Source organism: Archocentrus centrarchus, chromosome 24 (genome assembly GCF_007364275.1).
Source record: "Archocentrus centrarchus isolate MPI-CPG fArcCen1 chromosome 24, fArcCen1, whole genome shotgun sequence".
Lineage (NCBI taxonomy): Eukaryota > Metazoa > Chordata > Actinopteri > Cichliformes > Cichlidae > Archocentrus > Archocentrus centrarchus.
Genome location: NC_044369.1, coordinates 11,168,871 through 11,308,825, shown reverse-complemented (window position 1 = coordinate 11,308,825; position 139,955 = coordinate 11,168,871). Strand labels below are relative to the sequence as shown.

At 41.9% G+C, this 139,955-nt stretch overlaps 1 protein-coding gene across 1 annotated transcript; it reads right to left on the bottom strand.

Moving 5' to 3' along the window:
• Nucleotides 1-18,665: 18,665 nt before the first annotated feature.
• Nucleotides 18,666-112,842, bottom strand: fut8b (fucosyltransferase 8b (alpha (1,6) fucosyltransferase)). Its single transcript, XM_030722109.1, has 10 exons — nt 112,665-112,842; nt 60,660-61,254; nt 51,196-51,314; nt 50,079-50,241; nt 45,158-45,272; nt 38,923-39,160; nt 31,200-31,446; nt 24,069-24,245; nt 23,767-23,917; nt 18,666-20,428 (listed from the first exon to the last, which is right to left on the bottom strand). Exons 2-10 carry the CDS (start codon nt 60,860-60,862, stop codon nt 20,090-20,092), a joined length of 1,752 nt encoding a protein of 583 aa, XP_030577969.1. The 5' UTR covers nt 60,863-61,254; nt 112,665-112,842; the 3' UTR covers nt 18,666-20,089.
• Between the last annotated feature and the right edge of the window lie 27,113 nt (nt 112,843-139,955).

Genomic DNA, 139,955 nt, shown 5'->3' with positions numbered 1-139,955 from the left:
TGCTTTATTAATTGCTTACCAAGTTAGTCATATTCCAGTAGAGCAATTATTATTATTATGGTTCGCTGAATTAAACATCACATTATTCAGTGTATAAAGCCAGTAGCCTTTATTATCAGATATAGGACTTCAACTGATGTAGACTTTGTTGGCTTGGATATATGGGCAGTATGTTGAAACTATTGAATCATTTGTGTGCCGCATATTTTATCTGCAGCTGCAAATGTGTGTGTTGAATGTGCTCCAGAGGGTGGGGGTCACATGAACTGGCATAATGATTAGATTGGCTCTTCAAAACAAACAAACAAACAAACAAACAAACAAACAAACACACACACACACACACACACACACACACACACACACACACACACACACACACACACACACACAGAAAAACATTCAAATATGGAGAATAAAAGGTGCACTTTGATTGGAACCAAACTTCTGCCTTATGGCAGTGTTGCACAAATACTGCGTCCAAAATTTGTTTTACTCTAATATTGTTTTTGCTCATAAATATTGCTCTTCATAGATTTCTGAGTGGCGCTGGAGTTCAAGAATTTATCATTTATCATAGTTCCCTAAAATATGCTCCAAAATTCCCTACATAGACTTAAATCATAGTCAAAGCATTTACTTTACAAGTGTGAGAATGACTTTTACTTCTCCAAAAGGTTCATAAATAGAATATCACAGACCGTGACAGTGAAGGATGATGCCAACTGTGTATTTCAAAAGGGAAATTATACCAAATGGGATGCTGCCATATGGAAACAATTTAATGTTATCAGTTAAAGAAAAACCTTAATGATCCATGCATGTTTGACTGAAAACTGCATCTTTACAGATCATCGCGGGCTGCGTTTATAATGCTTCAAATTCATGTCTGATCTGAGTGTTGGATTCTGGGTTTTTGTGACTGGGATGTAGATGGCAGGAGAAATATTGGAAATAAAATAAAATGTGAACAAATACAATTTCCAACATAAATCTGATAAACCTCAGTGGAAATATGGTTTTGCTCGGGGAAGAAGAAGCTCATTCACTTTAGATTATGTGTAAGAAATTACAGTGGCTACTACTGGAAATCTAACTCAGCAGGTAAAACCTGCACTGAGAGATGTTTTATTAGATTGCCATGGAGGGGGAAAAAAAAAAAATCACATTGTGTGTGGAAATGGTGGAACAAGAGATATTCTTAGTAGTTTGACAAAAGCTGGCACTTAGTGGTTGATCTGTGCAGGGCTTTTGGCAGAATTTGGACAGAGTGACTAAAGGGTGCAGTGAGAAATGCTGGCTCCTGTGTTGTCAGTGAGGCAATACTTGGATTTGGAGCTTTCCCAGCTGATGCCAGTTATAAGTTTCTAAAGGAAAATGGGGGGTTGGGGGGGTGGAATTTGTCACTCATGCAGTAACAGCTAGGCTCTCTTCTGTTTTATCTCCTTTTCACCAGGTTTTACCCTTAGCCTACTTAACCCCAGAAAAATGGGGTTCTAAATCTACATCAATCTCACCTTTGCTTTCTGAGCCGCCATCCCCATGTTCCCTAATGTTCCTCATGTCTTTGTTAAAGGAATAGTTTGACATTTGGGGATATATTCTTATTTGCTTGTCTTTTTGCCCCCCCCAGCTTCAGTTGAGAAAATCAAGACATTTCAGGTTTGTTTACCTAATATGAAGCTGAGATCAGGGGTCATTAAAACTGGGAAAATGAGTTAACACCCTCTAAAAGCTGAAGAAAACTTGCTCGCCTGCTCTTTAAAAGACATCCAAACATTGTTTAATCTGCACACAAACAAAAATGAAAAGCCGACTGCGTGATGTACGGGATGCTGTTTTGTGCAGCAAGCTGAAGATAGGGGAAAATGGGATTATGCAGAGATACTGTACCATACATTGCCTTTTATTGATATACACCAATAAGCCATAACATTAACATCAATAACAGGTGATGTGAATCACACTTTTGACAGAATGCTGCACTCATCCACACTAACAACTGCTCAGAAATGGCTCGAGGAGCACAATAAAAGACACTCCACATGAAGCTGAACGTTTCTGAACTTCTGCTGGAGAACCAGACCAAGTTTTTTTTTTCTTCCCTAGTGTGGCCAAGTGGTCACTTATAAGGATCATTGGTTTTCTATCTAAACAACTATATAAAATGCCTTGAGAGGCTGTTGTGATTTGGTGCTGTATAAATAAAATTGAATTGAATGTACTGGAACAAGCCTGATCCATGGAGCGTCACTTGCTGCAATGGGTTCTCACAATCCTACAGGTCAGAGTTGCTTCAGCAGCACAAGGGACCGTGGGTAACAACCTGCATTAATATTAGTCAGACATTTTGAATGGCCCGGTTGATAGTTGTAAATTTGTAATTGATTTAACAACACTAATTTGTACCTGAAATGAGATATAGATGAGATTCTGAGAGCTTAAAAAGGAACCGCTTCTGTTTTGTGATGCTAGAGAAAACTTTTAGGATTTTTTTTTTTTTTAAATGTCTCTGCAAGGTCAAACTAATATCTTACTGGACGTGTGGGTGCAATCATAGCACTCTGATCCATTTCTTATAGGCATGCCTAAAAGGTCAGACCCTGTGGTTATAAATTCATGAGACTTTCAAGCTTTCTGTTGGTCAAGACATCCCATTTGGACCTTGCCTGAATGTGCTGGGTGACCTGCAGTTGCCGAAGGGCCTCCTTGTGCCTTGAGTGCACCTGATTTCTATATTACATGTTGTTAAAAAAAAAAAGATTTTTTTTTTTTTTTTTTTTTTTTACAAGGTTGGAAATCTTTGGAATCATCTAGTGCAAGATTCATTTGAAGTTTCAAAGGATATATTAATATACTCTGCAAACAAATACACAACATGCATTTTTAATATTTAATATTCTTTATTTAGGTTATACCATGTAGCAAATTTGATTGCTTCATTTTCTCTGTTCTAGTGCAATAAAATAAAGAATATAAAAAAACTAAACTGTTGCCATAGCTGTAACAGATTATTAGTAATTACACACTTGAAATGCAAGTCATCATTTGATATTTAAATTTGGTGCACTGGTTACAGCGTGCCTCACTTTAGTGCTAACAAACTGAAAACACACTTTTTTTTTGTAATTCTGTATATTCTGCTAATAAAGGTAACTCAGCTGCTGGAGCACAAAGAGTAAACTGGGCTTATGCAACCTTACCTTTGTATTATTTAATTCCAAATCCATACAAATTAGTCCAAATAAATTAAAAATGTATTCCATGTTGAAATATGAACGCTCATTAAGCTGCTATGAATCATGTAGCTCTAATGGTAGCGGGATAAAAGGTAAGACCTGCATGCCGCTGCGTCCCAGCACAATTTCCCACCCTCACTACTTTGTCTGCAGGTCTCCCGGGATCCCAGGCAACTCATCTATCTGTAAGGAGCAAGAACAAGGTTTTTGATTTTATTTTCAGCGTGTATAAATTATTCACAGTGCATCCCCCTACATTTATCTCCGATGGAGCCTCGCTGTTCAGTCAGTGTCGAACTCTCTCCATCTAGCTCTTGCTCCATCTGTCTTTAACATGCTCTCTCGCGGTGTCTCACAACTCACACTTCTTTCAAACACACACCAGGTGCGCACACACACACACACACACACACACACACACACACACACACACACACACACACACACACACACACACACACACACAGGAGAAGATAAGATCTGTCTTTACCTCATCTCAGAGGAGCCTTGGCAGAAGCTCTCAGGAATATTGATCATGACACCCTTGTGTGGCGGGCCTTCTCTGCAGCTGTGGCGCAGAGCAGACTGAGCAAAAACTCTTTTGGATAAACTGGGATTTTTTGCTCTGCGTTATGAACTCTTCTCCAGCTTGTGGGGCCAGACCACAGAGCAGACAGTCCTTTGCTCGAAGGTACCAGCACACAGTGAGGCACTCAGGGGCTTTGGATTAGTCACGGAGACCCTGAATAGCGTCACTGCATTATTAATCTAGAAGGAGGCTGGAGCTTACTTTCTGTCTTGTCCTGCCCCACAGGCTAGACAAATCATTTTGGTTCTCCCGGACCATCCTGCCAAAACCTGTCACAAAACAAAAGTCTTTACCTTGCTGCTATCTGGGTGCTTTTGAGCAACAAATCTGACACAAAATTGGAGTGGAGTACTGTGGTTGCAGCGGGCAGTTCCCCGGTGGAAACCTACTATATAAGAGTGAGACTGAAGTAGAGCAAAGCTTAAAAAGAACAAGTATGCAAAAGAACACGCCTGCTCAGCAAAACCATTCCCTGGATGAATAAAAACTCAACTAAGTTAATCCTGTGACAATCTGAAGACACAGGCCTGCTTTGCATCTCATTATTCAAGCTGTCAGATACAGTATGTACTCATTACAATCTGCTCCAGGGTATATTTTTGTTGATCTGCAAAAGTCAAAATGAAGCCAACAGACATCGTGCTGGTTTTGAAGGAAGAAAATGTGATTTTTTAAACATCACGTTATTTGGTCAAGTATTTAACAAACCCAGAGACAGAGTGACAAAATGATCAAATATACTAAATAATACTTTGTTGAATTTGGAGAAATGTGTATAAAAATGATGCACAAGCTTTTCTAAAAATCTGAAGATTTACAAACATTGTCTCATACAATGGTTTACACAAAGAAGTTGAACAAGCCAGTGCACATGTCCTGTTATATTTTTTCCAGCCAACTGTATAAACACAAAAAAGAAAACAAAACATTTATCTCGCCACAGCTGCTTCCAGCAAACCGTGACCCTTCTGCTTTCCTGGGGACAGGTTTAAGAAAGTAGTTTCCATGAAAACCTTTAACTGTTAGGAAAATCCTGATTATTCATCATAAGAAGGACATTAGGTTTAATGCAAAGACCTTTTTCCTAGTCACATATTTAATTTTTTTTGTAAAGTTTGCTTGTTTGATTTTGCCAAGTTGAATTTACAGAACTCTCTAAGTGAAGTAGCACAGATGCGTGAATTGCTCATTTCAGCTTGATGAGTCCAACCTGTTTGAAAGAAGATTTGTAATATTTGGTCGTTAGCATAATTCACACCCTTAAATCATTTTAAATAAGTTATATTCACAAAGATTTCACCCAGGGGTGAGAGTAGAGCTTTACTCAATAGAGCTTGAAGTGTTATCTGTAATCAGCAGATGGAAGAAACGCAACCAATGTGGTACGCTCAGTTGTCAGCTGTCAGCGTGCTTTCAGCGCAGAGCCGTTGAATGATGTCAGCATGTCAAATACAAAAGTAATAAATGAATACATAAAACAGAAATCGATGAGAGGTTCTTTAGGAGGCAGCTGATGAAGTGGACTCTTTTCCTTAGCTGTAATGAACTGAAGTCAGGCCAAAATACTCAGCTTGCTACATAAAGTAACACCTCAGCTGTTAAACATACACACACAAAGGCAATAGTTCACTATAATACAACAGAATCAGTGGTTTGCCTGTGGCAGGACTCCCAATTTCATTATGTACTCCACCAAAAATACACTGATGTTTGCAGCATCACTGCTTTTTCTCACAGTATGCTGCGCAACACATGATAGTCACATGATGAGGTCACATGGGTAGATTATCTGACAAGGCTACAGTAAATATCTATATAAAGATATACTTAGATTGAATGATGTGTCTGACAGTATAGATATTTATATTAGTGTATATAGTTCTGCAGAGATATTTATATGGTTCTTCAAACATCACTTTTACTTCAGTGTGTTCTCATCCCTGGGCTATCATCATTCTGTTAGGTGCCCCTGGTGTGGCAGAGATATGCCTGTCCTTTGGAATCAGTGCAGCACCAGCTGTGGCAATATTAGATGCCAAGAGAAGCATTCTTTTTTTACAGAGCGATGAAATCCACATTACAAGGTTAGAGGTGTGGCCATTAAGTAAATCACAAGTTTTTCAGACAGGAGACGGCGGTTTGTTTCATTAGCTTCCAATGATTTATGATGAAAACAAGAAAACTCTGTAAGTCTCTCATGGTGCACAAGCCCACTGCTGCTTGGACCTCTTTTTGCCTCCATCTGCATTTGCAGACTTCATACGGTGGAGGCTGATGGCCTGAAGGGACTGATAGTTGTTCTGGCAAGAGAGGCTTTAAGGTGAAAGCCACCATCTAATCGGGGCCCAACACCCAAACGTAAAGACATGTGTCTCCCACAATATTCACCTTCTTTTTCACTTTTATTTGACTTGTATTTAAAGTTTAAGGAAATTCACTTTAAGCAGATGTCCCAGAGAGAGAGAGATAGAGAGCGAGGCTGCATGCACGTATCTATGTACATCTTTGGGGTGCATGCCCATTCAACATGGACACAGCGTCAAGACCATACTGTCTATGATATTGCTGCTTAAACTTGACCGCAAGCCACCTGAAAATGTCCCACTGCTCCCAGCGGCAGGTGCACCTGTAAGCAGCCCTAACCTTAACCCGCAGGTGTGAAAAGTTAAGCTTACCCAGTGCAATGAATGTGATGCCAAGGGGTCCTTTACAGCCATATGTGATGAGTTAGGAGTGACAACCCCATCCCACTATTGTCATCACCCTGTGTGTACGGCACATGCCGAATGATACCTTGTGTGGATCTGGGAGGCACCAGCAGCACTGACAAAATAGCTTTGAGACCATGTGAGAGCTGGCTGGCAATAAATGAGTGAAAACTGGAAACCTGATAATTCTCTTCTTTCATTTTAATCGATTATTGCACAAGAATTTAATTTTCCATTTTCAAAAGTCCACGCATCCCCAGGAAAAAAAATCAGAAGAGGGGCAAAGTAAGATTAAAATTGTATGTCATATGGCATTTGTTACACTATTAAACCTCCACTGTGTGCCCCTCTGTCTGAGTGACATCAGAATTATGTCATATTGCACAGAAACTGACAGCGTTAAAAATCAGCCTCTCAGTGAGTAACCTATGATTAGCAAGGGAGCTTGTTTGCTTCGAGGTACTGAGTATATTTTATGGATGTTAAGTAAATTGGCAAACATCTGGGATGAAATGAATAACCTGAATTTTCCATGAAACTTGGGAATGAAATAACCCCCACTGTGCAGCTGATGAACAGCGTGCTTAGGCATCCTAATATATACTTGCTCATAATTTCAACCCGCTCATACTGAGAGAGGGCGACAGGCGAGGTCTCACTGCTTTCAACTGGAGCAAGAGCATCAAAACTGCATGAACAGCACGCGTGAAAAGGTTTGATTCCCATGTCCTTAATTTAAAATGAAACTGCGTCCATTTAATTTAAGAATATTACTTAATTATTGATTAATCAATAGGATATTTTTGATGAATGCTTCAGCTTGTGAGGAGGCAAAGTGCCTGAAATGCAGTTCGACCACAGGTCGTAATGTCGGTCAAAAGTAAGGTTACATCACAGTGAGAACAAAAATAGACGTCATACGCAGCATGTCCTTTCAACAGCATCTACAAAGAGAGCAAAAAGCATCCATCGATCTTGGAACTACTGTTACCAAGTCCACACTGAAATGTGACCAAATGCTCAGTCTGCAGGGCTAACAACAGACAATTTGGAGGGATCAGACAGGTAACACAAACGGCAGCGATAAAAAGGGCAGCATGGCATTTTCCAGGGCATCAAAAATGGAAAAAACTCAAATGTGTCTGACCTGCACATACATGGAGCAACAATCGTGTGTAACCCCCCCCAACACACACACACACACACACACACACACACACACACACACACACACACACACACACACACACACACACACACAAGCATCTTTGCTGTACCCAAGCTGACAGGAGCCAGAAAAGAGCCAGGTCAAGGGTGAGGCCATCATTGCAGGGTGACGGGGGCTTGAGGCAGTAATCTAACAGCATGTCTAATCGAACCTCCAGACTCCATGACTTCACCCATATGCACAGGGGGAGGGGGGGAAAAAAAAAAAAAAAAAAAAACTCTACTTGGAATTATAGAAACTTCACTGGGCCAGGCTTCAAAAGCCCAAACTACATGTGCATGGCACCCTCACAAATCAACTTTGCAGGGATGGAGAGGAATATTCCACCTTAAAAAGGAAACATTCAAATATGTTTTAAGCTATCTGCCAGAATCAAAGAGTTAGATCCAGGAAATAGTTAAAAGCACTCTCCTTTAATCCCCCTTAAAGAGAGAAACAAAAGTAAGTGATGGAGAAAATATCCTCAGCAGAATTATTCCGATGACTAACATGGATGGGAACATTTGGGCTTATTCATAATAAGGCTTACAGGTATTACCTTTCATCCAAAGCTCCTTTAACTCCTGCTTCCTCTAATATTAACTGGATAATTGCGGGGGGATGTTGGATGCATGTGCCTGAATTAACATATGATTTAAATATGCACAAAGTGACATTAAAGCCTTTTCTGGAATTCAGGCCAGTTAAGATTTCCGGGGGGTGTGGTGGGGGGTCTATTAAAAAAATCCTGGCAGTGAATTTGTAGCTGTGAAAATTTATGAATGAAGTCTTTTGTTGGTAGGGTGCCAATTGGCAAATGGTTCCACATTTCCACTGAAATGCCACAAGCGCAGTCCATCACTTCTTTTTTTTTTTTTCCAGTGCACTTCAATTATCATACACCATGCAGTGCAATTTTGCTTTTCGGCATTATTTGTCTGAGACAGAGACAAATGTACAGTAATAAGAGGAGAGGCGGCCAAAATAAGCAGAGGCAGGTACAAGGGACGAGGTAGCTTGGCTGCTGCAGTGTCAGAAGCTTTTTAAACCTCATGTGCCTGCAGCATTGCACGAGGGCATGCAGTCTCAGGTGGTCAATTGCCCACTTTGGTCCATACCAAAATATCTTAGCAACTACCCATTTGCATTGACTTTTAGTTTATATATTCATGCAACCATGAAAATGAATTGCATTAACTTCAGATTTCTGAATTGCTTTTCTGACTTCTGACTAATCAAGACATTTTAATGAATTCAGCACTTAATGTACTAATGGTGTTTCCTCCATGTTAGCCAAAGCTGGCATGTTGGCATGCTAAAATTGTGAGCATGGTTAAATATAGCATGCTGTGGCAGTCTGCCAGTCATAAGGTTTTAATGTTCAGCCCACACCCATGTCATGCCTTCCTGTTTGCTGATGTGATTTCAGAGTCAACTTTCCCTCCTTCTTTTAAAAATTTTACATTTTAGGACTCCAATGTATTAAAAATGTTATTAAGCATTAAAGTTATGGATCATTAGAGGCTTTGAGTGACAGGTGAGTGGCGGCACAGGCTGCTAGTTGTCTCTGAGGCTTCACCTCAGCTAATTCCAGTTACTGAGCTGAATCTCTCAAATGTGTTTGTGCCTTTAGGGGCATTTTAGTACAATCATCTGACAAATGACATGGCTTTCTTTGGAGTTACTGATAACAACCCATCTGAGTAAACTGGCCTCCAGTTTCGGTTATTGGAGTGCGTATTCTGTTTGTAAGTTACTTTGCACTAATTAGTATGTATCTGTGTCTGTTTGTTGCCAACACTGTTTATGGATGCATACTGCTAACCAAGCATGTCATCGAAATATGGTCACTTGTGACTCCAAAAAGACCAAGAAAACAATCCAGCAAAGATCTGACACGGGACCTGAGGGATGCATTTGGCCCTTCAGATGATCCATCTACCGTTCACTGAAGCCTCAACAGAAATGCTCTCAGTGAAAGGGTGGCTCTCGAGAAGCCATTCTTAAGAAAGGGAAACAGGGAGAAAAGGCTGAGGTATGCCAAATTACACAAGAACTACACTGAAAATCAGCAGCAACAGGTCTGATGGAGTGAAGAATACAAATTGGAAACTTTTGGTCCAAATTGTCAATATGTACAGAGGAGGTCAGGAGAGAGGAACAACAGTGAGTGTCTACATCCGTCTGTAAAACATCTGTCGTGGTTTGGGGCTGCATTTCTGCCAGTGCTGTTGGGGATCTTGTCAAAAGTGATGGAATTATGAGTCCACCATGCAATACCATCCGGAAAGCATCTGACTGACAACGGCTTCATTTTTCAGGATGGCAATGATACCAAACACACTGTCAATGCAGTAAAAGCATACCTGGATAGAAACCCCCCCCACAATGGAACATGGATTGGCCTCCCCAGACCTCAACATTATTAAAGCAGAGCAGAACAAAAGGCAGAAACATCCAAAGAAGAGGTCTGAATGTCCTTCAAGAAGCCTGGAGAACTATTCCTGAAGACTACTTAAAGAAATGATAAGAAAGCTGCCAAAAAGATTTGACGCTGTGCTGAAGAATAAAGGCGGTCATCCTAAATATTAACTTTCAGGCTTGTTAGAACTGTACAAACTTCATTTTTGTCTTTTATACTGTATTGAATACATTTATGCACATTTTAATAATATGCTGCACCCATTTCCCACCTTTCCAACATTCCTAGAAAAAAAACAAAGAAATGAAGGGTGGCTCAAGAATTTTGCACAGCACTACAACATGACACTGGCACCAAAATAGCCCCCCCCCCCTTCTCAAAGATGTAAGCGGTCAGGCATGACAATTGAGTGTCACGCGTGACAACTGATTTGCTCCATGTAACGTATAATAACTGACAACAGCTAAACCTGCGTGTGAACAAAAAGAGTGCAATCTATCTGCATTCTTTTTTTATCCCTTTATCCAATCACATGTCAACTTCCACAACCCGTCTGTGACTTTGACAAATAGCAGTCCAAAGCTCTGTTCTGCAAACAACATAGTGAAGTGAAAGATACCAACATGACTAACACGTTCTCATCCCGGGGTGTAAATATAATGCCGTTTTGTCAGATGCCTCTTGCTTCTCCCAGTTACACACAAGGTGTCCTTTGACATTGGTATCCTGACAAGACAATAAGTTTGATTCATGCCGCTTTTTAAATTGAGATCCTTGTTTTGCACGCAATAGTTCCCAGCACCTTATTCTCGATGACATAATGAAGGGTGTGAATGACAGGCTGATTGGTTGTAACATGTTTATCACGTGTCTTGGCAAAGGTATGTGAAGAATTTATGACTTCATGATAGTCTAATGTGATACATTAACTGTGTCATCAAAAAAAAAAAAAAAAAAAAACCATAATCTCATCCCAGCATAATTACAGACTGGCTGTAGACTCTTAATCTTCAGCCACCCTGGCATCTATTCACCCTAATCATCTTGACGGCTGGGGTCAAGTAGACTTAAAGGAGGTCTTTAATTCTACTGATTCACTCCTCATTGTACTAGATGACAGCATATTTCCCCACTCCAGCTCCACCAGTGGTGACACTCACTCAAGACTTGGGCCATAATCTGGAAGAGGAACTTCTATTAACACATGCAAAAGCATTAAACTGTAATTTTTAACTGGTCATCGGGTTCTGATGGAGTGAAGGGAGATGGGGGACCGAGGTAGAGGTCAAGGAAAGGAAAAGTATGAGGGGTGAAGAAACGTCGATGGACAAAGATTCAAAAAGAAAAGCAAATCCACTCTCTCAGTGTGTCCAGTGGACAGGAGAACTTTCTGTCCTTTACATGCTGCCAAGGCTATTCTGCTGTCACACAATGACACCATAATTACAGAGCGGAGACCAGAGGAAGAAAGCCACTGCCCACTTAGCCGCCAGTATGGGAAAATCAGCAAACACTAGGCAATTATACAACCCTTGCTTCACATCTGAATTTAGCTGTCTCTGTGTTTATGTCCAATCTTCTCCGGATCGTCACTGTGCTTTCCTTAAAGACAACAGACATTTTTCTTTCGCGCCCTGAAGACAGCAGATATTTACTTACATATGCACGTCCAAGAGGGATGAAGTAATCCCTTTTCTTGCTGGAGGCGTAACAATATGTTATGGCATTAAGATTTAACCACAAGTCCACAGATATGGCAGAGCTTTCAGAGCAATCAGAAGAAGTGACATTTCTGTCATCGTTACTGCACTGTCGACAGACAGAAAGCCTTCGCTGACATATGCTCATATGCTTTTTTTTTTTTTCCTTCTTCTATTGAGGCATGATAACATCTTTGCAGCTTTCATTGGTGGTGCAGTGATTGGTGCGTGCCACTGTTCATGAATGGTTGATGTACTGCAGCCCTAGGCAATTATTATCCCCACCACATTCATCTTACTGAGGCCATTGATTTGTAATTAGTCCAGGGGTGATGTAACACACTCAGGGCTCTCTTTTTACAACCAGGTACAGTATCTTTTCTGTGCTGTGCTCACCTATTGTTGTTGAGTCCCACTGTGTCGCCCCAGGCTCTAAGTCAGCTTGTATAAAATATTCAGCCAGTGTGGTGTTGTCGACTTCGACCGTGATCTTCCGAATTGCTGTGTTTATAAGTATGCAGGCGGAGTGTCGGCATGTGTCTCCTCAGCATCCCGCTCCTCCCCCTTCGTGAAGTACGCAGGAGGTTTTATCAAACCCTGACTGGGAAGACAGATGGCTTTGAATAGGGGAGCCTAATGTAAAAGTGTGTGGAGTATGGCGGAGGGGGAGATAAGCAGCAGCCGGCCATTTCTCTCTGGCTATGTTGGGGTACAGGGCCTTAAATCACCTGTTATCTCCTGCAGCCTCAGCCAGACGCTAATGGTCATCACGGCAGGCTATACCCAGCAGGCAGCAGCAGGGGGAGGCGAGGCGGGGCGGGGACTGGAGATTTGGGCTCTCCTCCCCACTGTTGCTACAGGAGGCTTCACATGGACACACAATGGGATAGTGGACTTTTTTCCTCTGGAGCATTAGTCTTTCTGCTGTACAGTAGAGCAGAAGTCCCACTGACACTGCCCATTAGTTTACTGTTTGCTGTAACATCACTATCCTGGGAGAATTATAGTATAAAAGAGTACTTTTTAAAAGAATAGGGTGCAGGTTTAGCATGATTTTGTTTGGTTATGATAACATTATACCCCTTAAAGTATTGCTGATTACAGTACAAGTCCAAAAACGGCAAGAATTCAAGTTGCACACACAAGCTGTGAACAAGCCAAGAGGTTGACCAGTCTAATCCAGGCGCAGCGGCAGTTAATTACAGAGAGTGTTATTACTGAAAGATAAAGATAAAAGATCTTTCATTAGTTTGTTTTTGGGTTCACATGCATCAGTTTAGTGAGTTTTGGTTCAGGCCTGATCTCTCTCTCGATTTATCCTTCTCTCAGATAAGCAGGCGAGCACAGATAGTGGGTTAGAAAGTCACAGAATGAGAGAGAAGGGAGTGCAAAAGACAAGATGAGCATAAAAATGAAACAAAACAAAAAACTGAAGCCTCGTTTTTCCTATTCCAAAGTTGTTAGTTACAAAAAACAAACACTCCAACAAACAAAAACTGAATGTAGTGTAAAATGTTGAAAGGTGGTGCTGCCAGTTTACCTCGATGACCATTTGGTTAAACATGTATAACTCGCTGTTGGAGGGAGTAATGAGGGAAAGGTGCAACACAGGCACACACGACTAATTCCAAGTTGTAAAAAAAACTGTTGTTAAAGCAACAGGTTAATTAAAACCCTTCTTCTCAAAGTGGGTTTTGTATCACATTCTCTGTGGTTTCATATGGGCCAGATTTTTTATTTTGGTCATCTAAATATTAACTAAACCACTACATTACTTTGCTCCCTTTAGGGGCCGCCACAGTGGATAGCGTGCCTGCCTCTCACCCTAACCGTAGCATCCTTATCTGTCATACCAACCCTCTGCATGCACCCTTCACTACATCTATGAATCTTCTCTGTGGTCATCTTCTTTTCCTCCTGCCTGGCTGCTGCCTCTTCAGCATCCTTTGCTCAATAAATCCACTCTCCCTCCTCTGTGACTCTGAATTTGATAAGCAGAAGAAGATGGATGAATGAAACATCAACAATTAACATTAACAACTGTTTGTAGACAGTTAAGCATTTGGTTTCACACTTTAAAGTAGACCACCTATGCTCAGTTCCCGCCTCATACCTTCCTTGTTGACCTCTACTAGAGTAGCATTACATGATTCACAGTTCAAAAATAATCTCTCATAAAAAGGTATTCTCTATCTGAAATAAGCTCCCCCTTTGCTTCTCCTTTGTAACCCACCTTTCTTCTGATTGATTGTCATTCACAAAGACAAAGTTTGAACAGCAGGTGTGGCTGATGGAGAGCTGTGTCTTAAAAGACCACATTAAAGATATCTTTTCTCACTGAAAGAGCCAAGAGTAGAAAAAAAAGGCCTGAAACAAAGCCTGAGCTCCCTAATGATAGGCTTTACTTGTTTCTCTATCAGAGGGAGTTCCACACATTTCCAGTTAACTCCATCAGCAGATTGTTGTAGGGTTAATGATCAAAACTATTAAACTATCGTAAGACCGAAGCTGCAGCAAACCACAATTATCCTTTAAAACGCCATTGTACGCCATAATAACAATATTAGATCCACAGCCATCATTATCAAGCATTATTATGACATCATTGCTAATAACACACTCAGTCTTCATCTGGCTGGTATAACAAAGAGCTTTGTCTGGTTTACAACAAAGGAAGCCACAGAGAGTCGAGCGACTGCAGCTCAATTATCTGTGGCATAACCCAGCTCTCAGACCAGCTGCGCTCTTTATGAAACAACTTGCTGTGAACAGTTTTCTGCTTTTATTTTCAACTAAAAAAAGAAAGAAAAAAAAAAGCACAGCAGTCAATCCAAAATTAAGGTTTACAGGTGTAGTACTTTAAATCTAGCATCCCTTACTAAGTTTGACAGCAGCTGCCAGTACCATATTGAAAATGTAATATATATATATATATATATATATATATATATATATATATATATATATATATATATTGATAGATTAGACTCATCTTTCTGCTCTTATTCAAAAAATAATGTAGGCACAATGGATCACTAAGTACAATCAGGAATCCCTGTGCTTACGATATGGATTTACTGTACAAACTGCTTCCAAGTCATCTCCTGAACAGGCTGAGTGCATTCTTTCTTTCAGGTAAATCAATTGGATTTTGCTACTGACTTTTATCTCTGAGCCACTTATTTTAATAATAGCAATAATAATGTTTATTCATGCAGCGCCTTTCGAATTCAGGGTTACAGAGTGCTTTACACACAGCAGAACAAACAATAAAAAAAGATGCAAGGGGAAAAAAATTAATGAAAAATAATAACAAAATGTCACTCATAAGAAAAGAACTCATAGGCAAAGGGATAAAAATGAGTTTTAAAAGATAAATTAAAAGAAAGGTGCTTTGATGAGTCTCGGCTCCTCGGGCAGATCATTCAAAGACCTGGCTCCCTCCAGCCTTAAAGCTAGACAGACACAGCCAGCAGGTTCTTGTCTGAGGACTTCAGGCTGCGCACAGTTTGGTAGGGGTGGGGGTGGAAGCCTGGCCAACAAGAGCCTTAAAAATAATCAATCAAATCTTTAAAAGACTATTTCTCTCGCTGCTGCTGTCAGCTATCATTTCAGTGTCAGATTGATGAAACCCTTCTCTGCCTCATTCATCTCCAGTTTTCCTCAGAACCGGCACCCGGCGAGCTCATCAGAAGTCCTCCTGCACATCACATCCATCCAGCTCTACTGCTGTTCATTTCCTTCTCCAGCACAGCTAGGGCGTGGACTCCATCAAGAGATATTCTTGATCAGTTAAAGCCTTAATAACCCCACTTAAAAACATCTAAAACAAATGAAGGAATGCATTCAAGTACTGTGCCTTTATTCACTTTTGAGACTGTTCTGGTTTAAAGACTCCTACAGTGAAAGCAGTGCAGTAATGTGATAAATCCTTTATAAATTTCATGCCCAAATTCACTGCAAGGCCCTTGCTATCCAAACAACATCCACCTCAGAATGAGAGTGAACCTGTTAAACCTACTGTGTTATTATACAGTAAGAAAACCTACAATTTGTGCTGTATGTAAATATAAATATGATAGCTGGGTTTGCGGCAGGATCGGTTTTCCAAATAATATAGGCTCCAGTGAGTCAGTACTCCATTAGAACAACTGATTTAGTGCTTTCACAGCAGGGGATCATAGCTAAGTACAGTACATGTGCCAAACAAAATGCCTTTGTTCCTCTGAGCGATGATGTGTTTCTTAGCCACTTTAGCTGGCCCCACTACGTGCCAAAAGCAGCTTTATAGAGTGAGGTTTATAGTGACTCGAGATAACAGCTGGGATAAAAAAAAAAAAAAACTAAACAGAGCTAATAAAATCCAAACTGATTGCTGAGTTGATTTAAGGTGAAGGTGGGAAAGATTGACACCTAAAATCTCCTTTGCCTGGTGAAAACCTGACACCCCCCTCAGCTTTGATGTGGGCCAGCTACCGTAGGGGAGACTTCACTTGTTACTGCTGTGCCAACAGAGCACTGATTGGAGCCAGCCTGGACTACAATAATCATTTCCATTTCCTCTCCCTTTTTCATGAGTCAGTCAGAATTAATTCAGCTGCCCTTTACAAGATTAGAATTCCACAAGGCGATGGGGTAGCCACTTATCTATAATATGAATTCCATCAGAGTTACACGGCTACATTGAAATCTTCGTCTGTTCTCAAAGCCTTAAAAGGTAGGCTCACATTTTTTTAAAAACAACAATCATGTGTCCTTATGTACACTGAAGAGTTATTAGTCACCAAATTGGCTGTGAAGTATTTGTCACCTTATGGCTATTTAATTGGAAGAAACAGGGCAATCTGAGGTCCCTGAGATCAGTCCAGCCAAAGCCAAAATGAAGCTTCGCCAGTCGGAGTTTGTCAGATTCAAGTACTTGACACACTAGCTTCTTGATTTTACGCATGGCAAGGATCGTATTTGTCTGTTCTCTGAAGCTTTTCTCTGTTCCTCTTTGTACTCCTTTTTTTTTTTTCTCCTGTCATCTTTTTCCTTTCACAACCCCAACAAGTTGCGGCAGAGAGCTTCCCTTCACTGAGCCTGGTCCTTCTGAAGTCTCTTCCTAGGTAAAACAGTGGATGGAGACTACAGCATGGCCAAAAATGATAATGCACAACTGTGAACTTGCAATCTCCTTAAAGGAATCTGTGGTCTGTTGCAGATGGCAATAACACAGAGGCAGTCTGCCATCAGTCTGCAGCTGAATGGGGTCAAGTTGGATTACAGACAGTTTTTGATAATATGCCATTTAACCCTTTTACTACCACAAGGGTCAGGGTCACCGGTGACCCCTGTGGTAGTAAAAGGGCTGTGAAGTAAACTGGTTAAAAAAAGTGCAAATCTGTGTTTGTTTTATCTGTTGCAGTGTAATCACACTGAGAGGGTGTCTCTTCATGACTTGTATGAAGCAAAAGAAGCAACCAGTTTTTTCTTTTTAAAAAAAAAAAATCTATGGCTTTGGAAATATTGCTCTCTTTGTTTATAAGAGAATTGGAAAAAAAGGCAGAACTTACCTTTACAGGAAGACTGTGGAGAAAACGCATGCATTTCGAAATGAGTGAGGTAATCAGTTGGGACAATTTCCACTTTAAAAGTGCGGCGCAACAATTACACCAGAAATGCAAAAGAAAGAAACCCGGCTGCTACAAAGTCTGAACGCTTTCTATCAGGAGCGGTGGCCAATTAACAGAATAATTAACTGAACTAACGTCTCTCTTAAACAACTGTTACAGGCCACAGTGACAGCAACGAGTGTATTTTAATTAAAATGCCCTCCAGTTAGTCTGTGCGTTTATATAAAGCCCATGAGGGACTCGTTTTTTTTTCCCAGTGAAAAAGAGATGTTCAATGAACTGCTGCATGCCGCATGTGCATTGTGAACGCTTTGTCAACGTGGGATAAATTGGTTGTGGATTGTTGTCAAGCATGGGGGTGTGGTGGTGGTGGTGGTGGGGTGAAGCAATAAAACTATTATTCTCCCTCGTTCACACCAAAAAGCTCATCTTCTCCACCAGTGCTGTGGCTTTCCTTATGGGTGTCCAATGAAGCATGCAGATCAGCGTCGAAATTAAAGAGGGATCTGTAATGAAACTCCCAGAGCCCCCTGAGTAAGAAAGCAACAAGACAGCCCATAAATAAGACACAGAGAACAAGATCATAAACGATTTAGACACGCAGGATGTAGGAAATAGGACACCAGACAAGAGCAGGAAGTTTACGCATGCCTCACTAACATACCTACATTGTGACTCCATGGGGAGAACTGTTTGGTATTTGGGGCAGGAATGTCATGTAGCTGTCACAAGCTATATTTAAATGAAGGATGGCAATGTCTCTGTTGAAGGTAGTGATCTTGGTCTTCAGTTTGAAATGTAAATCAAAAGACAAATTTGACGAGTTCCTGCTTTGAAATGACTCAAATAAATTCACTCTCTCACTGAATGATTTATAAAACAAACTACTGCTCCTTTTTGAAGTTATGAGATGGTTCTAATCCGAGGATTCCAAAACGGTATCACTTTTAGAGTCGGGCTTCTCCTTTTTTTTTTTAACGGCGATAGTGAAAGATTAACTCCAGGCAATGAGTTATGCTCTTGAAAAATGGATGGATGCCCTTCAGAATATGAAGCCTCGATTCTCAGCTTGTAATGAGTGCAATGTAGCTGAAGCATGTTTAGCCTGATTGAGTGAAGCGGGTGTTGAGAGTTAAAAGACGGCAGAGCAGATGGTGAACAGAGAACCAGACTGGAGGGGGAAAATGCAGTGTTGGTTTCTCAAGTTTATTCGATCTGTGGTTATCAAAGACAATGCCCAAGAACATAAGTTATGAAAAAAGCCTTCAAGATGGGGAGTCTGATATGACATATCATTATTATTTTTAACATAGGCATATCTTCCTCATTTATTTTAAAATAGCAATGTTAAACGTTACAAAAAAAAACAAAACAAACAAACAGATGGACAGAAGAAACAGCAAAGATGCCGAAAAGGACATTATCTCAGTGGAGTGCTTCTTTTGGTAAGCCTCGGGACGGCTCTTGTGTCTGTGTGTGCGCGTGCACTGTGAGTTCACCGTACTCCACATACCCTTACCATCGTTCGTTACCAGCGGAGTGACTGGAGTTCACCGTTGTTCTGAGGGCTGAGGACAGTCCTCACTGTCAACTGCACAAACACTATTCAGTCGAGGGGTGGGGGTGGGGGTGCAAGAACGTAGAAAAAAACAAACAAAAAAGAACTGCTCACCAGTAACCAGGCACCTGGTCATGACATGGCCCCTTAGATTTAAACAGCACACACAGGCACGCTTGATGACACACACATTCATCTTCTATCTCTCTGTCTCTCTCTCTCTCAGACACACACACACACACACACACACACACACACACACACACACACACACACACTACAGTATACAATGCACAAGCCCCATACATACAAAATTAAGACCTTTAAAGACACTTGATAAAAGCACAACATGGTATTGTAAAATTAATTGCACATGGAGGAAGCACAGTAAGAGGAGTAGGAGGAAGGGGATCAGGGGACGGGGTGGTGAGCATGGCAAGAAAAGGGTACAGTACATTCAGTAAACAAAAACAGGAAAAAAAAAAGAACCACAAAAAAACAAAAAGGCGAGATTAAAATCAAAATCACTGAAAAGAATTAAATTAAAATCAAAACACTTCTTTTCCAGTTTGTCATTTTTTTTTTCCCTTAGTCATTGATTCGAAGCTCACTCTACAGTAGTCCCAGCAACGTCTCAGGGGAGAGACAGCTCGGTCAGTTGTGTAGATTTTAATTGTTTTCTTGCTTTATTTAAAATCAATGTTGACGTCTAAATGTCTACGGACCCGATATCAGAACGTCAGGCGGGGGGGAGTAGTGGTAGGGTGCAAAGTCTTCCATGACCTGACATATGCACAGGCATTTACACAAGTGCACACACGCGTTCGCTCCCACATACGCACACGCACACACTCGCGCTCACGCATTAACACACAGAGTGCATTCGCATTCCTATCACCCCTGGGTACAGGCTTCTTCTTTTCTTCTCAGCTTAGCGCACTAAGTACGCCCCTCTCTTCTGTACAAAAGCAGTCTCCTTCACTGGAATTGGAGACTACGTGTTTTTTTTTTCCCCTCGCTCCTTCTCTTAATTTTTTTTTCATTTCTTCTTTTACTTATTTTGAGAGTTGAGTAGTTTGTCTGCCTCGGGGTACATTGGGTACTTCACGGTCTCAATTTTCTCTCTGACCTTGTAGGAGGGGTAGAGGCCGGTGCGGCCCAGTTTGCGGTTGATGCCTTTGGAGTAGCCGTCCCAGTGGTTGCCAGCCACACCGATCACGTCGCCAGGCTCTAGGGGAATATCCTCGCTATTGCGAGGCTGGTGAGGGTAGACGGCAATCTGATTGTGGGCGTTTTGACCTCCGAAGTAGTAGATGTCATCCAGAGAGTAGAAGAAAGAGGAGGCGTCTGGATGCAGTGTCTGCATAATCTCATAAGCCACACGGCAGACCTAAAACAGAAGCACAACCAGGTGTTATTTTCATAGTCAGATCTATACTGTACATACTGAAGATCTAAAGCTGTCTTGATGATAATCAAGTTGAAGCACGAAGAGGGACTCAAGGACTCCTTAGAGACATATACATTTCATTATAGTGCCAGTCAGAGGGATAAAACGTGATAAGCGACTCATTCCAGTTAGATTCTTGAAATGGATACGCTTACAGTGTGGATGGAAACCAAATGGCTTGTGCATTGTTTTCACACTGTGTTACAAATAGCTTTAAAACAGCATGATTAGAAAAGTGGTGGATAAGTGCTTCTGTAACAACAAGTTGTAGTAAATGCTTTAATTGTTTAGATGCTTTGAATCATGTCAGCAAAAAAGGTAGGAAGGTTGGTAGGAACTACATGACTGATTATCAAAGTGGTTCACACTTCTACAACTTTCTCAGACCGTGGGAAAATTGTGAATTCCCCGACTGGTTGGTGAGTAGTTCCTAGAGATTGTTGGTAGTTGCTGGGAAATCAGCTGGTAAAGCTCCAGTCACACAGACCTAGAGACCAACCAGTAACCCCCGGGAACCATTGGTCACTAGGGAAAAATGTCTATTTGCAGTTGGCAAAAACCTCCTTGTGGATTTTTTTTTGTTTGCTAGCAGATTGCTGCAATCACCCGTACTTTGCACTTAAGACACTGACTTATCTACAAACACTCGCTAGTCGCTCTCAGAGTGGTAGTGAAACTGTGATAAGTGCGACCCAAACCGGAAATGGAGATCATTTGCCTTCAAAGTAAAAGTTTTTGAAACTTGTTGCCTGCAGCTCCATTTCTGGTTTGCGTTGCACTTTATCAAGTCAGCATCTTCCATGCAAAATACGGGTGACCGCGGCAATCTGCTCACAACTAGAGCAATCATGAGGTTTTTGGTGCAGCACCTTGTTTGTGACCAGTTTCCCCAAATGACAACCAGCAACCTCCAGTAACCACTCGCCAGCTAGTCTGGTAATACACATTTTACCCTAATGACTGGTGGTTGTATGACATCTAATATGGTGGACAATTCTCACGCAACATGCACATGAAGTCACGTGAAACAAAAACCCTGTGGGCCTTATAACTATCCAGCCCAGGCTATAATATGTCTATCACACTGGTATATAAATCACACACCACTTGCACTACAGAACCCAGATTGCTTTGCAATAGCTGGCGCATTGGTTAATCACGGCCTCAAGCCAGCTCCTCCTTCCCGCCTCTTGATTGACGTACTCAGAATCCCACAATCATCCAGTCACTTCGAGTCAAATGCAAGCTAGCCCTCTAAAGAAATGAACAAACAAAAGGCAGACTCTGAAAACAGGGGCTATCAAGACAGGTGGGAGAAAGATTATCAAACCCAATAACATACAGGATAAATGTGTTTGTCTTATGTCCAGAGCTGATGTGGCTGTAATTGAAGACTATAACATCAGACGACACTAAGAAACGAAGCACCAGGACAAGCATAAGGATGTGGGCATACAGAAGATACTCCAGAAGGTAGAAGAGTTTTTTTTTTTTTTTTAAACTCTGGTGTCACAGTAGACTTATGTTCACAAAAACAAAATCTCAAAGTGAGGCTGCTCTTAAAGCTGTTAAAGCCGGCCAGAAGAAATAACGACATCAGGGCATTTACTGAAGGAGAGTTTTTGAAGCAATATATGGTTAAAGTGTGCAACATCATGTGTCCAGTCAAAAAACAAGCACTTTTGTATGTAAGCCTAAGCACAAACACCATTACTGATCCTGCATGTGAGCTTATTACGAAACTAAAAAAACAAATGATGGAAAAGGGGAAAAAAAAAAAAAAAAAAGTCTCTTGTTGTGGATGAGAACAGCGACACAACTGACACTGCTGACCTGTCAGTCTTCGTCCATGGAGTGGACCCCAGTTTATGCTTTACAGAGGAACTTTTGGGAATTAAATGTGTGAATTACATTAAACTACAGGAAGCGATATTTGAAAAGCATCTAAATGTGTAAATGAAAAGACGTCGCCTTGGGACAAACTGGTGGGACCGACACCAGATGGAGTGCCTGCTACAGTATATTCGGGGAAAAGAGCAGCTTTCTGCAGCAGGGGATGATGAGAACTGTGCAGGTGAACCGACAGTTTATCACCAGAAAACGTTGTGTGGTAAAACCCTAAACATGGAACATGTAATGAGCCAAAGGTCTAAATCACCGCCAATTTCAGTAGTCTCTGGAGGAGATGAGCTCTGAACATGAAGCCCTGTCACACAGAGGTGTGATGGCTAAGTCGAGGAAAAGTGCTGAACAGATGTTTCGAGTTGTCTGAGGAAATTTGTCAGTTCATGGAAAAGCAAGTGGAGAGACACCACAGAGCTCTGGGATGAAAAGTGGCAGTGTGAGTTGGGGTTTCTGTGCAACATAATGAAGCGTCTCAATGCGCTAAGCCTCCGGCTTCAGGAGCGGGACTGCGTGAGCGCGCGCATGTTTGCTGCCAAAATTTAAAGCCAAAATGTGGGAAATGCAGATGTTGCAAGGAAACCTGGGTCACCTCCTGTGCTGCCAATCCATGACAAAACAGGTCTCCGCTGCTCCATTTCCAAGTGGAAATTTTCCTGAAAAACTGCACATACTCAGTACTGAGCTCACATGGTGATTTGCCTAAAAAAATAAGTTTGAACTTCTCAGTAATTTGTCTGCTGTTGCCGTGGAAAAAGCACCTACAAATGTTCAAATCAAGCTGACTGAACTCCAAAGTATGACTCTGTGGGCGCTGCACAATTCCCACATTTTATCGCCGAAACGATGTCCCAGCTCCGCCTACAAGCTGTGAGAAAATGTTTATTAGAAATGACTGAGCAAAAAAAAAAGAAAAGCTCAACAAAAAAAGAAGACAGTCATTTGTTTAATCTATAAGCTTGGTTTGCTCTGACTTCTAAGATGTCTTGGGAGAAATTAAATTCATGTTTCTGAATGAATAATGCTACATGCAAAGCTGAAGTACAGGATGCTGACCCTAGCTGACTTAAAGGCTGAAGGTCTCATCAATCTACGCAGGTTATGAAGAGAACCTTCAACTATACGTGTGAGAATCTTTGAAATACGGTTAAGAAAAAATCCTGACAGACAACAAGATTTATTTTTACTCCACATCAACTATATTTGCTTTCTTACCTCCTTGTCTACAAGCATCAACATTCCAGTCACTTCTGAGTTACTTTGAGCTGCTTTCATCCCAACATCAAATCAGTCCTGACCTTCAGGTTCATGTGAAAACATATCAAGGATACCATTTTGCGCTCCCTCCAAAACTGAACTGGAAAGCGTGAACTGACCTGCGAAGAGAAAGTGCAGACCAGGAAGTCAGTTTGCGAGAGGAAGTGGATGTCAAGGATGACTCCTCTAAGCGAGTTCTCGGTGTAGCGGTTGTGAAGGCCTGCCGACCACGAGATGGAGTTATCACTAATGAACTCATAGTCTGGATACCTGCGAGTGATACGAACACAGAAACTCCAATAAATACTACAAAAACACACTAATGAAGCAAAACGAGATACCAAAACATGCTGTCACATACACATCAGTTAGACGTAAACACTCTTACAGACCACACACACGCACATTCCTAGATACTGACTTGGTCTTAGCTTCTTGCAGCAAAGAGGGGTCATCGGTAGCTAGATAAACCCGCTTTTTGTCGACGTGGACACGTCTGGCCAGATGTTGGAACTGCTCCTCCACATGAAGCATGTACTCTTCTATGGGGTGGAAGGCTGCCTCAGTCCCCACTTTATCTGTCCTCCTCACATGGACTCTGGAGACAGAGACACAGGCAGAGTTATGTAATGTATCTTATAGTTACACTATTACTATTAATGAAAACTTTTTCATTGCATTAAACTGGTTATTTGTTTGGTTTCCCAATATTTCCCACATACAAAGTCTGTGTTGACATTCTCTCCGAGCCATAAAAGTGCAATAACACAGTTATGATGGTGCAACTCCTAATTGCATCACACAATGCCTCGTTGTTGTGTTTACATGGCCGGAGGAACAACAGTTCTTTCAAACTCAAACCTAATTTCAATGTTGATGCAAACATTGGGTCGACTAAGCTAGAAATTTCATCTGCAACAACTGGAACATCTGGGTTTCAGGCCAAAATAGGAAAGATCGCAAAACTTTTACATTGCTGAGTCATGCAAAGATAACAAATATCTGTATTCATACAGATTCAGGAAGACAAATATAACATTTTTATAAGTAATAAGAGGGCATGTTTTGTAGTCAGTGAAAAAAAACTTTCACAGGACAAGAATTAAGAGGGTAATTAGAAGCCAGGTGCTGATAATCAAATGAACATGACTGATAATCATCACGTGTGAACACCTCTCTCTATATTTTTTTAAGGATTGGACATTACAGTTGGAAAAAAACGAAACAAGTATGGCTCGTTTGGAAGGGCTGCCAGGAGAGAGCTTCTCCGCTCTAAAAAGAACACGACTGGCAAAGTTGCACCTGAACAAATCACGCTGGTAGATGGGTGAAGATTTGGGCTTGCAGTCACTTGCAGTCCACCATGAACTCCTCTGTATACCAAAGTATTTTACAGTCAAATGCGGGGCCATGGCACAAGTTTCTAATAATAACGATGACTGGATAATTTACAGATTAATCATAATTGAGGTGAACAAGTTGAGGGATTTTTTTTTTTTTTAAAATGGTGAGAAGTCAATAACAGTCAGGACAACAGAAGCACAGTCGTGATGCTAAAAGAAAATACACTGACTTTCTTTTTTACTGTCATTGACAAAATCCAGTTTCTGTTCTCAAAATAACAGTAAATTCATGTTTTGTTCGCAACAGGATTTATCCTGCTGCCACAGTAAAACAGAGACAGCAGTTTAACTTTAATGGCATGTTTTGGGAATCTTTCTGTTGTTGGTATAAACACAAACCAAAAAATAAAAAAAAATACTAGGACAGAGACAAAGAAAACAAGAAAGGCCAACTGTGACAGAGAGAGGAAGTTTAAAAGATGTAGCAACACAGAAAAATAGACAGAAAGAGCAATAACCTACTCAACTGTTTTTTGTTTTGTTTTTTTTAAAGTGTCCTTGTCATCGCTTCCAGTAAAAGAAGGACAAAGAGAGAGTGCCGTCATTGGCTGTACATTTGACAAAAAGCGCACAGCTTGAAAAAACGGAACAAACGGTGAAAACTCCTCCCCGGACACAAAACCATCCGTCAACCTGATGGGCGCAAAAACACAATTTTAGTCCAACCAGAACTATTCACTTCAAAAACTACCCAGCTATATCTGCATTGTGACTTCTGGCCTCAGGGAGCAAATGAAATTTATAAATATGAGATTGGAGAAAAAGACATTTTCAACGTTCAGTTTTTTGGGGGGACGGTTGAGTGAATGTATATGCTTTCTCTCCTTTCTTAACATTAATATAGTTCCACTACAGCAGCTGGTCAGTACAACCAGCTGTCTGCTGCCGGACAAGAAGCAGGACACTGGAAAATCCACAGTCAGAGGCACATAGATGAAACCCATTAGTCTTCTACTTCCACTTATTCAGGGTCTCTCAGCTGCTTTGGGAATTGAAAAAGCTTCTGTAACCTCAAGGTTGCCTTGAACTCTTTTGAGAGAATGAGGCAGAAGTAGAAAGTTAGAAGAAAGACTCAGATGCTCAGAGAACAAACACTCTGTGTCTAATTTCTACCACTGGCCGCAGATCAATCAGCGACTATTGAGTTTGCTCGTCTTTATTTACGTGGCAATGAAACCCACAGAATGGAGGTGAGAACAGGAGGCGAATGGGTGCCATGAGTCTTTCATTCAGTGTCTATGTCTCTGATCGGACAGAGGTCTTGACATCAGGCTTTTCCGTCCTTTGTTATGGTGTCTCTCTCTCCTGCTCCTGTACTTCTTTCATGTCTCCCGTTTTTGTTTTTTTTTTTTTGTTCCTGCAAACCCTCGTTTTATCTCGCTCTTTTCTCCTTCTGTCAGAGCAGCAGAGGCTGCCGTGAGGTATTGCTTTGCTCTTAGCCATCTCCTCCCCCCACTCAGATCCTACCAGCACTCTCCCACACCACTGCTACAATAATTCAATTCACTCCTCCCTATTCATAGAGTATTGGCAAGGCAGGGTAATTCTCATGGTGGGTGAAAAAGCATACATTACAGACATCAAAAACCCACACCCTAGACACAGCAAGTGCTGATCCTGGCACACTATGACAATAGCATATAGACAAAATAAAGTATTTGTTTGAGTATGACCTCAGCACTCTGCCCACAGCAGCTCTGGGCTACTGGGCTTTGGAACCGGAGCTGCTATTAACATTTGAATCTTTAGAAAACAGCTCATATGATAATTACATACACAAAGACTGTAGAATCACTGCTAATGCGACTTGTACTTTGACATCAAAACATGTCAAAGTTGTTATTAAGATTTATCTTCATTGCTCATAATTATAGATTATGACAAATTAAATATAATGCCATCATCAAGTATCTTAATGAGCTGTCAGGGATACAGTAAGCCTCCATGAGAGGCTAAAAAATATCCTCTCAGTTGGCAATTTGGTGATGGTTGTGGGTAGTGCTATTATATCACTCCTAAATGATTTCACTGGATGAATATCTGGCAGCTGTGATGGTCATATCATGATCACCAGATCACACTCGTTAAGCACTCATGTAACAGAAGAGTATGTTTTTACAATCATAAATTTTTCCTTTACTGTACCACATTTTAGGCAGACAATAGATGACAAACTCAAATTTGTACAGCATGTCTGAAAGGCATCCCTTGCCAATGTTAACTAAATCAAAACACTCCAGTTTTGCATTTCATGTTAGCACATTTTAAGCTTTTAGCAGGTCATCTGTTATGAGATTATTGCCACCCCTGACCCCCCCCCCAAAAAAAAAAAAAAATTAGAAGTGCCACAAGGATGGTGACTTAAGTGGTAAAACAAAGCACTCTTGCAATGCAAGCTTTATTTTATTTATTTATTTTTTATAGGAAAAATAACACTAGAGGATGCTTTTATCAGTAAGATGCTATTTAATAAATAACATCTTTTATTAAAAAAAAACAAACAAACAAAAAAAACACCTGTATTGTTTGTTAAAAAAATAACCAAAAAGCTTAACAAAGTTTAATAAAAAGCAAATGTTGTGCTGTTTATAGACCAGAGTCTCTTTAAGGACAGGAAAAATACCAGTGCAAAATAAATAAAATAGTTTTTTGGTTTTTTAAAAAATGTAAATTGCTTTTATTATTACTTTTTTTTTTTTTTTTTTTAACTTTTCTTCCAAAAGATATATTTTGGCCTGAGTTTTACAGTGAGCTGAGAGATTTGGTGATTTTAGACGTTCACAATATACTAGTAAAAAAAACAGCTGACACAAGACTGCGCAGTAAATTCACCACTTGGGAGCCACTCTATATCTGCAGTAGTGGCAGTGGTCCCACTTGCTTTTTCTCTCTGTATCTCTAATATTAAATTGCAGCAGGCTGGACCTGCTGCTTTTAGTCTGTGGCTTCCAGCTTTTCTGCAGCTCGCATCCAAAGGGAGCAGCAGGGCGAGAGTAGTGGTGCGGTGAGCAAGGCACGTGAGGTTGGCTGGCAGTTGCTGGCTGCTAAGGGGACAAGCTGCCTTTCTATCCCCTCTTGGTGCTCTCTCCATCAACCCTAGCCTTTCCCACCAGTGCCACCCTCTTGCCTTTTTCCTTTCAGTCCAACTTTCACATCTCACATCCACCAACCCTCACCCCCACCCCCACAGACACACTTATAATGCCTTCCCCCACAGTGCTGATAGAAGCACACAGGCACTTTGTTGCAACATCAGTACAGAGTGGAGTGGCTATATCAAGAGCTGAGAAGGGAAGGGGGGGAAAAGAAGGGATAAAAACTTTGTTCTACGGAGTGCCTCATTTCAATAACCCTTTTCCCCAGCGATATGTAGAGAGAAAAGGGTGGGATATATGTGGGGGTGGGGGGGTTAGAGTGGGAAACACAGAACTGTGATAGAGATGTGTGGAAAATGATGAGAGCCAGAGAATTGTGGGTATAGATCTATGCCTAGGGAACTTGAGGAAGCGGCGAGTGCAGAGCATGAAAACTGGAAAAATCCTGGAGCAGAATGAACAAATGAAGACAGAAGAACAATCATAAATGAGGGGATGTGAGAAGATGGGGGAGATAGAACACACTGGGATGAGTCACTGAATATAAAAAAAAAGTGGAAAAAGAAGAGGGGACTCAAAGAGGACGGGGAAAACGAGACACAGTGACAGGGGTGATGAAAGGTAGAGAGGTAAAAAAAAAAAAAAACCCCAAAGAGGAAAGACAGAGAGGCAGAGGAAGAAAGAGAGCGAGTGGAACAAGACGGAGTGAGAACTAAGTGGAGCAGGACACGAAAAGCGAGGGAGACCAGGGAAGCTCGCTTGCAGCAAAATGTAAAGAAGAAAAAGAGAAGTTATGAAGGCCAAGAAGCTGGCACAAAAGACTAGGAACATATGGATGTGAGGGTTATGAAGAGGATGACAGAACTAATCCAGGCTGACTTCAAAAAAATATCAGAAGATAACACTTCGCTTTTTTATTTTAAAATACTTCCTTTACCAGGCGGAGGAGTCCGTCTCGTGGGACAGAGCAGAATTTCCAAGATGATCTCAGCAAAGTACCTGGCACTCATTTCACATACTTTCACATGATTGACAGCTTACTAGTTATTATGTGTCTTGTCCTAATATATAAAATCCTCCTCCCTTCTTATATACCAAGAAGGTTAAAACAACTGCCGAGATATATTCGCAAAGTCTTATTTGATCCAGGTTTGAAGTGGTGCTGGAGGGAATTATTTATGAGCCAAGAGAGGCTGGCAGACAGCACACGAATGTTGGTTGACTGAGTAGCTGACAGGGATACAGAGAAAAGTAAACAAGTAAATAAACAGCTACATGTCTAACCCATTTCTTAGAAAGCTACTGTCAGAAGTGGCTTACACTATTGTGACTATGTACATTCCCACAAAGGGGGTGGCCCTCGTGGGAACTGATCTCTTCATACTTGTGACTACTTTGCAACAGTGCTGCGCCGGACAATAAGAAGTATCAAATCAGTTTCAAAGAGTGAGAGCCAAATCTCTGGAGATGGCACAGCACTACACATTCAGAATAAAAGCTGAGACAATATCGAGGGCTGAAATCGGACCTAATGATGACATATTTGGCACGGCAGCTATCACCTCATCTGCACAGATGATGCCAAGTTTCTGGTAAAGTAATATTTAGACTTTTGAATGGAAGGTGAACGCTATCCTGTAAATGTGAAATTTTAAGTGGACCCATTGTGAGGCTCCTAATTTTCTGTATATATACTGTTACAGCGGTGGGTGTTCAAATTAAACACGTCCAAAAAGGCTTCAGACTGCTCTAAATGCCCAGTTTTGGATTCTTTTTCCCTCTCTTGGCTCTGCATGATGTCAGTAACAATGAACATCCTCAATATGGCCATCTTACTGTGTGCACAGAAGCCCCACCCACCTGCAGTGAGCAGCCAATCAGAAGAAAGGTGGCTTTAAAAAGAGGGAGAGGAGCTAAAACGGCCTGTTCAATATAGAGGATGAACTAAGCTGCACCAAAGCCCAGTATAAAAAATATGGAATATTGTAATACTTTTGGATAATAGTAGAGATCAGTGACATAGAGGAATAAGAGCACTTGAAGTTAATAGCTTCATAATGAATTTTTCCCAATTTCGTTTTGAAAGGTCCACTGAAATGTTGTTATTACAATGTAATGAAACAGTAAACATAATGCATTCTATATCGTGACCAAATGGCAATTAAATGAGAATGTCGCCTTTTAAGTGTTAGAACATGACCTAATGTTTATGAAGGGAATTGATTTCATCAGAATGCTCATGTTTTCCTTTATATCACAGAAGTCCTCTTTTCAGTTTGCCAACATTTCCTGAATGACGAGCAGGTAACCACAGAAGAACTCCAAATCTCCTTTATGTAATATTGTGATTTAACCATTAAATAACCAAAATGGAACATGTTTGAGGAATATTTCTCAACTTCTATGTGGGCTACATCCAACTCTGACAACCCAGACAATACATGTTAGTGGAATAGTTTTTTTTTTCTCTTATGAATTTTCTTCAGAACAACAAATACTGAAATGAGTCAGGCTTAACCTTTACTGTAACAAGGGCTTATGAAGATAAAAGAAAAGCTGCCAGGCCATTAATTTTATTAGCATCATAAAGGTATAGATTTCTTGTCATGTTTGACTGAATTTGAAATCACATAATGCCTTTAGGATATAGGCAAAATATTAAATCAGTATTCTCTATGGATTCAGTAATGGGAACATTATGGGTGCTGAGTGATGACATTTCTTTAAATAGGCTGATTTGCATGAATATAAGATGTCTGAGTATTAATAGTCTAGTAATGAAAAAAGCCTTCCAAGGGTGAAGGTAAGAAAAAATAAATAAATAAAAATAAGACAACAAAACATGATTATCAAATTAAGTTAATTTTAATACTATTCTATTAACCTCATATTAACCTCACCCAAAGCAGTGTTTGTATTCCACCACAGCTCTTACGGCTATGTCTTTGTTTTCTCTCATTTCTTTTACTGCAGAGAAATGCTATAGAAAAAAAGCCATTATTACTTAAAGAAGGTGGTGATACACATACGGACAAGAAAGCTGAACATTCTTACCCAATTATGGGGTGTTTGAAGCCCAGCTTGGCAGTGCTCTGCTGGATTTCCTTCTCAAGCCACGCCTGAGGACGCACCAGGTACTTGACAAACTGGGACACCCACCATACAGACGGGTCACCGTGCAGGCGCTGCAGGCGCGGCGCCAGGTCCTCTGGGATTGCCAGGGGGAGGTACGGGGGACGAGGGTGGAGACTGTCCACTATGGGCAACTCCACAACTTGGACGTCCTTATCATGAGCCTCACCTACAAGGATCCGAGAAGCACAGGTAGATTTAAAACTTCAAGTTCATGCAGTTTCTCAAAGTCAAAAACACAATATGTCTGAACAACAACCGAAAGTTATTCCTTTTACACTGGAGGACAGAAGAAGAGCATTAAATGGCTACAACAATTAATGGTTCGTGTGATTTTCTTCCTGTGGAATAACTGGAAGCCACAGCACAACTTAGGCTAATGGGTAAGAGGTGGCCTGATGGTTAAAGCAAATGTTCTGAAACTTTCTTCAGTTTTTCTCACTATTCAAAATTTTTTACAGGTGAGTTTCCCCCCCCCCAATTATTCTAATCAAGGTTAAAGCATAGAGGGAACGCAAAGCCCCCTGAGCCAAATTTGTGACATTGGGCTATGCAAATAAAAATTAATTCACTTGCCTTGAAAGGTTTGGGATCAAACTCTGTTAGATTGGTTACAATAAATTAAATCTGGAGGAAAACATATCACCTAAAATAAAAACTAGGTCTCAGATGACATTAAGAAAAGCCCCTCTTATTTCATTTGAACATGTCACAATGTGCACCCTGTTCACAATCTCAAAGAAGTCTGGGCAGTATTTTGCTAGGTCGGGTTTATGTGTAGGTCTGTCACATTAAACCAAGGTTGTGACTGCAAATGCCTCTTCTGCATTTTAGAAAATTTAAATCATGGATTTGCAGCTGACAAGTTTGCAGCAACTGTGTGATGCTATTATGTTAATGTGGACCAAAATCTGAGGAATGTTCCCAAGCACCCTGCTGAATCTACGACACAAAGAATTAAGAAAAGAAAAAAAGAAAAAAAAAGTTCAAAAGGGGGCCCAACCTACTACTAGGCAAGGTGTACCTAATAGGGAATGGATCCCTGAATGACCATCACTTTAACAGACTAAGGAAGCCAGCAATGTTAAGTATCCAATCCTTGAAAAGGGCTAAATAAATGCAGGGCCCCAAACATAGACAGAAAGTGGGTACAAATATTTCAGAATAAAAATGTGGAAATAAATGAAAGATATTTGTCTACTGGAACACAAAAGCCTTCCATCTGAAATTGTTACACGAAATGTTGAGTTTGCACTACAGCATCCTGAGTGGATGTGTCAGGTATGCTCTAAGTGAGCAGTTGCAAAGCTTACAGACGTCAGCATGTTCTGCCATAATTAGTTGTCTTGCGTTGGTTCTATTATGTGTACAGGACCTTCACTCATTATATATTCCATGTTAAATTAGTGAAGCTGACAGGGAGTGCACTGGGAAGCTGGTTTAAAGTCCATCCCCACCCATCTGTTAACAAAGATAAGTGTGTGCATGTGATGCTCCAGTTGTTATTTAAGCAAAGAGTCATTGCAGTGAAACTCAAACAATCTTGCTGATCTGTCTTAAGAGTGAAACTGCTCACTACAGAATAATGAGTGGAAATAAAGCAACTTTAAATGGCAAAAAGCAGCAGACTGAAACAATGCTGTGTGTACACCAACGTGACCACCTTTTCTAAAAGGATTTGGAAATATATGCTTGCCGCAAATACACGACTGCTTCACATACAGGCTTAGTGCTGATTGTAACTGAGGCATACACAGGACTCAGTTTCCCACCTTCAAGCCAAAAAAAACCCCCATATCCAACTATGTACAATTAGGATTGCTTAAATGTCTACTCTAGATACATATGGTACATAGTCTGTTAATTCAATATAATTTCTATTTTAATTCCTATTCTGTTTCCACTATCAATCCAAATCCCTATCCCTTAACCTTGCCTGTCCTTGCTGCAAAGCCAAGGAAAGCTCCTTTCTGTCAAGGTTGTAGAAGGCCAGAGGGCTGAGGCACGGACTTGGATTTAAGGGTTTAGGAAAGGGAGGGGGGTGGGGTGGGGGGTGGCTGATGGTCTGGCATGGCCCCCCTTGGGCTAAGTCCTTCTTGGAAGAAGCCCTGAGCAGAGGGTTGAGCAGGGCTGATTATGAAGGTCACCTCTTTGGGAAGCAGAGAGCCCCTGAGCACTGCCAGACCTCCCTACACTTCAAGGCCAACTGCCTCTACACAAAGACACTTGCAGGTGCATGGCACACACCTGTATGTGTGAACAAAAGTGGGAAACACACACACACACACACAATCATGGAAACATGGATGCACCCAGTCACAAAAAATGCCAGTGGGAACACAGACACATGAGCATGCACATGTACAGAAGCTTCTGAACAGTGGAACAAGGGGTGGTTTGACAATGATAACTAATGGAGGCCCAAATAAAAAAAGGAAATATGTATTCACACACACAAACACACAGACAAAGAGTCCCAGCTAATCTCATCTCACCAGAAGGGATATGGCTGGCAGACACAACCACCACTCTCTTTCAGTCTTAAAGCCTGAGCAGAGTTTGTGTGTAAACCCACAGATTTAGGTAAAAACAAGTTTGAGGCCTGTGTTCTGTCAAACTTAAGTGGCTTTTGTAACTGCCACAGACAGGCCCTAGAAGAGCTGCAAACACTGCCTCCATAGCACACTTCACGATAAATGGCATAATGAGTCATTAAAAATGGCCTTTCACAGAAAGGGTACATAAAAAACATGTTAAAAACAAGGGCAGAAAAAGAGGCTTCAATTTGTGTGTGTGTCTATGCAGGAACATGAACTGAATATAAATTGGTGGAAGCATTAAATATTGAATAGAAAAAATATTCCCAAGCCTGTCTTTGCTTATATAACAGCATTGGCATGATTCACATAAGGGGGAATGGGCATATTTTGAGGCCTTCGCTTCTTGGCACAAATGTACAGATATGCAGTATGTCTTCCTCCCACAGCTACTTAATTAGATCACAAAGCTACTCTAAATTTTATCTCAACTCCAAAGCCCCTACATTCATTTCCTGTATGCATCATCACTTAAAGCATATGGCTCTGCACTGACACAGAATTCCTAAACTGTATTTTAAGCCGCTGATGTATACTGAGCCTAATAAATATTTCATAAGATTAACATGGCTAAGAATCTGTAGAGCGGTGACACCATCCAGACTCAAAATATGGAGCCTCTCCATTCATAATACATTTGAGACTTAGTTTATGAACTTGGAGATCTCTTGTTCCAGTCTATCCATGGCAGGGAACATTATGTTTCTCCTGCTGCTCTCAGACTCGCACATAAGGCAGTAATATCTCTACAGAGAACCTCAAAGGAATATTCTCTCTTCGGCAAATTAGCTCTTTGATCAATGAACCATTGTTCCAAAAGAAGCCTGGTTTCCTCTCTGTCTGTTCAGAATTTAGTCTGTTATACCAGACGAATGATGGCGCTAAGCTCTCAAGCTGTCCACTGAAAATACAAGTACAGCAACAGGAACGAGCGCAACAACGTCAGTACAGAACTTAAATGCATCAGGATGAGAATCAAAAATCTGAAAGTTCCAAAAACGGGCACCACATACACTACTTAGACAAATGTACTGGGCCACACCTGTTAATCTTTGAATTCAGGTCATAGACAGTATAAAACATCGGAAGTTCACCAAATGGCACCAGCTATGAAAGAAATCCAGTGCTAAAGAAGTCTATGAGAAACAAGCTTTCTGACTTGATCTCTGTAAACGCTTTCCTGTTGAGTTTATAGGTTTGGTCACTCATTTTGGATCAGACTGTTTGCAAAGCTTGATAATACCATGCTTCAAAATGGAGGCTTATCTGTGCCATGAAACTACACACTTATTGCTTGATGAGTTGTCAATCACAAATCATTAACCAGTGAGCGTGTGGTTTCACAGTCAGACCCACCCTTCCTCACTGCATCGGCTTTCGACGGTGAAAATGTTCATCTCAAGCCTTCAAAATCTCACTTCAGGACCCAGTGGGTGACGTCATGGTAGCTTTGTTCAGTCCCAGTTTGACAGGTGTATGAAATCAAACACCTAGCCATGGAGTGTGCCTTTGCAAACATTGGGTTGTTCTAAATTCGTGCATGGTACTGTTATAAGATGTCATCACTGCAACAAGTCAGTTTATGAAATTTCTTCCTTCCTAGATATTCCATGATCATCTGTAAGTGGTATTACTGCAAAGTGTAAGTGTTTAAGAAGCACAGCAGCTCAGTCGCAAAGTGGCGGACCATGTAAAGTTACAGGGCAGGGTCGCCGTTTGTTGGTTTGGTGACTGGTCTGCAGGTCCGAGAGCTTCATGGCGCGGGCTTCCATGGCCGAGCAGCTCCTGTAAGTCTAATGTGTGGGTGCCCAGTACTTCTGTCCGTATAGTCTTTTGCTGCAGTGAAAGGTCCTTGCTAAAACCCATTTTTTTGTGTAGCTTGTGTTTATGTTCAGAGTATTAGGATCTTTGGTCAAATTTTAAAAAATAACAGTAATAATAATAAACTATTGAGCACGCTAAATAATAAAACATCAGTGTCAGAACTGAGATAGAGGTCAGGAAATACTGATATTTTTAATTAGTATCCTGGTTATTTAAATTATATTTTGTTTGTTTTGTTTTTATTATACTTCCTGTTGAAAAGCACATTTCCTAAAATAACACACACAAAAAAAAACAAACTGTCTTGGTGTCAAAATTTTTGATAGAATTGACATTTTCTTTTTCTTATGTTTTCTGTTTTTTCCCCATTTTCTCTTTCTCTCTTTTTCCCCCCGATTCATCCCGTTTTACCTCAGCTGTAGAGCAAACCACAGAAGGCAACCCTGCATGTCCTGATTATTTCAGTGTGGATTTTCTTGTAATGTTTTGTTTTTTTGTTTCCCATTTGCAGAAAGAAAATCAGGGGGTCCCATAATGACTTCATCGCTATCTTTGATGTTCCCTGCAAGCACTATGTTTTCCTGATAGAAATACCCTGTCGCATATACCATGGATCCTCTCCCTGTCTATAAATGTCTCATGTCCTAGGGGAAAACACTTAACAGAAAGTGGGATAACCACGTATAGATATACAAGGAAATTGGAACTGTGTAGGGATGCTGCACAATATACCAGAAAAGTCAATTTCCCACATAAACAGAAACAATACAAAAGGCATAATTCAGAACAGGACGCACCAAAGTATGCTTTTACATAAATGTAAGCGCAAACAAGTGGTGACATTTGCAACCAAGTGATAAAGAACAGTTTGAGGAGAAGAGTTTGAGAGAAACAAAACTAGAAAATAAAGTGTCCTCAAAGGGGTGAGCTCGCTACCATCTGGGAATTCAGCTTGTATTGGCACAACTACAAGTTCTGAAGAGATCAGTATTCACTACATTAAACACTGTAATTGCAGTGGCATGGGCAAACACTCCACTTAATTAGCGAGATATTCAATGTATATCTACTTATTAATCCAAGGCTTTAGAGCATTCCTTTGTGGTCTAGTGCCCCAAGGAAAGTACTTGCCTGCACTGTTAACAAAACAGGCATGACCACGGGCGTAGCCAAGTATCCAACAGGATTACATTAGCTATGCCCAGCTAGTTAGCTGGCTTGATTATCAGAAACTACTGCCTCTGCAAATTGCAGACTTTTTATAAGGACAACAATTCAGAATGCTAAAAGGCCTAAGGAGGGTAGTGACATTTGGAGGGAGCTGCCTGTTGATGTGAGCTGCCAGATGGCATATATGAATCTATAGGAGACTGTTTGTAAGACAAACTCCTAAGAAATGCCTTGAAAAGTAGAAAAGGACACATGAAAGGCAGTAGAATAAGAGAGGGAAGGCAGAGGGAGAGCAGGAGATAAGAAGGGAGAACCCAGGAGAGCACAAGTAAAATAAAGCGATAGGAGGAAAAATGAAAAGCTGAAAGGACACAGCGACAAGAACGGGGAGGCAGTGAGAGAGAACGTGATAGAGGGAGGCAGGTACAGTCTTATAGTACAACCTCTAAGTCATAACTGAGCTTCCTTTACAAATGCTTTGGTAATGTCAGCTTAGAAGTGGAAAACAAACCTATTCTGTGGGCCTTGACCATATTAAAGTTGCTGTTTCACTTTACGAAACAGCTGAATTCATTCATAAATGTTTCTGCTGCCTCTGCATTAGTAGGGAGTTCTTTTTGCAAACAGCCCCATCAATCTTTGGCCTAAGGTATTCTGGTATCAGCTATACATACAAACTAACCTTTGCTTGAACAGTGTTCACAGTGGACTGTCTGTATTTGGTGCAGAATTCTAATATCATGCAAAAACACTATGAATCAACAGTCATACTAGCATTATTTGCATGTATATCTGAAGGTGATGGCTATGACACTGGTTCTGCTGGCAGAGTATCCCCACACAGACCAACAGTTGCTTAGCAGATTGCCATGGTCACTCATAGTTTGCATGGAAGATGCAAACACTCGCTGACTACTAGCCAAGCAGTAAAACCAGAAACAGTGTTGCAAAACGTGTTGGCTGCAGATGTAAAGCACAACTTTAAGTCTGAAGGTAAACGCAACCTGCAACTAACCACTCGCCAGCTCGTCAGGGAATACTATTTTCCTAGCAACCTGTTACTAGTGAGTCACTGACTGGTCGCTATGCCTGCATGTTTTGGGCTTCAGCAACTGACTTCATCTAGTACCTGTCATCAGCTTCCAGTAACTACTTGCCAAGCAGTGGGGAAAGACGCATTTTTCCCTAGCGACCAGAGGTTGCCAGAGTGTTGCCGACCGGTCTGAGCAGTGCACCAGTGCACAAAGCAAGGTCCATAAATACATGGATAAGCGAGTTTGGTGTGGAAGAACTTGACCTGAACACCTTTGGGATGAATTTAGAGTGGAGACTGAGAGCCAAGCCTTCTTGTCCAACATCAGTGTCTGAGCTCACAAATGCAGTTCTGGAAGAATGGTCAAAAATTCCCATAAACACACTCCTAAACATTGTGGAAAGTCTCCCCTGAAGAGTTGAAGCTGTTATAGCTGCAAAAGGTGGGCTGACATCATTTTAAACCCTGATGGATTAAAAATTGGATGTCACTCAAGTTCATATGTGTGTGAAGGCAGACAAGCGAATACTTTTGGCAATATAGTGTTTAAGAGCCTTCAGTCAGTCTCTGCCACAGCCTAGGACTGCAGCAGAAAAATGAGCACAGTCTTCCTAAATTAGGATCCCATAAATTTGCTCTAATTGATGCAGTTTATTTATGCTCACTCTGTGATGAAACCTACAGGATGTGCAAGAAATTGTGAATCCAAATTTACCCTACAATGCCAGCCTCTATCACTGATGACTGCACCTAAAAAAAAATACTTTAGGTCAGAGGAGTGGGCTGCACACAGAAATGAGTTCTTTTTCTTTTTTTGGCTATAAAACCTATGAAAAGTAACCTGCTGCTACAACGGCTGCCAAAAACCTTTAACAAGAATTGCATAGTGGTGCTTAGCCAGGGAGTTCACACTTCGTTTTCGCTCTAACAACACGAAAGAAAGGTCTGGCAAAGCCTGTTATAGGTGGGATAATTGAGAGAAAAAAAAAAAAAATGTGCTGCTAATTTTGCATGTACTCACCTGACCAGTGTCCAGTGGTGGCCCCAGAGCGGTCAGTGCAGGTGTTACTGACGGGCAGAAAGACCGTCTCCCAGCCGCCAGGGGCATAGCGCCAGTTGTGAGACTCCAGAATGAGCGTGCGCTGAGTGCCATAAGCAATCATGAAGCAGTAGACGACATGGTGGAGCTGGCAGCCGTAACCACAGCCCTTATTGATGTTACACACCAGCTTTCTCGCCTTACTGCAGTCTGGGGGGTTCTAGGAGAAAGAAAGAGCGGTTCAGCATTTTTTATTGCTTGACCTCCACCTTGTATCTCTCAAAGACCTACTCTCTGACTTTTAATATCAAATGGCTGATATTATTTTGTTTTCTTTTTGCCATCTCATAAACCACTCTAATTTCATGTTGCCTGCTTACTCCCAGGTTGCCTTTCATGTGGTACAACACTATTCTGCTTTTTTTCTCTCCAGCAAATGTCTTTTTGCTATTTCTTCCTTTGCTTTGTTTCACTCATTCCATCCATATCCTTTTTAAAACAATATCAATTCTATAATTTACAGTAGATTAACAAATATTACCTGTGCAAAGAGCACCTCATACCTTTTTCTCTTTTTTTTTTTTTTAAACACCAGAACTGTCAAAACACTTAAGTGTGTAGTTTTGCCTCTCTACACCACCACAGAAGATCTGAAATTAAGGGGTTTTACAAAACATTTTGCATTGACTGATTAGGAATCAGTCATTTTTATATAGACTCCCCCATTTTCAGAGACCCAAAATTAGTTGACTGAAGGACAGTTTCATGGCCAGGTGAGTCCTGCCCTGAATTTGCATTTCACAGCTTTTCACTGTAATTCTAAATATGAGCCAAAGAGATGTCAGTGCAACTAATCTAAATGCACAATGACAGATTTATTTCCATGGTTAAAAAGAACAACTTCTAACCAAGTCAAGAATACTCTGAAGCAGGCAGAAATATCACAATCAAAAGCTTCCTAAATGGAAATACAGAGGGTTTACAACAAGGTGCAAACCACCAGCTACTTGAACTTGAAAACAAGAAGGTCAGATGAGACTTTGCTAGAAAACATCTAAAAGAGCCTGCACAGTTCTGAAAATAAAATATCTCAACAGATGAAACAAAGATGGACTTGTACCAGAATGATGGGAGGACAAAAGAATGCAAGAGGAGAGAAATGGTTAATGATCCAAAGCATACCATATTATCTATCAAACATGCGTGAGGCAATGGTTATAGCATGGCTGATAGTGGAACTGGGTCACTACACTGTTTATTGATGATTGCTGATAGAAGAAGCAGGATGAACTGTGAAGTGCACAGGGCTTTACGCTCTGCTCAAATTCAACCAGATGCTGCAAAACTGATCAAGCAGCACTTCAGTGTAAATGGAGACTGATCCAAAGCATACTGCACAAGCAACCCAAGAATTTCTCAAGGAAAAGAAAAATGGAATATTCTTCAGAAGTCGAGTCAGTCACCTGATCACAACCCAATAGAGCATGCTTTTCGGTTATTAAATATGAAACTGAATACAGAGGGACCCAAAAGAAACTGGAAAGTGGCAGCAGTAAAAGCCTGGCGGAGCATCTCAAGGGAAGAAAGCAAGTATTTGGTGATTCTAGATTCTAGACTACAGACCATTATTGATGACAAAGGACTTTCATCCAAGTATTAAAAGCTATCCTTATATTTAAAATTATATTAGTCTGTCCAATTAATTTTGAGCCACTTAAAATGGGGGACTGTGCACAAAAATTGTTAAATCCCTTGAATTAAAACTGAAAGTCTGCACTTCAATCACATATTGATTACTACAAAAACTGGATCTTAATCCAACAAATGATTAACCAAAAAAATGTGTCAAACTGCAGCAGCCTGTTTTCCTCATTAGGCTGCTGTAGTTGTCTTCAATATAGTGAAAATAGGCACTGTAGATAATCCCATACATCTTTAGTTGCACATATCAACATTAAACAAAATATAGTTCTCAGTATTATACAACATATATACCTGTTTCAAGAAATTACTGAGCCTATAAGAAAGCCGAACTCTTAGGTGTGGCCTTTTCCTGTAATTTGTTGACACTGAGTAAAAATAGAGACGATTGCAAGCCTGATCCTTTACTTTCTCTTAAGCCTTCACGGTTCATAGAACCGCTTTTTTGCTTCCTGTGCTTTTCCCTGCATTCTCTTTTTTTTTTTTTACCTTTACACTCACTCCTTTTACCACTCACTCTTTCCTTATACTGCTTTCTTTCTAATACCCTCCCTCCTCCTTTTCCTTTCACTCTCTCCAGTTCCCCATCTTCTCCACTACTTCAGTCTCATTCCACTTCTTGAAAATATCATACAAAGTCTTAGGGGAAGAATACCAAATGAGGAGCGCTGGGGGAAGAAACAAGGATTTCGGTCTTATTTTTTTATTTTTTTTTTAAAACATAAAAAAAAAAAAAAAAAAAAAAAATTGGAAACCAGAAGAGAGTGACACATGCTGTGCTGTCGATGAGTTGCCGGGCGGGTAGCGATTCGCTCAGCAGCCGGTCTGAGCGACTCCACAACGCTCATGCCAACCAGCTTCCTAAACAGCAATTACCGGCTGATGGGAGTGTTTTCCTCATTAGGCTGCTGCAGCTGTGGATGGTTCGCAGTAATCAGGCCGCCCGGCACCCACCGGCTAACGCTGCCTATCATACGCTACCAGGAGAGGAAAAGGAAGAGAGGATGGAGGAGGAGGAGGGAAGCGCAGAGGAAAAGGGATGAAAGCATTAAAAAAAAAAAAAAAAAAGTGGTGGTGGTGGTGAATATAAAAAGAGGACAGAAGGCAATGAAAAGAAATGGGGAAAAAAAAAAGGGGAAAAAAAAAGAGAGGATCCTTTATGTGAAGAAAACTGATTACCACCACTGCTGTTCAATAACACGAACAGAGTACAGCAGCCATCGAGATGACAGAACAAGCCACACAGGTATTTCCTTCGAGTTGCAGGCTGCCACTACTACCCCCATAGGTGTAAGCTAACTTACTGTACTAATAATCTACAGTGGCATCTTGAGCTTGTTTTCATTGTCAAACTTGGCCCCTGAGACTCAGTGCGTGCACGAGATTATTGTTGAGGATGAATCTCGCAGCGTGAAGGCCACCATTGGATGCCTGCGTGGTAATGGTGTAGTGGGAATGACTGCCGCGGTTAGAGACGTGGTTCAAGGATAATGATGGCAGATGCATGCACAAAGGCAGCCTTTGAGTAGCACTTTGTACTGTAGGTTAAGTGCCTGTTTAAATAGTTTTTTTTTTTTAAAGTGTGAACCACAGGATCAGTTGCAGAGTGATTCAGTCTAGAGACACCACGGAGATATTGTTTATTTTGGGACTATGGCTGAGGACAACTGAATTTGAGACAGACGTATGCAAAGCTTAGGCAATTATCCACTGTGATGCCAAAATTCATTCATTTCAAGTTGTTTAAAGGGTGCCGTTTTTGTTTTACCACAGTGGATGCTCATATTAAATGTGACCAATGTTTCAAAAAAAATGAGGTCAGTGCATGTATAAATCATCTCAATACAGCCAAAAGCTCAGGCTTCAGACTGCTCTAAATGTTTGATTTCAAACTGTTTTTCCTACTCTTGGATCTGTGTGATGTCGGAGAGAGGGTGCATCCTTAATATGGTCATCTCAGGAGCTCAGCTCTGGCCGTGAACTTTCTGTTTACAACAGGCAGCCAATTGGAACTTAAAAGGAAGGAGAATGGAGTTAAAATAGCTCATTTCAAGAGTTAAATAGGTATTATTTTGAACTGTGAATCATGCAAAGCTACTCTAGCATAGTCCAAGAGTAAACATACGAAGCTGTAAATGATCATAATAGACCTCATTTAAAGCAAGACTCTAGCACATTTGAATTAAAATCTGTGTTGCTGCACTTTGCTGGCAGGAGACTTACAATAATATGGTGATGTTTCAGCAATAAACTGCATAATATATGCAGCTCATTAAAGCTTTTGCATTTTCCTCATGGATGCCTTTTTAGGAGAAACACCCCTCACTGACAGGCTGACATATTTTACTCATGAAGGTGCAATAGCATGTCATTTAGAGGGACTGGTTAATTAGCATGAACATCTACAATGGCTGCACGCATTTCACCTTCAGAAAAACCAAATATGATTATTATAAAATCCAACGCAGGAAGCTGTTAAAGGTTTTAGCACATCATTTTATATAGAATATTTTGGGAAACAACTGGAAAATTTAAAATATTTTGCGTTCTGTCATTGCTTTTCTATTGAGTTGTTTTGACTGTTACAAGAAAAGTCTGTTTCTCCTGAATGGGATTCAAACTGTATGCCTACAAACATTAAAAAAAAAAAAAAAAGCACAATGGAAGCCAACATTACAGATAATGATCATAGATCAAGGCTGACTCTTGCTTCTTCAATTTTAAAACTGGGATGGGATTAATGCTTGCTCTCTTCATATCTCTAGATGTGTTATTAACAGGTACACAACTTGCTTTCCTTCTGGCATTTGCATCAGCACTTGATTTATACCTCCAAGTGATTAATAAACATGATTCCACATGGACCTCTTAGTCCTATATTATTAAAGCTGAGTGGTAAAGGTGAACCAAATCAATCTGGACTAAAATTTTAAAGCTGTAACAGGGGAACACAAATGCATGACTATATCCACCACCTAGCTGCCAAATACATCTGTCTGCTGTTTGGTGGCTTATATTGGGTTTGTACAGTAGCTCTTTGACTGAAAACAGCTGCCTGCTGGGGCCAAAATCACCCAAATAAAAGCAAAAAACAAATCAGCTCAAAGATGTAATAAAGCTTTGTAGCGCTGGGTACGGTGATCGTGATTATATGAACACACACACACACACACACACACACACACACACACACACACACACACACACACACACACACACACACACACACACACACACACACACACACACACACACACACACACACACAAGTATGTCGTGCCAAATACTGGACAACTTTACAGTGATAAGTGGTCTCTGGGAAATGCTGTGCAAAAACACCAAAGATCAAAAACATGATTTTGTTCATTAGCTATTAACACCACTATACAAAGACTCATAGTGCAAAAATAGATGAAAAGCTTGTCCAACAGAGCTCCATCTGAAGGAGTGAGACTCAATGTTGTGAGTGGACAGATGGAACAGACGGAGAAACGGAGTTAGTTAAACCAGGAATGAAAGGAGAGGCTGGTGCGGGTGGCAGAGACAGGAGGACAGGAGGGAGGAGTCCGTGTGTGTGTATGTATATATGTATATACGAGGGAAGTTGAAAGAGGTGCGCACACACACACACACACGCACACGCACACACACACACACACACTCTTCTTGCATACGAGCATTTGTAAGGCTGAGATTGTGTGCATGTGCGCCAGTTGCCTGCATAGCTGCGGATGAATCTATCTCTGCACAAATATACGTGTGTGTGTGTGTGTGTGATGAATTAGTGATGGCAGCTGGTAGAGCAGTGTGATCCCTCAGCAGTGGTGACAGCAGCTGTTAGTGGTGCTGTCTCCACCCAGCCAGACTGACTGGGTCTTCTTCGTCAAACACACCGGCTCATTAATGCTGCAGGGCCTGGTGCCACACCACACCGCCCCGCCCGAGAACCCGGCAGCACCAGAGCTGGGGAAGGGGAGCTGGGCAGATGGAGTGAGTGAATGCGTTCTGGGTCTCAGGTTGTGTGTGTATGCATGTGATGGGCTGTAAGTATATGTGCATCTCTCCAAGTCTCAGTGACTGTATATGTGTGTGTGTATTTGTGTCTATTTTTGTGCTGAGAAGACTTTTTTTTTTTGTATTTTTGCATACACGTCTGCTGATCCATCATTTTGCATGTCTCTTCCTGCATCTACGTGTTTTTGCTGCATGTGTGCATGTGACACTAAACTGCTGACAAACTTCTGAAATCGTGTGCTATCATACCGCTCACCTGCTACTCGTGGAAACTGATGCAACTGATATGAATGATGCAAATAAGACAAGTAGGCATGAAAGATATTCTCAATAATGAATATGTGCATTTATTTGTATGAAGGAAACATTTGCATGAACACTCATAACACAGCCGCCTCTCCAACTCTTTCATGTCTGTGTGCGTGTGTGTGTGCGTGTACGTGTGTTTGCGTGTGAGAGGGTACAGTCCAGTTGGCTCAGCAGCTGGTGTGTCTGTAGATACCTGTAGGTAGGTGATTCTGTTTTGGACCAGATCCGACAGGTCTTTAGCCTCCTTCATTCTCCATTCACCAACTCCATCTGCCTGGCTGAGGTAGTACAAGTCTGTCATGATGGACCTGCAGACACACACATTTCAAAACTTTATTAACGTTCATATTTAAACAATCACCCGAGAAGTCTGCTAGGCACTCGTATCTTGCTATGTTTGTACAAAATAAATAAATAAATAAAAATAACACCTTTTCCAGATGCAGGCATTGCCAGTAATGGCAGATTAAAAGCAGTGCATCTGTAAAACAGCGCTCTTCACATCTACCAGCACAGCTTTTAGTGCCAAACACCCACAGTTACAATCCAAAAAGCAAAAGTACATCTCTGAGAGGTTGGTACTTAATAATCTGACTTCAGTCAAACACACCACCCCATATTTAGAACAGATACTCTTTTGCTCTCATTAACAATGTCAACATCTGGCACAAAGCTTTTAAATCCAATTACCGCACTTATATTAGGTACTACTCTGTAATATGTGTACATTCTGAAAGATAATAAAACACATAACCTTATGTCCTTAATAGGTCAACAAGTTAATCAAGTTTCACTATGTAAAGCATGAACTGTTCAGGATGTGTGAAAAGCATCCAGTCATAGGCTAATAGCAATTAAGGACATAAAAAGGCAACTTGTTGGTAATTTGAACACTGCTTAATACAAAATTAATACACTGTATTGGAAATAGAGATTATAAGGTAAAATAACCAGATCATCAGTGACTAGTAGTAGGCACTGCTATGTGGATATGATGGCTTTTGTAGATGTGCAATTTCCATCCATCCACCAGTTATGCAGGGCTGGGTTGCGGGGGCAGCAGCCTGGAGAAGCTCAGACATCCCTCTCCTTAGTCACCTCTTCCAGCTCATCTGGGGAGACACCGAGGTGTTCCCAAGCCAGGCGAAAAATGTAACCTCTCCACCGTGTCCTGGATCTGCCCCCGATTCTTTGCTCAGTAGGACAGGCCAGAAATACTGTGCCCAGGAGGTATCCCAGTCAGATGCCTGAACTACCTCAACTGGCTCCTTTTATCTGTATGATTAAAGGACTCAAAAGGAGTCCTTACATATTATAGGAAAATCAACCACATAAAAGAAATTAGTGTAGTACATTGTGAGTTAGTAAAGCATTACAAAGGCTCAACATTGTTTTATATTAATATATTTAAAAAAGTATCTAACAGTGACTGACAACAGCGTCCTTCTGGCTGTTTAGCTGCTTTTTGGATTAAGTCGGCTAGCTGCGTGCTACTACGCTACTGACAGCAAATTTGTGTTTGTGTCCATGCTGCTTAATATCCTGACCATCCACAGGCAAACTTACCAGAGAACAGATATATGCAGCTAAGGGCAAATGCAAAACCATCACACACACACACACACACAGACACAAAGAGACACTTAATTTATTAGTCATTTGTTTGACCCAAATCAGTCAAATCCTGTGTGACTGAGTTCTTTAACATATAATCAGCAGTGCATACAAGGACACACACGCACACAAGAGAATGGTAACACAGTCCTTCTCAAATACATACTTCAGCTGGGTAGGCCACGCAGGTATTTTAACTCATTTCTGCATTTTCTCATTCATTTTTAAACACTGGCATCTCAATTTACTAGTGGATAATCCGCTAACCCTGGCTATTCCTGTCTTGCATTTTTCCTATTGGCCGGGCTTGTGTACATATATGTGTCGAAAATGTATTCTAAATGTGTGGGAAACAAAACTGGACCATGGCCCATTTTTAAACAGTGTGGCACAGCGAATGGTGTCTTTCTTGTTAAAGCCAGCTAAGATAGTATCATTAGTCACTGTCCCATTTTGAAGCTGGAACCACAGCGTGTGTGAATGGATGTCTCCTCCTGCAGCGCACAGGGGAGCCATAACCAACTCTCTGTGCAAAGGAAAGGCAAACCTGGCCGGCTGCAAAAACCTAACAAGAAGGAATCTGCAGACAAGCCCCGAGGGATTTGGCAGCAAGGCAGGAGAACACCACACCGACGTGAAGGCTAGCATATGTACTGTATTGTGTGTGTGGTCTCATGCATATGTGAAGCTTGCGAGCTTCCCTGCAGCCTTTGACTGGCCGAAAGTGAAGTTGTGGAGGCTCCAGCTGCAGAACTTTGCTCAGTCCCGATGCTGAACCAACTGCAGAGCAATTACAGGTTTCAGATTAAAGCATAAATATCACCAAGTCAGTTGAGACAAATTATGTGCAAAAGGGAGAAAAGACAAGAGGCTCTTTTTTATCATCTAAATTTTTTTTTAATTGCTTTGTTCTACTCCGTGAATCTATTCTAGTTTCAGTTACAGGCTTTCAGTCTCTAGCAACGCAGTTATATGAATTTAAGCTACCCAGCGGATATGTTTATAGCCTGGACTGTTGAATACAACTTACAAATCCCTCCATCTTTCAGACATGTAGTAATTATCTCAACAAAAGTCATAAAAATTGCCAGATGTTCTCGAGCCCAAATTACACATTTCTTTTTTTGTGTGCTTTCTACAGTATGTAAATCAGTCTGATCGAGTAGATTACTGGAGTTTAAAAAAAAAAAAAAACACTCTTTCTTCTAGAGATTTTGTCAATATCACATGATCTTCATTAGCATAATGTGCTCGCCCACGTATTCAGAAGTTCTTCTGTTTTTTTAATTCTTTTTTTCAAAGCACCTAAAGTGATTTTAAATTATTTCAGCTAGATTATTTTAGCTTTAGGCTTAGTTTGCATTGAGACTAACTCTCAAGACACAGTATTATTACAGGGTATTACTGAGAAACCAAAGCTAACACACTGGTACCACTCCTGACACATTCCTCGATTGCTTAATTTCATGCCGCAGACATTCAAACTTTGACCTGCCGTCTTCTGCCAGTTCTCTGTGAACTTCCACTTCCTTTCAGCTGTCTGTTAAAATTTGTGAAATTAAAAGCCCTTCATAACACAGTGCTCATTTTTAGTGGATAAAAGCAGGTAAGTTGCTTTATTTTTAAAAAAAAACGTGCTACATTTTTACCTTGCAAATTTTCAAGGCAATGACCTTACAACCTTCCTGAGCAGAATTTAAATGAAGGATTTATTTAAGTCAAACATTTCCTTGCTCTTTCCACCTCTGCCCCATCTCTGCAGCTGGGAGGGAGGAGGGAAGCAGGGAAGGAGGCAGGGAGGGAGGGAGGGAAGGAGGAGTGAGAAGGGAAGGAGGGAGGTTTAGATAGAAAGCGAATGCGTGAGAAAATCTGTGACTGTGTGTTCGTGTCAGCCTGTGTATTGGGGTGAGGAATCGGTCTCTGGAAAGCTTCTTAGGCAGCAATGACTAAGACAATGGGTCTTATAAGCCACTTCATTGGGATTACAATGGAACCACTTGGCTAAGTGACACCCGGCTTTTCTTAGTTCAACCCTCTTCAAAGCTGGCACACAAATGACAGAGAAAGTGTGTCTATGACCTTTGCCCTTTGTTACTCAGCATCTATTTTAATGTTGCTTTCAAGACTACCAGGATTGTGACCCATTTATTAAAGAGGGCATTAGCATTATTAATATCTATAATCTAAGTTCTTGTGGTGTCTTTTTTAAGCCATTAATCTGTTTGCCTAAACAAAAAATAAATAAAATGTTGCCTAAATTAATTAATTAGTAATAACGGTGACAAAAAAAGTCTGAATATACTCAAATTTAATTAAACAAGAAGTCATTTATCAAAAGTAGTGAAGACTCACAGTTGTATAAGCCTGTTTCTTTAAATTCTGACACACATAACAAACTGTGTCAAGTTTTCAGTTTTGCTTTAAAATCCTAACTAAAAGCACGAAGACGCTGTGAAAAACACTTTACATATTAATGGGGCTGAGTGCTGTTTTTAATTTTTTAATACCACTTTCCATGCGATACCCTAGTTTTTAAACTTATAAATTACTTTGACAAATATGAAACACTTTTGATTAATTTAGCAACTAAATGACAAACTTATTTAAGCAAATATTTGATGCTGAGTTTGGATACTTAATAGCTCCATTCTTTGTAGGCTAATGAACTTATAGATTTCATCACTGCCTTGTCCTCAGGGCTCTACAGCGCTGACTACAACAACCGTGAAACAAACACCCCACGGATGGTCATTCACATCCCAAATAGCAGCATTATTGACCCATCCAGCACAAAAATACATATAATTGTCTGCACTTTTATATGCTTTCATCCTGGGGCTAGACATTTGTTAACATCTCCAAAATGGCACTTTGGCAGGGACCTTTTGTAGTTATTGAAGTACTGCTTCAACTCCTGTATGTGGATTACAAATGTCCACAAATTTACTTATAGTTTGTTTAAATATCTTTGTTTTCCTTTTTTGAGAGGTATTTTAAATATCTTCAGGTTGAAAAACATGGAAAATTACCAGGCTTGTGCTGTAGTTCTATAGACTGCCCAGTAATGATGCCACTCGCATGACTGAAACCTCTGAGTAGCTAATAGATTGATAGATGGGGGGATTTTTTAGATGCTTTTTAGACCCTTTTCTCTACTAAACAAATTGGTAAGTATATTATTTTCAGGATGTAGAATGTTGTCCTTGACTGAGCTTGCTGCAATTTTGTTCTGCATGCTAAAAAAAAGGTAAAAAAAAGGAAACAAACACATAACATTCATATTCACCTGCACATATTAGAGTTTCCAAATCACATAACAAACATTTTAATGAGGCAAAACCTTTGCAGACTTCATAAAGCCTTCCACACAGAAAGGAGCCATCAGCCAGGTCTGCATCTTATTAAGGTGGCTACGCTAATTCACAGACACAAAAAGAGCATAACTGTTTTTCACTGGAAGGGTTTCCCACTTTTTTCAAGAAGCTGTTTCACATGCCCACCTCTCCTGGTGTCCCAGGTCCTGCAGGAGTGTGTCAGCATACTTCTGCCTCTCGCTGGGCTCAACATTGGCCAGTTTCTTCACCTCACTGCGGACAAAGTACCAGAACTCCTTAACACCATTCTCCACCCTCCGCCGCAGCTCCTCCTGAGTGGGCCCGGGACCTACAAGGGCCAACAAAGATACTCAGATTACAGTACGTGACATTTTAGGCACAGGCATAGCACTATTGAGGTATTTGGGAGGACTTTCAGAATGTCTGAGCATTAGATTATGAGAGCGTAAATAACCTACAAGCACAAAGCAAGGTCTGGGAATTTTCTTCTTTCATTCTCTGTCTCTGGGTGTTATTTTGACCTCATTACCAAAAACCTGATCACACTTTTCTGTTTGCGATGGCTCTCTCTCATGTATTTCTAACATAGGGAGGAACTCTATACCCCTCCTGAGCCAAACAATGGAGTAACCTACATGGATAACACAGCTGCTTGCTCTCATTTTTGTGGAGAAAAACAGAAAAAAAAAAAAAAATCAAGGGAAGGAAAGAACAGCCTCAAGCATGGGGAAAGAGGTGGTGGTAAAGAGGGAAAAGCTCTTATTTTTTTTCCCCTCTGTTCTCTCCTCTCTCTTTACTGCCTCCCTTGTGGAAAAAAGCTGAAGGGTATTTTTAACTTTTTCCTCCCCCTGCAGCAAAATGGAAACACTGACCCTGCTCTGCCCTGCAAGCTCACGTCCTTTTTTATTTTCTCTTCTTTTTCTCTCTCACCTTTCACTCTTGCCAGTAGTGCATCCACACTGCTTCCATTTCATTCACACATTTCTTTGCTCACCTGACAGCTTTCCTGCCCCTCTGACCATGCTTAGGGTGGCAAATAAGCACATAACCCTGTCCATTCCACACTGTAACTCTGCCATTATTGCGCCAGAGCTAGAGCAGGATTAACACCAGACTAGCCTCAGATTCTCACTGCAGGAAAAAGCTCACAGGAGTCACTTACTGATTTTATACCATACATAGTCAGCTCACACCTTGAATTTTTTTTTTTTTTCTTTTCATATTTCTAAGCTCTGTGCCAAATTCTTCCCTGCAACCTTTTAGGCGACTCCGCTCTGCTTACCATCTCCAGTAAGTTTCTGGAAGCTGTGGATCTTCTGTTTGGCTCTGGTTAGCTGGTCCTCCAGGGAGCGTAGCCTTCCTGCTGCCAAAGACCCAGCATCTGCTTGACCCTCTGGTATCCTGAGGGATACAATAAGAGGATGTAATAGGTGAGCTTGGGAACATGTACATCAATAATAAGAAAGGAGTGCAAAAATATCCATCTTTGCGGATAAGCTGTGTTGTAAAAAACAGTTAAGTGCATAAAAAAAGACACCAAATATGGCTAATAGCCAATATATTTTTCTGTGTATTAGGATTTTTTTTTTTTTTTTTTTGGTTGTCATTTATATCACATTGTGTGCAAGGGAAACAAATGACACATTTTCCTAATTCTAAAATTGCAAATACATTTTCTAAATCATAACAGTAAATAAATAAATAAAAAAATCTCTGAAATTGACATATCTGGTTGCAGTTGATACCGCAGTATTTGCTGATGGTATTTTTGATAGTGATGACTGATACAACAGGCCAAAGAACCTCAAAATGAGACCACCCCAATCCAAACTGCATTAAATCTGGCATCAAAAAACTTAAAGGAGTCCAGTCACTTTTTTTTCCAAAAAAAAAAAAAAAAAAAAGGTTTCTGTGACAGACATTGTGGAAACCTGTTGTGGTGACAGGCAGATGTGCACACACAGATTCCTCGATTTGTTAGTCTCTGAGCTCTAACAAGCCAAAGCAAAACTGACTTGAAACAACAGATAAAAATCATTCACACATGTCCACAACTGTCCACAACTGTCCACAACTGTCCCGTTTTTTGGGGGGTTTTTTTGCAGGCCAAAAATCAGTCACATGTCATATTTTGGCTGATATGTCTTTGTGTACCTATATAAAAAAGGCAAAACACATGAGAACTGGAGCAGCTAGGCATCATCATTTCAGTTATTAAAAAAAAAAAACAAAAAACATTAAACTTACATAAAAGCTTATTAACCAGGAAGTGGAAGGCTAACCTAATGTAAATGTTACTGGAGCACAAATTTGATTACCACACCTGAGTGTTTACAGGCTTCACTCATGATTTCCAGTCTAGAAAAACATGATGCCTACTACACAAATACTGTGAAATTCTTCCTTTTCTATCAACTGTAATATTTTCTGCACCGCAGATCAAACGCTGGTGGAATTATGCTATCTGAAACACACAGTTTTAATAGTCTAATAGTCTAGTTGAGTATTCACATGAAGCGGTGAGAATGTTTATCTGTCAACATCCACTGGTTAGTGAACTGCATCTTTCCTGACTTAAAAGCTGCACTGAAAACTAAGCCGTGAAAGCTGGCATCTTGCAGTGTTCACTGCCGAAAATTCTATTTCATTTGCTAAAAACACCACAGCACAGCTTTCCAGAGCCTTGTCCTGATTTATTTATTCAGAGCTCAAGATTACGTGCAGGGCGCTGAATCAGTCTCCGTGTTTGTTAGGGCCGACCCGTCTTCTACTCTACAGTTTTACAAAAATATCCTGAGCATCCATTGAACAGTCTGGGAAGTGAAAGGCAAACGACAGTGAAATGCCATGACTGTGTAATGTTTGATGAAATAAGACAGAAGAGCAATTCTAAAGCTACAACATTATTCTCCTTTTACTCCAAGAAAGGGAAATATATTGAGTCTGCAATATGATACTTACACATTTTAACTCCATAATGGATACAAATTTAATTTAGTTGCAGGATCATAACATGCGTACTTGTCGATAACACTAAATTACCATTTCAGAAAAACACAGCTACATGAAAGCTATACAACAGCAATAAATTGATTATTTGCAATTTGTTCCTGTACTTTGTTTATCAGCAGACAGTGGGAATTCCCTCTGATTACAGCATATACTGTATGCTACATTAGTGCTGCAGAGACTATGGTGGCTCCTCTGTTACCAACCGTGACTGTGATGCTGGTATAGTTTTCTAAATCTGTGTTGGTGTCATGGCAAAATGCTGGCCCGGCGACACCTACAGTAGAGGGAACTACTGAAAAGACAGATATGAGACCTTTAGCAGGTGTTTATATAACCCTACTTCTAATAAAAAAAAAAAATTAATACAAATAATTCAAATTTTTTGAATTTTTATATAAATATGTACAACGTGCATGTAATAAAAATACAAAGGAGCAGCCTGACAACACAGTGTTCAAATCAGCCAAAGGAAAAAATGCCTATGACATTATATAAAATCAATTCCTCTACATAAACTCATTAAAAATTGAATATGTCCAAATGCACAGGGGCATTGGTGAAGTGCTGCAAAGGCCATGTTAATGAGTCATCAAGGCATGCAAACTCAATTTGCTCCATGAATAAGGAACATCAGTCGCTGGCAGGCATAAAGATGAGACTTTTAAAGTTGCAGAATCCTTTCCTGCTGCACCCCCCCCCCCCCCTCAAGAAGCCCTGGCCTCCCACTTCACTGAGCACTAACTGAGCTTTGTGCTTCAAAGCCATGGAAACTGAAGAGAAAACAGAGGTTATTTGACATCTACATTATGTAACGGCGTGATGGAATGATAAACCTCTGCATGCCATTGTGGCACCATGGATATTTATATGCGTTTCTTAAATCTGAACTTTTCTCTGTGAAATCTATGATGTGTCCCATTACAGCTTCCTGACACTGATCTTTTTAAAAAGGACCCAGGTGCATTTTCATTCCAAATATCAGCTGTAGTATCTTTTTTCACAGCTAACTATTCGAGCTGTCTTCAAAAAGCTGTCCCCAAAGGCTACGTCTTAATCCGGTAGTTGATGCATTGTATAGGAAGTAGGACAATTACTAACTGACATCATTTCCCAGTGTGACTTTTTGTTCTAACACACACACACACACACACACACACACACACACACACACACACAGACACACACACACACACACACACACACACACACACACACACACACACACACACACACACACACACACACACACACACACACACACACACACACGGAAGAACAAGGTGATCCAGGTAACCTGAAATGCTTCTGACATCTACAGGAGATCAAAGGAGACAGAGCTCTTTATGCCTATGAGTATTTTTACAACTTACTTACTGTCAAAAGCCAAGTTTAAAATCTAAGCTTGATCTAATCATGGTCTATCACATCTATCCAGTAAAAAAAAAAAAACTATGGGATTCCCAGAAAAACATAAAAATAATAAATATTTGTGCAATGACAATAAACTGAATTTAATCTAACCTAACAACCAACCAATTTCCTGTTGAATTCCCACCACACATTTAAGTTTGGAGTGGAAGACTATGTCTCTACTACCTACATGTGACAGATTAAATGGGTGGAAAAAAAAAACAAAACAAAGTGTTTTAATAAAGGAATTGGACCATCATGTGCCACCCATTTCTGTTCTGACAATGGTGGCGAGTGTCATCTTTACATTGGAGAGTGTGGTCTAACATGTTGCTCCAAAATGTCCTAAAGATCAATTGAGTTAGGCTTTAAAAAAAAAAAATGCTTTGACAATGCTAGCGTTGTCAAAATGTTAAAAATTTCCAATAGGCTACTGTAAGCAACTACCAACTGCTCATGTATACGTGGAGGTGTGCGTTTGTACAAAGTAAAGAAGCAAAACAAACAAGTAGATGCAACATTGGTTAAGAAGTTTAATCAAACTGCGTTTTTGTTTTTTGTATTTGTTCAATTTAACATTATGCTGTTAACTTAAAAACTCGTCTATTGTCCTGTTCTAGTGAGGATTGAGTAGAATGATATTAGAAGCAAAACACAAAAGTTAATACAGGTGGCTCAATCAGAGTCAGGTGGTGCAGCTGCAACCAATGTCAATTAAATTAACAATGTTATTTAAAACTAAGATTATCCACTAGATTTTTAAAATGTCATTTAGCTTTTTTAAAAAGATGTCCATTTTTATTTTTTTTTTTAAATCCAATAGGTTATTGTTGGAGTTGATTTTAGTGCCTCATTTCTGTTTGACAAGTCAAAAATAATGATGCACTAGGACACAAAGGTTTTTCAAATGACGTGCACATTGTTCAAGAATTGTCTGCCATATTACAGCCACCGGTTGCTAAAGAAAAATGTGTATTCCCTGACTGATTGGAAGTGGTTGATGGCAGTTGCTGACTCACAGGATGAAATAGGTTGCAAAGAAGTTGCTGCACCAAAACCCTCCTAGTGATTGCTTTGGTTGCTAGCAGACTACCACTGTTGCCTGTAGTTTTTCATGTTTGTCTGCATATAAGATGAGATGAGATAAAAACTTTAATGATCCCACAACGGGGAAATGTGCGCATTACAGCAGCTCAGTACAGAGAAGAATGAAAGGATGAATAAAACAAATGAAATAAAATAGAATAGAATACTCGATAACTCCTAGCCCAGTGGTTGTAAAAGTCCCAAAAAACAACACAAAACAAACACAAAAAAAAACGTGGCAACCTGGAAATGGAGAAGGTTCGCCTTCAAAGAAAAAAGCCACACTTTTTGAAACAGGCTGGCTGCAGTGCTGAGGGAACCTTCTCCATTTCTGATCTGTGCCGCACTTTCCCAACCGGTTGGGGAATACACATTTTTTCCTAGTGAAAAATGGATGCCAGGAGGGGGTTCACTGACCGGTCTGTAGACCTGTGTGAGTGGGACTTTAGCAATCATTTTCCCTCTGACTACCATCAACCTCCAGCAACTACTCACAACCACTCAGAGAATACTCATTTTTCGCTCGCAACTGCTGGTTTCCAGATGGTTGCATACCGGCCTCTAGGCCTGCACTCACTTGATCCTACGCTATCATCATTGTTGGACAAGTTATGTCACATGGTTAGTGGTCACATATCTGTAAAACTTCAATACATGTCCCATCGATGAGCCATATATTAAATGCCCCACAGGGTGCAGTTTTTAAACAGTCATATAATGTAGGTTAAAACACAAGCATCTCCAACTAAGACACTGCATGTATATTGTAAAAAATATACTGAAACACTCAGAAATATTAAAACCCACAGACACATACAGGAAGGAAGCATAATGTTAAAAAAGAAAAAAAGGGGTCTCTCTAGAGCATTGAACAGCATCTTAATCAAACAATACAGGAGAGGTAACAGATGAGGAAAAACTCTGAATCAGGGGAGGTGGTACGCAAAAAAGGGGGGGAAATACCACAGGAATGAAAGACAAAGCTATGAAAGCAGGGGGTGATCTGCCCTGCCATTTCTGAGTACTGAGCTGGAAAGCAGGTGAGTTTGAGCATTCAACCCACTTTCCTCCAACCCAGTTTTTCTGTAAAGTGATGCTATAGCCATCGCTCCACTGGCTCCTGCACACGGTAACCATGGAGTTCACAGGGTTATCAAACACTGGTAGAGTGGTAAGATTAAATAATGCTTTGCTTGCCTTAAAATGCAAACCTATGTGCTGACCTAGAAATGCCAAACATATGGATGGAGATATGAAGCATTCTGGATTGTGTAGGTATGTAAAGATGAACACAATCTGCTTTAACATCAATGAAAATCTAACATGTTTATATGCATTTCCATGATCACCAGCTTTTAAGGCTGAACTGACATGTTCCAGCCTTTTCTGGAAATTAAAATACTTCTAGTCACTTGAATCCATTGTTAAGCTAATAAACTACAGCAATGCAAGCGTAGTAAATACTACAAATTGGCGGAAAAGTCTGGTCTTACCGTGAAAACTGTCATGACTGTTTAGCATTTGTTTTTAAAAATGAGTAAGGAATTTTTATAGAGATAATAAAATGAGATCATCATTTACAGTATTATTTGCTGACTGTGTGTAGATGTTTTGCAAATTTGCATATATTTCAGCCCTGTGTCAAATTAGTTAAGCTTTCTGCCTCCTTCCTTTGTTGTAGCCATGCTACATCCACAGATTCACTGTGCTTCCAAGAAAACTGATTCTGAATGGTGCATTCTTGCCTCGCATGCTTCAACGCCTCAGTATATACAGGGCGAGCCAGCTCTGCTCTGAGTCCTACTTGACAGAGATGTCCAGACCACAGACAGCTCCAACAATGGAGCTAGTGTCTGCGGTAGTAGACCATCTCTCGCTGGGCCTGAGCGACGGCCGGGTCGATGGGAGTTCAGGTCTGGAAACGGCAGCAGCATCTGCTTGGTGCGGTTGAGCTCTTAAACCATTACAGCACAGATCGGTCTACTCACCATATCTTTCCACAGGAGTGGACAGTAGCCTCACAGAACACATATCTATTTTGACTGTTAAAATTTTGTTTTATCTAATGTACAAGATAATGACACATGAGGCAAATGTATACAAAAAGCACTGTGTAATCTTTACAACCTACTGTAGCCAGGAGCTAAATAACACACAAGGACACACAGAAGGCAAGTAATTGAGGTCTAACAGTCAATGGCCTATACCATTAAAAGACAATTTCACCAAAGCCTGTAAAAACAATTTGTCTCAATCTTGCCCTCTTCTGTCCTAGATCTGAGGCACATGCTACTGTATATGCTAATACTTTCTTGTATCTGCTTCAACTCATAGGACACATGTGTTTACAGCACTGGGTCACCTATAACACTATGCAATGTGTTCATCGAAGATAAATTTAGTGACCTGCCTGTTTTGGTGCCTAATATTTGTACGGCTCAATGCCCAACATCTCAGCCCGTTAGCACCGAGGTAGGCTGGAATAACATATAAAGCAGATTAAGGCAATGACTGTGGTCTCGGCAACCCTTCTCATCCCCCCAGTCCTCATTTTTCATTTCCTCCTTGCTGCTCTTTACTTAGCGTGGTCCTCACACCATCCATCATGCTCCCATCCTCTTCGCCTCCTCTGCATTGTCCCTTCCCTCCCTCTGCTGGCATGCCTGGGGGAATCGATCAGGTCCTCATCGCTCAGCCCAGCTGTCACTCTCACCCCTCGCGCTCTCCGATGTCAGACCATCAGGCTGGTCCGTGTCACTGTCTCCACAGGAGAACTGGCTTCACGCCTGAGGTGACAGGCAGCTGCAGAGAGGGTGGAGCCAGACAGACTGAGCAACTTGACCTCGTGCTCACCTCTCATTAATGCTACTGGGTGATTGGTAGGTTGGCGCGCTGCCTGTCACTCAAATCACTCAGGAGTGGCCTAAATAACCGAATCACTGCACTCAATCGGTAGGCCAGCAAGGTGATACTAATTTGAACCAAAGTACTATTTGACTGCTTTCATTTGACAATTCCATTTTAGAAATAGAGAGTTCAGCAAAACTATGTAAAATGCGTACAGGTTGTGTAACTGAGCATTTTGTCGTCTCAGCGATTTAGCTAATTTGTGATCAAGAAAATCAATATCCCGTGCAAACTGCTGCAGCATCACTCTCTATTACAAAGAGAATGAGACAATGTAAACAAGATCGCTTCAGGTATATAATTAATGCACCACAATGCCTGATAATACATAACACATCTATCAAGTTCTGCTGTGGTGTGATGACAGTAAATGAGTTAACTTCTACTCTGAACTATAAATCAGTGTCAGTGCAGCGGGTTTCTATTCAGCAAAATGTGCAATAACCCCAGTTTTATGGGTTCGAGGCCGCTCATGAAAAATGAGCGTACTAATGTGATGGTTAGGTGCTTTAAAAGAACTGGCTCTGGTTCTTGTACAAGATTCAGATATTCATGTTCTCAGTCCAAATCTGTAGAACGTGTAAAACTGTGAATTGGGTTAGGCACACGTTCAGCTAGTCCATCAGTGAGCCAGTGACTTGTTACATAGTCAGTCATTCTGCGACAACCTGCGGGATAGAGTCTGGCTCTGTGCCATACCTCTGTCAGCAGTTTGGTAGGAGAATGAGGCAGAGGAGGAGGGAGGGAAGGAGGCAGGTGAAGGAGGAGTGAAAATGGGGAACGAGAGGAGGCAACGAACAGAGAAGGGAGAAGCTGTGGCAGGGATGACAGGCAGCTCACTAACAACCTCTTTGCATCTATTAGAGCTCTAATATAGGGGTAAGAGACACTGCGGGATGAAATACTGGAATTCTCCCCTGGGCCCGTGTCTGACCATTACACAAACGCACACAAATACACACATGCACAAAGAGACAACAACTAGAACGGGACAAACCGACCGCTGTTGCTGTCGATAGCTCATAAAGCTTAACCTAAGAAAGCCAGTTGCCTGCCTTTGGCTTGCTGTGCTGGATACTTAGCAGAAGCTTAGAGGGACTTGTGAAGGCACTGTAGCAGTGCCCCGGTAAACAACTGCGGAGGCCTCGGTCCCAGATCAACAACCGAACTCAATAACAAGCAACAAGCGTGCACCGTGCCGGGGACCCATCTGGACACTGGCCGACTGAAAGCTGCACTTGTTTTTTTATGCCATGAATTCCACCTTTGTTTTAAAGCCAATTTTGAATAATTACAAAAGCAAGGGATTTAATCAGGGACCAGCTGTCTGAAGCAATGTGTGCGCGTGTGTTTTTTATGTTTGTGTACACTGATGAGGGCTCCTCATCAAAGTGAATCGGAATATCAGAGGAGCAGCAATGGCAACATCTGAAGTTCCCTATTAATATGGCACACACTGGCTCGAGCTACCACTTCCTGTGCACATGCAGGCACAGTCATAGGCACCCATGCACAGATGTAGAGTTTATGTGTACAGAGAAACATCGTCGGCATGTGGTGATAAGAGCAGAACCATCTGTCTCTCTATTACACATAGCGTGAATGTGCAAAAGCCACTGTGTGGTTAATGGGCTCATACAATGTGCTATTGTCTTCCAAAATGACACAACAAAATCTGCTGAGGTGTGCGACAGACCATCCATCTGTCTGTCACAAGCAGCATCTGCGACGCCCATGATCAGCTTTGAAACTGAACACTGATCAGCTGATAAAACCTCACTAAAGCACTTTGACTGTGTGCCACATGCAAGGTGCTGATTCAAACAGATGATGCTTAAACTTTCATAAAAAAACAAAACTAATCATTCACATTCTTCTATTTTGAAAATGATTGGACTACCAGGAATCTAGAGTCTGTGCTCACTGCTAGACATGAGGAAGGAGGCATTGCACAAAAGAACTTTTTCCCATCTCAGAAGTTTACTTAATAGGCAAAGCAGTTGATGCAGTACATCTGTTCTCAAGGGTGTTTTGTGTTAAATGTCAGATCAATTGATTTAGTAGGAACAAAACTCTGGGAACTGATACATTTTAACAAAAACATTCAAAAATCTAAGAAAGAACTGCAAATACAGATCAAAACTACTAACTGCTCTGCTTTAACACTCACCCACATATTCAGAAAAGACACAGAAATGCTGAGGTATACGGTACAATGTAATGGGAAAGAAAGGCAGAGGATAATAATTAAATCTAGAAAGACACGACCCTGGGTACTAGTATGCAGGTAAAGGCACTTGTTTGTATATTGTAGCATGTAAATAAGTTTACCTGAGCGATTCGGCCATGCGCCGCAGGTCCTCGTTCTGCTGCTTGAGTCGCTCCAACTTGGCCAGGATCTTGGAGAGCTCCCGGCTGGACCGCTCCGGATGCTCACTGTCCCTCACCAAGTGACCACCAATGTAGAAGAGGAGTGTTCCCCAGGCCAAAAGCACCAGGGTAATCCAACGCCATGAACCCGCCCAGGGCCGCATGTTTCAGCCACGCCAACCCAGAAATGCCTTTAGGTGTGCCTGTACACCCACCGACCCACCGGCCTGCCAGCCGGATGCGCACGCGCACTTTGTGCTCCGTCACCACAAATGCCACAGTGCCAACATTGGCATTAACATCTCGGCAGGTACGGGAAATGTGTGTGTGTTTATGACCAAGGAGTGTTTGGAAAAAAGACGTGCGTGTTTCTCCAGCGATAAACCAACCTCTCCTGTGTGCTAAAGCATGGTTGGCTAATGCGCTCAGAAGTCGGTTTTCTCACAACCCGACCGGTGTCTTCTCCCCTCCAACCAGCTCCGTGTTGACCAGTTTATCCAACACCACCTTTCTGCGTCCTTCCACTCCCACAGGATTCGATTATTCAACTTGCATCCTGTACAAACAAAGACAGACATAGGATTTAGTTAAACCTGTTGCACAAAGTTTTGATTTGCAAATACTTTCTGTGCTTGTTAGGAACACAAACAGATGACAACCACCAAATAGTTTGCCAAGTAAGCCAACTTGGCAGAGCAGTATTCCTGAAGAGGAAAGAGAGATCAAAGCATCAGACAGAAGAGTGCCATAGACAAACAGTGCGCCGAGCAGGGCAGACAGACAGCCAAGATGTTGACTGGTCCCGACATAACCCTGTCTCAGCAGCCTACAGGATTGATCAGTATGACACTGCAATTTGCATTTACATAGTGATGTGCAATCCCTTGGCTTTGCTGCACTGCTGTCGAGGCGGGACAGGGATGTTCCACTTTCAGCATCCTGCCTGGCTGCACGTTACACACACACACAGACACACATAGAAACTCCCGTCTGCCAAATGTCGCTACCTCAACATACACATATAAACACAACATACAAAGAAGAAGTCATCTTTTATTTTATGAAAACCTGACACCGCATCCTCACCCACAGCCTGCCACAACCCACTCTTAGTTAAAGCACGACTAAGCACGACATTTTATTTTATTTTTTGGAGGTGGCCAAATCCCACAAAGTTCTCCCTAAGCATTTTTCTTCTTCCCAAGTGTCCCCTGCTATCCTGGTAGCCTCAGTGACAGAATGCGGTACTGTCAAGGTGATACAGTGAGCTAATGGGGCAGAGGGAACGAAAAATCCCCGGATCATCACTTCCCTTCATTCCAAAGCAGTGGGGGAGATGTTGATGGACGCGTGCCGGGTTTATGAAGCAACCTTCGCTGTCAACTCCCCAACAAAGCCCTGCCATGCAACAGAAACTAGTCCTGTGATGAGATGAAGACTGGCAGATGAGTGTGTGTGCGTGTATACACTTCATCTAAGTGAATGTGTGTGTATGCTAACATCTCTGACTGTACACCACAGTGTGCTGGAGTAATGCCAAGTGAGTGGAGCCGGTGAGATTGGGTTGATTGACAACGTCATGGTGTCTCTGGTGTTTCTTCTTGCGAGTGTTCAAGACAGAAGAAAATATTCATGCTGGAGTTCACCCAGCAGCACAGAAGTAGGTTAAGAGTAGCTAATCACGTATACCATAGCAGCACAGTTGCCTTATGTAGGCCATTAATGGTGCCACGCAGCAATACTATAGAGACTGTTCATGCTTCAGTGGCGCAAACTGCCCAGAATGCAACAGCTGAGATCACTGAAACAATAAGCTGCAAACGATTCTTCTTCATTCCTTACCAAATGATGTGGGATTATTAAAATCTGAGCAGACATTCCTTCCTTGCCAGTGCTCTTGTTGTGACTAACCTGGGCTGACACGAGGGTGGCTCTCCTTTATGCATGCAGCACACAGATTTGCTGAGCTGTGTTTTATTATGGAAAATAAGAGGTGCGAGAGGATAGCACTCCACCAGCTAATGCACAACTGGGACTTTACTAAAAGCCGGGCTGCATAAACCCTTGTCACTGTGTTTGAGGGAACATAATGAGGTTCGTGTGCAGCGGGCTAAAACTGATAAATGTGAAACTGCTGGATGAGACAGGCAACTGCTGCCAAATCGGATATGAGAAAATTCTGAGATAAAATTTGTAGCTATTGGTTCTGCTTATACAAAAAAAGTTAAGCTGAGCTAGTAATATTTTACCTGGTATAATAAGAGAATTATGGAGAGATTAACATGAGGAAATGGGCTTACTGGGACACCGACTAGTCAAGAGGTATCAGTCAAGATAATGAAAAGTTAGAAGGGAAAAACAACTGTGTATGCCCCTGCAGTAAAAGCAAATTCAGATTTATGTACAGATACTTTTTTTTTTTTTTAACACAAAATAAAGATCAGATTTATCATCATGACAAGCACTGCACCACTGTAGCTGTGTAAGTTATTCTGTGGCTGTGGATGAAGCCTTCCAAAGTTTGAGAGGTCACCAGTGCTTTCTTGAGTCAGGCTTCAAAAGTATTTGACAGAAAGAGTGTGTTATAAACTGGAGGCTGAACGTCACAGAAGAGGCTGTTCAACAGCACGGACAAGCAAATGAAAACAATGCTGAGGTGAATTATGGGAAGAAACCTATCCAATTTTTCTGAATCGTCATTCATACTAGATAAAATAAGTGAAAATGTCTCTCTGTGCTAGTCCTCTTTATCACTTTAAGCTACTTTCGGCTGCTTCTTGTTTCACAAGGTGTTCGCCACAGTGGGTAGCTCCGCATGTTTGATTTGGCAGATTTATGGCAGCCCCAAAAGGATTTTGTCTCCTCCTGGGATTGAACTGGGAATATTTTGCTTGATAGGCAAATGTGTAAACCAGTACACCATAGTTCTCTTTCACTTTAGAAAAGTTACATTTTTATTTGCCACAGTGGCCCTTTTGAAGTCATAAAAGACAAACCTGGCAAAATGCATTCCTACATGATGTAGTATACATCCTCCATCCCTCCATTCAGGGTCATGGGGCAGTTAAAGCCTATTCCTGTCTCTCTGATAAGTTAGAGGTGGGGAGTACCCTGGATAAGTCACCAGTCTATCGCAGGGCCATGCAGCATACACTGTATATTATATATGAAGCCACATTTCTGAGAGCAGAAAGTGTGTAGATGTTAATTAACAACCTGGGATCAACCACGTGCAGTCACAATTATCTCTCCTTACGCTAAATCCATCTTAACTAACTGAACTTTATGACAATTATCAAATCCTGTCAATGTCTCCATAAAATGAATGAGGAAGGTTTAACTATTCCTTTTCATCATGCCTTACAGCTTAGCCTTGGCTGTGATGTGGTGTCAAAGGAAAAGAGAATCACATATGATGACTTTTCTAATTAAAAGAATGAGGAGACATCTATTCAATACGCAGAAGGTGATTGAAGAGAAAATGTTTCTCTACTGTGATACTTTTGATACAATTTATTCCACTGATGAAGATCTGCCAGTGAAATATGCTACCAGAAATATAGCTGAATCAAGCCAAGCAGTGAGGATTTTTGCATTTTTGCAAACCTCTCACATCTGCCCTTGAGTCAAATGGGGGGTACATAAATAATGGAAATTATAATAATGTCAGTTAAATAAATGAAAGCTCCCCACTGTGGCACAATCATTTCTAAGCTGGACTGGGTGACAGATATGCTGACAATGGGATTTTAAAGAAGTTGGCCATTTCGTGCCTCTTCTTTGTTCTGCTTTCTTCCCCCCAGACCCCTCCTCCTTCAACCCACAAGTACAGAAGAAACATGACTGTCAGGTCTTACCAACTGCAGGCAGAAATGAAATATATGACTGCTTGTGCTTGAATGTGAAGTCCTGTGATTTTATAAATGGAAGGAATAAGTGCCGCTCGTAAACAGAAGCTCAGTCTTCGCCACCTACATGCTCCAAATCTTCCTTGTGTCCTTGGGTTTCAAACATCATCATTCTCTCACTATGCCCTTCACGGTAAAGGCTGGTGTGGTACATGTGGCACTGCGGGGTGGACTGTCAGGACTGTCACAAAATGTCACCGTGCTGCAGCGACATGCAGGAGCCTGAGGGGTCAGCACAGTTGACCTGTTTCACTCCTGCTGGTGATTTTTCAGTGACTAAGGCTGCAGCAGAGGTTATCTCTTATCAGTGGCCTCCAGTCCCCAGACAATAAGCGCTGGGATGAGGTCCACTACTGAATTATGCATGCAGCTCGGCTCAGGACGGCTTCTATTACGCCGACACAACCACTTCAGTTCGAGGACAACTGTAAGAGAGTCACCTATACTGCTATAGATAGTAACTTATCGTCTATGTTGGTGGAGGAGATCATATTGGCGTGTTGCTAGGGCAACCCTGAGGAGGACATATAGCAGATTGTGTTTGTCGTGGTTTGTAGTGTGGTGGCAGGGAGATATGATGCATGTGTCTGGAAAACAGACAGGTCGAAGAGGATAAGGAACAAATGCATAGCAGCACTGAAAGAATGCCGGGGGGGGGGGGATGAAGGTGGAAAAGCTATTTACACATTCACAGCTCTGATGCAGAAATATCTCTTTGACAGATGAATCGAAATGTGACCTATGATTGAAAAGAAGATGCATCTTCTGCTGATACTGTCAACTGAATTTTGAATTTTCCATTCCTGCATATCACCAGTTGGAGACATGTGATTCTCCATATCAGCTTATGAGCACAAAGCAGGGGGGCATCTTGCTGGTGTTCGGACTACACAGATGCAAGAACGAGAAACATCAGCGCTGGCGCCAAATTTTAGCCATTATTTATCCTCCAGCGAGTGAGCAAGCTGTTGTTGAGAAGCAGCCTTTTAAAATAAATAAAGGCATAAAGCTGCACTCTTTTTTATACTTTCCTTCCAAATTCCACCGAGCAGCTTTTTTGATTATTTTCTCAGCTGGTGTGGAGGCTTAGTCCAGTGACCTTTGACTCCTAAGACCTCCTGTTTACATGAGAAGGATAATACTAGTTATAACTCCTAGGGTTGACACGTTTTAAGTACTGTATAGATGTACTGAAAACAAAGTGAGTACAAGAATCAGGGAATGGCATGCTGCATCAGACAAATATTAATATCTGCTAATATTACAATGCCAAACAATTATTATTTATCTATGGCTGGCGTTTATTCAGGAATTATTCAGTGTGCTACAAGCCTGCCAAGCCGCAGGGTCTAAACAGACCCCTCATGGGCCTTAGAAAGAGGGAATTTCTTTTAAAACATATTATTTTATTCCTTTTCTTTTCTTTCTTGAAGTGGGAGATGAACTACTTGGTCTTTCAACCTCAGACCTGAGAGAGTAGCAAGGGCTTCACCCATGCAGCTGCACTATTCCATTTAACACGCAAAGTTATTTAAAAGAAACGCCGCTGACCATCAGCCAATCTGTTATTTTAAACACTAATATCAGCCCAGAATTTCAAAAACTGGTCTGTTCCTACTTAAAAGAAAATAGGCTCCAAAAAGAAATTGCAACAGTAGAAATTACATGCTTCAGGATTATAAATAATGTACAATAGAGGATCGTAAATTAAATGTTGCCCCCTTTTTCCAGCCATTTGCAACTAAATATTGAGACTGAGCTCTGAGTGTGACTTTTTTTTTTACTTCAATATGAATACCAGCAAATGTATGAGTCACTCAACACCAGAGTGCTCCCACTCGCTTCTCTGCTGGCTCAGAGCCAGAATACGGAGACACCCTTAGCTTTTCGGGGTGCCCCCCCTTGTGTTTCATATGCATTCGTGTGCCATGAGTGGGTGTGTGGGAGTCACACGGCTCAGTACAGCGGACTGCACGCACAGGCGCGCACAGACGTACACCTTCACACAAAGGAGAGTGGTGAATATTTCATGAGATGCTGTTTACTTCACAACATTTCTAAGCTGAATGCGCAGGAGTCCATTAACTTAAGCAAAAAGGCAGCGAGAAAGCCCGGCGTGGGGAAAGAAGAATAAAGGATAGATGGTGAGTTAGCAAGATGAAAGGGCATGATCCCCAAATGAACGCAGTGTATTTTAACACCTACACATGGGAAGCCCGTAGCTAACACATTACACACTGACATCATTTCAGCACTAAGTTTTATTTCTCCAGTTACAGACGACAGTAACACGATGGTGGTTGTTAAAACTGATGCTACTGGGGTTAATATATTTACATAAGGCTGTTTATAGGAAAGACTATTTAAGACTTGTTGAACTAAAGCAAAAAAGCCAAAAAGTTACACTTGGAGAAACAATATTGACGAGAGTATTTTAATATTACTATGTAGTTATTATAGGCAGTCTTTTATTAGGGTGATGTAGATGTACAGAGGAAACTAGAAATTATGGCATGTTTAAAATTCTGGCTTCAGTCCACCACTAAGAGAAACAAATCTGTTGATTTAAACTATCTATAACCCAATTATACTTGAAATATACGCAAATCAGACAAAACTTTATGTGCCATATGCCATATGTATAGGCAAACGTTAGAGCTCCTTTGGCACAGGAGAGAGACCTACACAATACTAAGCATTTTTAGGTATTTAATACTGTAGCTTATTGGTATACAGAGCCAAACAGTAAATCAATTCAAATATTGAAAATCCAATAAAATCATATTACCATTTTCATTACATAAAGAACATACTCACTCACCGGCTACTTTCTTAGATACACCTGTTCAAATGCTTGTTAGCACAAATATCTAATCAGCCAATCAAATGGTAGCAACCCAATGCATTTATGCATAAAGACATGACCAAGACAACCTGGTAAAGTTCAAACCGAGTATTAGAATGAGGAAGAAAGGTGATTTCATTGACTTTGAACGTGCGTGGCTGTGAACGTCTCAGAAACTGCAGATCTGCTGGGGTTTTCCCACACAACCATCTCTAGGGTTTAAAAAAAAATAAGTGGGAGAGAAAATATCCAGTGAGCAGCAGTTGTCTGGGTGAAAAATGCCTTGGTGATGTCAGCAGTCAGAGAATGGTCAGACTCCTCTGAACTGATAGGAAGGCAACAATAACTCAAACACTTGTTACAACCAAGGTATGCAGAAGAGCATCATCTACTCTCAGCAAGACAGCACAAATCATTTCTGGTTTCTTGAACATAACAATGAGTTCACTGCATTCAAATGACCTCCACAGTCACCAGATCTTAAACCAGCAGAGCACCTTTGGTATGTGGTGGAACGGAAGATTTGTATCATGGATGCGTAGCCATCAAATCTGCAGCAACTATGTGATGCTATCACGTCAACATAGACCAAAAGCTCTATCTCTGAGGAATATTTCCAACAGCTTGTTGCATGTATGCCACAAAGAATTAAGGCAAAAAGCGGGTCCAACCTAGCATTAGCAAGGTGCACCTAATAAAGTGGCAGGTGAGTGTATATGGGACATTATATCAAAATATGCAGGCATGGAAGAGATTTTACAGCTGAACAAGAAGTACATCATATGAATTAATACTGTAGTTTTATAATAATAACTAAACGTAAAAAAAAAATATCCCAACCCAGCCTCCCAACATATCACACGTTTGATTTGTGATCTTTGATGTCTTATACGTAGTAGTTGGTAGCATACTGGGACTGAGGATCAGCGAATACATCAAATCTATACAAAATCTGAGTTTAAAAAAAAAAAAAAAAAAAAAAGCCTGCTGCCATTTACCACTGTTTGTTATTTCGCTTGCCAAGATACTGATTATCAAGGCTTAAATTCAAACTGGGCATAGCAAGCAACTTCACTACAGGGGGATATTATTGGCCTTATTTTTGCCAAGTATTTTTTGCTGGACCTTATGTTACCATGTACTTTCAGGAGCTTTATTTCTTTTACTTTACACTCCCTTCGTACAATACAGTGTATAATTTTCTTAAACAGGGCTCAGCCGAGCAAAGCGTTTGTTTGCCCTGTAGGAGCACAAAGCAAAGAAAATGTGCTACTAAAACCAGCCCACGACTTCTTTTTTTAATCGAAAAGGTTGAAAGCACAACAACAATGAAGATAACAAGGTCGTCGCAGGTATAATCTATGGAGTCGTAAAACATGTTGCGCAAGCAAAGCCGGAACAGCAGAGACGCATAAGTGCAGCTCTTGCTGTTTTGTGAAGACACAGATGCTGGTGATTTTGTTTCCCCACTGCCAGCATGCGAAAACACCAAACCACAGTTAATCTTATTCATGTTCAATGATGAATCATAATTCATAGTTACCATTCAGTTAACACTGATGGATGAAAAAGTAGAGATCAAGAGGTGTTAATTCATAACATTTGCTTGGTCCATTTTTTAACTTCTTTGTAGCTCTTTTCTCCTTTTCAGGCTGTTTTTATATATATGTAAAAATGGTCACAGTAATAACAGGCTAATAGCACACAATAGCAAGCTTAATGGTTGGTGAACAGGACTAGAAACTTTTTAAAAATACAAACTTTCCAGATGCCTAGAGGCTCGTCATCATTTTTTCCCCCGCAAGCCAGAGCCCAGTTCTTGAGAGTGCTATAAATGTGGCTGCATGCATTCAGATTTGTGCCAAACTTAAAGTAATTTGCCAATTTTGATATGAGGTCTAGGGTACTCATTCAGACCGTTAAAGCCAATACATGAATACTAAAAACTGCAGTTCCTTGAGTGGCCACTAGAAGCTGGAGCCAAAAACAAATAGAGCCCCATAGACTCCTGTGTTAAAATGCTCAGCTTTATGACATAAATTACTTTGGTCTGTATAACATATTCGCCATTGGGACAGAGTTTTTTTGTTTTTGTTCTTCAGCATTTCGCTGTTTAAACTTTGTAAAGAACTTGCTGTGTGAATGCCGTAAAAGACCATCCAAGACGTATGTGCTCCAGATTTGTGGAGTGGAATTCTAGTGTTTCACTTTGCATTCACCTCGCTAACAAAAGCTGTTAATGTTCTCTGATAACGTAACTGCCCTCTGGCTAAATATGGTCACTCTGGGCTCCAAATTACAAAACAAAAGCCGTCTCTGATGTATATATCTCAACATGGGAAGGAGTATATGTCTGAAAGGGGCTTTAACGGTAACTTGGGAGTCAGCAAGACCACTTGTGGCAGCCCACTTCACAGCAAGTTTGAGATTAAGTCTCAGAGAAGTGGCTAAAGGTCTCGGAGAAGTTCTAGCCACACAACGACTGAGTCCACTGCAGCTTGGCATTCAGTATCAGAGCTCAGCACACAGCCTCTCCTTCAAGGTTATCTCTGTGGAGAATTCGCTGACAGCAGGATACACGTGCACACGCATTCACACATGCACAGGTGCTCACACAGTGACACACAGATAGGTACCCACAAACACACTCACACCTTAGTGCCCCCATGGACAGGGGGTGGGGGGTGGTTTGCAGATGGGGGGGGTTATGGCTTGTTTATGCTAGAGGTCTATACAAACAGACTTTTAATTGGGACAGAGGGACTTACGATTACGAGTAAAATCCACCAATCATTCCTATGTTTTATTGCTTTTTAATACCCAAATAAAAACGTGGCCGGGTGCTCTGCCTGCCAACCCAATCGGTCTCCTGACGAGTGAAGGTGGATCTCGGGGCCCAGACGTGGTCAAGGACATCGTTGTAAATTCAACATTTGAGTGAGGGTGATGAACTGTCTTTGCAGCGGGGCGTTGCTGAATGTGATTTTTTTTTTTTTTTTTTTGCAAGAGGTGGGGGGTATCAGTGCCACTCAAGCAGCTATATGCATCATGGCTGAAGCATTAAAGACATTAAGTGTCCATGTATTGATTATATACTTTATGCATAAGACTGTTTAAAATAAAAAAACAAATGCAAAGAACCTTAACAATCATCCACGAGAATAATGCATAAGCTCAAGGTCTGTGCTACCGTGATCTATATTGCTGCTGGTACCCACACAAACACAGTTACTGTCCGTTCCAGTTTCTGTTACTCATAATGAGTCCCAATGACGGCTGACCTTTCACAGCCTGGGGTGCCCAGGACGAGCTAAAGAGATGGGAGCAGTGAGGGAAGGTGGACGGGCCTGCAGTGACCCCATATAGAGGGTGCCAACCTTCATTCAGTCACTTCAAAGTGGTCTAATGAGTGGCAGAATACACAGGAGAAAGGAGAGTGGGGGAAAAAAAATGGATAATAGAAGAAAATCTGTGGCCAGAGGGGGAAGGTATGAAGAAGGAATAAAGAGGACACAGAGTGAGAGCACATAGCTACAGTTACACTGTGCTAGACTGCATGATTTTATCATCTGAATTTGCACTGATGCATAATATGATACGTCTGGATCCACTGAATGTGGCTATTTCTCAGATTACAATCATACCTTTGGAACAAGATGTGGCGGACAGGCTCACATTCTGTGACATTTCTTATAACTTGCCATCAAGTCAGAATTAAAGTGATAGAAAAAAATGTGTTTTAAAAGGTGCTCTAAAAAGGAGTACTTCACTTGTTACACTCTTAACGGGCTCTTTGTGATCAGCTATCAAAAAAAAAAAAAAAAAAAAAATCACGATGAAATGACCTTATGTGTAACCAGCCCCAGTGACAGGACTTGGAGGAAAGTAAAGGGAGAAAATAAGAAATGTCATTGCAGTGAGAACAGGGAGAGGAACAAAGTGTCTGAGGTTGAAATCAGTGGTTAAGGACACCAGCCACAGAGGGAGACAGTGAGAAAAATAGTTCTGGTTTTATTGCAATCTCCCAGTAAAAGCCTAGATTGACGAGAACAGGGTCCTTGGTGGTCTCTTGTGCAATAAGTTACATTTCCAGCACAATAAGCAGCGCGCCCAACTGCTGCACATTTCCTACCTCACTCATCTTCTGTAACAGAATTTACGGTCAGTGGTTAACTCCCATTATACCCTGGCTCGGGGCAAATGTGGTTCCCCTTCCACAAGTCAAAGTGCCCGCTCCGAGGCCAAGGCTCGAATGATAAAGCAAGAAAAGAAAAGATGGAGCAAAGAGCGTTGGCCCAAAAAAAAAAGAAAAAAAAAAAGAGAGAGAGACCTAGGCAGCAACAGAAGAGGAAGACTAAGGAAGAGGGAAAAGTAAACAGCACAAGAATGCCCAGACAGCAAGAACACCAAGATTTAAAAAAAAAAAAAAAAAAAAAAAAATAGTCGTATTGAAAGACAGAGAGGGAAAATAAAAACAAGTGTGGTACGAAAAGAGGTGGCAATCAGAAGAAAGATGGCGGTGGTAGACTCAAAGACAGAGGGAGAGATGCAGAATGTTCCCCAAGGGGCCCGAGTCCTGACTAATACAGAGGAGGAGTTCTATAAACAGCAGTAACACATAGCTCCTGCAGATTCATCACTCTCTGCTACATTACCTCCATTCTCTTGTCTTCACCTCTAAGCTCCTTTGCTCTGTGACCTTAAATCCCCTACACTGCAAAAAACATATCAGCAGTAACAGGTGAAATGCTTATATAGCCAATGTTTGGCATTTAGCCTAGACAAAAGGAAAAATATATACTGTTTATTATAGGACAACTTTTTGTTCAATCTCCCTTCTTCCTTTTAAAACAAGGGACCTTTTCATGTAATCTGAAATGCCATCCACTTTAAATAAAATCTTTCATTAGAGATTTATGGATTTTAATAAAGTATGGGTCATGCAACCACTTCTTGCCTTAAATTTGTTTTTTTTTTTGTTTTTTTTTGTTTTGGGGGTTTTTTGCCTAGTGGTAGTACCGCCTGAAGGTGCCAACCACAATAAAATGGCAAAAAACAGACAAAGACCAGGAAGAGTGTCCTGGGACTTCTGTGTGAAGATTCCATATTCTCCCCATTTTCTCCAAGCGCTCTGGTTTCTCCTGCCCTCAAAAAAAAAAAAAATGCTAGGTTAATGCTAGCTTTCTTGCTCTAAGACACCGTCTTACTCTCATAATTCCAAAGTTCTATTTCTCGGTTAAATAAAGTTTGAAACATATCTGTTGGCAATTCTAGTTTATCAAGACCATTTCTGCAGTCCATGATATTTTAAAAAAAAGTGCTGAACAACATGAACATGAACTGTGTACGTGTGTTTTTGTGGAGGGGATTTTTGATGGAAATTCCCTAAATTTATTCTACCGTAATCCATGAGACATTCAAATTGAACAGTCAGGACTTCACCCTCCATGTTTGCATTCGAGTTTCTCCCGGGTCTTGCAGTTTCCTACTGCTCTCCGAAGACATCCATGTGAGATGAAATGAAAATTCAAAATTGCCAACAACTGCATGAATTGGCCTGTCTGGATTGGCCCTGTGATGGACTGGAAGCCAGCATGAATAAATGCTAAAGCAGACTACAAAATTAATAATTGACAAGCTGAGATTGGGTGTTTTTGTGACTTACCCCTGCCTGACTGCTTCTTTGCAGGTGTGCTACTGTCCTCCTTTCAACTCCCTGCTTCACTCCCTTTTGCTTTATTCTGGTCGCTGGTTTCCTTTTAACTCCATTTCCTCTTCCTCATCTTTACAGATTTTTTGTTAGAGCTTGACATTTAAACCCAAACCAACTGGGACTTGCCTGGAGCAGACTTGGGTAAGCTTACACTGAATTTTCCATTTAATTGCTTGGTTTTGGGTGAGGGCTGTTTGAAAATGTGAAAGCACTCTTACCCTCTTTTAATGATGAGAAAATACTTAGCTGTGTTTGGATTAAGAAGGTTTGGATATTAACAAGTTTGGCTGTCGATTAGGTGGAAATCTGTAAAATCTGTGACAGGCTGAGTACAATTTCCAAGAGAAGATCCATTTTTGCACCTTGCAGCCTATGTTTCACATCACTCCATCCTTTTCCTTCCATATTTTTTTTTTTTTAAGTGTCTTGTCTTTTTCATGTCCCTTCACCGCAGCAGCCTGCATGCGTCACCACACAAGCCATATTGACAGAACTCCTCGTCCCCGTCAGGTTGTGTTTTCTGCTTCGGGTCCGTACTCGTTTGTTCGCCTCACTTCTCCTCCGTCTCTTCCACTCCAGCTCTACATCTGGCACTGTGTGTGTCTGCTCTGCCCATCAGCTTCCACTTGGATGCTCCTTCCACTTGATGTGACTTGTTTGGAAGTCTTTTGTATTTAATGTATAGATTGGGTAACAGTTTCCATGTGTGGACTTTCGTGTGGAAGCTTTGTGGGTTTTATAGGTAGCACTGCCGCAACTGTTGATATGATTTCCTTTGCCTGGTTCCAGAGGAGTTTATTCTGGTGTTGTAGCAAAAACAATCCTATCATCACACAGAAGCCTTTCTGCTTTAGTGGAGACACTAATCACATTCACTACATTCAGCCTTGACTTGCCTGAATTGGTTGTTAGTGTAATGAAACTGACAATTACAGGCTACAGAGCAAACATTCCCTCTGTGGTCTTTCATAACCAGAGGCCTTTTCAGTGTATTTATTCATGCTTGGCCCTAAATGGTCCAACGCTACGTTCCTCCAGAGGACAATAAAGAAAAAAAAAAAAAGCTCTAGGGGATGTAGTTTGATAAATACGATTAAAAGGAAATACTGGCACGCAGTCTACCCTGACCTCTATTAAAAAGTCCTGAGAAAACAGTCACCACTTTTCTACTCTCTACTAAGCAGAACCTGTTGCTCAAATTACATCAACAGCAGGTGAAAACAACTCAATGTGCCAAGCAGTGCTAATGTTGCACTGTTCAAATCAAACTTACAAATACATTCCCTCCTTTTACTACTGTCTCTGCCACGAGAAAATAAAGAAATGAATTAATGCGTTCCTGCAAACTGAAGTATTCATTTTCTATCCAGGGAAGGTACCATTGAGACCTTATTAGTACTCTGTAAAGCCGGAGCAGGAGTTTACACAACGTGACTTTGTAAAATCTGGAAGTGAAGAGAGAGACTAAACAGTTCTTCCACTGCTGGCGGATCATTGTGATCCAACTGGGAGCAGCTGCATCCCTTGTTTCCATAACACGGCAACAATATACTGCACCCTTTACAGTTGCGAGGATCAGTCGAGAGAACCCGCAGGGAAAATGTCACGTTTTCCTTGGTGGCTTTCTAGGATGCTAGAAGTCAGCCATGTTGCACATCAGACATGATGGCAATATTACACAGAGAATATGTAATCTTCCCTGTGCATCATGTCAGCTGTCTTAAACATAAGTGCTGATTCTAGTCTAGACAACAGGGAAGTCTATCAATCGCCCTCCGGGGAGGATAATATTTTGTTGCTTATTTAGTTCCATTGGGGAATGATTGAGCTTTTACCCCACTACTTGCTTGCAGCTCCTATTTCCTAAGTGTGTAACCAGCTACTGTGCACAGCTGTCATGTGTCTAGGGAAAGCAGTGTGACTGACAGTCATTGTTCAAGACTGAATATGCATTTCTCCCTCCAGGACTGACGCATGCCAAATGAAGGACATTCCCTTGATTGATGACATCTATTTATAACAGAGCTCTCCCATTTTGCTCTCGTACAGGCTCTCTTTCCATTCCTCTCAGTCTGCCATGCTGACCTCTGACAGGCCCAGAGTTAGATTCCACCACTGGGTAAACAGAAGGAGATGCACTTGAATGCCGAATCAAGGGTTATTGGAAATCTCTTATAGTTCACCCAGGTTTTCATTAGAGTGGGAGGAAAAAAAAATCTCTTTTGCTGCAGAAATTATGCATGGGAAGGGAGGAGTAGGAGGGAAAAGGGGGGTACTCCCAAGCACCAAGGTTAGATCACAAACATAATCAATAATGCACTGCCTATTGTGTTTCAGCACTGCAGTCAGCTCAGCTCAGTTCCATTCAAGTGAATCCGCAGCGCAGGACTGGCCGAGCTCGTGCTAAGTCAACAGTTCACATGAAAGATAGGTCTTCATGAAGGCACTGACAGAAAACAGCAAGGAAGGGAGAGAAAGGGATGATGGCCGGAGCAGATGAGAGGGAACAAAGGCAGTCTTGGAAGGAAAATGAGGCACTGGGGGAGTGCACAGTTGCCACTGCTGCAGATGTTGTTTATGAGTCTTTACACAATGTTGCATTCGATTTGCAGTTCACATAAAGAGATGGGGACCTAGCTGAGGCACATACTGGTAAAATGCCATCTTCTCTGGTAAAACACAGTATGATGCTTTTATTTTGGAGTAAACTGCTTAAAAAAAAAATAAAAAATCTTGCCAGTGTATGTCTCTGCACTCCTTTCTCATCTCTCCGGTCCTGGCTTTAACTACTTCCCTGCTGCAATCTATTGATGCTAGCCAAGCCAAGCAACAAAATCCTTCCTAAACAGCTAATCCACCCCTCAGGCAACATCAGCATTTTCATCTTCAGCTCTGCGAACCAAAATACTGGTAATCGAATGAATTTAAATCCTCCAGATCCTTTTCCTCATTGTTAATGGGCCCTCGGAGTACATTAAAATGTATATTGTCTCCATATATTTATTGCTACATGACATACACGTGAATTATTCACATTGATTTTACTGGTGACCATCAGTGGCCATGGTGACAAACAGTCATGCTACTATATTGCCTTGCAATACAGATGACTCAACCTCTGAATTATTGATCTGGTCATGTGTAATACCCCTCTATGACGACACACATGATGCTAGTGCATATAGATCAGTTATCACAAAATCTGGAAACTGCTACACATAAGATCATAGAAACAACTCAAGTTTGAAATACATTTTTAAATTGCTTTCATGTGCTAAAACACCACAGGCACACTTTGTTTTTATTGTATCTGAGATAAAAGCAAATCTTATTTGATTGTGCTGGAAAATCCTGAGCGAAGATGTTGCCTATTACAAAGTTCCCCAATTCCAACAGCCACTTGGCTTAGAAATTCTAATCATATCTCTGAATACATGATCCTGGAGAATCACATAAACCTACGAGGCACATTCTGTACAAAGTGCACATTGATCTTGCTCAGCTAGCGCAGATATAATGCCAGTTCTGTGAACTGGCAGGGTGCTAGTTAGATCCCGTGTGCTTATGCGTGTCTGTAATGATCTAGTTTGGCCTTGGTCTGTCCGGAGATAGAACTCTTCTCCCCTCTTCACTCCTTCTTTCCCCCTCAGTTTGTCTGATCTGATACTCCCAGCGTGTCCTCTGTGGTGTCTGCTTCTTTTCCCCTTCCTGTCGGTGAGCTGAGGGCCAGCAGAGGGGAACGGGCTGCCAGCACCTTGGCCTGGTTGCCTGGCTCCCCACAGCCTAGTCATTACTGCTGGCTAACAAGCAGAGAGCAGGGGATGTCTGCGACTGCTCTTTCCCTTAACTAACAAAGAAAAAGACCTCATGGGTAACTGTGGTAGTAGCAGCGGCAGAGAGGCACAGGCTCCTGCTGGACCCATAATGGTGCCTTCTCATTATAGGCTGTCTCCTGGGGGAAAGAAAAAAAAAAGTTGTACACGCTGGGTTACAGGTCCTTTCAACTAGGCACTGTGGGACTACAGGGGTAGGGAGGAAGGAACATTATGTACACAACCTGTGACATGCCATTGCTTTGAATTATCTTTATGTAGCGATGCTTGCATTCGTGGCTGTGCATGTGCTCTGAGTAATTCTCACGTGCTCTCAACTGGATGTTTACATACTTTCTTAATGCCGTCTCAGATTTACGCTAGTGCCAGAGACATCAGGGGAGTTCCTCAAAAGGGGTGGGGGCGCTTGAAATGTGTTTGCCTTAATTTGATTCGATTCCAGTGGCTCCGTCAGAGTCAGAGGTGAGGCAGTGGAAAGGCAGGAGTCATACCTACATCAGACCAACCACACACACAAGCAAACTGGGCTTCTTTAAAGCATAAAAACCTGCGGTATAAGCAGCATTTCCCAATAGTTGGCAGCCAGTTCCAGTGATGGGCGTTGAGAGGCACTGAATATGCTTATTAATGGCTTGTAAAATACATATAAATCTACAGCCCACTGCCTGTTTGACACCTGTTTTTATTAATTTTCAGCTTTGTGTCCAAACTGAAGTAAGCTGTATTTTGGCTGCATTTCTGTTGACATTTCATTGAGTCAGCTCAAGATCTCTTTTCTGCTTAGGTAAGAAAGTCCCTTACTGTTTCAAACTAATAAGATTAGTGTTACCTCACTTAGTCATGCAAATTTACCAGACTACCCTAACCTGAAACACTGTCGCTGTACTGATAATATTCTCTAGGTGGCTGTCTCCAAATAAGAGGTAAAACATCTAGTATAAGATCTGTAAATTCAAATGCAATCCCATGCAACAATTTTACAATACAATGTAGTATTTTTGTGAAGCCTTTAATGTGTTTTTTTGTTGACTGTGTAATTTGTGGTAGGGTTACACTGGATTACATTATGTTGGAAGTGCTTTCATCATTGTTTAAAACAACAAGAAACACTGCAGTATAATATGCTTTTAGATGTAATTCTTTTGGACAATATTAAAAGAGGTTCCTAGAGATAAAGTAATATTCACTGCAAAGCTATTTTATTAAAATGCATTACAATTTATGTTGATGTAATTATGTCCACCCACTCCATTTTCCACAAAAGTTCAATTCATTATGGTAACTATAGTTCAATAATCTACATTTACTGCATCATGGCTTACAATAAATAGAGCTGCATAAAGTCAGAAAAGCTACATGAATAATTGGATCCAATTTTCACCACCTATGATACATTCAGTTTGACCTATTTAACATTTTAACGTAGGTTTGATATAATGAAGAAAGTTAGTATTGCTATACAGTAGTGAGTTTCAACTCTACTGAGGCACATCACTCAGAAACGGTTGAAGTCAATATTAGAAAGTCTTGGTTTACTGAAACCATCTGCTTTTCAACCAATCAGGTTGGTAGAACAAAAGGAAAAAAAGATCTGCATGTTATCTTTAGATTAACTAAACAGTACTGAATGTACTACCTGCCATCTTTATCAGGCATAAAATACTGTAACGCTTTCAAACTAGTTATTTTATGCTTAAATGATAACAACAGACATGAAGCTGACAAGAACAACTAAGGTTTAATGCTAATGCCCTGAGCAATAAATTTAAAACTGCCATGCGGACATCATTTTTCTATATTAATGAGGAAGGGGGCTTCACATCCATCTTGGTCTGGGTGGAGCTGCTACTGTTGGCATTCACCGTTGCTGAATGTGCTTGTTTCGTTCTAAAGCTATAAGTGGACCAATCATAGAAAATATCCTAAATCTTACCAGTTTTTAGGCTACTTGACAAGTTAGGCTACTGTTTTTAGACAAGATGCAGTGTTTGTTGTTGAGCAGTGCTATGCAAGGTTTAAACTGGACTTCGATAAAACTGGCAATACTGGCAATTGCCAGACAAAATATATTTGGGCCAGTTGAGACTATATTGACCAGATGAACTTCAAACTATAGGCCTATTAATAGTATATACTCCAAATTTTGTGTTTTATTTACCACCATGACCATTGTAAATCGAAAAAAGCATTTTTTTTAAAAAACCCACATTCACCTGTTCACTAATGTAGTGAGCTTCCATTAAGAGAAACTTTGTGGGGTGAAGGAGTTGGCCAATTAAAGCCATCTTAAATCTTTCATTGAAAAAAACAAACAAACCTTAAATAGCATAAAGCCAAAAACTACTCAGTGTTGTCAGTTTCCCTGGATAAGCTTCCCAGTTCAAGTCACCAAGAAGCAGCCATCCTCATTCCTTTGGTGGCTCATTCACAGATGATCCACAGCAGGCACTAGTTACCTGCACAAAATCCAGACATGCCCTGCCACATGCACGCAGGTCACGTGGGTCATCTTTGGCAGGTTGCACACGAAAGCCTGTGCAACGCAGCTGCCTAGAGACCAGAGCTCTGACCCCTGGTAATGGGTCTTTGGGGGTGGGGTTGCAGCAGGTCTATATTCCTCAGCACAGATGTAAACTGGCTGGCTCCTCTCCTGGGACTTCCAAATGCTGCCACCACCCATCACCTTCTCATACTCCCCCACAAGCCATTGTAATGAAATAAAATGACACTGTTGCCAAGGTTACTTGAAGATGGGAAGAGCTGGGTGGGGTAATGTACAGATATGCCGATATGCAGATAAGATATGCCTGTATTGTTGATATGAGACAAAATATTATGATAAGCTGTGAGAAAATACAGGAATTTTGTACTAGTGGAGGTATACTGGAATACTTTTTTTTTTTTAATTTTATATATATATATATATATATATATATATATATATATATATATATAAAAAAGTCAGAAGCCCCATCAGGAACCAGCAGGCCCTCCCTTTCCCCTTTTACACAACGCCTGTCCAGCACACAGGGTTACCATCCCTGTTAAACTTGCCAGCACCTTGCTTTACAGCTGCCACTGTTATTTGCTCACCTTGTCTCTATTGCATGTGTAGATAAGTTAAGGTCGGGAAAAGGGAAGAGTCACTCAGCCCACATTATCATTTCCCAGGTATTTGATACGTGCAGAACCGAAGCTATCTCTCTAAATGATTGCTCAAGGGAAGATTCAATGCTTTAATCTAATCTAATGACAAATGATTCGATTAGCATGGGCACTGGTTAACCTCTTCTTTTGTGTTTTGCTCACCCATAGCCAAGCAAGTCTCATTTTATCTTCCCCCCCGCTCAGTGGATGCAGCTCTACAAAAGGTCAGAGTTGGCTGCAAGTGTCACTGACTTGATGCATCGTGTTGTTCTGTATGTGCAAGGGTGGCTCTGCTGCACCCATGGCTCACCAGCCATCTGCAGCCCGCTGAGGGACACATGATGATGATGGCTGAGTCACCCATTAGCCCAAATTAGAGCCATCCTTCCACCATTCAAGACAGAGCCGCTGGCAATGCCACGCAGTCAAAGCCATTACGGAAAACACGCGCTAAACTGATTTCACTCTGCAAATACCATTAGCTGGTGCCCCAAGATTATAAATATCCGAACTCCCGATCTGACGAAGAAAATGAGCTTGGATGGAGAACCATGTTAAGAAAATCCTGCATCAATGTCATGGACTTCTTCACTGGTTGCCAGAGGGCAGAGAGAGGCATATAATGGCTACAACAAGTCAAAGAAGATGAAGGAACAACAGCGGTGGTGAGAGTGGATGAATATGGACAGTTACAGTTGCTGTAGGAATTTGGGGAGGAAGCTGCGTTAAAGGTACAGATTATATAAAAATAAAAACATATCCTGTATTTTGGAAACACAGTTCAATATACAGAAACTTTACAATACTTAAAGATATAGATATATACTAAGTGCTCTCTAAAGTGGCTGCAAAAATGATGGGACATGCTGTTTAAATGGCCTTGGTTTGGTAAACAACTGTCCTGCATGTGGGCCAATTTGTCAAAACAACGCAGCCACTTCAGGCCTGGGGAAATTGCCATTTTGTTCATACAACCTATTCTGAGCCACTCATGTTTCTATTTTGCCACAAACGCACCCCAACCCGCTCGCCTCTTTCACCATCGCCTTTACTTGAGGATTCCTTTCGAATGCCAAAAACCGTTGCTTAGCAACTAAATATTCACCCTGCAGAAATCTGCTAGATTATTATTTCTTTCCAAGTTTCACATTTCTGAGAAAAAAAAAAAAAAAAAAAGATCTCTTTGTGATGTGAAGTTTACAAATCCCAGTTGTGCACAAGCAGTGGTATGCTCCTCAAAAAAAAAAAAAAAAAAAAGCACAACCTAACATCTACAGAGCTAAAAACAGCTGCAAAGATACCACGGGTGTTTCAGGGCAGATGTATTAATTAGAACAGTGTTAAAAATCACTAACACGAACTTAATGTGCTTGGTGCATGTGATTAGAACAATAATTCCAGGGTGGAAAAGTGCGTTAACCTCTGTTGGAGTTGGGTGTTTCAAGTGAGACGATCAGATTGGAAATCTTAATACAAAGTCTGATTGGACTGGTTGGCGTGAACTATGCCTCAGTCACAACAGCTTTCACAGGACCCCAGAAGCAACTGTCTGCAAGTGCATGAACATAAGGACTGTTGCTCCTCTCGCTAAGAGTGGGCATCTTGCAGAAATCAGCCCTAAAACACAACATGTAGTCCTAAAAGAGGTGGAAAAAAAAAAAAAGCTCAACTGTTCCAACTGTAAACCATGCTGGAGGGTGTACTGTGGTTTTTGCTGCTTTGGTCTTTCATTGCCTGGAAAGCTTGCAATCATTGAGAGAACAAGTTTAAAATTATATCAAGAAATTTTACAGGAGCAAAAGACAAAGTGTAGTGTAGCATCCTCTTCACAAGCACTTTCACCTAGCAACAGCAAGCACTCATTGAATACATATATTGTATTTCAGTATTTTTCTCCAGCAACCGAGTCTTGCAGACTGGTTTCTAGGCCTGAGTGAGTGGGATCTTACTGACTTTAACCAAAATTAAAAATTATTGCTGATCAGTCAAGGCATTTCAGAAATATTAACGTTTTAAAACAGTTTTATATAGAGCAAAATAATCAAAAATACACATCCAGGTGTAGAAAATGTTCAATGGAGGCTGTTGCTGCTAAAGGAGTTTCTACAAGTCACCAAGTTAAAGAGCTCACTTTTTCCATCCTGCACTGTGAGTAATCACCCAATACAAATATGAAAAGTACAACCCTGTGTTTTATTGGTTCACTCAGATTATTTGCATCTATAACCGTAACAACGGAAGTCAGACCATATCTATGAGTAATATAAAGACAAGATTTTTATCAAATTGCCATGCTTCCTTCCCCTCCTACCCTCACCAGATTTAGCTTTTAGCTATATTTTTGTTAAAGCAGGCATTCCAATAAATAGTTTATAAAGTCTTTATTTCTGTTGTGCTTACAATCTTTTCTAAATCATTAGACTCTTTCCTAAAATGGCCATTTCTGAATAATGAAACAAATGTTCATATTTCAACTGACTTGTGCTGTTCCAGTCCAAATGTCCAAGAAGTGAACTTGTTTTTCCTGCTCAAGGCTGAGCGTGTGCCTGTGGCTAACCAGCAGTGTGGGCTGCACTCTGGACTCCCAGTAATATGTGTATTTATTCAAGACAACAAAGGCTCTCTGTGAAAAATACCACTGGGTGGAGACTCGCAGCGCACACAGCAAACACTGTGGTAATGTATCATGTCCAGTCCATATCTGTGTCTGATTGCAGCAGTGATGTGCCTCATGCTGTTGGCAGCAATATTAAAAACCTTCCTCTGAATACATTTCACACTAATTGCTGACTTTGATGTTTTACTATTCTGAACAATTTTTTGCGCCAATACTGTGTCTGTTAATAACAGCTGGAAAAGCATTATTTACTTTAATCATGGGTCCAAAAGTAATGCAACTTCAAGTGAAGATGATATATATTATTCTACTCATAATGAACATTTATGGATAACCACATGCAGTCACAAATGCCTGTGAAAGTAATTAATGCGCAAGATTAAAAACTGTGAGGAAAACAACGTCAACAACTACTATTACCAATTTAAGGGTACAAATCATTCATTTGAGAGAATTAATTACTAGTTGATGCATATAAGTTATTAATTCAGGGTTATGAATTACAAATGTCGGGATGCAAACTATCAAACATTTTGGCAAAACCCTTTGGGCTCTGCAGAACGGGCATGAAATGAATATTGTTGAAGTAAAAATTTTAAGTGTTGTTTGAAGACCCTGATAAAACGCACAGAACTGTCATGTTGCACATTTTGCAAGAGAAAGTAAGTGAGTGACATTTTAGAAAATCAATCTCTCTCTCCTGGGAAGTGCTTGAATCTGTCGTTTCACTAAATTGACTGGACTTCCTCTGTAAAATTATTTAATGAACCATAGGAGATGTCGGAGGCTTGCGGTGGCTGCATTTGCACATCCACCATCATGACTACGTACTCAGGGAAGTAAGGGAATAAGTGTAGCACACAGACAACTAAAGCAGCTTGCTCTTATTTATAATTAATAAAGTTCTTCTGAGACCTAAATTAGTCTTCTTATCTGATGTAGCTTCTATGCATGGCTGCTTATTAGGATCATGCCATATTCAATCTAATACAAAAATAGGAAAACAAAAAAAGGTTGTGAGAAAGCAGGTTTGGAGCTAGCAAAGTGGGTTAGAATGAATGAAGGGTGGTGGTCCCATCAAGAGATCCTGTGCCTCTTGATAGAGATCCTTTTCACGCCTCAAGTTTTGGATCCATCTAAAAAAAAAAAACGCCACCACCGAAAGCACTGTGTGCCTTCATAGTTATGCAAATATTTATCTGAATTCACACTTCCCTTAATTTGACACGAGCAGCCCAGTGTTGAATGGCTTTGGATGCAAAACGGTAATTACCCCTAAACGAAGCTGGAATAATGAACTCGTTAGCATGCTCAGCCTACTGGAATTCATTACGCCACCCAACTCCTGATGGAGCAAAACCTGATCTCTTTTCATTCCCAAACGCTCCAAGCTATGTAGGTTGTTCTGTGTCCGGCAGACACTCAAAACTACTTGTACACATCCAAGAGGCCCAGATGCATCTAATGAGAATGTCTGCTTCCTCCTGTCTCATGTGATTACACAGACTTTTCACAATAAAGCAGGATATGAATGTTCAAGTTAGAGTAATACAGCAGAAGAATGAACGAGTACATCTTACTTAGTCCTTTGAAATAAATGCAAGCAAATAAAAGTTAATCCAAGTAAAATAACACAAACATTAGTTAAAAGAGCGGAATTGATGAAGGATATTAATATCAATGCAACAATTAGACTGATTACAATAACTGATGAATTTCTGGGACACTAGCTATTTGACTGGTAAGTTAAATAATTGTGAAACAGATAAGTGCTCTCCAGAGAACGTAACACTCCCGAAAAACATTCAATTTAAAAACCTTTTTCCATGCATGTGTCATTACTGAGGCAATTTCACATTGGTTTTCATCAAGTTACAGCTGAAGAAAACTCTCGAGACGTTGATTATTAGCTATCACTTTTGTAAATGTGCATAAATATATAATCTTCCACATATATTATACAGCTGATCGTAAGAATGGAGAGAACTGAATCCCACATGAGGAAGCAGATTTCTTCCTCACGATGCTTCAGGCAAAACTTTTTGTGGCCATCTATATTTTTGTCCCCATTTAAGCCGACAGACAGAAACTAAACAGTTTGTAAAAGTTTTATTTTCATATAATCAGGGCGCAAAACAACCACCACACTGATATTTAAGCAGAATTTGGCATTTTGAAATGCTAGTCAAAATTTACTCAAAAGGTAAGTAAAAAAAAAAAAAAAAAAAAAAAAAAAGCTTTAATTACCTCTATAGAGCAACCTGTTGGCAAAACACCCCATGCATACTTTAATTACTTTGCCTGTTGCCATTTTCTCACTCTTGTTCTTAGCTAGGTCAAGGACAGATCAGGGAGACATGACTCCATTGAGCATTTGTCCTTTTTATCTAAGGAAAATGCTTGCAGGCAATCTGCCTGTTTGTCCAGCGATCGAGTCAATCGCAGCCCCAAACAGGCTTACAATCAATGCACACACTGCTGATTACATTTCAGATGGGTATTTGGGAGGTAAACATTTGAATGACAGTACAAACACACATGGTGCTGTGACAGACACCACTCTGATCCTTGCCAAGTCTGTCACACTGCAGCAACTGCAGATTCACAATCACATTCTGCCACAACATAGCTATGCTAGCTCCTTGTACAGACAGATATTTATGCAATGCTGGCACCCTGTAATGTTGGCAATCTATGACTATAAACTAATTCTATCGTTGCTGCCCCGTGACTCACTCTGGATACAAGCATTGGCTAAATGACTATCTGTGTAACAGCTTTTTACCAGTATAATTCAGCAGCTAGCAGCGAGGCAGCTTTATTAGAGTTGTAGGGTACCTGGTGACAGCTAAAGAGAGTTTCAGGGCTGAAGCATTTAATGGAAACAGCTGGGCAGTATGTGGGTAAATGTAATGGCTTTGCATGTTGAGCAGAAGTGGTGCTAATCTCAGGCTATCAGAGAGTCATCGACAGAGCAGACCTGCCGCTCCGTCTCTCATTCTCAGTCTCCCTGGCCCTGTATCTCCAGCTCTCCTTTTTCACTCCCCTCTAAGCACCCATCAATTGAGGCAGTGAAGCCATCAGTGCCTACGCTTAGCCCGCCTGTCTCATTGCTTGGATGGCCATGTGTATGCGAGAGAGCTTTACTCTTTGAGGGTGCTTGTGTGTGGAGACCCCTGATTGGACTCTACAGCAGAAAGCTGGAACATTAATGAACACTGTCTGTCACAGCCACAGTCCTCTTTGCAGATCTCTCACCCATCACTCTGGATGGATCAGCATGGCCTGATCTAAATGGGGTCTCCAACACTCCCCCCCCCCCCCCCCCCCCTTCCTATGGCCTACTGTGCTGGGCTAGGGATTGTTGAGATCAGTGGAGGTTATCAAATTTTGACACCCAGCGATTTCTCTGCCCATCTCCAAGTGTTTGTTACAGCTATGCTGGCAGTGTTCAAATCAAATCAAGAGAAAGATGACATCTAATACTGCAGCAGTCTGTCAGATTTTGATAAATGAAGTATATTACAGTGCTCAAGAAGTTTTGAAATTTAAAATGGTCCACAAAATAAGTGGTCTCTACAATATTTTACTGAGCTTTAGGTCTGTAAAAGAAAGAAAAACCATTAAAATTGTACCTTTTAAATACGAGAGAATTCAAATTCTTAATGAAAAACTGAAAATGCTACATGAGAAATACAGCCATGTAAAAAATGGCTGTGTGCTTACTATTGTGAAATACTAAGCACACCACATGATTCATTAGCAGCAGCTGCTTTCTGTATCACTTTATGAGTCTCTCACATCATTGTAGAGAAACTTTGGCACACATTTCTTCACACCATTGCTTCAGTTCATTGCGGTTTTGTGGGCACTTGTTTATGCACAGCTCTCTTAAGGTGCCACCACAGCATTTAAATTGGGTTGATGTCTGGACTTTGACTGGGGCATCGCAACACTTCGATTTGACACATTCTGTTGTTGAGTTGCGGCTGCGCTCAGGATCACCGTCTTGTTGCACGACACTCTCGCTATCAGACAGACGGCCTCACAATTGACTCTAGAATATTTCTGGTATACAGAGGAGTTCATGATTGACTCATGATTGAGGTGTGAGGGGTTGTTGCACTGTGCAGAATGACCAATCTCCATTTTGATCTGTACAAATGACACTGTTCCACAAGTTGTGGTTTGTTCAGATTCAGCTTTGCAAACCTAAGCCATGCTGCCATGTTGTTTTCAGAGAGAAGAAGACTTCCCCTTAGCAACCCCTCCAAACAAGCCATACTAGCCTTTTTCTTGTTCTGTCATAAACGTTAACATTTAACATGCTAACTGAAGCCTGTAGAGTGTGAGATGTAGCTCTTGGGCTTTTTTCAATTTCTATTATTATTGCATGGTCTGACCTTGGACTTCATTTTCTGGGATGTCAACTATTATGTTAACACACACATGAATGCTCCATTTGATTAACAGCACCTGACTGCTACTCACTCTCCTAAGTCCTAGGGAAGCCGTAGAGTCCTGTGAAAATTTCCTTTTTCACATGACTGCAAGCGGTGGAGCCAACACAGAATGCGGTATTTGATGAAGCTAAAATAGTGGGTTTTACCCCCCCCCCCCCCCCCCCCAAAAAAGAAAAACAAAGCAAAGTTTTCTAGATGAAAAAAATAAGCCAAACAGTTGAGATGCTCACAGCTTTGAAGATTGGAGGTATTTGAGCTCCACTTGCTTGAACTGATGTAACACGGGTGGCAGGGCAGGAGCACACATTGTTACTTCTCTTTCATTTTCCCATTGGACCAGAAATATGACAAGCACAGTTTGCTTGAACATGAGGAGGATACCAGCCTTCATTAGCTCTGGCAGTCTAGCCAAGTTACTACCTAAGCTAGATGCTGTACTCCCAGCTCAGACAGACGTTTTGCCACACTGGTGCAGATATACCACTGGAGTAAGAGCATTAACTGAATGTTAATTTAAGGGTTTTTTTATAAGCTATTTTTATGGTTGTACATATTTATTGCTGAGTTTATGAAAACCATAAATCAGTATGACATTAAGTGTACAGAATTACCATAAAAGTTTATTTACTCTCATTTCATCAACCAGATGGGTATCAGCACCAATATTGACCATGCAGTTTAGTTTGAGTATCGGCCAGATGGGCTATGGTGCAGTTGGGTTTTTTTTTTTTTTGGTGTGTTTTTGTAAATTGAGGAGCCTTGTCTATTTGTCTTGTCCTGGGATGCACACAAAAGATGGTATACACTCCCGCCAGTGGTTATATCATATTTCAGTCATTCACAGCTGGCTGTAAAGTACCAACAAAGGCAGCCTTTAGAAATATTTTAAGAGGATGGAAAATGCATTTAGCACATTTGCTACACATATTACGTTTTGGTCAGTACTGCTAAATGCAACTTGTGTGTGGTTGCAAGAAAGTGCCAAAGGGGACCTTTTGAAGCATTTTCTCCACTAATGTAACTGTAAAATTTGATGTTTTATTCAGTAACGGTTTATCAAGTGATTCTTAATGCTAGCAGTTCCTGCTGGTGTCCCTATTTATCAGTAATTACAAGACATGAGCAATCTCACTTAAGTGCAGCTATATTTAAGTTTTCATTCTGAAATCACATCAAAACATTAAATCAACACAATGGTCTAAACTTTAAGAGCCTTTAAAAAAAAAAGTCAAATAAAATTCTTCAGTGCATTTTATTTGTTCATTTTGTTTCTTGCTTTATTACTCATTTCTGTTTGCTTAAACTAAAGAACAAGAACTAATATTCATGCATTTTTAGTATCTCACTACAACACATTTTAGGGTGCAGATACATTTTGTGCCACAGTCTATAAACAGAAAGTATGTACCAGATCAACATGCAATAGTATTTTAGCATGAGGACCATACAGAGCCAAAATTGCTCTGACAGAAGTCAAATCTGAATAATGATCTCATACTACAGGAGTCTGCAGAACAGCAGCACATACCTAAGAAGCAGACAGCCTCATGATGTCAACCTGCATAAGAGCCATCCACTTCACATTAGGAAAGAGCACTTATTATGAATGTGCAAGGTTACAGTAGAAGGAGGGATTTGTCCCTACCCCCATGTTTTATTTAATGAGCCTGGGGTTGGTTTGATTTGATTTGCATGTGCTTATTACAGAATCACACAGCGTCATTGCTCATGCCCACACACTCCCCAATATAGTGACATTTTGATTCCATTTTTTGCTTGGCTTGTCTCTCAGTGTACGCGAGCAGAAGGACCATGACTCAATTTTCCACTGAGGAGGTTGCCAGGGCCCCCGTTTGTGTGCACTTTCACATCAAGGATGAAGTTCTGCTGCTCGGAGTGTATGTGAGCATATGCACGCGTGTGATCTGAGGTGTGCCGTTTGAAGCAGAGTGCATGTGGAAGAGTTAGCTCACTTGTGAGGGATAGCTCTGAAGACAATAGTGCTGATGTGGTCCCTCTATCTGGCAACAGCCAGAGACTACCAAGTGAGAAGACAGCGGGATACGAACTACATGAAAAGGCCTAAAAATCTGCAGCCAGCTAGTGCGGGTCTTTGATAAAAGAAAAAGAAAGAAAAAAGACAAAGATATAAAAATTCTCCAGTCTCTCCTTTTTTTTTTTTTAAAAAAAAATCTGAAAATGTCATGGATGAAAATGGCTCATACCATACTTGGCGATTAATAACCCCCGAGGCAGAAATGTGTCCTATTTTGATGATGTCAGTGGTTTGCAGCAAGGGACAGGTCAGCGCCAGCACCACGGACATCAGAAGCCTGTAGCGCTGTGGCGAGATGTCAGCCTAGCTAGCGCCATCACCGTGTGATGAGGCCTGGACAGACGCGCATGGGGGCCAAACGTGACAAGGCAAGCAGAAAAGGGGATGATTCAACCCTGCAGTAAGGACGGAGACGGGGGAGGGAGAGAGGAGCACAAGGAGAGGGGGAGGCGGTTGTAGGAGGAAGAGTACACAGAGCACATGGCGAGGAAGACTAAAAGGGAGGAGATGAAAAGGAACAGGAGGAGAGGGCAGCAGGAGATATGATGGGGACAAAAAAAATATATATATATCGGAGTTTATATATACAGCACAAAGGAATTCCTGGAGGGGTGGGGGGGGGTGAAAGGAGGAATGTATTAACAGAACAGCGTGGAGTGAATGAAGCACGTTAATGAAAAGGGGTGCTGCTGAGCATAGAGAGCAAATGGGAATACATCTTTTGAATAGCTGAAGCTTGTAGCAATAATGAATGAAAGGTGTGATGATGGAACCAAATTAGAAGATGAACACGTGGCCTGAATCAAAGTGGAAAAATGGAAACGAGCAACAAGTCATAGACATGATAGTGCAACCAGAAGTTCCGCCCACTGAGGCCCCCCCCCCAAACTCCCACATGTATCCACTGGCAAAGTACACACCACATCTGCTCCAGCGTAGCAGCACTGTACTGTAAGAAACAAACGTGTGGTTCTCCTGCAGGACTACCCAAGTGAATCTGAGCTGCTGTATGAATGTGAAACAGGGCATTGCAAAACACAAGCGCACATCCTCGGCAGACTTTCACTGAATAATTTAATGATCTGTGTTTAAAAAAGAAAAAATACAAGTCCATTTTTTTGGGTTTTTGTTACTGACATATCCGGCAAATTCAATCTACGTACAATTTCTAAAAGCTGTTTCATCTTCCCCTATGAGATAAATAGGGGCCAGTTTGTTTTTTTTGGGGGGGTGGGACTATTGATTCAAGTCAAAAGAAAATGTATTTGTCAAACAGCAAGCCAGCTCATTGTTCACTATACAATATATGTGGTTCTCCATTTCAGATTTGAGGGTTGTTTTTTTTTTTTTTTAATCTTCAGTTTCTTATTTTCAAAAACAAATACAGAAATTGATTGAAAGGAGAAGAGACTGTTTGAGAGGCTAGCCTTTTAGTTCACTTCTGCTTAGAGGATACCAGAAAAGAAGCTATTTTTAAACATGTGTACTGTAGCTCTAAAGTTTTCTACAAATTGTTTGACCAATGCAAATGTCGAATCAGATGTTACAGTTTTTATCCTGCCAGATCACTGGTGTGACGGCCAACTTCAATGTCCTGACCTGATTCTCCTGAGAGTTTCTGGAGTTCATGTGCCAAAATGGCCAAAAGCTCGCCACACTTGTTACAAGTAATTCAAGATTGAGCTAAATAACTAATCAAATTTCAACTTCAGTTATGATTTAGTAAACTGAAATAAAATGACAGTGGCAGCACGGTGGCATTGCGGTTAGCACTGCTGCCTCACAGCTAGAAGAACAGCTAGATGGTCTGGGTCTGAATCCACCTTGGGAGGTGGCCTTTCTGTGTGGAGTTTGCATGTTCTCCCCGTGTCTGCATGGGTTTCCCCCCAGAGTCCAATGACATGCAGTTACTGGGGTTAGGTTACCTGGTGATTCTAAAACTGAGTGTGAATGGTTGTCTGTCTCTCTGTGTTAGCCCTGCGACAGACTGGCGATAGACTGAACAGGATAAGTGGAAAAGGATGGATGGAATAAAATGAACATCAGGCATCAGTGGTGATGAGGATACTGTACCAGTCTGCTGTAGTGAAGAGAGAGCTGAGTGTGAAAGCAAAGGTGATAATTTACCAATTTATGTTCCCACCCTCATCTATGGTCATAGCCAGAAGAATGAGATTGTGGATACAAGCAGCAGAAATTAGTTTCCTCTGAAGGGTGGCTGGACTCTCTCTTAGAGACATTGAGGAGTTTGGTTATTTGGAATGGGTTCAGAATAGAGTCGCTACTCCCCCACATCAAAAGGAGACTGTTAAGGTGATTCAGTCACCAGGATACCTCCTGGATGCCTGCTAGGGAAGGTGTTTCAGGCATGTCCTACCACAAGGTGGCTCTGGAGCAGATCCAGGAAACACTGGAGAGATTAAATGTCTTGGCTGGATTGGGAATGCCCTAATGTCCCACCGAGATGAGTTGGAGGAGGTGGCCAGACAGGAGGAGGTCTGGGCGTCTGCTTAGACTGTTGCCTCTGTGACCCAGAACTGGATAAGCAGCAGAAAATGGATGGATGGAAATAAAATAAGACAGTTGTCATTGTTCTGCATTCGTTGTCATAATGATGATGATGTGCTTGTTTTGTCTTGTATTTTGAATCCAGCACATTCCTCTGCTTTCCAGCCATATGTTTTCACCTAAACTCACTCACTGTTAGTTCACCTCAAGCAAAATGGTAAAGAGTCATAACAAAGTTTGTGTAGATTAACCTGTGGAAGGATAATTAATGGTTACAAGCAGCAGCCTGTTTTGTGTGCCTATAGTGGAGGCTGCAGCCAGCAGGGACTGGCAGTGGCTTTTGTGAGATGGGGTCAAAAACACCCTCTAGTGTGGGCCTAACTGTAACAGATGGTGTCAGCTCCACTCCCCTTTCCCCCCAGTTTATTTATTAGGTGTTGGGTTAAGATAAACCCATAAAGTAAATGGAGCTAAGTTATGTTAAAAAATGGTTTAAATACTGAACACAATAATCAGACTTGTGATTTATTTTTTTTTGCCATAATGATGCAGTTCTAGCTTAAGATTATAACATTTTCCCGGCGCCCGGGTGGCTTAGTGGTGAAGCCAGCGACCACATACATATTCCACGTTGCGGTGCGGGCTCGAGTCCCGGCCCGTTGCCAATTTGCCCGCGTGTCTTCCCCTGCATCTTTCCCTCATTTCCAGTCTCTCTCCACTACCGATAAAAGCCGCTGTGGCCAAAAATGCGCAAAAAAAAAAAAAAAAGATAACATTTTCCCCATACAGTCATGTACATGTGGTATTTATATATATTAAAAAAAAAAACTTTACTAAAAGGTTTTCTGGCTTGTGGCTTGTTCAGAATTAAGCTATTCTCTAGAACAGTGGTCCCCAACCTTTTTTGAGCCGCGGACCGGTTTAGTGTTAGAAAATATTTCCACGGACCGGCTTTTAAGGTGTGGCGAATAAATACGTCAAAATAAATGATACAACCATAACCAAGTGTGATATTTTCTACGTATAATAATAAAAAACGTGAATCCACTTTGTATTCGTATGCAACTCTATCAGCAGCGTTCTCGTAACATCCCGCCTCAACATGAATAACAGGCTCTCTGCCCACAGCGCTCCCTGGTCAGCTGTTAGAGCCATGGTAAAACATGCCTTCAAAATGAGATACACCGCAAAAACAAATACAGTAGAAATCACCTCAGTCGGATTCAAATGGCCCAGTTTGGGGTCTATTATCGAATTTCGCTGCAATGGCTTCTGCTTCATCTATGAATTTGCTTCTGCAAATTTTATAATCTGAAATTTTACTCGTAAGTGCAAGTTTGTAGCTTACACTTGCCACGATTGTCCCCGGTGAAATGAACTGATATAAACACTAAAACAATTTCCAGGCGTTGTTAAGAGTGTGTGTAGTTGTGCACGAACGAGCCGATGCATGGAAGTGGGCGGACAGGAGCTGAGGAGGGTTTTAGCGCTAAACTCATCCAGTTTATGCGATCACATTTAACTGGAAATTTATTACAATGGGACCAGATTTTTCATTCGAGGTAGGTGAATATCCGACGGATTTATGTGATGATTTTATTGGAATTAATGTTAGGAAAAATCAGGACCTGCAGATGCCATCCAACTAGAGCGAAAACCCGATTTGTGCGACTTCGACTTAGGTGATTTTTACTGTATAAAGCGCATGAAAAATACAACTCACCATAACACTGAATCAGTGTAAGCCCCCTGAGCTTGTTTTTCTGATACTCATTTTTGCTGGCTTCTGGTTTGACTGGGTTCGGCCGATTTCACATGGAGCGTGGCTGCAGAGCCGCGGTGTCAAGCGCTGGAGAGTCAGTTTGATGGCTGGGTCTACCTCACTGCTATCCCCGGTGTTGATAAATAAAAATGGTAAATGGACTAGTTCTTACATAGCGCTTTTCTACTCTTGTTGAGCACTCAAAAATTTAAAGAAGCGTTATGTAGGTCAACCAACCGATTTCGTTAGACAGGCCTGAAGCTTCTGGGTTTAATTTTAGCGGTGACGTATCATGTGAGCAGAAACGTCTTGACACGTCAAGAGGAAGTCATGGAGGGAAGTCATGGAGGGAAGTAACGGAGTGAATCCGCCCATTTTTCAAAATAAAATATAGTTTAGGCGCAGATAATAAGTAAAACGGAAATAATTTAAGTTATTTATTCTTTATGTGCGGCCCGGTACCAAATGTCCCACGGCCCGGTACCGGTCCACGGCCCGGGGGTTGGGGACCTCTGCTCTAGAATACAAGTGTTTTTGTAACTTTGACCTTTTCAGACCATTTCCCCTTGCGATTCACTCTCGAAGTAAGTGCCAGAAATCCCTAAACTGTAATTGCTACAAGATTAATACTAATGAGAATTTTTGTGTGTGTGTGCAAATCATCTTTCACTTCATTTTTAATTTCGTACTTTGTTAAAGGGAGCAGGGGCTGGAAGGACACGGGGAGTGTCATGTGAGCAGAAGGCGTGGAGCTGCTTCCATGGCCATCTGGAAAGTTGGTGGGAGCTGAGGCTCTAACAGGGAGCACAGACTGCCACCTCATATCCACACCTGAGCTCATGCCAGTGTCTGTCTTCATGCGTATGGAAAAAGAGAAGAAGATGGATTGAGTAGAAGGAATATTATAGTTAGCAGGCGCCAATGATGATTTTATGTAATTCTACATATCTGTCAGACACCCGTGTTTCTAGAACAGGCCGTGAGAAATAAAGGAAGCACAGGGGGATGGTGACAGATGGAGAGAAAATGAGACATTGTAAGTGTGTCAGATGATATTGACAGGGGCATCCCTTAGCAGAACATCTGGTCCTTTGATATTAATCACATGACCTGAGCCTTTTGCATTCACATGCCACAGAAAATCATGAAGAGACTGACAAATATGATAAGAGATGTGAAATGAACATATTAGTGTAGCAGGAGACAGAAAATAATTCATGACCATGGACTGAAATGCTTCACTAAAAAAAAAAAAAAAAAAAAAAAAAAAAAAAAAAAAGTGGACAGAAAACCAGCTAGAATCCTTCACCACCTTTATTCTAGGGCAGTGGCCTTTCTTAGGCAGAGTTAACTGTCTCTAAAGCCAATGGTAAACCTACTGTAAAATTAATTTTAGTGCTTTCTCAAAGACAGAAAGAAGCATTTGAGGCTAGAGGAAGAAAACAAAGCTCTGTAGTGGTACTGGAGTTCACAGTGTGGACAGGCAGAAAGGCTGCCTGAAGCAGTCAAATCCTTTGCAAACAGGGCTTCACTGAAGGAGTACTCACTGTGCTGATAACACCAGTAGTGGTGCTGATGGCATATCTCAGATTTACTCAAATTTCACATTAGTGATTATTATTTAATTGCATTTAGCCTTTATTTGATTTAGAAGCATTTAGTATAATTTCATTTAACTGGTTTATTGTAAGCTTAATATGCACCTCTATAAAAAGAGGACCTATTATGTTTCTTCATTCCTACTATAAATGCTCCGTTTTAGAATTTTTTTTTCTTCTATATGATGCTATCACTGAAAAGATACCATATAGACACAGCTGTCACTGTGAGTGCAGAAGCACCTGCTGCCCGTTCTGTAAATCTTCTGGTTGCACAGGAAGGGCAGCACGGTGGCATGGTGGTTAACACTGTCACCTCACAGCAAGAAGATCCTGGTTTGAATCCACCTTGGCCTTTCTGTGTGGAGTTTGCATGTTCCCCCCATGTCTGCGTGGGTTTTCTCTGTGTACTCCAGTTTCTTCCCGCAGTCCGAAGACATGCACTTAGTGGGGTCAGGTTAACTAGCGATTCTAAATTGCCCATAGTTGTCTGTCTCTGAGTCTCTTTGTTTCTCTGTCTCTCTTTGTTAGTCTTGCGACAGACTGGCGACCTGTCCAGGGTGTCCCCTGCTTCTCGCCCTATGACAGCTGGGATAGGCTTCCCTGAAAAGGATAAGCGGAAGAAAATTGATGGATGGATGATTGCAGAGGAAAACCAATGAGCTTTAAAGGGAGAAGCAAGCTGAAACAGCTTCATCCAGGAAGCGGATTAGCCAAGGGGCTGCCGAAAGACCCTGCATGAGGCAAATATGGATTATTTTCAACTGCAAAGCTACTCTTACAGGGTCCAGGAATAAAATTATGGCGTTGTATATGAACATAATAGGTCCTCTCTGCAGAGAGGCTTAAAGCTCCACTGTTTTCATCATCTTTCCAACAGCCAGTAGTCAGTGTTTTCAAAGCTTATCATTTGAGGCATTACTTGCTTAACTTGATAAAAGGGTATCCTCACCTTTTGACATCCTCTCATATAGTGATTCATTCAGCTTTTCTTTAACCTGTGTTTTAACTGTGAGGCTATAAGAGACTTGACCCCTTTCCATTAGTGTAGCAGTGCTGCAAAGATGTTCCTAAACAATGAAGCATGTCATGCCATCTTTTGCCCCTTAGACTTGCATTCAAAAACCCAAAGTGAAACCTTCAACTAATTCATAAGTGATTTCAAGTGAATGCTCTGCACATTACTTGTCCGTTCAATAAAATGTTCCAAAACGCTCTGTGTTGACAAATCAAACTAAAGAAATTAACTGATAGTCCAAACAATTAATTTTCTACTAATTTTCAATTAATTTTCTCTTAATCAGCTCATCAGCAGAGGATTTCACCTCTAGATTCTTCTAGTTTCCAAGAATTACATTGTCCACTGCCAGAGACTGCACATGAACAAACAATGCAAAGCTGCATGCAGCGAGTGTACACAAATTTGTCCGCTGTGCACTGGTCCCCTGTTTCTCCTTCTGGCAAATTTGACTGATGCTATTACACCACTGCCTTAAGCCTGGTTAGAGCAGGTCTGATGCAGTCTGGGTCTACTGCTTATTGCAGTATAGCCACCACAGTAGGTCAATGCACATACTAACACAATCACACTAGTATGCATACAAACACATTCACACTGTTGCCCCCTGGCTATATAACCACTCTCCCTCTGCCTCCAACATAATATATGTTGTTTGTTTGCTGGATCTCTGCTAGCTTGCAGCATTACCCTGATGCGGCCAAGCGTAGCCTGCACTGGACACACACTATGTCAACGGCAGTAAGCAAGCAGAGCGTTGCACTGCCAGAGATGTGGAGCAACAAATCTATACCTCTCACAGAATGGGAGGGTGTGGATTTTGGAAGGGGGGTATCTAGCTACAGTATATGATAGAATTTGATAAATAGCAGGGGTCAGGAGGCAGGTCAACACACCACTTAGTTATTCTGACAATTTTGATCCATTGTATGCTGGGAAGAAGCACTGGGTGTCGCCGGAGAGAAGAAGGCTCTTTAAAAAAAAAAAAAAAAACAGTAAAAAAAAACGAGCTGGCAGGAAGCATAAAACAAACAGAGACAGTCTTTACTGCAGGAGATGAGAGGAGATAAAGCACATCAGAGGGAGCGTTTGCTTTATCAGAACGCAACGAGAAACCAGGAGGACAAACGCACTCCCTCTGGGGAGTGTGGAAGAAGGGAAGGGCAGCGTGGAGCTGTAGAGCTGTGTTTAAAAAAAGAAAATTAAGGAATAACACTTTTGACTTATTGCAAGATTTTGGCATTTGTATCGACAAACGTGTGCATGCGTGTGCGCGTGTGTCTGTGTGGCTTCTGCTCTTTACTGTATGTAATGTTCTTCATCTCAGTGAGGGAGGTTTGGGACTCAGTAGGGGGGAACTAAGGCCTTTTCTTTAATTAACAGTTCAATTATCAGGCAGCTAATGGCTTTGTAAATATAATGGGTTAATAACTCAGCAAGCACGATCAATCATTTGATTTTCACTTTTTGAAGCTGGCGAAAGTTCTAAATTTGGAATGCTCGTGTGCAGTACATAGTGTGTGTGTGTGTGTGTGTGTGTGTGTGTGTGTGTGTGTGTGTGTGTGTGTGTGTGTGTGTGTGTGTGTGTGTGTGTGTGTTTTGTACTGTTATAATAATGAAAAAAGTGGAGCAGCAGCCATCCCTCAGATGGGTTTTCCATTTGACTTTAGGAAAAACTGATCTAGTATCAGCTCTGTTGGCAGCTCGTTGACTGAAGGTTAACTCTCCAAAATGAAGAAGAAAATCTTAACAGTGTACCAGATAAAACGATTGTGTATAGTGGAAATTATTTTGAGCTAAAAAGGTATGTTGAATCAATTTCACTCCACATTAACTGAATGTACAGTAGCTTCATTCTGCATGTATTTTAAAGTGTGTGTGTGTGTGTGTGTGGGGGCATAAGCCCAATGAGGCAGAAAGGGTGCCAGCAGCCTTTGTAGAAGAAGCATGTGTCCGGCATCCACCACTGTTGTGCTGGGTCACAGATGTCACCTGCTCCAGCAGCCTGCCTCATACTGCTCGCCCTCCCCACTGTTTACCCGTTTGTAAAACAGCCCAACGTTGAAGGTGAATACAAGTAGCCAGCAGTGTTGATGGGTTTTTTTTTTTGGATTGCATCTTTTTTTCTTTTTAATGAAAAATCAGATATAACATGGGTCAAAGAATGATCACAAGAGTCCCTCAAATTTAATGTCAGAAATGTTATGCAGAGCTACTGGCTATGTTATGCTGCCAAGGTCTTGCCAAGGGAAAGTTAAACTTAATCAAACACCGTTGGCTGTTGGGTTTAAGAAACAGCTGATCAGAATGGGGGAAAAGCCTGGCAAAAGGATAACATACTTAGATAACGTCAGCCGCAGGATAATGTGTGAAACCACCATCCCACAAAATTAAAAGGACAAAGAAGTGCGCGCATGTGTTTGCAACTGTGCGGCAAAAGCATATATCGAGTCTGCTAATCGTTAAAAGGGGCTCCCTTTTAATGGTGTGGTCATCTTTTATAGAGGGCCTGAAATTCCTTTTGCACGCCTCACCAGTTGTTTGCTCGAGAAGCTCAGAACGGTTTACCACAGGAATCCTCCGTGGGGATTGCTGTGTGTGCATCACTCTCTCACACACATACACACACTAAATGTGTCCACCCACACATCACTGACATTTCTTTTCGGAGTGTCTTTAAATCACCACGCATATTAGTGAAGCACTGCAAAGACCTCTTTTTATTATTCTTCCTAATCTCGCGTGCTTACGGGGTCAGCGGCTGCCCCCACTCCCCCATATGCCTTTCCTCTCCCCTTCACTCCTCCGCCTCTGCGCTCTCCAGCTCCCCTCTGCCAGCAGGCACAGACAAGTGGTTACACCCAGTCTCCCATGGGAGCCCCTTCTGCAGTGTGCCGGCAGATTAGGAAAGGACATCATAGCGTGGCTCCTGTTACATGCCTGCCTCCTCTCCCTACACTTGCCACTAGCCGCCCACTTTCTACCAGTTGTGACTCACTTCTCACAAATCCAGCCAGGCATTTCTACATGCCATTTTTAATGTTACATTAATGTTACATGGCCATAATTTGAATCCGTTTGAATATTTTTTCATGTTTGTAGGTTATACTTCAGTGTCTGTTAGGCTATGGCTTCCAACAAAGATTAAAGCATCAGTGTGCTCAAACAGCATCTGAAATATCCATTGCCTTCAACAATTTTTTTTAAAACATTCTGAAACAAACTGAGCATTCAAATAGCAAACTCACTTCATGTAGACAGTTTGTTTTAAACTCCAGTGAGGCGTCCAGAGATTTAAAAAGTACAAAGAGTTTTAAATTTAGTCTCTGTACCAACTTTTTTCCCCCCACCTCTGACAGGTCTGAACACTTTTAAATCGTTAGGAAGGCACATATTAACTAGTTTGTTTGAAGCATGCTGAACCATGCGCTTTCACACACAATTTATTTCTGGAGCGAACCGAAGGAGGCGCATTTTAAGAATAATTGGTTAAGGAAACAATCGAATAGATGAGAGATTTTTTTAGAAAAATGGGGCAGAGGAATACGGAGCAACTGCTTGAGTAATGTGTTATTTGTGAGAGGGTTGAAGGTGCGGAGCAGGAGTTAGGGTTAGGGCTGCAGGAGTAGGAAAGTGCAGCAAGACAAGAAAGCTACAAACATCGACACGGCTTTCACTAAGAAAACTTTATGTAATGCAACATCAAATCAGTACTGTGCAAAAGCCTTGAGCGATCCCTCATATCTTTATATTTTCTTTCAAGGAGAAGGATGGCATTGTCTGTTATTCATTTTCAGTCCAGTCCTTGTACTTGACCATGTTCAGAAGAATGTTTGTTTGTTTGTTTGTTAATCCACTTAACACTGACCTCTGGATCACTGAAAGGCACCTAACTCAAAGAGATGAACCACTGTTGTGTCTACACACAACAGAAAACTTAGCAAGAAGACCTCAACATTATTGAAGCAGTGTAGGATCATCTTAACAGAACAAAACAAAAGGCAGCCAACATCCAAAAAAGAAATTTAAATGTCCTTCAAGAAGCCTGGAGAACTATTTCTGAAGAAACTTAAAGAAATTACAAGACAGTTCAGGCACCTATTTCCCACTTTCTCATCAAAATATATAGAAATGACAGGAGACTCAAGATTCTTGCACAGTACTGTAGATATATAAACTGTATTGTCTCATTTGAAATTATATTCACATATCTTCCAAACCTAAGCCCTAACAACAACATTAAAACTATTTTGCACAGAATATAAAGTACAAGCTGCTTGGAAAAAGTAGATAGTCTTAATAACTTCCATCCTTGGAGAAAAGGTCAGGATGAAAACTAGTCAATGGACATGAGCATTGTAGCTGATGGAGATTCTCACCCCCACCACCCCCCACCCACCCACCCATTGTGAAGTGGTCAAAAATAGCTACATAAAAATCATGATAATTTGGTTTTGCCTGTAAGAAACATCCAAGGGCACTAAGAGGGTTCTAATAAGTATGAGGACAGGGGTGGGAGCACAATGTGAGGGCCTATGATTCTAATCCCAGTTAAGACAAGCCTGGCAGGCGAGCCGACACAAAGGAGCTTGGTCCAGTGTTAGTGGAATTAAAGCAAAAGCTTCTTCTCTGTTGTTATGCTAATCCACAAGACAATGATTATCTGCAGGGCAATGTTGCCACGGTGATAAACATGGCTCAAGAGTGCCTCAATTAGGGCGCCAATTGCCAGAGGAGAGCAAAAAGTGAGTAAGGCGGATGCTGCCATGAAGGAAAAAGAGAGAGTGCATGAGGTCTTTTGTTATTTTAGTCGAGTGGATGGGTCAGCGTTCAATTGATGGGTTAGCTTACAGATGAACTTTGACCTTTACAGCTCGACCTTTGTTAGGCTTGACCCTGTTCATGTGGTAAAGACCTGCTCATTCACTGGGACAAGTAGTTCAATAGGGGCTATGTAAATCATCTCTCAAATCAAGGATACAGCTATAGGCTAGCACGATCTCTCTCGAGTACATGTTCTTTGTGCAGTGCACGTGGAATGGTGATGAGCAAGTATGTTGTGCAGGGTTGTGGCTCTCCTCGTTCATCCTCTAATGTGATAGCACAGCAGTTCGGGTGGCTGCACTTTTTTTAGTTTTTGTATAAACATCAAAAGTTGGAGGACAACCATAACACTTGATTTATCTATAAAAATCCATCATTTACTCCACATATCAAAGAGAGGAGGCAAAGCCCTTGCTAGGTGTTGAAAAGCTCCTCACTGAGTTGATGTGCCAACTTCAATTCTTTGCTGTTGTAACAAGATCAAAGTAAAGTAAAAAAAAATAAAAAATCAGGCTAGGAGAGGCTGTTTTCTGTTTCTGGAGCAGCTTGTCACTCAGCTATTTCACAGATGCATATTTGAAAATCTGGTCATGTGGCTGGCATCACATGAGTGTCTCCTCGATTCTCGTCAAAACTAGCTTTGGGCCACCGACACAGACAGACAGAACACATCCCAGTGCTTCAGACTACCTCCATCCGGTCCGAACTTTCCTGTCATTTCTCTAAGGAATGTTCCAAGACTTTTATTTATTTTTTTGGTCGACGTGGTCGGTCACTTGCTCTCTTTCGTCTTCTCTCCCCATCTGTCCTATCCAGCTCCAACTGCATAATAGGCCTTGGACTGCTGTGTCATCTCACTGAGTCCCCATTAGGGGCTCTTATATCTGACTGGCACGTTGTTATTGCTCTCCCAGACCACAGCTAAAACTGAGAAATGGGTCTGCCAAGCAGGCCCTTTAAAGTCCACTGCACTGATAGCACTGGCACTGAGGAGCAGCGGGGTTGTGGTGGTGGGTGGCACCGCGACAGCACATAAAGAGAGGAAGAGTAGGAGGTGAAACTATATGATGCAACACCCCTGGGGCAACATGACAAGAATGTCAGATGCAAATGGTCTCATGCTGGTTTCCCAAGGGGCATTGCCATAGGTGAATGCCAAGTGCTGCCACTCTCACAAATACTAAAGGAGAACTCAGAGGCATCAACAAGCTTGCAGAGACAGCAAGATACAAAATTTTAAAAAGTGCTGATGTGGGAAAGCAAAGGTGGCCTATGAACCTGACTGAGAGCTAAGCACAGGTGTTGGATTTGGAGAAAAGGTCGTGCAGGATTCAGTCTTTCTTGGCTAAACAAACAGATCAAGATTTTTTTAATCAGCTAAACTGCTGGAATGTCTTAAAGACATTAAGGCCCGGATGACCTCTAATTTCCTGCTTCTAAATTCAGATAAAACTGAACACATTGTACTCTGCCCCACAAATCTTAGAAACATGGTGTCTAACTTACACTGGATGGCATTTACCTTGGCCTCCAGTAACACTATGAAGAATCTTGGAGACATTTTTGACCAGGATATGTCCATCAATGCACATATTAGACAAATATGTAAGACTGCTGTCTTGCATTTGTCCAATATCTCTAAAATTAGAAAAATACTGTCTCAGAGTGATGCTGGAAAACTAGTTCATGCATTTATTACTTCTAGGCTGGACTGTTATAATTCATTACTATCAGGTCATCCTAAAAACTCCCTGAAAAGCCTTCAGTTGATCCAAAATGCTGCAGTCAGAGTTCTGACAGGGACTAGAAGAGAGAGCAGATTTCTCCCATATTGGGTTCTCTTCATTGGCTCCCTGTTAGATTTTAAATTCAATTTTGAAAATTTCTCCTCACATACAAGGTCTTAATAATCAGGCCCCATCTTATCTTAAAGACATTATAGTACCACATCACCCCAACAGAGCACTTCGCTCTCAGACTGCTGGCTTACTTGTGGTTCCCAGGATACTTAAGAGTAGAATGGGAGGCAGAGCCTTCAGCTTTCAGGCCCCTCTTCTGTGGAACCAGCTTTCAATTTGAATTCGGGAGACAGACACCTTCTCCACTTTTAAGATTATGCTTAAAAGCTTCCTTTTTGATAAATCTTACAGTTAGGGCTGGGTCTGGTGACCTTGAACCCTGCCTTAGTTAAGCTGCAATAGGCCTAGGCTGCTGGGGGCTTCCCATGATGCACTGTGTTTCTTCTTCATTCACCTCTTTTCACTCTGTTTATACACCACTCTGCATTTAATCACTAGTTATTATTAATTTCTGTCTCTCTTCTACAGTATGTTTTTTGTCCTGTCCTTCACCCTCCTTCACCCCCCTAAAAGGGAGTTTTTCCTTCCCACTGTTGCAAAGTGCTTGCTCACAGGGGGTCATCATATTCTAGGGTCGCTATCTTCTAATATAAAGTACCTTGAGGTGACTGATGTTGTGGATTGGCGCTATATGAATACAATTTTTAGCCCAAGATCCTTTTCGCCAATAAGAGCTAAAAATCTGAAATTAAAGCAAGCAGGAGCCAGAGCAGGGACAGAGCTGGATGAGAGGGAAAATGAATTTTTTTTTTTCTTTTTTGCTTTGTTCTTTCTTTCTTTTAGGCTATCAGAAGTAAAATGAGCTTCCAACACACTTCTCCACATCAAAACCTTTAGGCTCAGTCTGCCAAAAATCCCTCGTCTTCCTACAAGCAAACTGCTAATATATAGAAGTCTAGCTGCTGCTTCAGAAACACCAGAGAGCACTTAACCTTGTACAGTAGCAGTCACTAGTTCAAGCTGTACCCGAGTAATAGAAAAGAAACAGCACTCTGCTGTAACAGACTTCTAGGCTGCACGCAACAACAGATAACACAGGAAGAAGTTTGTTCCTTAAACATTATTTGTGAAGCAACTGCAAGGCGTAACATTACAGGAAAGATGGCACTGCATGCAAAAAGAAAAATGAGAAAATCTCAGACACAGCTTTGTACCAAAAGTACAGCTTGATTTATTTGGACAATTGTGGTTACTGTTTGCACAAGAACATCTTTTTCACTTCTCCAATTAGATATTTAAGGAGTTATGTGGAACTGGAAGAAAAAGAAAAAAAAAAAAAATCAATGTGCTCCTATTTGACGGATGGACAGTTTGATGTAAAAGATGTCTCTGCTGCCCTGAGAATAACACATGCACATTACACTTTTTTGTGCTGCCCCTGCAACCTACAAACTGCCATCTGCACTATACTTGGACTGGAGATTCATCCTGACACTGCTTTAATGCAAAGCCTGCAACATGAGCATTACTAATTCATTTTATAACTCAATCAATAAATGAAAGATTGGAAGTGAGACTTCTCTGGCACACAGAACTCCTTAATACCCAGAAATGCCATTAAACAGCAAGACACTGGACATCAGAGAGGTCCGATGAGAGACGTTTCAACTATATTCAAAAAGCGAAATCTTCTGGAAATGTTTCAAGTTGCATCTATTAAGCTAATAAAACCTTCAATCTATTCTGCAGATGCATTGCAACTGCAGTATTTGTCAAACACGCTGATGTGATGTTTTGTCCCTATTATGCAGATTTACCTCTGTGTTATTGTCTTTTGTCTCTGGGCGAGCAAATCGCACAGGTATAATAATCATTGTGAGGAACATGCTGTAATCCGTTTCTAGAGACCCTAGTTTACAGAATGAACAAACATTTCTCTCTATCTGTAAAATAAAAAAAAAAAAAATTAAAAATGCAAGTTCTGTCCACCACAATAAGTTTCTGTCTTTGAGGAACCACCAGGACTCATAAGTTGTCATGTTTTAATAAGGTCACATATCATGACTGGTCACCTTGCTTCCTTACTATTGCACATATATGTCCCATGAACCAGAAAAATGACCAAAACTCAAGCAGTTCCTGATTTACTGCGTGCCAGACTGACAGTGCCAGCCATATCCAGACAGCTGGGGATATCAAGACAGGCAGGAAAAGCTGGAACTCACCGGGAGTGCTGACAGGAAAGCTGGCTCTGGTAGGAAGATGTCAGTAAGGGTTAAGTCCTTTATAAACAACGTCAAACAGAGGATACAGACCAAACCCCTAAGATCAATGAGAAGGATGGCTGCTGACCTCAAAATCAGTAACACATCCTTGAGAAGGATAGTTGAAAATGACCTCCAAATGAAGTCTAGAGCAAGAGTCAAAGTCCCACTACGAACACAGCAGCAAAAAGAGACACGGCTCAAAAGAGCAAAAAGCCATCTTAAACGACTGGCTCGAGGAGATGTGGCCCCCACAGAGTCCGGATCTCAACCTGTTGGGCAACAGTTGAGAAGGAAGCCTGCAGCACTTCCATGGTTCAGTTCAAGCTTTGAAGGCCTCAGTAAGAAAGACCTGGCAGAAACTGACATCAGACTACATTCAAACAACCTGCCGCACCTTCTCACATCATTAAGACGCTGTGATCAGTGCAGAGGGCGGACATATTGAAAAACAGACGCATTGTACTTGTATGGAACATAGATGTGGCTTAACGAAATAAAATATAACTTTTGGGGACTTTTTGTTCAAAATTGCAAATACTCCCTCAAGCTTTTTTTTTGGTTTGTTTTTTTTTGGTGCACACATATTTTAGTCTTTCTGCACTGACCGAGAAAGAAAGAAAAAAAAAAGTAACTATGTTTAAAATTTACAATAAAATACACCCTTTGCACAAATTTAAAGTCAAGGAAACAAAAAATGCTGCTCATATGAATGTAAAAGCAAAAGATGTTTCCAAGATTCTGGACTTTGTAAATAGAAACTAAACTGGAAGATTACTGCCAATATCCAATGCAATTTGAATCTGTTACACAAACATTAGTATGCCAGGTTTAAGGAGTTAATTGGGCAAAGTATGCTAATGATTACAGATGAACACACCTTTCACTGTTATCTAGTTAAAATTAAAGTCCTTCTTTGTAGCTTAAAAATAAAAACTGCACCTCGACTCTGCTGGTGTCTTCAATAAAAATCCACTAAAAGAAAGCAGTAAAAGGAAGGTGTGAGAAAAAACTAAAAAAAAAAAAAAAAAATCTACCATAAGATGCTCTCACAGCACTGAAAATCATCAATATGTGATGAACAAAGCATTCCAGGAGTTATTCTTTGATTTTTATAATTACTATTTTGTTGTACCCACTTTCCTTGAGCTTTCCTCATCTAATTCTACTTCAGTTAGCGATTTCCTATATTTCCCAGAGTGCTTTTCAACAACCCCCAGCGAAAAGGCTTGACAAGCTCAATGGAACAAGCCGTTTTATTCAGCTTTGGGAAACAGACAGTCCATATTTAGGAGAGAAAGGAAGTAGCCATATCTGCGCTTTTTGGACCTTTTTTTATGTATTGCTTCGCTGATATTGGAGGTTATATCATCACTAGTTTGAAAACTAGTTTTAAACATACAGTTGTTACCGCATCACTTTCTCCTTTTAAATCAACTCTAACATACCGAGTGCATACCTGGTGTACTGAGTACCATCTATAAATTATAAAATCAGCCTCAAAATATCCATTACTACTCAGAAAACACAAGATGTCTTTTACCTGCATTCTATTCAAGTCTTTTGAGGCTACTTAACACCGTGGTTAAAAATGAATATCTGTGAGTCATTTACTCAGAAAGTGCATCCTAATATTTTCTCTCCATTTAAAAAAAAAAAAAAAAACGGTGAATGCTTGGGTCTGCAGTCCCTGCCTGGATGCAAATTCTGCTGTATATTCACAGTGTGACTGCTGCCTGATTGCTACCCCGCTGTCTTCCATAGCACCATACTGTGCCAGGTGACAAGCCTCCTACAACAGAAATCCAATCAGGCCAATCCTCTACGATCCCACTCAAACCACTCAGCCACCGCCCTACACCGACAACCATCAGTAACACACACTGCAAATGTCACACACTTGCAGTGCACTCTGTGACAGATATGAGGATGGACACATTCACATTAACCACCTCTTGTGAACTTGGCACACACATCGGGGGGGTGAGGGGGGGCTCAGTGCTAAACACAGCATCTCTTTCGGCTACAGTGGCTACATAGTGTAGCTGACCCTGCATTCTGACCTCTCAATGGAGGTTACAGAGATGAATTTACCCCTTAAGGATCAATAGTGTGACTGAAAAAACCCCCACAAAAACTCTCCCCACCAAGGCAAATAAACCCTTCAGGAAGCAGAACTGGCAACAGTGACACAAATAGGCCCCCTGCCTGGGAGAAAGATAATGCACGCCTTTCATCATAGTCCAGGTCCCACTTTCACAGGAGCCTGGGGTTGAACCCTCTCAGGACCTGCATAGAGGTCACATGCAGGCCACCCAATACTGGGTAGTACTATTGGATACTACTGGCTAAATGGAGGACATTCAGCAGTCCTTGTGTGCAGAGGTGGAGTAGCTGCTGGGAATTTTGGTTTGATGTTGAAAACAGAATAATATCCACAAACCCCCATGCACGCTTGTCACACAACCTTTTTACCCAAGTGTGGGAAATGCACCCATTCTGTCAGATGAGCTCATAGTCGTGTTCTTTTCTACCCTGTGTGTGTCTTTGAGGGCCTGTGCATTCTGTGTTCTGGCCACAGAATGAATGCGAATTATTGTCACTGTGATCCTAATGTCCAGCATCTGACTCTATTTTTTTTATTTTTGGGGGGGTTGGAAAAGTAGGGTTGAGGTGGGCAGTCTGCGTATTTGTGCTTCAAGCTTCAAAGCTGCCCCAGTTACTAAGACTGTCTTTTCTCCTAATTTTCCATCCATACCCATCTCCCTCTTCTTTACTGCAAATATCCGTCCCATTCAGCCTTGGATGACACTAGTGTCACTTGTACTCTCTGGAGTCTCCCATGCTAGAAAAATCCCTTAGAGTCCAATAGTTTTAGATCCTGTTTTAGCTTAGACACTGTAGGGTCCATAAAAACCAGACAGCACAGTGTACTTGTCAGGCAGCTGAGAATTTTTTAGCATCTCTGAATCCCTCCAACCCTCCGTGCCCGCGCTGATTCTGGCCTGAGCTGTGAACTCAGGGGGCTAACAAGGCTGTTTGATGGGCCATGGGCACCGAGTATCAGGGGTTTTGTGGGTAGACGGGTGGTTTGGGGGGCTGTTTGTGTCCTGAAGTGAATCCCTGAGCAACTTGTGTTGAGCTAAAAATTCCCACTGTGTCTCATACCCATATGAATTCAGTTCCTCAAGCAGAGAAGGCACCGCTTGCATTCTTCTTGTCTTAGTGTGATGCTTACACAGAGATACAAAACTAGAATAAATACATATATTACTTAGAAAGACATAAATTAATGCAAAGGCATGTGGGAGACAGTGCAGCAAGGGGGACTTAAGTGCCTCCTACTGAAAAGGAGGGAAAAAAAGGGGAAGGAGGGAATTTCAGCGCTGCAAGTGGATGGGTACATGCCTATTTCTGGATGGCTCCAATGAGCCGAGAAGAAATGTCGTAAGACCCATTTCCCAGCTCAGGCTGCTGCAGCAATAACTCCCTGAGAAATAGCAAAAGCAAGTCCACATAAGTTGTGTATTTGTATTGTGTTCACACACAAATACACATTTTCAGTGATGCGCGTGCACTGCAGGCTGGGCAACCTCCCTGCAGGGCCAAACAGAGATGGGGCAGCACACACTTCGAAGGGGGAGTCCAGGGCAGGATCTCTGACTGGTCACAACTACAGTAACAGTTACAGGGTACACTCAGAGCTATCCCTCAACCCAACCCCAATACATGTTCAAACATCCTCCAAAACTACCCGAAATAGATGTAGGAAAGACATGTGCTCTAGATCCACTCCCTACACAAATCAAATGTGATGCCACATGGCTATCGGCGCAAGTTCCTATTGTGCCTGTCTGACTGAATTCCTATTCAGAACTCTCCTTCTTCTACCCTGTCTTTAGATATTCAACTAAGTAAAAATGGGAAGACAAACAGCAAGACATTTAGACAGGCAGACAGCAGGGCAGGCCTTCCAGGGCCCTTTTCTTCTTCTGCTGCCGGAGAATGCTATCAGCCTGGATCAGGCTAGCCTACTCAAGCTGAGCTTCAGCAGCCTCACGGGCCAGCCCGCTTTTCACCATGGAAACCTGCCCTGCACTCGCCCTGTGATTGGCTCATGCAATCACTAGACAGACACTCTGTCTTACAATACAGATAATAATGGCCCTCAAGCAGGATGACAGCAGGGGAAGAGTGATGCAGAAAGGTCTTTTTCCTGCAGATTTTGCCCTTTAGAAATGCTGCATTCTGCAGGTGCACCAAAAGTACAACACCTGTATGCTCCTCACATGACATTCAGCTGGTTACATGTACAGATCCTAATCAAATCCACAAAATAGTCCCCACAAACTCATTAACATTTTAATACATTAGTGATTATTTTTTCCATCACTATAAGGATGCTTTCAAAGCCTAGAGGGCAAAGGAGACATAAAACGAACACCAAACACCAGTCTAATATGAAAAATGCCAGCCAAATGCCAACACTGGCCATACAGCAATTGCTCACTGAACCGCATTCATGAACCAGCTATTCTTTATCTTCCTATCTTTACAGACCGAGTCTGTAATAATAAGGCTAATAATATGGGTATGTGTCCATGTTTCCATACATAATCATTTCCGTCTTTTTCTTCCCCAAAGCAGGGACAACAAAAGCGAAAGCTTCTTTTCAACGGCCTCTGCTCTATTTACAGTACATTGTCTGGAATTCGAATACCCAGCACAGAGATTAACAATACCGACAAATCAATGCTTGCGGATGAGCCTCTTTTGGTAACATTGTTACTGCATCTCGCTACAAGCATTGCCATGTCTTGCATAGCCTCTTCACTTCAGTTATTCTTTGTGTTTATAGCACGAGGCCCCAAAACTGGAAGCATGTCTTCACAATGTGCTGTTTGTTTCCTCCACAGCTCCATTCAGCCTTCTCTTCTCAGCCGTCTGACGTTTTTTGGGGTTTTTTTTTTTTTTTTGGAGGGGGGTATATCTGGGACAACAAGGGGAGAAAGGGGATGTATACACAGCACCCTGAAGCCAGCATCAAGCATTATACACACACTGTACACTAAGCCAAAACACTGCGATGCTTGAAATTAGAATGGCTTTCATGCAAACAGAGGCGCTTGCTGTGCAGGTGACAGGCTGGTGCTGCAGAAAGAATTGAAATGAAAAACAAATCCAAATGCTATTTTAAATAAAAACACCACTTGGCAGGGACTTGCTGCAATAAACCAAACAGAAAAACGGTACTTGCCACGTGACATATGCGCACATGTTAAATACACCTATTAAATGAGTCACCACCCATTTTTCCCCCCCCTCACCGCACTGCATCTAACCTCTTTGCCAGAGCAACACTAATATGTTTAATGAAGTCATTAGTCAAAAAATGAAGATAGACAGCGGCACGAGGCATTGAAGGTGGAGGCGCAAAGGGCAGAGACAGAAGCAGGGAAACAAAAGGGGAACGGGAGAAAATAGATCAGCTGAAATGTACTTCTCTAGAAAGCACGTTCTCGTACATAATAGATGCAGTATCATGTGTTCCAGTAGCTACCTAGCTGCAAATGTAATATGTGTCTATCTCAATCAACGCAACAAGCAGAAACAACACAATCAGGGGTGGCATTTTACAAAAAAAAGTTCAAACCTGCCAAGTAAATTTTCAGGCTAACTGCATGTGTGCGTTATCACCACTACTTGATCTAAATGCTTAATCAAAATAAGACACCCGTGAATGAACTAATCTAATGAAATTATTTGTACTTGGCTGGTGTAAATGGGTCCACCCATGGCTATGCCCATTCATTCCTAAAATGGCAAAGCCCAGATCAAAGCAAATTGTTGCCAAAGCATGAGTCACTTTGCTTTTATGTAAAATAATTGCCCCCTGACAGCTTAAAGCAGTTCAAATTTAACCATGCGTCTATCTGAAGCAGCACAGTGGCTGCCACTGGAACCCAAAACGGAGCTCCCCTGCGTGGCATAGACTGCTGTCCCAGCAATATATACGGCTGTTTACTTATTCATGAGTGGATCAGGGCTACTAACTCAATCAATCTGCTTCCAGTTACCAAGGCTGACTTTATTAGATAACATTAATGATGAATTAGATGTCCATAGGTGTTGTGTTTCTCCCTTGTCAGCAAATACAATTCAAATGGGAGCACAAGGAATATTGGCTGCAAATGGATCAACACTCTGGGGATAATTGTGGCACTATACAACATTATAGGCTAATAAATTATAGTCAGACCATATGCTATAGAAGAAAGAAAAATCACTGTGTGCTTCACGAAGATGAAATATGTGTTGTAATATCTGCTCCAGACATTAAGTGATATGAAACAATAAAGTCAAGCAAAAAAGGCCATGCTTCACTCCTATTATGAATCGATTTTCATGAAAAAGAAATAAGATATGGCACTTATAATCTGTCATATGGAATACAATTAAAAAGAGCCCTTCAGTATGCATCTCCTTGACATGCTTTGATTTTAGCTTGAGTCCTGAGATCATTGCAATATTATAGCTATTCATATACCAAGCGCTTGGAGCAGGAGTTGTACATTTATCATAAGCTATTTGGTGGTACTTACAGCACTATGAAGGACTACATCTTCTAATGGGTACCCCCTGCTGGGAATTGAACCTCAGGCCTTACCAGCACTGACGCCAGACTATCAATTTAGCTACACTGAACACAAAACCACATACTTTATATGTGCATGTGGGCGATGCAACGCATATCATCCCGAGCTTTGTGCAATGTGTAAATACGCGAGTGGAGATGGGAGGCAGAGCTCACCCTCTGATTGACCTGACGCGATGCAGTATGGACCTAACTGAGTTTTATTTCACAACCACATATCAGAGGCCTTAGTAGACATTAACCACACCTCCAGATACTGAAAACAAACGCACGCCTGGCTCTGGCGATTATTACAAAGCAATTCCTGATACTAGCAGTTGTGCACTGGGGCTGAAACACAGGCAGCTGCTTTGTCTGCCTGCCACACACAAACACAACATAGCAAAGGAAGGAAAGACGCACGCTTGTCAAACTACCCCCCCACCGGTGTCATGTGTCTTTATTAACACGTTGTGCGCGCGAGGCTGGCGGTAAAAAGCTTTTTGTTCTTATATAAGGACAAACAGAAAGACAGCTAGCATATCGGCTACGCGTATATAGCACTGCTGATGCCCAAAATTAACCCTCTGCCCGTTCATTCAGGTGATTACTCAGTCTTAAAAAGCGCTTCCAGCATAACTACCCTGGACTGGCGCGGTCACACTATAAACCAATTTGTCTTGAGCACTTGCTTTTCTCAACGCGAACGAGCGACAAAAAAAGGGGGGACTCGTGGTAGTTTGTGGGCATGCAATGTACACAGGTATCAACAACACATACCCCCGGTGAAGAGTAAACGCATCCGAGTAAGAGCGCTGATATAACGGGACCTGGAATTGCTTCCTACCGTGACCGCTATTTGATCTCATCAGCGACGCAGTCAACAGGCCGGAATGTAGCGGGGAAATCTTACGGGCTGAGCACTGCCTCCGTAGCTTCAACATTTCCGCCATGCGAGCAGCGTGATTTGCACCTACCTTGACTTGATACACCGGCTTCCAGAGGCATCCGACCACAGCTGTCGAGGCTGGGTCCCGACGCAGCAGACAGCCGAGATGTGTTGCTCCAGAAAACTGAGTGGACGGCTGCGGCGGAAACAGGAACTGAGAGGAGCTTGGATCTGTGAATCCGGCAGTCGAGGGTGCTCTGTGGGGATCTACTGAATGGCCGGTGTCAACACAGAGCTGAGACGGGGGGGAGGGAGACTGAACATCCGGTCAGAAATTTTCAAAATAAAGAATGTGCGCGCTTTAGGTACCGTAACTTAAAATGGGATTGGAATTAGTAGCATTCGAGGGTAGCAGATGCCAAACAATTGAAACACTACATACAAAGGCATATTTGAGGCAAATATATACAATACATTTTTTTATTTTCAGCAACTGCTCAATGAAAAGATATTTCGTCAACCATAAGTTTTACTTACACAATGCAACAAACAAAAAAATAAAAATGAAATAAATAAACTCCAAATAATCTCCAAACACTAAGATGGCATTTTCAATGGTGTCATTTTAACTATTGTTCTCTGTACTGTCTAGTGTGACAAATAAAAGGGGGAAATCGTTGGATCTGTGGATTTAGAGAAATCTTTGTTGTGTTTTAAAAATGACTAAAACAGCTCATCCATTGCTGATTTCCTTAGGCCATTTATTGAATCTGACTGTTGCAGCTGTAAGCTGAAAAATTCCCTTTAGTGTTTTGTGAAGTATGTAAGTCAGCTCATATAAGCCACCATTCTTCCACTAATTTCCAGATAATAATTTTATGTTATATTGTGAAAGTGCATCAACTTTTTTCGCCCCCGAGTTTCCACCTTAGTTTGGTTTTTAATATATCCTGTCTTGTCTTGTCTCTGTGCTCAAAGTGTATATACAAAAACTTTCATTTACTGCTCTGTGTTAGCTTATAAATACAGTGCATTCGCCACTCATTTCATTTGCTTGCTATCGTTTGACTTATTTTGAAGGTCCGTCGATGTGATTTCCTGATTGCGAGTCGCTCTCACCACCTGCTGCGGACTGTGATGGGAATCTTTGGTGTGGAAGCGGCAGTACACACACCACCGTTAGATCGCTGTATTGCATCGGAACTCACAGCCCGACAGACCCAGTGTCACCGGTCAATGGAGGGCACGACTCCCCCGTGAGCGTGGTACTCGACCTTTTGACTGGTACAGTGCAGAATAGAGACACTGCACAGGATTAGGTCGTCAGTCACCGGTTATTATTTTTTACAACCTCTTGGATTAATCGTGGCATATTTTCTTTCTTCACGATAACCATACATCTAAACTGAGTGATAAAACATAAAACTTTAATAGCCAATATGACTCTCTTGCTTTACACACTAAATGCATTTGGGAGTAAGCGTAGTCAGATGATGAAAACTATTCTACCCCACGTTTTTCCACCAGGTAAAGGGATGACAGGAATTCACATTAGAGTGAGTCATTTCTCAGCCATTCAGCTGACACAGATTTTCCAAATTATGATATTAATATTTTACATCTGTCTATCAAATGAAAATTCAAAAGAACTGCACAGTACACAGCCAAGGACCTGACTAGAGCATCTAAAGTCTGGGCAGAGCAGGGTTACAGGTTTAATTTACAATGATTCAGTCATAGGGTGTGTGCTAACCTTTAGAATTAAGGTGTGGCTGTAGCTCAGGAGGTAGAGCAGGTTATCTAATTGGAAGGTTGGTAGTTCAGTCCCTGACTGCTCCAGTCTGCATGCAAGATACTGAACCCTGAATTGCTCCGTATGCATTCACTAGAGTGTGACTATGTGTTTGAATGTTAGAAAGCATTTAGATGCTTTAAGTGCTTATGTAGAGTAGAAAAGAACCAGTCCTAATGTGTGAGATATTAATAGACTGAAAGAGGTTTTTATGACAGAGTGGTTAGCACTCTCACCTCATTGCAAAAGGAATCGTGGGTTTGAATCTACAGAGAGTCCGGTTGGGGCCTCTCTGTGTGGCGTCTGCATGTTCCACCTGTGCCTGCATGGGCTCTTGCTGGGTACCCCAGCTTCCTCCTACAGTTCAGAGATATGATTGTTGGGTTAATGGGTGATTCTAAATTGTCCGTCTGTGTTAGAGCCCTGTGATTGACAGGTGACTTGTCCAGGTTGTGACCTGCCTCGTGACCCATCAGTCAGAAAAATGTGGTGTTTTTGTGTGTTTGTACAATGTTGTTGAACCAACACACTATTAACGACAGATACAATGGTAACATAAAGGTGTAGAAAAGCATCACAAAAGGATGAGGGCTCAGTACTGGCTTTTTACGTAATGCAGCTCTGTAATGTTGGTGCAAAGCTTATCCATTTACAGTTGTTAACAGCATTGGTGGACGCTGCTTCTGCACAAGTCATCAGTCACCCAGCTGTAAACCAGCCTTGTGAAGGTTGTGCGTGATCACCCTCATCTGTCTGTGTGAAGAGCTGTTTATTTATTAATTCACAGTCACGGTCACAATATATTCATTTTTAATTGCAGCTCTCTGACTTTATGCACAAGAGGTTCATCAACTTGAAGCTGATGCAACAAAAATATGCCATCTTGCCATACATGTAACTGCTCCTTTGCCTCCATCCCTTTAAATTAACCCCAGTTGGTTTGAAATATTACCAAGCAATTGCTGGAAAAACATGTAATTTACTGTACTGCTCTATGAGCTACTACCCAGCTGTTTTTCTATCCTCTCGTTTCAGTTTCACTTGAGAAATAAGCCAGTAAATCAAATTCATAATACCCAGAGGCTTTTTATTTGTTGCTGCTTTTCCATCCACCTTTGAAAAATATCTGTTGTGCCTCTGAGAGGTTTCTCTCCTGTGGCAAGGAGCAAGCCTGGTCTTGCTCTCAAATTGTCACGTCCTGGTGCTTGAACGGGTTAAAGCTGAAAAACAACCTCCACCTCCATTATTACTTAGTGGTTTTTGAGCCCTAAAGGTGATGCTGGAGCGCCATCATGTGGTGCAAAGGCAACTATGCAATTTTGCCAAAAGATGAGCCCATAAACCAGTCATCATTTTCTTGCTACTGTAGGTATTATTTTAATGAGAAGGGTATGACTAAGAAGACCTTTCATTTTTGCTTCATCATCAAGGCTCAAATCTAGCAACATACACACTCAAACCAAGTTTCTGTCACTTCAGAGGATATTACTGACATACATTAATTTAATGATGACCAACCTAATCATAACTACAGGCTAAAGAGTACATGACTAAGCCCAATCCTTATTTGTCCTAACTGAAAATTAAGAATAACTTTACTATCACCCTTTACCAGATCTTCATACTTAAACTGAATGTTCAGGTGTGACAATTTGAACGTTCATGTCACAGCAAATATTTTTTTGGGGGGGAGACCAAAAAAAAAAAGTTGCCACGACAATGTAAACATATTAATGCCCCTATAACACGAGTATAGCAAAAACACTCGCACGCAATCACTCGACCTCAGGCAGCAGAAGTCAGCTGATGTCATAATCAGCGCTGTTCTTGCAGGACAAAGGCAGGTCGATCCCTCCTGCCTCCTGACCTTTTTTTTTTCCTTTTGGTGTGTGGTGACCTTTTCAGATCGAGACACAGAGTTCTTATAGTAAGACATGTGAACTGTGTTCACCTGAAGGCAAAGCCTGAGTTTGAAGGTAGGAGTGGAAATCAAAGCATGGGTGATGCCGAGTGTCAGATGCTGAACTACTGAAATTCTGAATTACTGGATTTAAAAAAAAAAAAAAAATCAGAAACAATTCGGAGGTCTTTAAGCAGGCTAGGCACGCATCACTCTTCAGGCCATGAAATCCATCTCGTACTACAAAACAGAAACAAAATGGGGCCGACTAATTAAAAGATCATTAGAGAATCATTAGAATATCATTATCATATGAATTTGTAACACTTTGGAAGAGAAGCATTGCCACGACACTTTCTGAAATGTATTCAGTGCAACAAAACATTCTATGAATGGGTGACATTTACAACATTTTAACGATGACATATGGTATGTTTAATGGGTGTCCTGGTGGTGAGCACTCAAAGACCTCATATTCATAACATGTAATAGAAAACACCTGCTTCACTTCTGTCTGGAGAGCTTTGTATTTGATGAGTGTTTTGAGGATGGCAACACCCTCTTTCCCCCCAAGTGACATGATTAATGAAACATAATATTGAGAGTGTAAACTCTACACAAAGCAATTAATGGAGTTGGGAATTATTCCAAGGCAAAATACTTGGAGGAATGGAGTAAGTCAGATATAATATGTTAGAAAATATGATATTTTTGATAAGTACTTTCAATTTGAAACATGAATATTTAGACAAAGTTCTGGCCTCTAGAATAGAATAGAATAGAATAGAATAGATTGCCTTTATTTGTCATTATACAGAATGTTAAATGATACTGGTTACTTACTTTGAGAAAATGACCCCATTTGTGTTAATATTACGGGAGACGATCAGCTAATTTTCACAGGTAAGAGCATTTTATTGAAATTTAAATAAATAAATAAATAAAACCCTGTTGTCTTCAAAAGAGGCACGAGATCATTTGACATGCTGCCCTATAAATTTACAGCATAATGTTACAACTACCAGACTCTTGCTGTGTCTGTAAATGGCGAGTCATACAACAGCGGAGGGCTTCACTTGTCTGGCCTTACTTAACACAGCAACTGAGCTACTGAACAGCCTGCTGGTAAGTGAGCACTCAATACATGTATACATAGTAGGAATAATATTTCAGGTGACTGAGGCTTCTGAGCAATATTGTACTGGATTCAAACAAGAGGAAATGATCATACAACAAAGGCTGAGTTGCAGGAAATACAAAACAAAAGTTAAAATAATTATGAATGGAATGAGATTAAAACTAAGAAAACTCCTTCAGGCTCAAACGTTGTCAGAGAATGCATTTTCATCTATAACAAAAGCACTATTATGACTTGCTTAATTGTGTGGAGTGAAAATTTTCTAGCCTGCTTTTAATGATGTCAACTTCATTGTAAGGTCTGATTACAGAGCTCAGGTGTCATGGAAATCTGTGCACTGTTTAGGAAAGGTGTGTTTATATTTAACAGAGTGCAGAAGTGCTTAATCACAATATGCATCCATACAATATTTGAACAGCAATGTACAATATAGGCGATGGTGTCTTTGTCATACATTATCTCGTAGGCTAGCACTGCACAGTAAAAACAGGGTAATCAGAGTAGAATAGCAACACTCTGAATTGCAGAATGAGCCAACTGGATGTGAAAAACAAAAAGGACCTGACCCAACTAAAACAAAAAAGAAAATGAAGAAACACACATCAGCAACAAAAAAACTAATGAAGATGTTGAAAATGGTGTTTTTGGGCACATACAATGAGTACAAACATGGACGGTTCTGCATCAAGTGTAATTCTGGAGCTGATATTAATGATAGCTATAATGCTGATCCTGTTAGAGACAGCAGTCCTTAAAGAAAGAATGAAATTGCTTTCTCATTAAGCTAGCATAAGTATTGCTCCCCTGAGTACTTTTTTATGCTGGGACGTTGAGCCTAAGGAATTAATTAATACTGAAATACCTGCTCAGCGCCCTGGAATTGTAAAGGAAAAACACCCGTGTTAAGGTTAGCTTTCATGTTTGGATGGTGGTTTAATGAGCGCTATAACTTTTTTTTTTCTTTTAATAGGTGGGGAACTGATTGATTTAGATTAAAAACAGCATTTGCTTACATTTATGCAAACTGAACAGATTCATACTGATTGATTCACTGATGTGTGCAGCGCGAGCCTCTGTCTGCTTTCATTTTCCACTGCCGCTAATTAGATGCTGTATTGACACTCAGATGTTTATGAGTGGAGCTCTGCCTCTGCGTAACATGGTAATGTTTAACTCTTAGTGGGGCTGTATGAGGATGAAATGCTCATATTGTGTTTTACAGGAATTTATTGTCAGTTTATTTGTGTGAATTACAATATGAAGTGGGGGTTTTTTTTATATATCACATATACGCGAAGAGGGTTTTTTTAAAAATTCATTTTGTGAGATGATTCTTTTTTATGTAATTATGTTGTGTGGTTATTAAACTAGATCAAGAACATCACTACTTCCAACACTAGTTCAGAAACTAGTCCAGCATCAGCCCACATTAGGGCTACATCAGCTGATAACAGCAGATCTCAATGTCAGCTCCCATCAGCTGATACCCTCCTACACACCCAAGTGCCAGATCTCAAACATAACATTTAAATTTTCAAATTTAGCTGGACTCTCAGGGCTGCTTTCCCTGCAAGCTGCTTTGCAACCCACTTTAACCCTATTTTCTCTTTATAGTGCTGTCAGGTCTGATTAATGTCATATCTGTTGCCACTGATGGCTTCTCTGTTATGTAACATAGAGAGTTCTTGCTGCTCCTCTTCATTCCTAAGGCCTTTAATTTATGTGCATGGATGGGCAGGGAGGTGTACTCATTCTGTCTTGGGTTTTGCTGCACGCATGCATGTGCAACAGAGCCATGACACCAAATATAAATTACTGGAGATGGAATAATAGTTTTTATTGACGAAAGTGGTTCTGCTTAACAGCAATTTGTGTGACGTTTAGTCGATGTGATTGTATGCTGTATACATTCAAAGAGGTTATAAATTTGACAGCCATCAGAGAGTTTTCCATACTATTTACACTGAATGCATTGAGCATTGCTGCAATATACAAGAGCTTACCTTGAGGAAACATTGTATTTTTACTTGAATTTACAGATCAAATGTCTTGTCTGATTGTTAATTGTACACAAAGTTAATATAATGTTAAAATCTGACCCAAAGCCAAAGAGTTTGTTTAATTAAATGTTTTTTACTGCACACACACACACACACACACACACACACACACACACACACACACACACACGACTCCCCAGTGTCACAAAGGGGCTTTTCTCCAAGCATCGTAAATTACTCTGATATTGATACACCCCTTATATTTTTATCACTTCATTTCACCTTATTTACGTTGTGCAGTGCGTGGCACTTGGGGCCGCAAGGTACATTTTGTGCTTGTCTAAAATTTCATGCCACATTGCATGGAATAAATGCATTAAATTCAGCATATGATCCTTGGGGGTCTACAGTTAAATGAGCTGTCAAATTTACTAGTTTAAGAATTTCCAAAGGAAACAGAGGAGGTTTTTGGTGAAACCCAGAATTTCAACAGTTTCATTTGCCACTTTGCTTCAATTGATTTTGTTCCTACTCTTTGAATTTGGACTATATTGTGCATTTTGAGTTTTTGCTGCAATGCAGGAAAATTCTAGTGTTTAATTAAAAAGGTAAGGCCATCTGTGAATGCTTTTGTACATAAAAATGAATTTGAAGTACTTGATAATAAGGCTTACATAAGCTTGGGGAAAATGAAAAATAAATACATCTCGGTGGTTTTATATATATATATATATATATATATATATATATATATATATATATATATATATATATATATATATATATATATATATAATTTGACAGCTACTGGAGTAACATGCATGGATAAGTCTCCTTGTCTTTTCCACTGAACCATTTCTCTCTGTTGATAATGGCAGACTGCTGAACTTGGCATGAGGAGGAAGCCCTAAGGAGGTCCTACATTTATCCAAAGTCGTTTTTGAGCCATTTTGTCTTATTTATGTAAAGGTTATATAATTTCTTGTTGCAATGGGCTAGTTAATATGGTACAACGTTGATAAAAACAAAACAAACAACAACAAAAAACAGGCATCATGGTACCAATGAGGAGCAGGCCATAAAGGTTATATAAGCTTGGGGAAAAATGAAAATATATATATATTAAACAAATAAATGAAGCACAGAAATATATTTTACAATTTTAAAAAAACTAATAAACTAATAAAGTATAACATGAATGTTTTTTTCTCTCAAAAAATCACCATCCTGATAAAAGGAGATCTTCTGATATTCATCTTGTATATTGGGTTAGGGAATACATAAAATATTGGGATTTTTATGCACAATAAACTACTTCACAGTACAGCATGCAACCTTAGAATATTCTGACGTCTTTAAATTATTATTTCTTTTTAAACACTAGATGGCGTTGTATCATCATTCCTCCAGTGTCAGTGTACTCATAATCAGCTCAGTAATTCCAACATTCCCACAGTAGAATCCTTACATTTTCCATTCATCCATTCTTACCTTTTTATTTTTTTAATCTAAACAATATATTTGGTTCTGTGTCTGGATTATAGGCTGTGATATTCTTTGTTTATTCTTCAGTTTTTTGGGGTGCACTCTCGGGTCAGTACACCAGCAGGGGTCACTAAAGTCTCCTCACTGGAGAGGACGCTGAGCTTTAACAAGGCTGCTCTAACTAAAGTCTCCACCATCACCTCTGTCATTATTGTCATTGTCTTCTTAATAATTTTTCAGATCATATAGGAATTTGTCACAGTGGCACATTAATGGCAGCATATACTTCAAAATGTACAAAGATAGAAAGATTCTGAAGGTACTCAAGAAATAAAATGATCAAACAACATCACGGACAGTTCAGCATAAGGGTGTTTTACTTAAAAAATCAGAATGCAACTACCACTTATTTTTGTTATAAATTAAATAATAATTTAATTATAACTTTTTACATTTTTCTTTAATTTATTTTTGTCTGCACAACCAAAACTGGGAGAGGAAAAAATGCGAGTGATGAGTCATTTTACCCTGGAGCCTACAGGTGGATGCTGGGTTGGTGGAGGGGAATCAGCAGGCAGCAATGGAAAGAAACTAAATTTTTGTGACTGTGTGATCTCACTGCTTATGAAATAGTTGATTCGAAAATGGGGACCAGAAGTTGTCCATCGGGTACATTTCTCTAAAGCTAAACTGGCACGCATCTACCCAGGTGTGGACCCAACATGTGACAGATGTAAGAGTGCACCTGCGACATTAATCCACATGTTTTGGTCTTGTCCCTCTCTGGCTAATTTCTGGAAATCAGTCTTCCATACTTTATCTGAAGTTTTGCTCTGTAAGATTGAGCCGAACCCCTTGTCTGCCATCTTTGGAGTTGCCACAGTACTGGATTTACCACGCTACAAACAAAGAATGCTCTCATTTTCATCTTTAATTGCCAGGAGGGCTATCTTATTAAGGTGGAAGGATCCAGCTCCTCCTTCTCATTCACACTGGATAAGGGATATTATGTTGTGCATGGACTTAGAAAAGATAAGATTTACTGTCCGAGGTCATGAAAATAGATTTTATAAAGTTTGGCGCCCCTTCTTGTCAGTTTATGAGAAATCTACTACTATTGTCTCTGAGTAGCCCCCTCCCCCCTCCCTTTTTTAAAAATTTATTTATTTATTTTTTTGTTAATTAATTTATTAGCAATTTATTAATTTTTATTTATTTTTTTATTTTTTTTACTTTGAGCAAATGTTGTCTTATATCTGTATTGTACTTCAGTTCAGTTTTGTGTGGGTGTGTCTGCTGTCTGGGGTTTTGTTTGTGGGTTAAAATCTGTTAAAATATGATTACTACACATGGCTTTGTATTGTATCTGTCAATATATTTTCAGTAATCAATAAAGAGACATTTGAAAGAAAGAAAATGGGGACCAGGTCTGTGACCACTCACAGTCAGCTTCTGTCTTCAATGCGACTTTCGTGCATCAAGATGGGGATAAAATGGTGATTAAATGGGGTCAAGTTGGCAATTTCCTCCAATCTGTTTGTGATAATACAGTAAATAACTAAATAATTCATATTAAACAGAAATTCACATTAACTACTTACATTCAGAGTCCAGTCAGAATCTCAGATTTGAAATGGAAATTCCTTCTCAAAAAGTAACATAGTTGCTGCAGGAGGGCAATTTAACTGTAAAGTGACATAGGCACTCAGCAACTCTGTTTTTATATAGGAGTATACGCAGAATATAACCAGTTGAGTCGAGTCTCCTATTGCAAAGACATGACATGCACTGCAGATGAGTCCGCACCGATGGACTCAGATTGACTGCAGTGTGTTAGTAGTCTGTTTGTGTTTATATATTAAATGACAATTTGCAGCCTTCACTAATCTGTCTGTGAGCAATCGCAGTCAATCTGAGTCTGACTGCGATTGTTTAGAGACAGGTTACCCGGTGCAATCGCCTTGCGATCTAATGCGGCTGCCCAGAGATTGTTGCACCCTCAACCTCTAGGTGACCATCTGGTCAGTGCAACTACTTGTAACTGGTGGCTAAATGCAAAAAAATTCAATTAGAGCATCAGACAACCACAGAATTTTTTCTAGTTGCAAGAGATTGCCGTCCTATTTTTACTCTACTGTGACTGAGGAGTAATTTGAGGAGAAGATTGTTGGATATTTGCAGCTTAAATAGACTACCAAACTGAGAGAATGTGTTACGACATGAGGAGATGAGGCACATTATGCATAAATAACTGTCTAAATTTAGCCTGAACTTGCTTGAAGGTTTAATTTGCTCTTCTATATTATTATGAAACTCATATCTTATATTTTGAAATTGGGAAATGTCTGGCAAGTTACCAAACTGTTTAATGCATTATTAAAATAATCACTTAATTAGCAAATCTTTTCTAATCAGAAAAAAAAGAATAAACAAGTAAATCATTTAGCCAATTGGACTGACAGTGTTTGTTTGACAAGGCGTGGAGTTAGAGCTGATGAAAAGAGTGCCAAAACGATTAACTGATTAGGAAAGAACAATACAACAACACAACAACAGTTCTGATAACAGATTAATTTAAGTGCACCAAAAGCTGCTTCCAGTCTCTCTGGGATTTGTTAATTGTCAGTTTTATATCATTTATATCTCTGGCTTTTGGGAGGCATTGTTAAGAAAAAACAAGCAAACAGACAACATATTTGTGTCAGGTAGATTCTGATGAACGGCTTTTTTAAACTAAACAATAAAAGTGCAGACTATAATGTATGGCATTAAGAGATAAGAGCTGTAGCCTCAGTTATAAGCTAAGCATTTCTTCGCCCTCTAAGTGAAGAGATACACAATATACTGTATACTTGAAGTTTACCCTGTCACTCATTCCTGAGGGTTCATTAATCCTGCTGGGTGACGAGTTCCCAGCACTTGTTCATTTTCAATGCACCCTTCCCAGCATTTTCAATTTCATCTCTCTTGTGTGATTCATACCTTTATTTCCCATAAAAGCCACTGAGTCACACAGCAGTTTTTGCACTGCAGAGCAAAGACTGCTTCACAACACGCTGAGGTCAAGAACTTTCTGTGCATTTGACTATGCTGAGAGGTTTAGAGGTTTATGATATGTGATTCTAAGGATGCTGCACTGAAAGGGAAGCTGACATCTGCTCCCAAATTGTACCTGCGTGGCTTCTTGGTTGATAGTAGTAACTGTGTTTACTGTCACAGGCTAGGTTAAATGACTCCATCTGTGGCACTGCCTGACATTTAGACTTAATGAGGGAGTAAAGCTGTGCAACTATGAAGCTCATCAGTAGCTACACTCAGTTTGAAAATGCCACCCATTTGACTGCATTGTAAAACAAGCACGCAAGGTCAAGCTCTGCACATAAGGGCATTTCCAAATCAGGTACCACAGTCAGCAGCAAAACTTGCCTCGCTGGAAAATCCTTGTCACCTCCACAAGAGAGATTGTTCTAAAACACCATCTCATACTCAGCATGTCAAGTGGAGAGTTAAATTGAATCCTGGTGGTGGAGACTGTCACAAATCTGCTGCGGTTAAGGAATGTGCTGAAGAAGAGCTGGCTGAGTGACTATTCTAATTTGTGAGATAGTGGGTTATCTGGAAGATCTCTTGCTGTAAATGGGAGATGCAGAGGCAGTGAATGATTGGAGACATCGTGTGTATTGTGTGCACTGTGCGTGCGTGTCAGGTATCAGCATTTAATATATATGCCTTTGCAGTCTGTATGAATGAATTCCAAAGCACACGGAGGCAGTGAGCGTGTATTTATTTTCATATCATGCTAAATGCTCTTAATAAAGAAGATGGGGGAAGAATTAAAGAGAGTAAGGGAAGAAGAGACTTCTTAACAGGATCTGATGAACTTTGTAGATGGAAACAAACATCCTATTTAAAAAAAAAGAAAAAAGTTTCACAGCAAATGAAGTGGAGAGGGCACTGGCACTACAATAGAGAAAAAAAAACCCACAAGTTAATAGATGAATTAAAGACAAGTGTAATTAGATCACAATATGATTATATTTGTAAGTTACAGAGGAAAAAAATGGGCAATTAATTATAGTTACTAACCAAATGAGCCATAATCTTTTGGCACATTTGGGTGATGTTTTATTCCCATTTCTAATTGTGCACCGGTGTGTCTACATTGCTCTGCAATCACAGCTGAAACTCAGCTGATCATATTGGACTTGGAACTAATGGAATTTGAACAACGGTTACTTTTTTCTGAAATGCAATGCAGCAAAGAGAAAAGACTAAATAATAAATTGAGTTTGTACACAGATTGTCACAGCTGTGAAAATAAGAACATGACATACCGTACTGTGCAAAAGTCTGAAGCCAACTGTCATTTTTTATATCTTGCTAAGGGGAAATGGGAAATGAGTGCAGCAATTTATTTCACACATACATGAAATATAGTAAATAAGGTAAAAACAGCCTTTGCACTGCTTGAAAGTCAATATCTGGTATGACTACCTTTATTCTTCAGCACAGCCTGAACTCTGTTAGGCAGCTTAAAATTTTTTATAATGTAGTCTTCAGGAATAGTTCTCCAGGCTTCTTGAAGGACATTCAAAGCTCTTCTTTGGATGTTTCTGCCTTTTGTTCTGTCCTCTGTCAAGATGTTCACACACTGCTTCAATAATGTTGAGGTCTGGGCTCTGGGGAGGCCAATCCATAACTGATAGTGTTCCATTGTGTGTTTTTTCTATCCAGATATGCTTTTACTGCATTGACACTGTGTTTGGGATCATTGTTATGCTGAAAAATGAAACCGTTGCCAATCAGATGCTTTCCAGATGTTGCACGGTGCATCAAAATCCGCTGATATATTTCTGGGTTCATATTTCCATCAATTTGGACAAGATGCCTGACAGCACTGGCTGAAATGCAGCTCCAAACCATGACAGAGCCTCCACCGTGTTTTACAGATGACTGGTGACATTCACTGTTGTTCCTCTCTTGGTCACTTGGTGTTGGCTGTCATGGCCGGGGAGGAAACGGGCGAGGAAGGGCAAACACGAAGGACTCCCGAGAACAGCATAACTTAAACGGGTATTTATTTGGGTAGGGGAAGAAAACAAATACAAAAACCTTGGAAGGCAGATGAGGGGAGACGAAGGGGAGACACAGGGAGCACAGGAACATTCAGGCACACAACGTCAACGACGCGACAGAGAACAAATGGAAACTGAGGGCTTAAATACACACTGGGTAATCAGGGCAAGAGGAAACAGCAGGGAACAACAGGTGAGGCAAATGAAACTAATTACACAGGGGAAGCAAAGCTAAACACAAAGCACAAGGAAATCACACTGGCAAAATAAAACAGAGACGGGCGACCCCGGGCTCTGGGGGGGAACCCTCGGGCGGCGCGGAGCGCTCGGACTGAGCGGAGACCCCCACCGGCGCGGACTGAGCGGGACCCCCTGGCTCGGAGCGCTCGGTCTGAGCGGAGACCCCCACCGGCTCGGACTGAGCGGGACCCTCTGGCTCGGAGCGCTCGGTCTGAGCGGAGACCCCCACCGGCTCGGACTGAGCGGGACCCCCTGGCGCGGAGCGCTCGGACTGAGCAGAGACCCCCACCGGCTCGGACTGAGCGTGACCCTCTGGTTCGGAGCGCTCGGATTGAGCGGAGACCCCCACCGGCTCGGACTGAGCGGGACCCCCCTGGCGCGGAGCGCTTGGACTGAGCGGAGACCCCCACCGGCTCGGACTGAGCGGGACCCTCTGGCTCGGAGCGCTTGAATTGAGCGGAGACCCCTACCGGCTCGGACTGAGCGGGACCCCCAACGGCTCGGACTGAGCGCGACCCCCTGGCACGGAGCGCTCGGACTGAGCGGAGACCCCCACCGGCTCGGACTGAGCGGGACCCCCAACGGCTTGGACTGAGCGGAGACCCCCAACGGCTCGGACTGAGCAGAGACCCCCAACGGCTCGGACTGAGCGGGACCCCCTGGCGCGGAGCGCTCGGACTGAGCGGAGACCCCCAACGGCTCGGACTGAGCGGAGACCCCCAACAGCTCGGACTGAGGTTCAGGACTCCCCGGCTGCAGTGCAGGGCGCACAGCTGTCTCCTCAGACAACGGGGGCGGCTCCGCAGACAGACCAGTTGAGTCTGAAGATGGAGGTGATGACCGAAGTAGTGCAGGCAGAGGCACTGCTGAAGGCCAAGGGGCTGTAGAGGGCCATGGTGCCGGCTGAGTGGCCGTCATCCTGGGCAGCAGGGGCTGCCCAGGGGACAGTTTGGGTGTGTCAGAAGACGGCTGCGTGGAAGCAGGCCGGGAGACGACTGGCTGCGTGGAAGCAGGCCGGGAGACGACTGGCTGCTTGGAAGCAGGCCGGGAGACGACTGGCTGCGTGGAAGCAGGCCGGGAGCTAGAGAGAGCAGACTGCGTGGAAGCAGACTGCGAGCTAGAGAGAGCAGACTGCGAGCTAGAGAGAGCAGACTGCATGGAAGCAGACTGCGTGGAAGCAGACGGCGAGAGAGCTGGCTGAGAGCTAGGGAGAGCAGACTGTGTGGAAACTGACCGAGAGCTAGGGAGATCTGGCTGCGTGGAAACTGACCGAGAGCTAGGGAAATCTGGCTGCGTAGACTGGGACTGAGCTACAGCTGACTGAGAAGGCTGGGAGTGAGCTGAGGCTGGGGCTATGGCTGACCGAGGGCGAGGGAGAGCCACCGAGGCTGACTGAGACCCTGCTGCTGCAGCTAACGCTGAAAACTGATGCGAAGGCTTGGACCTGGCTGCCCCCACCCGCGGAACAGGAACGGGTGCAGAGGTCAGCCCGTCCGTGGCTGCCCCCACCCGCGGAACAGGTGCGAGTGCAGAGGACAGCCCGTCCGTGGCTGCCCCCACCCGCGGAACAGGTGCGAGTGCAGAGGTCAGCCCGTCCGTGGCTGCCCCCACCCGCGGAACAGGTGCGAATACAGAGGTCAGCCCGTCCGTGGCTGCCCCCACCCGCGGAACAGGTATGGGTGCAGGGGGAGCTGGAGCTAAGGGAGCAGGAGCAGGGTGAGCAGAGGGAGCTGGAGCTAACTGAGGGGTCTGGGACTGCGACTGAGGGGGAGCTGGAGCTACAGCTGACTTGGAACACTGCGACTGAGGGGGAGCTGGAGCTACAGCTGACTTGGAACACTGCGACTGAGGGGGAGCTGGAACTACAGCTGACTTGGAACACTGCGACTGAGGGGGAGCTGGAACTATAGCTGACTGGGAACACTGCGACGGAGGGGGAGCTGGAACTACAGCTGACTGGGAACACTGCGACTGAGGGGGAGCTGGAGCTACAGCTGACTGGGAACACTGCAACTGAGGGGGAGCTGGAGCTACAGCTGACTTGGAACACTGCGACTGAGGGGGAGCTGGAGCTACAGCTGACTGGGAAGACTGCGACTGAGCTGGAGCTACAGCTGACTGGGAAGACTGCGACTGAGCTGGAGCTACAGCTGACTGGGGAGACTGCGATTGAGCTGGCGCTACAGCTGACTGAGATGAGAGTGACTGGGGAGGAGTACGGCGACGCCGGGTGCGCTGCTTCCTTCGCGTTCTGTTGGAGTGGGAAGGAGAGGTGAATTAGCAATGGCTTGGAGGAAAAAGGTTGTGTCCTTGCCCAGGACAGGGCGACCAATATTATACAGTTCAGCTTGTAAATTTTTCCGGAGCATGATTATGGAATGGGCAAGTGAGGCAGTGTCAGGATGGGTGAGGAGCCAAGTGGAGGAAGAAAAAAGTCTGCAGCAAAAAATTGCCTGAATAATCCGGCGGGGTTCATCAGTGGCATCTATGAGATCTATGAGCTCCAAAATCACTTCCTCTTGCTCGGAGGGGCTCCTGGTGTCCGCGGGGTCCATAGTTTGGTCGCGTCGTTCTGTCATGGCCGGGGAGGAAACGGGCGAGGAAGGGCAGAGGTGGCAAAAGTACTGACATTCTGTACTTAAGTAGAAGTACAAGTACTTGTGTTAAAAAATACTTTGGTAAAAGTCGAAGTACTGGTTCAACTTCTCTACTTAAGTAAAAGTATAAAAGTACAGGCTCTGAAATGTACTCAAAGTAAGAAAGTAAAAGTGGCTCTTTGGAGGACGTTTCTACCTGCTATTCTTCTGTAAAATGAACCAAACCTCATTATATATTATTGTAATAATAAAAAATAATACACGAGAATACAAATGTTATTCCAATCTAAATTTTAATTCTAATGAATGCACTCAGCTTGAATCTGTTATGTAGGACACAAACTGTGAAAGGGAATTTAAACACAGCTCTGTTCTCTGTGTCCTCCATAGTAGAGGGTGACTGTGCCTCCACCTAAACACAAACATGAGGATACTCAGGGGTTACAGTGGGATTCAGAAGGTGGAGGAACCCTAAGATCAGCTGTAGTGTCTCTGCATGGGGAGAAGAATCACAACTTTCTATTGTGAGCTGCAGTAAATGATGTTGGTGTGCAGGCTGTGATCAGCTGGCCTGCTGCTGCTGCTCTGAGGTTTACTGCTCTGTGTGGATGAACTGAACTCACAAAGATGTAACCCAGTATTTCACAGCTATCTGAGCTGATCTCCATCCCCTACACTGACAGCATACAGGCTGCATAAATGTTGGATTCAGTGAATGAATCTCAGCATCAGCAGCTTTGATTCAAACTCATCTCTGCTGTACTGATGTAACCTGTAACTCTGACCATGAACACAAGCACTGTGCTCCAGTCCAACACAGAGCTTTACTGTAAATACAGTACAACAAGATAACCTGTTTATTACGTACTAAACTGCAGTATTTTCATCCAATCTTTGAATTACACAAAGTCAGCATACTTCAGTTTATTTTCCAGTCCTTACCTTTAAATCTAACCTCTCTTCTTCCTCTCCTGTCCTCTTTCTCCATCTCTGAATGAACTTCTCTCTCTTTGCTCTCCCTGAAATACAGCAGCTCTTCTTTTAGCTAGCAGACACACTGTGTGACAAACTGCACACACTTTGTGTGTTTGCTGATATTTATTGAGCATTTAGAAACGTTGCATTTACCTGCCACACGTTACTCCCTTCATGCTCGCTCCTCTTCAGTAGCGCTAGCTAAGCTGTTTATGTGCCGCAGCGCAAGTTACGGACTCGGTCCGGCCCGATTATAGCGCTATAAATGATACATTAATTATATGGGTTTGCGTATTTAATCCCTTTGTACGAGATAAGCCCCGATGATGGAGGATACACCAGTACGATTGTCTCTAATGTGTTATTATTCCACCGTTTAGGCTCAGATCGTTTGATGTTTGAGGCGCACTGACCGGAAATGCAAACTTCTCTCTGACGTGTTAAAAAGTAACGAGTCTGTTTGAAAATGTAAGAAGTAGAAAGTACAGATACTTGTGTAAAAATGTAGGGAGTAAAAGTAAAAAGTAGTCAGAAAAATAAATACTTAAGTAAAGTACAGATAACAGAAAAATCTACTTAAGTACAGTAACGAAGTATTTGTACTTCGTTACTTCCCACCTCTGAGGAAGGGCAAACACGAAGGACTCCCGAGAACAGCATAACTTAAACGGGTATTTATTTGGGTACGGGAAGAAAACAAATACAAAAACCTTGGAAGGCAGATGAGGGGAGACGAAGGGGAGACACAGGGAGCACAGGAACATTCAGGCACACAACGTCAACGACGCGACAGAGAACAAATGGAAACTGAGGGCTTAAATATCGAGAGCATCATGCGTGGGAGCATCACCACCTGGATGGGAAACTGCACCAAGCAGGACTTCATGGCCCTAAAAAGGGTGGTTCGTTCAGCTGAACGAACCATCAGAACCACCCTCCCCAACCTGCAGGACATTTACACCAAGCAGTGCAGGCTGAGGGCCATGAAGATCCTAAAACAGCCCAGCCACCCCGGACACTCTCTCTTCTCCCTGCTCCCATCAGGCCGGCGTTACCGCTGCCTGAGGACTAAGACTGAAAGGTTGAAGAAGAGTTTTTACCCACAAGCCATCCGTCTGCTCAACTCTGAGCCCTAACTGGACCATTATTGCACAATGTGTCATGGCCGGGGAGGAAACGGGCAAGGAAGGGCAAAAACGCAGGACTCCAGAGGTAACTTAAAAGGGCGTTTATTCCACCGGGGAAACACAAAAATACAAAAACCTTGGAAGGGAGGCACAGGGAGACGAAGGGCAGGCGCAGGGAACACAGGAACACACGGACACACAACGTCAACGACGCAACAGAGAACAAAACAAAACTGAGGGCTTAAATACACACTGGGTAATCAGGGCAAGAGGAAACAGCAGGGAACAACAGGTGAGGCAAATGAAACTAATTACACAGGGGAAGCAAAGCTGAACACAAAGCACAGGAAAACCAGACTGTCAAAATAAACAGGAAGTGACAAACCAAGGAACATACTGACTAAACACGGGGAACAGGCACAGACTCAGGACAGAGACGCAGACATATCACAACACTAGGAAACACAAGACATCAACCTACTGGGAGGACACACTCAGGAAATAAACTAACACAAAACGCTGGGCCAACGGCCCAGGACATGACAGTACCCCCCCCCTCAAAGGCCGGCTCCCGACGGCCAAAACAAGAAACAAAACCAGACCAGGGCGGGAGGCGGGGGACCAGGAAGGAGGGCCCGAAACAAAAACAGACAGGGAGCAAACAAAGTCAGGAACAAACCCAAAAACACAAGGAAGCACTGGAGCAAGGGTAGTGCACGGGGCAAAAAACAATAAGCAAAAGGAACAGAACAAAGAAAAGCAATGGCACAAGCTGAATACAGTCCAAAAACCAGAGCAGAAACACGGGGATGAGAAAACAAAAAAAAACAACCGGATGAAACAAAAGCGACGGCACAAGGCCGGAGAGCTCCAATGTCCAAAACAGGGGGTCGAAACAAGGAACAGTCCAGGAGCTATGACAAAACAAAAACAGCAAGGGAAAAAACAGTCCACAGTTCAGGGGAGTCAGTGGGAAATCCAAAAACAAAAAACACACAGTTCAGGAGGCCGCAGAGGCCAAGGGGCCACAAAGCAAAATCCCAACGAGGGAGGCCGACCGCGCTCCCAGCGGCGGCGGCGACGAGGACGAGAAGGAATCACTGGAGGCCGACCGCGCTCCCATCGGCGGCGGCGACGAGGAGGAATCACGGGAGGCCGACCGCGCTCCCAGCGGCGGCGGCGACGACGAGGAGGAATCACGGGAGGCCGACCGCGCTCCCAGCGGCGGCGGCGACGACGAGGAGGAGTCACTGGAGGCCGACCGCGCTCCCAGCGGCGGCGGCGACGACGAGGAGGAGTCACTGGAGGCCGACCGCGCTCCCAGCGGCGGCGGCGACGACGAGGAGGAGTCACTGGAGGCCGACCGCGCTCCCAGCGGCGGCGGCGACGACGAGGAGGAGTCACTGGAGGCCGACCGCGCTCCCAGCGGCGGCGGCGACGACGAGGAGGAGTCACTGGAGGCCGACCGCGCTCCCAGCGGCGGCGGCGACGAGGAGGAGTCACTGGAGGCCGACCGCGCTCCCAGCGGCGGCGGCGGCGACGAGGAGGAGTCACTGGAGGCCGACCGCGCTCCCAGCGGCGGCGGCGACGAGGAGGGGTCACTGGAGGCCGACCGCGGGGCATACGGCGGCGGCGACGGGGAGCAGACACTGGAGGCCGACCGCGGGGCATGCGGCGGCGGAGACGGGCGACCCCGGGCTCTGGTGGGGAACCCTCGGGCGACGTGGAGCGCTCGGACTGAGCAGAGACCCCCACCGGCTCGGACTGAGCGGGACCCCCTGGCTCGGAGCGCTCGGACTGAGCGGAGACCCCCATCGGCTCGGACTGAGCGGGACCCTCGTGCGCGGAGCGCTCGGACTGAGCGGGACCCTCTGGCGCGGAGCGCTCAGACTGAGCGGAGACCCCCATCGGCTCAGACTGAGCGGGACCCTCTGGCGCGGAGCGCTCGGACTGAGCGGGACCCCCTGGCTCGGACTGAGCGGAGACCCCCATCGGCTCGGAGTGAGCTGAGCCCATGGGCTGAACGGGGCCTACATAGTGAGGCACCGGATGCGTAGGCTGGGACCGCGGAACAGGGCACACTGCTGCTTTATTGAGCAGCAGGGGCCGCTCGGGGAATAGCCGAGGTGCAGGGGACTGCGTGGAAGCAGGCCGGGAGACGACTGGCTGCGTGGAAGCTGAGGGAGCTGATGCGGGGAGAGCTGGCACTGGGGAAGTTGAAGCGGGGAGAGCTACAGAGGCTGACTGAGACTGGGAGGTGGCTGGAGCGACAGCTGACTGAGACTGGGAGGTGGCTGGAGCGACAGCTGACTGAGACTGGGAGGTGGCTGGAGCGACAGCTGACTGAGACTGGGAGGTGGCTGGAGCTACAGCTGACTGAGAGACAGGCTGAAGAGGCACTGTGGACGACACTGAAAACTGCTGTGAAGGCTTGGACCTGGCTGCCCCCACCCGCGGAACAGGTACGGGTGCAGAGGTCAGCCCGTCCGTGGCTGCCCCCACCCGCGGAACAGGTACGGGTGCAGAGGTCAGCCCGTCCGTGGCTGCCCCCACCCGCGGAACAGGTACGGGTGCATGGGAAGCTGGAGCAGGGTGAGCAGAGGGAGCTGGAGCTAACTGAGGGGTCTGGGACTGCGACTGAGGGGGAGCTGGAGCTACAGCTGACTGGGAATACTGGGAAGAAGCTAAGGGAACTGACAGGAGTGGCTGAGAGGCTGCAGCAGTGGTCTGTGGTGCTGGCTGTAGGTGAAGGGTGGTGATTACAAAGTCTTTCACTAACCCGTGCAAGGAGTCCAACAGCCAAGGGAAACTGGCAATCAGGTCTTGAAGCCTGGTGGTGATGACTTCCTGTTCCTCCTTACACGGGTCAGATAACAAGTCCAAGCATAATCGGTCCACTCTTCGAATCAGAATTTTCCTGCTCTCCTCTGAGAGGGAGGAAGCAGCAGAGTACATGACGGGCTGAAGTTGCTCTTTCTGCTGCTGAGAGCTAAACTTCCACGCCACGGAAGCAGGCTGTAGACTCGGCTGTGCAGACGGCTGGGATAGCCGCGGCGTTATACCACGCGGCGCCGGAAAAAACTCCTCCCGCAGCTGCCGGGAATCCCTCCCCCTCCCTTGCTGCTCCGTCTGTGAGAAGGAAGAGGGGCGAGCGAACGGAGAGGCAGGTGAGGGAGCGGCCGGCGCCAAAAACAGTCCGCCCACGCGGCAGACCTGCGGTTTAGGCGGGGGCGGTGAGCGGCGTCGCCGGGAACCGTTCAAAAAAGCTGGTCCCCCCAGCGCCAGGCGAGTGCCGTTGTAGCGGCCGGAGCTTGCATGGTCTCTAGTATGGTTGCGTCGTTCTGTCATGGCCGGGGAGGAAACGGGCAAGGAAGGGCAAAAACGCAGGACTCCAGAGGTAACTTAAAAGGGCGTTTATTCCACCGGGGAAACACAAAAATACAAAAACCTTGGAAGGGAGGCACAGGGAGACGAAGGGCAGGCGCAGGGAACACAGGAACACAGGAACACAGGAACACACGGACACACAACGTCAACGACGCAACAGAGAACAAAACAAAACTGAGGGCTTAAATACACACTGGGTAATCAGGGCAAGAGGAAACAGCAGGGAACAACAGGTGAGGCAAATGAAACTAATTACACAGGGGAAGCAAAGCTGAACACAAAGCACAGGAAAACCAGACTGTCAAAATAAACAGGAAGTGACAAACCAAGGAACATACTGACTAAACACGGGGAACAAGGCACAGACTCAGGACAGAGACGCAGACATATCACAACACTAGGAAACACAAGACATCAACCTACTGGGAGGACACACTCAGGAAATAAACTAACACAAAACGCTGGGCCAACGGCCCAGGACATGACACAATGTAAATATTATAATTTATAAAAGTGTGTATAGTGTATAGTATATAGAGTATAGTGTATAGTGTGAATTACTTTTTTTTTTATTTTTATTCTTCTTATTTATATGTGTGTGTATATATGGTTTCAGGTACAAAATACATTTCACTGTGCATTGTACTGTGTATAACTGTGCATGTGACAAATAAACACTATCTTAAATCTTAAATCTTAAATCTTAAATACACAATGGGTAATCAGGGCAAGAGGAAACAGCAGGGAACAACAGGTGAGGCAAATGAAACTAATTACACAGGGGAAGCAAAGCTAAACACAAAGCACAAGGAAATCACACTGGCAAAATAAAACAAGAAGTGATAAACCAAGGAACACGCAGACGAGTCACAACACTGGGAACATGACAAACATACAGGGAGGACAAACTCAGGAAATAAACTATTAACACAAAACGCTGGGCAAACAGCCCAGGACATGACATTGGCTCTCACTGCGGTATTGCATCAATTCCTGTTTCGGAGCACAGTGGTGTTTTGCTGTCTGTTAGCTTATTAATCTGTATAGCTCGATTTATATATATCATTTATCAATTTTCCCCCCCGTGTAACGTTGGCAAATAAAGAGCAAATGTTTTCATATTCACAGGAGTTGTTATTCTTGATGAGAGGAATAAACACTGTAAAAGACTTTTATCGAGAAATTGATCAGTGAAGACTGTCGGATCAGTGTGGGTGGATCCTCGTCTGGACACGGAAGCCGAAGCGCACAAAAGTGGGAGAACATGCTCCCCTTTCTTGTGCTGCAAATCAAACTACTGCAGCATCTGTGTGCAGCACAGAGGTAAACACAGACAGAGATTAGAGCAAGACGACAAGTACGCACTTTGTGTCCTTTTATCTGTGGTATGAACTGATACAAAGCAGCAAGTTCAGCCTTAGAGCCCAACCTAATTCAGAGCTGTGAAAATCGCCTCGCTTTTCTCATGTAATACACATGTAATATGGTAGAAAACTTGATGTTGAGACGGCAGAGTCAGCCCTTCTGCCGCTTTCGTCACGCGTTCTTGGTTCGAGACCAGCTAGCTTGTGGGGCTGGAGTTGAACCCGTTTTTCGGCCGAGCACCGAGTGCTTCCGCGGTGGAAAACCTGCCTAACGGTTCAAATAAAGGCACCGGCTCCGGAACCCTGTTGGTGGGATAGAGGCTTGGCTGCGCTCTCTCGAAACAGGGGGAACAGATTTTCACGGCGGAACAGAATTTCGCACAACACCTGCTGAGTGACTGTAGCCTCTTTCCCACCAAGTCCGTGTTAGTAAATGATTTAATAATTGATCAACATATTGATTTATTCTGCCTTACAGAAACCTGGTTACAGCAGGATGAATATGTTAGTTTAAATGAATCAACACCCCCGAGTCACAGTAACTGTCAGAATGCTCGAAGCACAGGTTGAGGAGGAGGAGTAGCCGCAATCTTCAATTCCAGCTTATTAATTAATCAAAGACCCAGACAAAGTTTTAATTCTTTTGAAAGCCTGACTCTTAGTCTTGTCCATCCTAATTGGGAAATTCAAAAACCTGTTTTATTTGTTATTATCTATCGTCCACCTGGTCCTTACTCAGAGTTTCTGTCTGATTTCTCAGACTTTTTATCTGATTTAGTGCTCAGTTCAGATAAAATAATTATAGTGGGTGATTTTAACATCCATGTAGATGCTGAGAATGACAGCCTCAACACTGCATTTAATCTATTATTAGATTCAATTGGTTTCTCTCAAAATGTAAAGGAGCCCACCCACCACTTTAATCATACTCTGGATCTTGTCCTAACATATGGCATAGAAACTGAAGACTTAACAGTATTCCCTGAAAGCCCCCTCCTGTCTGATCATTTCTTAGTAACATTTACATTTACTTTAATGGATTAAACAGCAGTGGGGAACAAGTTTTATTACAGTAGAAGTCTTTCTGAAAGTGCTGTAACTAAGTTTAAGGATCTAATTCCTTCATTGTTATGCTCTTCAGTGCCATGTGCCAACACAGTGCAGAGCAGCTACCTAAACTCTGCTCCCAGTGAGGTCAATTATCTCGTCAATAGTTTTACATCCTCACTGCGTATAACTTTGGATACTGTGGATCCTCTGAAAAGGAAAGCTTCAAATCAGAAGTGCCTGACTTGGTGGTATAATTCACAAACGCACAGCTTAAAGCAGATAACCCGTAAGCTGGAGAGGGAATGGCGTCTCACTAAATTAGAAGATGCTCATTTTGCCTGGAAAAATAGTTTGTTGCTCTATAAAAAAAAGCCCTCCATAAAGCTAGGATATCTTACTACTCATCATTAATTGAAGAAAATAAGAACAACCCCAGGTTTCTTTTCAGCACTGTAGCCAGGCTGACAAAGAGTCAGAGCTCTGTAGAGCCGAGTATTCCTTTCACTTTAACTAGTAGTGACTTCATGGATTTCTTTACAAATAAAACTTTAGACATTAGAGAAAAAAAATCACTGTTGCCAACTCCTCAGTAAGGAAAGTAGCTATTGGCTGTCCTAAAAGTCGCTAGAAGTTGCTATATGATATCATCACCTAATTTGCATAATTGGTTATTTGCATGTAGTTGCAATCTAAGCTGTAGGAGAAAGGAATAACATCTTTGGAGAGACAAAAAGTGAAGAAAAAACATACTAAATATGTTTAGAACTACTAAGGCTGAGGAATATGGACCAAAAATAATATCTCAATATTTTTTTACCTGAATGGCGATATTTTTTTCCAAAGGTATAAACAATAAGGCACTTCTGAGTCAAAGCTACCTGTCCCAAATGTCACACAGACACTTTTATTAACATTCAGCTGTAGATCTACATGAGAAATTGGTCAAAAATAAACCACTGACATATTTAAATAATAATTCTCCTTAAATAAATTAATGCTTTTTTGCTTCATAACAAAAGACTCACAGCCGTGCTATTAAAATGTAAACAGAAAAGATATAGAGCAAAAATTGCAAAGGGCTGACTGATTCTTTAAAAAGCCAGTCTGCACTGAAGTAGACTTCACCAAAGTGCTTCCTCCTGTGTAAGCAGAGCCGGCCCGAGCCTTGAAGGGGCCCTAAGCGAAATTTGATTTGGGGGGCCCCCCTCATACCACTTCATTGTCTCCTGAGCCTAACTGTTATTAATACCGAAAGGTTGAAGTTGAATATTAATTTTTGGGATGCATCGCTGTTTCGGTCTCAGCACACTGAAAAACAATGTATTTCAATATGATACACATTGTAAAACTATGTCCATGACATAGGTGAATACATTCCATATCTGATCTAGAGGGCATAGACTTTTTAGGAAATATGTAATTTAGGATGTTTGACCTGCTTTTGGACATTTTTCATCCAAAAGATGGAGATTTGTGCATTACTGTGCAAATGCACCTAATTACAGACTAGTAAATATGCCATTTGTAATATATAAATAATAATTATGCAGCATACAGAATTGCTGAGCATCAATAGCGTATTATCACACACAAGTGCTCAACAATTGGGCCCAGTACTGTCATTACGCTGCTATACCACAAAATGGCAAGGTGGCACTCCAAGAGCACAAATGGGACATAAAAGTGAGGTCCAGTAGTCTATCCATGCAACCTGACCACAGTGTGAAAACAACAAAATGCTGTCACCACAGGAACAGTGAGTAAACCACGATAAACCACCACAGCTCACAGATGCAGTTCTGTCTGAACATGCATGAATAAAACCAAGGTATTCAAAGCTAGCATGTCCCATCCACTGAACCTTGTAAATACTGAACAGCCCTGACATATAAGAGTGATCATTCTGCAGTGTGGCAGACAGGATAAGGACCCAAATACAGGACTCAGGAGGGAAAGCATGAACTCAGAAATACACAGCTTTGTTTCTGGATGCACATCAGATACAAGAAAACTAGAAAGCTCCCCTGGAGCTAATGGGTCAACAACTAGGAATACTCCGGGAAACTCGGAACCAGGAAACACACTACCCGAGTGAGATGATGTGACAATGACCAGGAGGACACAGACGATACACACACGAGGTGTGTGTATCGTCTGCAGCCTGCAGGGAGAGAGGACACACCAGGGAGCACAGCAGAACAAGACAAGGGGAGTAAAATTGTATATGATACAAAGCAAAACAGGAAGTAGACATGGAAACAAATATTGATTTGAGGACACAGGGAAGCAGACACACTGAGGGACCACAACACCTACAACTAGAGCAACAAGATCATAACTAAACACAAGAGGAGGACTTAAATATAGCACAAGGATCAGAGACCAGGACTGAATCCACTGAACAGGAGAACAAACCAGAAACAATTAAACACCAAACAGAACCGAAAACACAGGAAGCTTACCGCGGTCAAGTGAGCCCTCATTTTCGAAGACGCAGTCAAGCTAGCAGCACATAGAATTACGTTGCCCATTTATACCGCATATTACGGTACGGCTGCCAGTCGCCCTAAATAACACATCGGAAGTGTTGTTATCCTTCAATGTACACCATTGCAATGCATTTTTCATAAAAAAAAATACTGTCAAGCCTCTAAATACTCAGCTTTGTAAAGGTGTAATTTATTTATCATCTCAATCTTTTAAAACAAAAATGAATTCATGTATACTCCACTTTTTTACTCAAAGTGACATTTTTGAGGTGTATTCATAGGAGTGCTGTTCGAGGTGACGCAGAGCTTTCAGCTGATTCTTGCTCACCTTGACCCCCACTGTATATGGACTGACTTTCATCTCAAATAACTGTACGGTTTTTGAGAAAATTGCTTTCAAAATCCCAAGTACAGTAATGTATTATTATTGGTATTTTTCAACTGTATTCATAGGAGCGCTGTTCGAGGTGACGCAGAGCTTTCGCCTGATTCTTGCTCACCTTGACCCCCACTGTATATGGACTGACTTTCATCTCAAATAACTGTACGGTTTTTGAGAAAATTGCTTTCAAAATCCCAAGTACAGTAATGTATTATTATTGGTATTTTTCAACTGTATTCATAGGAGCGCTGTTCAAGGTGACGCAACTATTTCTCTGCCAGTGGCACATGCCTATTTTACCGATCAGAAGATTTTAAGATTTACAGTGGAGGAATTCCAAGTACATTAGATAAGGACATTGCAGATGGAGCTGTCAGG

Bases quoted from the DNA above. Each gene is read 5' to 3' on its own strand.
- fut8b (XM_030722109.1), bottom strand. From the start codon at position 60,862: ATGCGGCCCTGGGCGGGTTCATGGCGTTGGATTACCCTGGTGCTTTTG. The intron at 39,161-45,157 runs GTATCTACAGAC...TCTTTCTCCTAG, and splicing joins ACAGAATCACCTACCTACAG to AACCCCCCAGACTGCAGTAA. The intron at 31,447-38,922 runs GTGAGTACATGC...GGATCCTTGTAG, and splicing joins CACCACTGGACACTGGTCAG to GTGAGGCTCATGATAAGGAC.